Source organism: Corvus kubaryi, unplaced genomic scaffold (genome assembly GCF_017639235.1).
Source record: "Corvus kubaryi isolate FWS band 111438036 unplaced genomic scaffold, C.kubaryi_AGA036_p1.0 37398, whole genome shotgun sequence".
In the NCBI taxonomy this organism is placed as follows: domain Eukaryota; kingdom Metazoa; phylum Chordata; class Aves; order Passeriformes; family Corvidae; genus Corvus; species Corvus kubaryi.
The window spans coordinates 25,186,078-25,316,156 of record NW_024581137.1 but is presented as its reverse complement, the minus strand read 5'-3'; the positions used below and the strand labels follow the sequence as shown (position 1 = coordinate 25,316,156).

Below are 130,079 nucleotides of genomic sequence, written 5' to 3'. Positions count from 1 at the left end.
TTCTCTTTTCTTCTCTTTTCTTCTCTTTTCTTCTCTTTTCTTCTCTTCTCTTCTCTTCTCTTCTCTTCTCTTCTCTTCTCTTTTCTTCTCTTCTCTTCTCTTCTCTTCTCTTTTCTTCTCTTTTCTTCTCTTTTCTTCTCTTCTCTTTTCTTCTCTTTTCTTCTCTTTTCTTCTCTTTTTCTCTTTTCTTTTCTTTTCTCTTCTCTTCTCTTTTCTCTTCTCTTCTTTTCTTTTCTTTTCTTTTCTTTTTTCTTTTTGCTCTTTTCTTTTCTTTTCTTTTCTTTTTTTTTCTTTTCTTTTCTTTTCTTTTTTTCTTTTCTTTTCTTTTCTTTTTTCTTTTCCTCTCCTCTCCTCTCCTCTCCTCTCCTCTCCTCTCCTCTCCTCTCCTCTCCTCTCCTCTCCTCTCCTCTCCTCTCCTCTCCTCTCCTCTCTCCTTTCTCCTTTCCTTTTTTTTTTTTTTTTCACTTTTTCCTTTTTCTCGAGAAAAACACCGATTCCGTAGGATAGGTTGAGCTTTTGCTGAAGAACTGCAGTGCCTGAAATGTCACCGCCACCCCTGAGGGTGGGCGTTGGCGACGGCGGGTCCCATCGCCCTTCCTCCCTCGGATCGTCCCCAGCGCCCGGGGGAGCGTCCTGCTTCCTAAGGGCTCCGGGTTTGCCGTTCGCTCTCCCAAAACATGGATGCGGGCTGAATCCCGTGGTCCTCTTCTAGAGGGAAGAGGTATAGGGGGAGAATAACCGCCTTTATATTTGAGAATAACCCTCAAATATAAAGGTGTTTCAAATATAAAGGTGTTTGAAAGTTTTCCCTACGGAATCATCCCGTCACAGTGCTGTCCAGGGAAGGACGTTAATCCAGTAAAGTCATTCGTGTTTCCTACGGGGTTAGAAATATTGTAAGAAAGATGCTAAACAAGAAAGGAGCAGCTCGTGGGATTTCTTCCACATGCTTTGATTAGTAATTATACCTTAGTTTTTTTTTTTTTTTTTTTTTGGACTGCCGGTTGGCAGCAAGACCAAAAGCATTCAAAACGAGTTTTGTAGACTGGAAATGGTTACCGTGTATCCATAGTAAAAGGCATGTATGTACTGGCGCACAGATGTAGTCTTTCTGGATTTCAGCAGTTTTTTCGAAGCTGGGTTTTAATGGAAGAGCAAGAGTGGGAAGAACATAAGCAGATATGCCATAAATATGTGTTCGTGTATATATATGTATGTACATATGGGATAAGATGTACCTTATGGCATGCACCACGGATCTAAATGGGGGGAGTTTATCATGTCCTGCAAGAAGCCAACGAACGCGATTAAAGCAAAGAGGCATATTTATTTCGTTGTATTCCTCACACCTAAATCCTTGACTGCCTGTAAGAAACCTTGGTTTTCCAGAGACCATCCGAGAGCAGCAGAGAATACCAAGCTGCTCCGGCCAAGCTGCTCCCATGTGCCGCGACTTCCGCGGGTACCGCCCTAGAAGGAACTGTTTGAGTTTCTTTCTCGCCTGTTTTACCTGCCACGGTGGTTTCTCTCCCTGGGCGTGTTTTCCGAGAGTTTTAAGTTAGTCTGGGCAAAATGTTCTTGACCTCGAGGGAGGCTGATGGTAAGAATGACGTAATTTCTGAAAGCGAATTAGCCGCGGGCTGCGGAGCTGCGGAGCCGTGCCCCCGGCAGGGTAGGAGCGGGGCGGTGCTGATGCCACCCGGCCGCCTGGGAGGCCGCTGCTCCCGTGGGTTCCTCTCTGCCCGCGGGAGGCAGGCGGGGGTAATCTCCCGCAACTCGGCACCCCTGGCAGGACCCATCGGAAGAGCCGCCTGGTCTTCTTGCTCCTTCTCGTATACTCATTCCTGGCACAAAGGGAAAAAAAAAAAGAAAAAAAAACCACCGGAGACGAAAGGGCGAGCGGTCTGGCTTGTCTCCTTTCATCTCTGCGGCCCATCAGCAGTGGGGGGCGCAAGAAGACAGCAGTTAGTGTAGGGCCGCGGTGATCACAGCCAGGGACCGCCGTCTGGGAGGGTGGGAGGGAGGGGAGATGCCGCGACTGGCGTTGCGGGGAGGATGGATGCGGCCGGCGGCGCGGACGGGAACAGGAGGCCATGCGCAGGCCTGAGCTGGCTGGGGAAGGCAGGACGCTGTCCTGCCCCGAGCCCGCACTCTCCCAGTGCTGTGTCGTGTTCCCTTCTCGTCTTTGTTGACGAGACTTGTCTGGGACTTCGGGATCAGCTCCTGAAGGAGCGTGCAGCAAGCCGGCAGAGAAACAGAGCCATAGAGCGCGGGACAGGCAGCGCAGAAAAGCGCTGGATTGAGCAGCTGGTCCCGTCTGTGTGCCATGGCTACCTGCTGCAGCCTTCACGGTACTTAGGCCGTGCCCTGCGCGCTGCTGCCCTGCCCGAGAAACCAGCTCCTGCCTTTCTCTGCCGGGACTTCCCAGTACGCGCTCGTTTCCTCTTTTGGAAACAGCTAAGCCCGGACACTTGGGCTTCGCTTCTGACATTATCTTTTCTCACGCCAGTTCTCAGGCAACACTACAGGCAATCACACCAACATGTCCATATTTTCCTCTCCACGCAATATTGATGCACCCCCTATTCCCAGCAGAAACGTGATGATCTCTCAGCCTCCCTGCTGCTGCAGCGCCTTTTCCCGCTGACCAGCACACCCACCCTGCATGCCGGGCATCCCGTGCGACCAGCTGGGGAGAAATCCATCGCGCTGGGCACCCCTGCGGGCCGCGATTTTCTCTGCGATTCTGGGACCAACATGGTCAAGGTCGGGCCCACCTCGGGATCCGTGTGAAGGCACATTTTTCCTCCTTGAGCTCAGCCTTGCTAGCAGGAGGCCGGAAAGACCAGTCCTCCCAGGCAAAGAGTGTAAACAGCCCCCGTCACTGTGCCTCTGTGCCTGGGCATAGAGGGGACAGGTGAGGTGACATTGGGCATTGCTTGTATACATGTATCAAGGGGTTAATGCAGTTCTGTTACAGCGGTGGGTAACTCAGGTTGCCTCATTTCCCACTTAATCCTTTCACCATTTCTGGTCCTCAGTGACTGAAAAACTCAGCTGAAGTGTTTATCGGAAACTATTGATACTGATAGATAGGATCAGAAGTTGGTCAGCAGTTCCAGCAATATTTCTGTGTTCTTCTTAAATATGCCTCAGCTAGGAAGGGGAGGAAGAGGATAATAAAGTAATCTGCTTCCAAGGATTTTATTTGCTTTGGTATAAGTTTTTTAGACAAACTCAGAATTTTCTACATGTTCCTGGGCTGAATTCTCTGGCAGAAGCCTATGACTTGCTGTGAAAGTTTTCTACATCTGTGCTTTTGCCCTGATTGCTATCTCCCAGCCATCTGAGACATGGTACACATAGTGTGCCCAGAGCTGTGCTCTGAGAGCACGGAGGGGAACAAGGGGCCAAAGGAGAAGGATCCCCATCAGCGCAATTCATCGACTTCACTGGCTTTGCTCAGTGAGCATTGCCTGCTGCTCCATGCTCACCTTGTCTCTGTCCTTGTCCAGGGGATCACGGATTTCACAGATGGGGGATGGACAGACAGACAAACAGATGGTCAGGCACTGGGGATCCAGTACCCAGAGTGCATACCTGGGCATTTCTGTCAGGCAGTGGTGCTGAAGCACTTGGCTGCTGCTCAGGGAATCAGGGTAGAGATTTTGTTTTTGTGGGACAGATCCAGCCTGTGGATTAATGTCCTCATCCATGGGGGCCATGCACAGAGGTACAAGACAAAAATAAACTAGGCAGCCAAACCTGCTATTAGGATGCACTGTGAGAACAGATGATGCCATCTCATCTTGGCTAGCTGTAGATGAAGATTTTTGAAAGTAGGACTGGAAGTTAAGGGGTTAATATTCCACTCTTCATTCTTAAAACTACGTAAATTTTTCATTCAACCTGTCTTCCATGTCCCTATTTGAGGTTTTATATGTGTTTGTTTAGGGGAGAGTTTGAATGAGACAGTGATGTACAGGAATTGAACCAGCATTTTGCATCAGTGCAACTGCTATTTTTAAGGACACTCAGATTCAGTGAGGAGTGAGAGAATTACCATTGAGATGCCTGTTCTGGGTGGCTGGGGTTTCCTTTTTCTTCCCTTCCCCCTTCCCCCTTCCCCTTCCCCGACCTCTTCCCCCTTTACTTCCCTTTCCCCTTTCTCTTCCCCTTCTCTTTGTGTTCCCTTCCTATTCCTCCCCTTTATTTTTTGTTCTTCTTTTCCTCCTTTTCATTTGTCTCATATACAGCTTTCTGTTCCTTGTAATTCTAGACGGAGTCTCACGACGTGTGTAAAGAGAAAACAAGAGGCAACATGCCTGCTCCCATGGGGTCAAATCTGCTCCTTTTCAAATCGAAGAGAAAATCACCCTTTCATTACAAGAGACACACTGTTGGGTCTCTGGAGTAAGAGACCCACTTCTGGCATTTCCCTAATGGCGAGAGGTCCCAGAAGATCCTGTACCCCTTGGGCACCCTTATCTCCAAAGGAACTTTCCTTAGGGATTTCTCACACCCTCCCCAGGGATGAAAAGGGCTCCCAGGATCCAGTATACAAGCTAGGACTTTTTCAACCATTTTCTCTAGGCAGAATTTCCACCTCTTAGCATCAGTCTCCAACGCTCTGAAGCACTGCTCTGCTCCTCTCCGCACTTGTTCATGATGCTCCATGTAAAAATATCTTCATCCTCGTGAAAATACCAGGGTTTGGCCTATCTGGAGCAGAACCAGGCCTAACGCTGGAAAGCGACGAGGCTGCAAGAGGGCGCAGAGAGCCGCTGGTTCTGGCCGTGCGCCTCTTGCTTACGGCAGACACAGTGCACTGCAAACGCCCCTCGTTTCAACCATTTTCTTCAGGGAAGGGCCGGGAGACCTCTCTCTCCGGGATATTGGCGCCTCCCTGGGAGAGACAGTGGAGGAAATAGCTGGGTGTCCCGGCGTGCGGCCAGCCGTAGGGCCGGGGCGGGTACCGGCGCCCCGACGGGAGGGCGGGCAGCCTGCGGGGCGGCGTCCCGGCCAGCAGCACCGCTTCTCTCGGCCCCTTCTGGGCCTCCAGTTTGTTTTAATAAAGCAGGACACCAAAATACTAAATGCGGGGAAAGAATGTGTGTTCGCCTCTGGCATTCCTGCGATTTTCTCCTGGTAATGCCACATCCCCCCTTATGGCTCTTCTTTTGGGCACCCCCTGAAACTCCTCAGTGTTTCTGTAAGAGGTGCTTCGGCGCACCAGGTCTCAGAAGAAGCGGGGGGAAATAGCGAAAATGCACAGCACGAAGGGCTCCTAGTTCGGTTCTTGTTAAAAAGATCTTTAAGAAAAAAGTCTAGTCGTGGGGGCCACTGAAACACTGTCGATTTTCATTTACCTGAGCCTTCCTCCGAATTAAATTCACGCCATAAATACCTTTTTGTTTTCAAATCAGGGAGTTTGCTACGCAGATCGTGTTTCTACTGCTCATTTTAGCATTAAAAGATTGCCGCAGTTTTATGGCTCTCGACCAGTCTGGAAGAGATAGGAATTGAAATCGAAAGCCCGAATTCCTCACTATTTACTACTGACATAGTAAAGCAGCAGATTTAGTTTCTACGGACAAACTTGTCTTGAATGTCCTGGGAGAGGGAATCGTGCCCTTATCCGCACCTCCGCACCCCCCCACCCCTCCACCCCCCCGCCACCTCTTCCCCTACGTTTTGGTGTAACAAAGTAAAAATCTCCAGAACCTCATGCGGTGAAAATGAGGCTTTGCTTCAGAGAGCCAATAGGTGAAAAAAAACCCCAAACCAACAAACCCAACCCAAAAGATTCCGGAACAGACAGATGCCCTCTGCAGAGGTGCCGGGATCCGGAATTCAGAGGTACAGGGAGGCAGAAATGTGTCCTGGATCGGATCCTGTAAATACCATTACATGCCCTCCTAGGCACATCCCACTCACGGTTCTTGTCCTCTCTCTCCTCAACGCCACTTACGTGTTACGTGCTGTCATTGTACTAGCTTGTCTTCACGCACAAGAATAATGCGCCTATTATTCTCTTCTCTCCAAAGCTTCCACCTCTAATCATGTCGTAAAAAATAGCCTTAATAAAACAGTGATAATTACGCCATTATTGTTAACACTACTCATTAAAAATTTAAAAATAGATTTTCTGCTTTGGTCACCCATTTGAACCAGGTATCAGTTTTTGTGGCACTAAATCGTTCAACGGTATGTCAAAACCTCCTTCCTTTTTAAAAGACAACAAGGCTTCACGGTTTTTTAGAGAAACTGATCATGGGTTCCCAGTCTTAACTGGACAGTATCGGTCAAAAGTTACTGACACCCTGTTGACCGGCTAAGCAGAATAAATATCCCGCGGGGAAGGAGTGTGATGTGCCTTTCCTTCTGCAGGCTTAGCACTTTTAAGGAAAATGCCTGATTTATGAGCATATCACTCTAGCAATGTTTTAATGTCCTCCTATTACTTTCTTGTTTTGGGAAGGGTGTATATGTGCTTCGTTTGTTTTTCGTGTGCGGGGCTACCTTTCAGTCAGCGTTAAGGTGGGATTCAGTGTCCTGATCTCTCCTCGGCCATATATCAGCAAAGAAAGCTGCAAACTCGGAAAAATAAATAAGCTTGAAAAGTTTTGAGCGTATTTATGGCATGCTGGCTGTGACCTAGCGAGCGAGAGAGAATAGGTTTTAAATCTCGGTCTGGAACATGCAGCAAAAAACCCCTCCCACACCCATGGAGATATACTTTCCAATCTGCCTGGAAATTAATCCCAAATGAGGTAGTCTCCTTCCAAATAGGGCATGACAGATCTGAGAGAAACACTAGACAGAAGGCAGTGCGCCGGACCCCGCATTCCCGGCGAGGCAAAACTCCGCGGCGGCAGAGAGCGGGATGGGGCTCCTCGCTCCACCACACCGCGTCACCGGCTGGTTGACGTGCGAGGGACTCTTACGGCGGTACTCTTCCTGGGGAACGGAAGAAACAGACATTTGAAGAATCCTTTACTAATCGAATCTAAATCGACCCCAAAACTTCCAGTACTTTTTCTTTTCCAGTCTTGGATTCCACTCGGGCCTTTAACTCTCTGCGTTTACCCTTGGCAAATTAAAGCATGTGTATGTGTGGGGGGCGTGCGTCTGTCCATGCAGGGGTGTTCCGCAGCCAGTGCTGCTGCAGGCTGCATCAAGCCTTCCGTGGCAATGACCATCGTCTCGGGCTCAACAAAACCTCCGACCCGAGGTACAAGATGCGTGGCCTCTTGGTGGGAACGAATTAAGAATGGGGTGAGGAAGGAGGCAGCGGTGACTCGTAAACGAAGGTGATAAAACTGGGGATGGGCCAGCATAATCTACAGGAATCATCCCTAAGGCTTCAGTCTGCCAGGAAGAGGATCTCCCATTAACTTCCCCACAATCGTTTCCATCGCCCACTCTGGGACCATTCCCTTGCATTCAGAATTCAGGTCCCGATTACAGTCCTATTTAAAAACAGACATGAATATCCCTCTTCTTCCTACCACCAAACTCGTGATGCGGAAATCCTCCCTGTCCGCCACAGATACCGGCCAGCCTATTCCCACAGGGCTGCTTGGCCAAGCTAGGAAGGAGGCTGGAGGTGAACTTCCTCGGGAGGCTGGGGCTACCGTGGGCCCGGGGGGAGGCTGAACCTTCACACACACCCCCGGAGGTGCCAGGAACACTAACACAGCTCCCCTACTTACTCCAACAAAGCGCAAAAACGACGCCACCAGCCGTGGGAAGCGGCACCAGCGCGACGCGGTGACAGCGCTGCCCGAGCACCCCCGCCTCGCCCTGTCTGGCCCGGCCCCAGAGTTCCGGTCCTCACCGCTCCGCGCAGCGGGATCAGCGCTGCCCTTCTGCTCTGCTCAGCACTGAAGACGGACTGCCTTACCCATCCATCCATCCATCCATCCATCCATCCATCCATCCATCCATCCTGACGTGGTCCTGCTTCCCCGACTCCGAGCTCACACAGCCAGCAGAGCCGAGACCGGCTGCGACAGGGATGGGCGGCCGGTCCTCACAGGGCACACGCCGGTCTAGAAGCTGTCAAGGAAGAGAAGGGAAAAGGAATTTAACAGTGAGTTTTCAAGAATTTCGCAAGCTGACGGAAAGCAGCACAGTCCAGAGAGTGTTACGTGCATGATGTACGTTTTCATGGAAAAATACATGCGTGTATATACAGGCAGAAAGGGAGAATGGTGGCCAGAGCCCTGGAAAAATTCGTGGTTTTTCACCCTGAAAACAGTTTGCTTATTGCTAGGAGCACTCCTTAATCCATGCATCCAGCAGACCGGGAATCTTGTTTGCTTGTTTGTTTGTTTGTCTCTCTGCATCCTGCTCGCAGGGCTAGACGGAAAATCACAGCATGTTTCCTATTGCGCTGCCTGTTCCCCACCGAAGCAACGTCACCTCAGATATGCCAGTAAATTCCTTACCGGGTTGGGATTGTAATTGGTTGAATGTTTTCTGTATCCTGACCAGCCAATAACACTCTGAGAAAAAAATTTAGAACAACCTAGTTACGACAGATGGCGAAAAATGACTTGACACTACACATGTGAGGCAATATTAACTAAAGATGAGATCCTTACCGCATTCATTAGAAATATCATAATACGCCAAAAAGATTACATGTGCCGCTGTATTTATGGTACAAGGTCCCTTATTTTCAGGCAAGTGCCATCCAAATGGTTGCCCTTGTCATGTCTGTTTTAACAACATCTGCTAGCTAGCATAAGCTCTGGCCTTGATAACTTGCATTTTTCTGAGCCTGAATTATTCTTGGCAGACCTTCTTCTTGCAGTCGTTCCCCCCCCCCCCCCGCCACCCCAAAAGCAGATAATAATTTGTGCAAAACCATTAGTTAAAAAGAAGAAAGGAGAGGAGACAAAAAACCTTCATAAAAGAACAAGAATAGTGGAAAAACGGAAACAGCAAAGGAATAAATAAGAACAAACGATAAACGGCAGATAGCCAGAATAACTACAGTTACAAGTGAAGTAGTTGTACCTTTTCATATGTAAAAAGCAACAAATATATAACCGCATTTCCAAATTTTAGACTAACATTTTAATCTCAGTAAGCAGAAAACAATGACAGTTATACCGATAGGAACCGATAATTGACCCAGAGCAAGAAATCAAATCTATTTTCACATTCAAATGACAGCAGCGCATTTATCCTCAAGTTTGCAAAGGATTCTTAGAAGCCTTATATATGCAGTTAGGCGGAAGCTGATTGCCAGCAATAAATAATGCATCCAAGGAAGAGGCTTGAGTACGTATCTTCTCACTTCCAGGATGCAGCTAGGGATCTTCGCCTCAATTCTACATCAAGGTTGTGGCTTAAAGCAGTCAAAGGGCTATTTAATTGTCAGGCAAGGCTTCCCCCTGCGGAACTCTCTCCGCATGTTACAACCTCTTTGCAGTTCCATATGCATCTCTTTTTCACACTTCCCTCTCCATCTCAGGCTCCTACACCTGGTGCATCACGCATTTAGCCCATTCGCTCCGGCTCTTCCTTTCATCTTCCCAATGGCAGACGTTTCTATTTATCCACTGGCAATCAATGTGTGGCGTCACCGGTGGTACTGTAATGACGACTGCACCATTGAGGATGACAGCTTAGAAAGAAGAGGGCAATGGTGATCCCTCCCAGAGCAGCACAGCAGAGTGTAGCGCTCGCATCACAAGGTCACCCTATCTCACCGCTGGCTCCTCTGCATTGGCAGGAGAGGGTTGCTGGGTTTGTACAAGGCTGGGGCGGGAGCAGGAGGGAGGGGGGGAAGAGATCTGGATTTTTTTTCTCCCCTCCCTTAAGCAAAGCCACAATGGAAACCAGGAAGGAGATGGTGATGTTTCTGGAGGGGACTACTCTTGGCGCTCTAGTTGGCAAGAGGGTGCCTAATTTGTCCGAAGCAGTGGGGAGCCCCGCTGCGGAGCCGCAGGAGAAGATGATCCATCGGAACTGCATCAGCCCCAGACCTGGCCCCTTGTCGTCCCGGGAGAGAGGAGGAGGAGGAGGTGGCGGAGGAGAAGACGAAGAGGAGGTGGAGGTGCTGCCAGGGACAGGGACGGTGCCGGAGAGCCGCTCGGCGGCGGCAGCACTGCTTTCGGCCGGACAGCAGCCCCCCGCCCCGGAGCTCCCCTCCAGCAAAGGGCAGCAGAGCAGCTCGGACACCGAGTCGGATTTCTATGAGGAAATCGAGGTGAGCTGCACCCCGGACTGCGCCACGGGGAGCGCCGAGTACCAGCACAGCAAAGGTACCCAACTCCTTCCCATGCCTGCAGCCCCACGCCCGCTCCGGGGCTGGGTGGCAGCACTGGTGGGGCGGGGGGGCTGCCGGAGGGGGTTTTCCCCTCGCCAGCTGAGCGAGGGGCAACCAAATCGGGTATGTGTGTGTCTGCGTGTGTGTGATTTCTTTCCTGACTGATTCCTCACCTCCCTGCCACCGGGAGACTTGTTTGGGGAGTCAGGACACGACGCCGGGCGGCCCCCGCGTCCCTGGAGGGGAGCCAGGCTTCCCGTCGTGGATGCGTCAGGTCTGCAGCTTGTCCCGTAGGATCTTTTCGGCCAAGACAACCACGCACTCTCCTCTTCAATCTATTCTATTTTGGTTTTATTCTTCCCCGTCGCCTAGACAGTGCATGCTCCAGGAAATCCCATACGATCCTCCACAGCGGCGGGTTTTTTTGTATGTGTGTCTGGGGGGGTAAGATCAAACGGGTTTTCTGGCCAAGAGCTGTTTGTGGTTTTGCAGGGTGAAATGTGCCCGGGCGAGTGCGGAAGCGCCCATAAAGACCGTAAAATCGCTCGCCGACTCATGCCAGCCCCAAGTGCGGCAGCGAGGGCCTTGTTTGCACGTTGGCTTAAAAAAAAAAAAAAAAAAAAAAAAAAAGGTCCGAATTACCTTGTCACTTCTATGTCTCGGTGGCGCCAGCTCGGAAATGGTCCCAATGAATTAATTGCCTTTGGTCTCGGGGACAATGAGGGAGAGTTGCATTTGAAAGCAAATGCAGCGGACAGGCCCCTTTTCCCCCTGCCCCCACTCCCCACTCACTATTCTCACCTTCCCAGCTCGGCAAAGACGCCCCTACCCTGACAACAACCCACCTCTCCCTCCTCCCCGTCCCTCAGTCACTTCAAGAAGCCGGGAAGCGCAGAGAGCGCTGCCTGTCCTCTCTCGTCCCTTAGAGGCTCGTTGAAAATATCCCATCCTGGGCTTTGGAGGCTGAGTGGAGATCCCTAAGGCCTCGCCTTCCCCTCAGAGAGAACAGTCCCTGCCTGCTGGCTGCTCCACTCTTGGGTCCTTGCTGGCGTGGAGGAAGGGACAGAGGAGCCGTGCTACGTGGACGGCGGGCACACCTGCCTTTTCCAGGCGCTCAGGGTCGGGGGATGCTGCGGCCCTCCGGTTTCCCAGTGAAGGAAGCGAGTGGGGGGCTCAGCGAGCAGACACCGCCAGTGTGGGGGGGGGTGCGTCGGGAAGGGCGGGGGACAGGTGACCTCCCAGCCAGAGTGAATAAGTACCCCTCAAATCCCCTTCTCGCTGCCCTCCTCCCCGGTCCTTCTTGGATGTCAGTACCCCAGTACCCTCAATACACCGGGGCAGGCACGGAAACGCCGAATGAGGGTGGGACGGGGGGCAGAAAGGCGTTCGCTGGGGAGGAGGACGGCGAGCATCCCTCCATGCCCGTCCGCCTCCGAGCGTGTGTCGTTGCTCCGGACTCCCCACGCAGGGCCGTGCTCCGAGGCGTTGGCCGGCAGCCCCAGCGGCGGGGGGGATCACCCCAAGGGCAGCGGAGGCAGCGGCGGCTCCCAGGGCTCGCTGGCCTGCAGCGCCAGCGACCAGATGCGCCGCTACCGCACCGCCTTCACCCGCGAGCAGATCGCCCGGCTGGAGAAGGAGTTTTACCGGGAGAATTACGTGTCCAGGCCCCGGAGATGTGAGCTGGCGGCTGCTCTAAATCTGCCAGAAACCACCATCAAGGTACACGCAGCTCGGACATGTTTCCAATTAGCACGATATAAATCTATATGGCCAAACTTCCTTGCAAAACTCGGGAAAGCACTTCGCCAACATAACCCTCCCTCTCAGCTCCCCCCGCCTCCCGCCCCTTTCCTGGCCCTGCCCGCACCCTACAGCAATGCGGGAGACGGGACACGGCTCCCGGAGCCATCCCGGCCAGCGCCGCTAATCTGACCTCTCCCTAGCAGATTATTTTTAATCCTCCCTTCGGTTCAGTCCAAATCTCACTCAGCTCTTGGGGGAGGGAAGAGGAAGCCAGTAGCAGATCTTGTTTCCATCTCGCTTTGCTTTGCCTTCTCAAAAACATTTGCACATGAAAATAAACCCGATAGCAACAATCCCAGGTAGTTTTGGATGCGAAAGGGCAGCAATGAGGCAGATCCGCCTGCTTGGCCGGGACCCAGGGACGGGAGGTGGGGGGCAGCAGGACAAGCCCTAGCAAGCAGAAAGGAAAACAAGCACCCTAAAAGGGCTGCTCCTCTGGGTCTCCCTACAGATTTTTATAGGGGCTTAACTGATCCCTCCGTACGTGATGACAACTCCCTCTGGGAGGGAGAGCTGGCGCCGGTCTCCGCTCTCCGGCAGACAGATCCGCGCCCGCCGCACCGGCCTGGGACTGGGGCCGGCGGCCAGGCGGAGCGGGGCGGCGGCGGATGACGGCTCTCGCCTCTCCTCTACCCGCAGGTTTGGTTCCAGAACCGCAGGATGAAGGACAAGAGGCAGCGCCTGGCCATGACCTGGCCTCACCCGGCCGATCCGGCGTTTTATACGTACATGATGAGCCACGCGGCAGCCACCGGGAATCTGCCGTATCCATTCCCGTCCCACCTGCCCCTGCCCTACTACTCCCACATGGGCATCGGCGCCACGTCGGCCTCTGGCGCCACCCCCTTCAGTACCCCCCTGAGGCCTCTGGACACCTTCAGGGTTCTCTCCCACCCGTACCCGAGACCAGAACTGCTGTGCGCCTTCAGACATCCCTCTCTCTACCCTGCCCCAACTCATGGACTCAGCAGCGCCGGGGGCAACCCCTGCTCTTGCCTGGCTTGCCACAGCGGCCAGTCCAACGGGCTGGCGCAGAGACCCTCCGGATCAGACTTTACCTGTTCGGCCACAACCAGGACTGACTCCTTCCTCACTTTCACGCCCTCTGTGCTGAGCAAAGCCACCTCAGTTTCCATGGACCAGAGGGAAGAAGTACCTTTAACGAGATAAACCTTTGTCTCAGGGTTATTAAACACTCGTCCCTTTCCAGGACTTCTCTTCGAGTTAATGTACCTAAGAGCCCGTGTTTATTTAATCGTGTTCTCTCCTCAGCCGTGGATACCCACAGCAGAAAAAAAAAAAAAAAAAAAAAAAAAAGAAAAAGAAAAAAAAAAGAAAAAAGAAAAAAATTTAAAAAGACTAAAAATAGCTCAGTCTTAAAAGGATTTACATTCCAAGGGGGGAAAAATAAAAGAATGAAGAAGGAAAGAAATTACTAGTGATTTATCTCTGAGAAGGAATTCAGGCACGAAGGAGGAAGAAAATCAACTCGAATGAAATATGCTCCAGCCACCTATAGAAATGTGCTGGGACATTCTTTTCCGTGGATAGACTTCTTCCCAAGGGCTGGGGCTTCTGCAGATCACAACAAACCCTATGCACAAACCTACAAGATGGAGAGGGAATAACCGAAATACTTGAAAGAAACACTATCTTGATAACAAAATGGCTTGTGCACATGAAGAAAGCAAAGATGTAATCTCTCAGTGTTCAGAAAATAAAAACAACAGGCAAACAGCAAAAAAACCCAAACAAAAAAACCACCCCAAAATGTTTCCGGTTTGCACCTCGGCAGTATTATCCAGTTGTCTCTATAGAAAATAACAATGCTTTACCATAAAGAAAACCTGCCATTCTGTACATCACTTTCGTGGTTTAATTGCATTCTTTACCCTCCCTTGTCTCGTCCTTCGTTGTGAGCAGAAATCCGGCATTTCATTTCCTCTTTCATTCCAACTTTTATTTTTAAGAGGCATACTGGAACTGGCAGGGGAAAAATGCGAGCTCCTGCCTCTTTATGGGTCAGAGCTATTTGTCCTTTAAATAACAATGTCCTATTATCAGTCTCTGAAATGTGTACACACTGACGAAATTAGCAAGTGATGTATATGTAAAGAGGGTTTTTGAATATCGAATGTACAATGCTCTGTGAGCAAAGACCCCGTGCCAAACGCTAACAAGCCGCCAAGGGAAGAGATTAGGTGACAGGGAGCACAGCTCCTTCAGACAATCACCAGTCTGTAAATTAGAGCAAAGGCGATTTCCCTTCCTTTGTACCTCAGCCTTCAGTTCTCTCATTGCCTTTTCCTTGCTGAGTATTTTTTATGTTTTTATTTTATTTTTAATTAATTATTTCACGTGTTGGGTTTTGTGCTTCCTTCCCCATCCCTAATCTTTGCATTTGTGTGTGTCCTTCACACTGATTACTCTTCCTTCTTGAGGAGTATTTCTTTCACAAACTCACCCGCCGGTCTTCTATTCAAAAGGTATTTCGGAAGAAGGTAGCATCATTGCTTTTGCTTGGATTTCTGTAACTTAAAATTTAGAAAACGCGGGCACGGAGCTGGGTAGTGGTTTCTTCCAAACCCGAAATTATTTATCTCATTCTGTTTTAAAATAGCCCAAAGAATACACCGCCATAATTTGTTACCATGTCGGAATAAAACTTAGTAACAACAAAAATAACAACACTAAAACCGATAATAACGACGCGTTTTAACAACCTCTCACCCATATTTTTATCGTGCTTGTTAAAAGAAAAAAAAAAAAAAAGGTTAAAGTGTTGCTTAAGACGAATTTCACCGCGCAGTTTCTAATAGTTACAGTTCAACAAGCAGGAAAATAAATGCTGGACAGAACAAAGACGTGTTGACACCTCTGTATCTACTTTGTACTAAATTGCTGAGAAGCCTCTGGTTTATTGTCACACCGGAGACTTTTTGTCCTTAGGAGAGGGAGTGAATAGCAGCGTTTCCCTACAGCGGATGGAAAGCAGGGAAGAGACACGGGCGTGCCAGGATATATTTAAAAAAAAAAAAATTGTTTATTACAGCTTTTAAAAACCTGATCCAAAGCCACCGTCTTTAAATCATTAAGAGCAGGTTGTTCCACCCTTTATAAATGAGATCTCCTCATGGACATGGGAAGCGATGGCCCTTTTTGGACACTCACAAGTAGATTCTCCTTTCCCGTCCCCCCACCCCCCGGAAATAACAATTGTAAACAGCGTCCAAGGGCAGAGCCGAACAACATCCGAGCTTTGCAAGCCTTTCCCCCTCCTTTACTTTGCCTTTTATCAGACAGAGGAACCAGTCCTATAAAATAGGAGCTGCCGAGCCAGTGCTTGATACAATCCCCCCAGCGACTCCGGGAGAAGGGAGCGCTGAAGAGGTCGGGGAGGGGTGGCACAGCAGATGAGCGCTATCCGCCAAAAATGGGGTGTCCTAGATAGCTCACGACCCTTCGTTCCTCAGCCAGGCACAGTCACCTGCTGGGCCGAGAACACAGGCCAAGATCCGGCCGAGGCTGCTGCTGCGATCGCGGCACCAGTTTGCTCTTGCAAAATGACCAGTTCAGAAAATGCCATCGGCTGACGCGCAGGACAATAAATATATATATACATATATATTTTCAAATACATATATTTTATACACCTAGAAGTGTGAGAGGAAAAAAGAACATTTAAGCCTCTGATTACCACCCGTGACTGGGATATCCCCACTTAACGAACGGGGAGCGGGGAGGCAGGGACAGGGAGCGCCCGCAGCCGGCACGGTCCCCGCTCTCCCCGCGGCTCCAGTGCCGCCACCCCGATCGCCCACTCTTGAAGGATGGTGCGGCAAAGGGAGGCTGTGAATTTCTCTGCGGTTCGGTCACAGGGCAGAGATTGCCTGCGACAGGTAAATAGGCTGCGGGTCGCAGTAATGCCAAGAGTATTTTCAGTTAATAGGGGAGGGAAAATGAGGTGTCTGGAGCGATATTGGAAAGTACAAGATCGATGATCCGTCCTCGTGTCCAATCAGCAGCCTTTAATTGACTGTATTTTCTAGGTAATTGAGCCGCTGTGCTCCTAAATTGAAGTGGAAGATATAACAATACATCTCAGTGGGAGGAATTACTCATTACTTCATAATGAAATTTTCCATTTGCTCCATGGGGCCGATGCCCTTAACGCCTTCGCCGCCGGTGGTGGTGTCCGCGGCCCTGCGCGGGGTGTCGGCTCCGGGCACGCGTGGGGCATCGGCGGCGGCGAGGGCAGACACAGGGCACCCAGCCGGCAGCAGGTTCTGCTTTTAGCCCCGAGGCACTGCCACCAGGCAGGCAGGTTTCCACGGCGCCGCCCTGGTCGGGGATGAGACCCTTCAAGGAATTAGGGTGAGATCCCGGGGGAGCCGGCGGTGGGCACCTGGACCCTTGTCACCAGCGGGAGCGGAGTTGTCTTCGGGTACCCCATGTGCCACATCGGGTTCGCTCCCTAGCCAGCCAAATTCAGTTCCTAAAGGCCGTCCCTCCCACCCCCCCTTGTTAGCGTTTGATTGATTGCCTTATTAAAGCGTGTTCTTGTAAGTGTGACCGAGCTGATTGCACTGCATATGTTTGGGATAATGCTCATTTTAAACAACTGAATAATAATACTACTAATAAAAAAAGGACCAGAAGAGGAGGAAGATGAGCTCTAGAGAACGGGTTAAGCCTAAACGATCCCGGGGAGCAGCGCTGTAACTCGCGCATTAAATTGTTCCTTTACTATCAAATCACTCAGTCCATCTTTGTTGTGTTTTATCTGTCACCTCCTGTACCATTAAGTGAAATAGCAACGAGACTGATGCTTACTTTCCCGTCTCAGACTATATGTTTTTATTAAGGTTGTATGATTAAACTGGATCGGATCTGCTTTCCCAGCACTATGTTTTACTTCTGCACCTAAATCATTGACAAATCGTCTCTCCATATTTCACGTTTTCTGCTGGGTTGTTCGGTCATTTGCCGGCACCTGCAGAAAAGCATGCGGCTCCTTTAGCTTTTTGGCTTGTCTATCTGAAAGACCCTTTTGTTTTCTATTATTCTGCTGCTCGCCTGGCTACCTTATTTTACTACTGAGTTTAGCCTCTGAAAACACCCTCCACCATATGTCACCCCAAGGCCCGCTGTCCTGCCTCTTACAATAGTGTCACCCTGGGGTAAAGCCCACGTCAGGATGAGCTGAAGTCTCGTTAACACAAATGGCTTCATTTAGGCGCATCAGGTTCCTGGGTGGATGTAAAGGGGGAGAGGAAAGCAGTCCCACACGCTTTTTGCTTCATCCTTCTACCCGGAGCCCCTTACATGTTGCCTGTTCCATTCAGATCTTCTTGCTTTTCCTTTTGTAAGGCGGGAGGGTCCCGTCCTGACCCTGGAGAGCTGGTACTACGGAAGGGATGTGGTTACAGTAGATCAGGGTAGATCCTCGCTGGAACTGGTCCCTGTTTTAGAAAGTTTTTCTTCTCTCTCTCAAGTAGGAGGAAGAAGAGATAGCTAGTTCAGGATCTTCTAACAAGAAAACAAATAGATCACAACCTCTGGCCTCCAGTCCACCGTTTGCTTTCCTCCCCTTCCTTTTTTGAAAAAAAACCTGAGTGTATCTACGACCAAGAATGTAGTGCAGGTTTACACTAATATTTACAAACCTCATTTTAAAGAATCTCCGTCGGTGTATTGCATGCACATATACACGCAAAGCAAACACATAAAGTGATTTTCCCTGCTGCCCTCTCTGCAAAGAAGTGCCTGGGACTTCAGAGACAGAAATTGCCACTTAAGAACATCACATGAAAGTATTAAGTAATTATTTAAAACAAGGCTGTTTAGAAAAATATTTGTGTTTATTGCAGCTGCTCGATTGGCCTCGTTAAATCTGGGGAGCATTTAAATTGTGTTACAGTCTCATTTAAATCCAGTTTCGTTCCAGCAGGCTGCAAAGCCTGAATAGAACCAATCACTCCATAATGATGATGAATGAGAAATTAATTCAGATACAAGCAAGACAATTTAGGTCTTCATCTGTTTAAATAGCTTTCCAAGATTATTCGCAATTGCAGGTCACAGATTTAATCAATTGTCCAATCTTGTGAAAGTCATATCCTTGCATCTTCATCGAGATTATTTATAGCGTGGCAAAGCCCAGTGAAAGGTATACGCTCTTAACAGGAACAATTACTTAAAGAGAAGCGTTTGCAAAATGAAAAACAAATGCCTCCGTGGGCAGTAAATGATCAAACACTTCCTCGCTCTCCCGGCACATCCTCCCGGGCTGAGGAAGGGAACGGAGCTGCAGGTGGGGGGTAAAGAGGACCATCACCAAACTCCATCCCTGCCGTATCGGCTCTTATGCTCTTCAGAGCAACCACCCGCGCCCCTTCGTGGGCCACCCAGTCTAGTCTTCTGAGGGCGATGGCCGCAGAAAGGAGATGTTAAAAAGCAGTTTTTAATCACGCAAGAATAAGCAAACCGCGCCGCTGCTCAGCCCGGGGATGCCGAGGTCTCCTGCGGGGAGAACTGTCATTTTCTGCCTCTGACTTGCTCCTATTCGAGATATATAAATATATATGTACCAGCAGCCCTGTTTTAGGTCGAGCCCTGTGAATCCCCCAGCCCAGACTTACACACAACCGGCTTCCCCCTGGCGCGGTGCTCGCCTGGCTCGGGATGAAGCCGGCAGAGAATCACTGCACCTCTCCTGGAAACGCCGGCTCTTCTTTCGGGCTTGGACCAGCCCCACCGGGGAAAACCCGAGGTCCAGAATAACTCAGGGTTAATAAAGCCTCTACGAAAGTTGAAACAGACCATTTTGGTAAAGGGGAGAATTGTTTAATTTCTTGAAAAAGAGGTGTAAAGCAGGGAAGAGACCAGACTTGTTTGTCACGGTCCCGGTGTCTAATTGCCTCTTTCCGCTTCTCACCCTTTCTCCGAACACCTCCCATGTACCTGGAGCCCTCATCCCCCTGGCACTGAAGCTCTGTCTGGGACGGCCGCTGCAGGCTCCTGCCCAGACTCCAGGGGCGATCCCGGGCTCGGAAAAACACCTGCTGCCCCAAAGAGGCTTACCCCAATGCACAGGGAATGCAGTTTGAAGGGAAAACCTGGGGCATGTTAGGGGTGGAATTCAGCCCCACGTCCTCTGTTCAAGGGACCCTGAAGGTGGGAGCTCCGAGGACTCCTGGACAGCGCGGATCCGCCGGCCCCGTGTCACTCCCGGGGACGAAGGGCTCACCGAAGAGCCCCTGGGAGCCACCACAGTTTGATCGCAGAGACGGGTGGGTTTCATGGGTGGGAGTGTGCGAGGGTCAGCACGGGTGGGTCAACACGAGGTGAGACGTCCTCCCAGTGAAGCTGGAGCCCCGAACCAATGTAGTTTTTCCGCAGGCAAAGAGCAGCGTGGGGCGCACTCGCCCACGGGCACTGGAATGCGGAAACGCGAGGGTTTTGGGCAGCGGAGGGGGCCAGAGGAGTCGTGTGGGTGCGCAGCCCGGCACGGGAACCTGGAGCAACGCCGGTGCCTAAAACAAAAGCCTGCCTACAGGACCCCCAGAGCTCCAAGGAGCCGGTCTCAGCGACAGACTTTGATGTATCGCTGTCCAATTAGTGCCTTTAATTGGTGTCCTCTGGGACAGGCAACCCGGGAGCTGAGGCGGCGAGAGCTCTCTCGGCAAGCCCTGCCCCGCCCGCTCGCAAGGTAGCAGATAAATAATGCGGCCGGGCAGTAGGAATCCTGCAACCCTCTCCCTCCGAGGAGGAGCAGGGAAACGACCAAGCAAACCCGAGGCCAGCTGCTTGCAGACCGCCCCGCGGGGCTCCGTGCCCGAGGACCCCGGTGTGCCCAGACAGGGAGCGATGTGGGGTGTAGCTGCTCCCACATTTATCCCGGCCCCGGCGATCAACGCCCCCCTCCCCGCCCGCTGCGGAGGGGGGTCACCAGCGTGGAAACGACGCTGCTTAACACATACCGCACGTTCCTTCCAATTTGGCTAATGAAGGTCGCCTGTTAAGCGTAATTTTAGAGGTTAAATGAGGCTGACTGAAGTTTTAAAGACGCTTGATAAAACGTCTTATTTGAGTGACACCAATTGTATATAAAGATGCCATTACAGCGGTCTAGATTTACCTTGGGGGAGGAGGAGGAGGAAACAAAGCAAACACTAACAGGGAGGGAGGAAAACGCTCCGCCAATTTATTCTAAACCAAAAACGCTCGGTCGAAAAAGAAATTGATCACTTCATTCATCAAATGTATAAAATACATTTCTGAGATCAGAAGGTGCTCGAAGAGGGAGAGGGAGAAAGACAGGGGGGAAAGTTCGTAGTTGACAAGAACTGTCAAAAGGAGCAAGAAGTCATTGGAAGCTCACCTTGAAGTAAATCTGGTTTTCTTCTATTTTATTCTCCTTTTTCCTTGTTTTTCTCTTTTCATTTTTTCTTTTTCTTCGGGTAGTCATAAAATGTTTTAAGAAAAAAAAAAAATCACCTGAAGCCAGAGGAAGATGAGATTTTTTGATTAATAAGGAAATCAATTTGGCAGAACAGAAAGGATGCTGACTTCTCAAACTCGCTCTTAGCAGAGGCGTCTCCGGGGAAGGCAAGCAGTTCGAGGCTGTTTCGGGAGCCATCAATCCCTAATACCCGGGTACACTTCAAAACTAAGCCACCAGAATTTTTACAAGAAAGCATCTCTGATCGATATTTGTAAGCTGAACTATTTTATTTGCTCTTCTGCAGTTGTGTTTTCAGTGTTAAAATATTGTCATTTCACTACATTCTTCCCAAGCAGCAATACAGGGTTACATTAGAGGCATCTTTTATGTGCAGTCCCCAGAAGCTGTGTGTATGCGGGTCATGCACTGCCACCAAAAGTCACAGCCTGAAAATCCCACTTCCCCACTCCCTTTCGACTTTAGAGAGACCTTTATTTGCAACGGGATGGGTAGTCTCTATTTCTTATTTAAGGGAAAATACCCTAACAGTCTGGTCAGACAGTTTTCTCAATAGCTTGATTTCACCTTGCTAAATTTGTATTAAAGAAACATTTAGCTCTCTCTATCTTGCCTGCCTGGGACCAGATTCCAAAGGTCCTAACTTGTCTCAAAATGCATTTTTGCCTACTTAGGGGAAGTTTGCTTACTGCTGTTGCAGTGCAGGATGAAAGATGAGTTTCAAAACAAATAAAGCAACTACTGTTACTAAACCCACACAATTAATACAAATCACTCCTGGGAATTATCCTGCAATTATTCTAACGTTTACTTAAGCTTGTGTACTTCAGGGAGGGAAGTTTTCTCTAATGTGGAGAGACTGAGTCATAGGTTCCAAAATCACTTTCCATAAATGACCTGAAGTAAAATTTAATCCAAACTCAAAAGGTCTGATTTACCATATAGTAGCTATATAGTAGCACAGTCTTGCCTCCTCTTGAAACTACAAATGAAGCAGAAAATCATACAGGAAAGAGAAGAAAGGAAAAAAAAAGAGGGGGAAACCCCTAACTTTGCCAATGTTTATGCTCCCCTTTCAGCCAGGTGAAATGTGGAGTGGGATCTGTTCTGGAGGCAGCCTGTTGATCAGTGTTGGTTTGGCTCCAAAAGACGTTCTAAACTTGCTCCTGTTTCAGCGGAGATGTGGATTTGGGCAAGTGGACAAGCTTGAGTATCTGAGACATTTTCAGCCCCAAGCAGTGAATTTCAGCCCATTAACTCTGGCTCTCGAGGTACAACAAAATAGAGGCTGCACGACCCTATACCCCTCTCCCTCTTCTTCGGCAGCCACAGCTTCCCACCTGAAAGCCTGAGTGTCATTTGGGTCACGAAGGCAGGTTTTTACAGAAGAGCTGTACTGAAGCATTGAGCAAGTGAATTGTGTGTTGATGGTAAGGAGACAGCTATTCATGCATCTCTTTAGTCCCCATTTAATCTAATCTAACTTCAGATCATTACACCAGGTCCTCCTAGAAAAAAAAAAAAGCTGTAGCATCACTAATTACGATTCCTTTCTTTTGATGTCATTAGGTCAGTTGTAATCCATGTGTCTGATCCATCTACTGACTTTTTGTATTATATTCCAGCTGGCCAATTGTATCTCAAGGGCCGTGTGCGAGCATTTGTAAAATAATAGCACAAGACAGGATAAAGAACATCATGATCTCCATTTTCTGATGCTGCTCCACAGAAAGAAAGACAGCCATGTTCACTAGTGGGAGTTTGATGTGGGTTCTCCAGATCCAAATCCAGGAATCAGAGATGCTGGCACTCTCTTTGCTGGCTCCCAGTGCTGATTCCCCTGGCATGGTCCCAGAGGGTATTCCCCAAATCAACATTCCCCAGCCAAACCCAAATTGCACTTAACACCACAAAGGGGCAGTCACCAGAGGTTTGGAGGAAGTGATGATCAGCCGTATCACGAAGTTTTAGTGTGTTCAGAATCTTAAGCAATTCCTACAGCCGAGACCAATTTTTGTATTTACTCTGTCTTCAGTGACAGCCTCTTTAGCCAAAAGAAAGATATTCCAAGGTCTGACTTTAAACTTCTCAAAGCCCCGGTACGCAGTTAGAGTGACATTTCTACACTGGAATGCATGGCTTCGTGGTGCTATGGCAACAACGTATCACGGGTATATAACTCCACCAAGGGCAAAATCATCTACCCTGATAGCCCCCATCACTTTTTTATGCAGGAGCATAATTCTCACAACAGCCTTTCCTTGAAAAAGTGGTTGTAAATTTGAGCAGCTGTGTGCATGTTTTTTCAGTTTGTCATAACCACCCCTTCAGCAAGGGATGGTACTTGATGTCTCCTGTAACCTGGCACAACAGTAGATATTATTAGAGTGTTGCTCTTCCATCATCATATTGTAAGTGTACAAATAGTTATTCCCTAGACTTGTTAAACTTTTGCTTTATAAATTGAAAGGTTTTATCTAGAGGAACCTCAGGCTTGATCTGTACATCACAGACCATTAGATTTCTTCCAGTTAATTTTTACTGAGTGCAATATGATACATTTGACTTTCAAAGGAGGTGCTTAATGTGACCTGACTTACCAGCTTATGGAGAACCTTGGTAGTATATGCTAGCCGTGATTCATTGGTTAAAACAAACAGAATAGACCTGAAAAATAAAAAAGCCTCCGTGTTTCTTTATTTCTAAGAAAAATTGTTCAGTAATTTATCCTTCTGTTCTTCTCAGCTAAGTTGCTGAACTTTTATTATCCAGCATTTTCTATTCAAGAAGTTTACATATTGTAGTAAAGTACCTCTCTATCTTCACTCTGACAGCTTAAGCAAACGAAATTTGTGTGACCTGTCTGTGTGAGGCACTTTCTTCAGTTATTGAGCTCTGAGTGAGGCTTTCTCTTACACTGTCACCAATTTTACAGCCTCCTTTCTCAAAGCATGAAAGCCATAACTACCTACGCAGTATTGGGCTATTTTGCATTTGTTCCCTCAGCAGCCTGTCTTTTTATTTCTGTTTAATATTTCTTGTCCAGGCAACCAAGAACTGCAGTAGCCCAAATGCAGCTCTGCAGCACTGCCACAGGTCTGCATGTTCACACATTTCTTCACTATAACATTACTTTTTTCCACCTCTGTCTTCTAGCACATGTTCCTCGATATGTAAGGACTGGGTTCCTAAAAGTCTTATTTTGTACTTTGCAATATTTAGAATAGTTTTTTTTGTCAGCTCAAATTTCTCTGTGACATTCATGCACCTTAGCTGCAGGACTGACCTGATACCTAGAAAAAACAGATTTACTAGAGGAAAATAAAATAATAATAATTGAATAATAAAATAAAAGCCATCTGATAGTTCTGCTCTATGAACAGTCTTCCACAGACATGGTAGTAGCTATGCAGGTGCCACATACACAATATGGCAAGTGCATCTTTGACACAAATTTGATTAACATTAGGTATGTACATATTTCTGACCACCTGATTACAGCAGCCAGTAGTGCTGAACATCCCAGTCTGTGCAGAATCTTGTTAGCTACAATCCCATTTCATGGTGACGTCTATACTATTGACACTCTTTTGTGCTCTTCAAATTAGTCCATTTTTAACTTGCTTTAAATAGCTTCTGGCACCTACCTATTGAGAATACTGTAGGGATAACCTATAATACATTAAGATTAGAATGTCTAGGGGTAAATCCCTTACAAAAGCTTAGGTTGGGACATTTATAAAGTAACCCCATAATCGCATTAAAATAAATCAGATGTGCAATGCCAAGATCTATTTTTCATAAAAACTATGTTGATTGACATATTTGGGAGAGGAATGCAAGTTATTAAATTAATATTTTGTCAGTTTCACTGTTATTTTCTCTTATTTTTAAAAGAATTTGCAAATTCACTGATTATTTCTCTAACCCAGTAGATATTGCTTAATATCTTCTTTGGTTAATAATCTTCTAAAAAGTGCTTTATCTTCCTAATTTGTTATGATTACATCACCCTGATTTTCAAGTGAAGATTAAAACACTGATTTTGCACTTCCAGCTAATATTAGATTCACACTGTTGAGAGGATTTCTTTTGGTTTTGCTATACTTCAGAATTTTCACTGCTTTTTACCCCTTTTACTGCATATTACTCCTGTATTTTTCCTGTTGTCTGTAGATTCCCTTGTCACCTTCCTGTGTTTTATAACATGTAATGTAGGCTAACTGCTATGTAATACAGTTCCCTCTGCATGTTGTATGGCAATTTTTTACTTCAGATATTTGCCTTCATTTCACTCTCTCTGAGGACTGTTTGGAGTCAGAAACTTGCCCTCCATGTAGATATTTCTCATATGCAATGTATTTCCGGCCTCCAGCCGCCCACCAGTTTCCAGTCTAAAAATTGATACACCATAGCAAGATCCAAAAAATAATTTTTTTTCCATGCTGGACATCATGCCTTTCAAGATGTGGACTTACCCATGATTTTTAGAAATTATCAGCTGTGGTTTATTGCTAGCTGCAAGAGATAAAACAGCACACATGCTGAACTAAGTTTGTCCAGATGCTACTATTTTTATGCCTAGATATTGCAGACAAATGTTTAAGAGGTAATGCATCCCATTCTTGGGTTTGATTTGGCAGTTTTTGACACACACCTGTCAGCATCCCTGTCTTTGTTAGTTAGTACATCAATCCATATGCTTTTGAGACCAGTTGGTTGTGAGTTAGAATTACCAAGTTGGTATTCCCTCCTTCCTTTCACTGTTCACATGACTATTTCCATGTGCTGATGACTATCCTCTCACCAATAAGACTTTCCTGTTCCCTGACTGTGCTATCCACACACCTTGCCACTTTTGTAAAAGAATCCAATGAATTAATTTTCTTCATATTCTTTGTTACATTGATTTAAACTTTGTTGTTTTTTGTATCATATTTGCAACTGGAAACATGATTGTATCTTGCAGCTGTCTACCCTGGAGTCACTGTACTATAACCCCTTTGCTGTTCTAGCTAATTCCCAGACACTCCCTCACCCATGAACAAGACACACTATTCATGCAACTTCTCTCCTATTACTACATGTTCCATTCTTCCGCTGAAGCAAAAGTTCAGCTTCAGACCAGAAGGTAAGTCCTGAGAACAACCTTTGTAACTTTTAAGTGTGGAAGAGTCTCTAAAAGGTTGGTATGGATATTCACCTAGCCATGCCTCTTTCTTTCTTCTCAAATCCCCAGTGTCTTTCTTTAACCCTCTATCACCAGTTGCAGTGAGTAACAGAGGATGATACTCACAGGATGATTTCACAAAATTTCTGCTTATGTAGTGCATTGATTCTCATTTTTTAACATGATCATCTTGGTCACTTCAATGTCTTTTTGGTTGTTTGCAACTTGACAGATAACCAATTGTGGCATTTTTACCTCTACATCCAGTTTGATACCATGCTTTGGAAAGCCTATGACATTAAGCATTTGATTTAGCAAAGGATAGCTACATCTCATAGCCCTTAGTCAATAGCTTAGGGATTTGTTGATATCACGATATTTCATGTCAGTCCTTTTCTGGCAACTTTACGTTCCCTAAAGATTTCAGTAATCTCATGTGATTTTATGCCACCATGGAGATCTTCAATGTAACATTCAGTGGTGACAAATTAGAAGTGAAGGTACATGGATGTGCTAAAATAAATCTTAAGTTGTATCTTTGAATCTGGATAGTTATTCCAGCACTTTTCTGAATATTTTCCCAATAAGTCTGCAATGTTTTCAAAGTGAAGATTGAATTCTAATGATGGATTTATGCTACATATGGTTAAAAAACCTCACTGCTTGTTACCTTCATTTGAATTACCACTATGAGCTACCACATCTCCTTGGGAATTCATGTTCAGTTATTCTCAATCTTTCAGAGATTTCAGCTGTTTCAACCACATGCTACTCCAGATCCACATCCTGTGATAAAGTCACATGTGGAAGCAAACATGGGATCATTTACCATGTGATCTAGGTAATTTAGTTAAAGTGAAAAGTCCTTGAAATATATTTATGTCCAAAGAAACCCACATTCTTTTCCAGCAATTCCTCCCCTGAAAACATTGATAAAATTAATGAGCAGTGGTGACTCATAGGAGAACTGCTGGAGGATCTGTGATAGTTCTCCCTTAGGTGAGGACTATCTCTTCTGTTGATCTATTAGTTATCTGGCTTTCAACTTATTAAATGAGTGTTACACTCAAATAGTTTACTTTTTATATCAGAATCTGGATTAAATCAAAAGGCATTCAGAGTCTGCTAGAAAAACGCAGACATCTTTGCCAGCAAAATATATTATAAAAAGAAAAAAAAAGGCAAACCCTATTAAGAAGATTCCTCCTTAATAAAACAGACAAACATACTTTCTGTGACAATTAATTGTCTTGCTGTCTTGTCATTCTCTGTTGATTGCATCTTACATTACTTTTTCTATGGCTTTGCCTGGGAGCAACTATTAATTTTGACTTTGATATGCTGATTTTTTTTCCCCACCCTCTTTGAAATTGCCTCAGACTTACGAGATTTGCTACACGCTTTTATTGCACCCTGTATTCTTCCATGTCCCATGGCATTCTTTGAAAGGAAGTCTAGAATTCAATTCCATAGATAGGTTATCTACTCAATTTGATCATCTGTGTTTGCAGACTGCTCTTCAATCAAGCACACTTGGGACTTTCTATTCCACAATTTCAAACACTTCTATCTGTTAGCAGGCAGGCCAGAACAGCTTTGCCAAATGGACTAATTTTGATCTTGCTATTTGAAATGTGCAGAGCTTTGAATTTTAACTTTGGGCACAGCGTTTGCTGTGATAATGTTGCATTCAGTTCCACTGTCTATTTGGAATTCACTTTTTATCCATTTCTGTGCAGTGTTAGAAGCCAACCTGCTATAGAATATACCAGAGCAGATTCAATTAAGAGACTTAGTAAAACCTTTGTTTCATTAACAGAGCTTCATCCTCCAGCTGCATTTTCCTATCAGAGACTGGTGCCAACACCTTTGCATGGTGTCAATTCTCTCCAGGGGTATTGGAAACACAGCCGGTCTTTACACCATGCTTCCCCTTGCAGTCACACATCGTTTGGGCATGTGTTTCCAATTGTATGCTTCATTCTTTCAGTGCTTATTAGATACTTGGATTAAGAAAACATGCTTTCTGCTGTGTTTCAAATACCTTTGCAACTTTGAATTTGTCTCTTGCATTAAAGTTGTGGTGGCCTAGTTATCCTTTATTTTGTCACAGATAGTTTTGTTTAGTCTGTTAGTCTGTTAACATTCAAGTGTTTTGGCTTTACCACACAGACTGACGACTTAATGGGACAGACATTTCAACAAGGAGGTAGTTTCTGCTAAACATAATTTATTTCCTTGAAAGAGCTGTTTTGTTCATGGGTTTTATTTTTGATGCTTTGTATAACACATCTAATTCCTCTTGCATTTATCTGCTTCACTTAAAATACCTACATTAAACTTTTCTGTGCTCCTAATCATTCACTAGTTCTGCATCCTTCTTTCTTCTCTTTGCAGTAGCACTTTATAGGTAAGAGAACACTACTTCTTCTCTCTCCTGTTGTATTTCCAGTGGTGTAATTTTAAAATCCCTTCTGCCCCTCATGCTAGGCCTATCTACATATCAGTAAAGGTATCTCAGGCTTAACTCTAGCGGAGCCAGTGTATCTATCCCCCAAAGAAGCTCTGTCCAGCAATTGCCTAATCCCAGAAACATTTTATTCGGCTGCTGCCAGACCCCAAACATTAACACAAAGAGAATCAAGGCAACAAAGACAGGAATTAAGGATCCAAACAGTTTGAGAGACTAGGCTGTACAAAAATAACTATTTTTTTTCCTAAAGGAAACCCTCACACACAGGCAGAAAGAGTATATGGTGTAATCCAGTTGCTCCCCAATGGAAGACATGACTGCACAGCAGTCCGCTCCCAGGATGCAGGTTCCACTTCAGGAAGGGATGTCTCTCTGTGCTTGTGCCTTCTCCTCTGTGCCCTTGGAGAGGAAGTTGTGGTACCTAATGCCAGCTTCTGGATTCACTGCTGGGACCTGAGGTACTTCTAAATCTCCCGCTACCTTTTTTTACAGCAGCTTTGGTATGCCGTTAGTATTTGTAACAAAGCCTATGATACTAGATCTCCCTGTTCTGTCAGATGCTTGAGGTAGTTTTTTCAAAAGTGTAGTGAGGAGGTACACACCTTGAAATCACTCTTATGCCCTTCTCAGTAGATACATACTTTAGAATTTAGCAATGATTTTTTCATCCTAATCAGATTCAGTTCCCTGCAATACTCATTCATTTCCCTTAAGGAAGCCTTGAGTTTTTAGTTCAAACATTTGGGTCTAGTACAACTTTCTTCCTGTTTCTGACATTTTCATTTTAAATGGTTTGCTTTTATTCATCTATCTGTAAACCTCAACATTGCACAAAACAAGGTCTGAAGTATTATTAATAAGTGCACTACCTTTCAGATCATCCCTGGAGCTTGCAGAGAAATAGCAGCAACAAAGAATTTAAACCAGAGGTGGATAAAACAGAACTTGTAAGTGCACCATTTCCTGCTGCAGACACAGGTCTTCTATCATGGTAATTAGTAATAGTTGTTAATAGCAAGACCTAATTTTTAAAGAAGCAACTTCAGACAATCATGAGGAAATAAGATAAATAATCAGCTGAAACAATACAGATCAGTTGTAGCATAATTACAGAACAGCATTTAAGGACTCAGGAGATCTAATGCTTTTCTCTTCATTAATCAGAGTAAATGTAACACTACAGATTTTACTTATTCAAGGACTGTTGTGTGTGCATACACAGCACATCTCCAAGAGCAGAAGCCAAATTGTCTATGTGTAGAAGAGTCTTTTTTTTTTTTTTTTTTTTCAGAATTCACAAGGACTTAAAAGTTCAGACAAGCTGTTTTAAAGCTACTACATAGCTTTGGTGAAATAAATAAACCTCACCTTTCAAATGTTGAGGAAGAACACTTTCAGTTCTCAAAAATCTCACCCAAACCACAAATTACACCAGAAAGAATTTCTGTAACAACATTTGCTTGTGGTACTCCCATCTGGGGAAATTCTGTATGGAAATGATGCAGCCCAGCCTGGAGACACTTAAGCAATGTAACACTTACCTGCAGTTTTGGAGCAAGAGCTGTTCTGTTGCTCATAACTGAATCAGTTGCCATCTCTGTGTATGTCAATAAAACCCTAAATATGTTTTCCTCTAAACTGTGAGCAGTTAAGCGACTGCAGGATTTGCAAGCAGCCATTAGCTGTAACATGTCCCTGACAGACCAACCCTGCCTCCTTGAACTAGCATGGTGCAAACAGTGGTTTTCCTTGCAAGCAACTTTCACAACTGCCAGCATTTTACTTAATGGTGTCTCTGCATACCTTTTATATAGGATTTCAGCTTGATCTTATCATCTTGCAAGCACCAGAGTTTAAGCGTTTTCTGCCCCCCCTCCCACTTACTATAAGGGGTCTTTCACCTGTTGTGTCATAGCTGAGAAAGGCATAAGGGTCACCACAGGGGTAAACCTAACCATTCCACATTATTTGTTCCCACTTTTGACATCCTGTCCCAGCTCACAGCTTAAGCTCAGGAAAAAATGCTCCTCTCTTTTTTGGAAATCAAGTTGCTGGCCCACAGATCATATATTCTTGCAGGTAGCAGTACAATATATTTTCTAAGGAGCAGATATATGCTACATATTCCCCTTTCCCACACTTACTTTTTCTCACTAGCTCCTTACTGAAATATGTGGTCACTGATGTGAAACAGAAAATCTATGAGTGCATGATGCTCTCTAGCCATGTGTTTTATTGTAGGCTGGATGGGTCACCCTGCCTGTTACTGTGGTTGCCCAATATTTCCCATGATATGAACTTCCTTAGAGTAACTTTCAACTTTGCCAAACACCATAGAAATTTTCTATGTTGGGTGTACAGTGCATGGTGAATTTATATATACACACATATTTATGCAGAAAATAACTGCCACTTCTAAGAAGGAATATGGAGAAAAACATGGTGTTCTTCCCATGCTAAAAATTTCAGCTGACCTTTTATTTGGAAAAACATAGGTCATCTCTCCCCTATCTTGAAATCTGACAGCCTTTATTAATTTGTGGCCTTTATTCAAGGTTGCACCTTTTATCATCCCTTTGAGATGCTCCCCAAACTTGCCATCCTGCAAGTCATTGAAAAATTATGGCTCTCAAGAGGTCTGTAGGAGTATTTTAAGGCTGAGTGGGCTACAAAGCCATCATCTCTTGTTTTCTCAGTCTTTGACCCATTGAATCATGACTTCTTCCTTGGGCTGTGACACAAGAAAGTCCCTCTACCTCAGAACATTCCACAGCTTGGGAACAAAGGCACTAGCCTGAGAAGAATGAGATGGGGGGTGTAAATCTACTTAGGAGAGTAAAGCACAGGCACACACACACACACACACACACACATATATATGAAAACAGGCACTTATTTCTCAGATAAATTTTGAAATGAACTATGGCATTTTAGATTGAGACAGATCCTCTTGGTGATGGCAGAATACAACTACAACACTTTCCTGACTGAGCCTCTTAGAGGATGTGGGGACAGACAGCAGGTCCTGTTCTACTGTAGGAGTCACGTGTGATGAATTTTCAGAACTGCTGACTTGTGACAGTTCTGGGATGGAAGATGCAACTCTTGGCACTTGGGAAACTGTACAATAAAAAAAGGAAAGAACATACGGAGTTTAGAGGTTGTGCTTGGCTTCTGCCTAACTTTTACTTCAAGAAACAGTCTTTGGATGTGGCTGTAAATTTCCTGAAGATTGTTCTTGCATGGAGTTGATGCCAGACAGCTTTCCCATCTTGTAGGCCTTTCTACTGCTCAGTCTTCTGTGACACAAAACACCAACTCCACTCTTCCACCAAAGCCATCTTCAGAAGAAGACTGGCAGTCTTTCATATTGCAGGAATGTGTTCCCAGGGTCATGACCATTTCCCTGCCTCACCAGTAGGCTGAAGCAAGCTCTCACAGGGCATCTGCTTCATGACCAGGGATCTATCCCAGATGTTAGCAAGAACCATCCCGGGGTCTTCTTAATATCTATGATGGATTTCTACCATCAGATCAAAAAGTGACAGACTTTTTTGTAAGCTCTACAAGAAGGGCTACCAAGAACTTGGCTAGATGAGGTCATTGCTTGGTTATCATAATGGGCTGCTGCAGCTGTTGTGAAACTGTGGATCCTGAAGTGAGAAATATGACGGCAAAGTTCATGAATAATTCCTTCTTCATGGCAAATATTTGAATGACATGCAGTAAGTGCACTCTGAGAGCACACAGTGACCAGTGCAAAGAAACAAAATAGTAAGTACTTGCCTTAGGTCAACAACCTCTTACCTGAATGACAAAATATTTCTGCTGAGAAAACCAGCACACAGTCACATAAGAAAGGGTAGAGTGAAACAGTGTAATATTTTGTGTTTCCTGACTTTGGTTATTTAGCCTTGCAACTTCTAAGGTGTTTCTTTAATATTCTTTAGTTCTCTTAGTTTCCAAACACTGCTTTATGCTTCTTTTGTCTTCTGTTGTTCCCACTTCCTAGGTGCTGATTTCCTTCCTCAATTGCTGTACTGAAGCTTCTTGGAGTGTGTGCTGCCTTTTCAATTAGCGTCTGTGTGGCATTTAGCACAGTGGGCAACTGAATCTGATCCCAAACACATCATTTATGTACCTTGTTTGGGTCACCTCACATCTGCTCATGTGATTTGTCTGGCCAAATGTGTAGGTGGTTCCCGTGCAGTTACAGACTGATTTGAAAATCAGTCAAGGGGCTAGACAGCACATCAGATATAATGGATCAAGAGTTCAAAGAAGGCCATAACCCAGAATCACTGCTGCTGAACCACTTTTGGAAAGCTGATCCATTCATTGCTCCATGAAAGACTGTTCCTTGTCAGAGGTTAAAGAGATAGTAAGTTTGTTTACTGGGAGAGATCAGGGAAAAGAAAAAAAAAGAAAAAAAAGAGGAACCAGTATATTGTGTCTCATATTGACAGAAAGGTAGTGAAAATGAAGTGCAGTATAAGAAAACTACCAACATGCTTCACTGCTTGTCAGAGTGAATTAAGTATACCAATAGGCCTGTGGCTGAGAAAACGAACAAACAAAATTTCCTGGGAGAAACAACTGTGAAGGCTCTGGCCTGGGATGTGAGAATTTCTTACATGTTTGTTAGAAACTGCATCTTTAGCAATAGGCAAACTCAAAAATAATGCCGAAGAAGAGAAAAAACCAGAGCCACAATCAGCTACCGAAAGATTGAAATTTGAGACAAAGTAGCACTATTTTACAACATGTATTATTTTGAGAATGTGTTCTGAAATGCTTTTGGTCTCGGTTAGACAACATTGGAAAACATGTTGGTAATGAAAGGAAGAAGAAAAGGTGCAGTAAGGTTTACAGTGGTCTACCACTTCAAGATATGCTAATAAGATGCTGGTAAGCATTAGTATTTACATGTGGTGTCTGCTATGAAGGTCAAGACAAAGAACAACAACTGAGGAATGACTGAGTGAGCAGGATTTCAAGGAGAGAAGTGAGGATGTGGGACATGTAGGGTTTGGGACTACAGGGGAAGTAAGATCTATTTTTGAAAAGAAATGAAGTTTGACCTAGCACCCACTGAAGTCAGTGGTATAATAAGGGTGGTCAGCAGGAGTTGCAAGCCTAGTGCATAATCAAACCCAGAGAAGAGTGAACAAGAGTTGAGGAAATACTAGCAGCTCCATGGAAGGTTTCATTATTGGTATGTACTGCTGCTAAATAAGGCAAGGATTTTATCCCCGCACTTTCCATGCATGTAGAGATGAGTTTAGGTGTATAGCTCTTCTAGTTATTGCTGACACACACTATGAACCACACAGATGAGCTCTTGGAAGCTTTTTTGGCTTTCACATAGTGATGTGATCGTCATTTTTAACAGCAAGAGTAATGCACTTCAGCGTGAAAGGAGACTGACATCTGACTATGAAGTGATGATCTTTTATCTTACGATTATTTAATCAAACAAGAGAACTGAGAGTGTCAAACAAGTACCAGCAATTTATCAAGAGACAGTTGTAGAAGCAAGCATTCTCTGAATCATCAGTGTGATAATTACCACTGACATTTTCCCAAGGGGAACTGCATTTTTAATTGTTACAAATATAATCACACTTCTACAGAAAAGTGGGAACAGAATCCTTTTGAGGCCTTTTCTGGAAATAGAAATGTCTAAAGTTTCCATATGGAAAAAATTTGTGATAAGAAATTATTGTGTGCACCAGAATAAATATGTCATCACAAAGGTTAACTAAAATATCGGCTAGTGTACTCTAATTTCCAGAAGAAAATATATTTAATAAGATTCTCTGAGTTAAGTCCTGGCCCTGCTGCAGCTGCAGCTTTTTTAGCTGGGCTCCAGTTGGCTTGAGTTTTGATGATGAGGAAAACAAAATCTCTGATCCTGCTGGGTGAGCAGGAGCAGTCTCCATCCCGTGTGCACAGAGGACATAATCTTCATGGCAGCCTAGGGAAGGACTGCTTGAGTGAGAGTCCAAACACTTCTCAGGGCAAAACTCAACTCAGGCACTCACCGTGGCTGTGGGCAGCACCTCTCTGGCTGGCCCAGAACACATAACCAAAGGGACCTCCAAGGCTGGTCCTCTCCCTCAGCAACCATTACCATGACCATTCACAATGCAACCACTCTAAGCCGTTTTTTTTTTTCAAGGGGCAGATCAGAACGAATTCTTCTAGTTTTTGCTTCCCTCAGCATCTTGTTGCAGACAAAAGCCCTTAGTTACTCATGTTCCCCATTTCAATATGTCAGGTGTATAAACTGTGGGATTTTTCCTGCCAGGATGCTAGGAGAGTGAAGGTCTTCAGCATAGACATTACCTCTTCAGGTGATAAGGCTGGTCACTTTTAGCCTGCTGAAATGAACTGAGCTAATAAAGCATTTGGCCACTACTTGCCAACTACAGCATTGTCTTTATTAGTTTAGGTAGCAGTGCTGGCCTGAGGATAAGAGATAAGTTTTATAGGAATAGATTGTCTTTCAACTGTAACAGCTGATATGGATGGAAAAAACCTGAATTTTCATCAGAGCAGCAAAACCTTTGTTTGGTCAGCTGAAATAATTTGCAAAAATCTATTTACAAAAAATTAAATCAGGTGTTTTAGGTGTTTTTATGTTCTCTGACCATAAGGGACAGAACAGCAGGGTAGAGGAAGGCTATTTAGTCCCTCCCTAGTAGCAGGTACTCCATCATATGACACAATCACCATCTTGGGCTTCCCAGCCCTTCCACTTCCCGTTCCACTCACTCAGGAGCTGTGCCTCTCCCTGTATCATGCAGGTAACAGGCTATTTTAACTAAGCTGTGATTTATAGAAAGTTGCAGTCTTGCTGTTCAGAGTTGTTGATTTAGGTAACAGATGCTGAACATCAGCAGATAATACAATCTGATAAGTGATCTACACGATTTAGGATTTCAGCCTGCAAATTTATGAGGGAACAATACAAATCCAAAACTGTTCAGTTAAGAACTATTTGGTTCGACTCCTTTTTCATTAAGGACCTTAGCCCTTCTTCAATTGAAATCAATGGAAATTCAACTCTAGGTTAAGCAGACACCACTCAGTAACACTGACAGAGCAATGCCAATTTAGCTTGGGCTGCATTTATTCTCTTAGATTGCCCTTCATAGCCAAAACCAAAAGGGATGTTTATGTGCTGTGTTAAAAAAAAAAAAGGGATTACACAGAGAAGACAGCCAACAGTAAAAATACACTAGCTAATCACTTTCTTAGGTGGTTTAAAATGGAAGAAATGGTATAACCAGAGTTTTGAATAGTTTAAAAACCCAGTTAGCTGATGAAAGCAAGATTAAAAAAAAGTTTTATATTATTGAACATGATATAAAATTTAAAATAATGCTGAATTTGCATACATTTTTACTCTAATTTTACAATTAGAGAGGGCATGTGCAAATATTTGATTAGCTATGATTTTTGCATGTATACTTTTTGCACACAACCATCTTGGAAGCTGTAGGAAAGATTTAGGTACATGGGAAAAAACCCAGCAAAATAAACCGAACCAAAGCAAACTCTAAACCAACCCCCCCAAAAACCCCAAACCCAAACAAACAAACCACTAACCCCCTCTGCCCCAAACCAGCTATTTCTTTTTATGTGTGTGAATAGGACTTAACATTCTTGCAGGTCTGTTTTATGATGTTGATTATCACCAGGGTCACTTCAGTGTTGAACTATACCCGTACTGAAGGCTTCTTTTCCATCATCTCAGTCATTGCTGTGAAGCCATATGGATCTTTCCAAGTCCAACTTCAGCTTCTGTGACCTTGTGTTTGCTGTGGCTCTACAGCAGGCATTGGCTTGTGCTAGCAGTAACAGGGCTTTCCAGTCCAAGCAATTCACAGGTCCAAGTCTTCTGACCAGGTGAATTCATCCTGTTATCACCAAGTCCTCCTGCTAACGGAAAAGTTACAGCTTGCAAAATAGGTATTCAGAATGAGGTCAGTATTTCAAAGGGCTCACTCTATGCAAAGGTATACAGGTGGTGTTAACTCTCTGCAGTAATGCATGCTACTTACATTTCACAGACTACTAAAAGCACAAAGTACTTTTAATTATGAAAATACTCTTACAATGATAAAGCCTTAAAAAAAAAAATTTAAAAACCACGAGGCCCTGAAGAATTTATCAGGAATTTTCTCACTTCACATGAAAAGATATATTCCAACTTCATACAACCACTTCCCCTCCGTTTCTCAAGATCTTGCTTACAGTGTAAAGTTGGAGAGATATGAGATCATTTTCCTAAAGAAAAAGAAAAATTCACTAAGCACTTCATGATGTCAGTTAATTTGACTGATTGCTCTTGATGTGATTTGACATATCAGAGCAGTGTGATTCATGAGCTAAGAGGGAAAGACTTGTTAGCAATTTGTTCCCAACTTATAATGTGACATCAGCACTTCTTGAAAGCTAATCCCACATACAGTAGGCAACCCATTTTCTAAAGATCCATCTCCATTTATATTGTTCCAGCTAATACTCTTTAGTAAGCCTTTAGACTTTGCTCTGCTTAAAATTAAAACTTTCTTTTTTTTAAAATTATGAACATTTATCTCTCATCAGAGAAGATAAGTGCCCCTTAGGAAAGACATGAGAGAAAGATTTGTGAGACCTAACAGATTTGTACAAGAGAATCATGACAGGTATTTCATAATGGAAAGATCCTCAGAAAGATAATTCTTTTGCATACAGATGAGTTTGCTACCTTAGCAGATGTTCACCTTTTAAATAAAAATAAGCATTTAAGAGATCCTCTGAAATGTCACAGTTATCCCCACTACTAAAAGATATCTTGATTTACACTATTACAGTTGTCGAAACATTCCTAAGCAATAGGTTCTGGAAGCTATACCTTACCTGACCCGCAAGACATTTAATTATTTCCATATTTTCACTGTAGACACTGCAATTAAAATAATTCTTGACTACCTCATGGAATTTTAAGCATTTTCAAGAAATGAATTCAATACAAGATCGTGTGTGTGCAATTCTGCAACTTGGTCTCCCAGCTGTGCAATAAATTGCTGGGAGGAACAATTAGTGTAGAGTCATTTGTTAGAGAATGAACCAAAAATGTATCTAAAAATGCCAGTACTAAATGTGCTGACAATTAAGAGCAAATTACTTAGCAAAGATGCCATGTGTTCATATGTTGCTTCAGCTACATGCATTTGATGTCTAGCACCACACTTTTGTTTAAGACATAATTGCACATTTTGTTCAATTTTCTATCTGTACTGAAATAAGGTGATATGGTGCCAACGCTTTTTAGGCAGGACTCCCCAGTGACTCCAGTTATCACCATACCTTTTCATTCCAAGGGTGGAAATATTTTTAATTAAATGTGACGTGGGCCTTTTCCATTCATGTTGATTATTTTTCCCTTGCCCCACAGAAAGTTTTATAGGGCAACAGAATGAGAAACAGAAATGACTTAATGTGGAATTGATGTTACATGAAAAGATCTCTCAGGGGAAACTGTAAGGCTGTCATTGCCCAATCAACTAAAAACTAGATGAGACAAAGCGTTTAGTAACCCTTTGCAGAAGACATTCCTGCGTTGGTTAGGACTTTTAGGATGACCTACAGGCTCTCAAGCCCACACAATCTACTCAGGAGAATAATTTGTAGTGAGTCATTACACGTTTCAATAAAAGCACCTAGACAGACACAGAAAATTTGGCTTCACAGTACACAAAAATCACTTTCCCCCTCCCCCCCACCATAAAAAGATAATTTGATAGTATTTAAGTTTACATTTTTCAGATGTGTTTGAGTAATCAGGAACTGATTCCTTCCCCTTAAATAAGGACATAATGTATCTCTATAACTGAAATTGCTTCTTTCTTTGAATACTTGAGAACAGATAGCTCACTGAGAGAGGCCATCGACAATGTTTCACCATCAGCGTTTTACAAGATACAGCTTGATTCTTCCACAGGCTGCTAAGCGCAATGTGTTCCCATTTACCTGCACTATGGTATGAATTAACTGCATTTCAGAATGAAGCTGAAATCAAGATGGAATATGGAGATGCAAAGGAAGAACAAAAGTAAAACACACCATTCATACAAAGTCAATACAAATCCGAAACTGTGACCTAACTTTCCAAACAATACTACACTAGAAATATATCCTTCAAATCAAGAAAACTATTTGAAGAACAATACATCTGTTGCACTTTATTCACATTTCAGTCTTCTTTCAAGATAGCTTAATTCACTCCTTCCAAATCAGTTTTGGATTTGCTTGTTCTTGAGTCTGGTATTCTGCTTCCCTTGGCCAAGAAGGATTGGGTTAGAGAACACCCAGGTGAACCTGACATCCACAAGTCCATGGGCCCTGATGGGATGCATCCAAGAGTGCCAAGAGAGCTGACAGACACCACAGCTAGGCTGCTCACGGTCATCTTTGGAAGGTCATGATGATCTGGAGAGGTGCCTGAGGACTGGAAGAAAGCAAATGTTACCCCAGTCTTCCAAAAGGGCAAGAATGAGGACGCAGGAAACTACTGTCCAGTCAGCCTCACCTCAATCTCTGGAAAGGTGGTGGAGTGCCTCAGCCTGGAGTCCATCTCTATCCACATGAATGACAAGAGGATGATCAGGAGTAGTCAGCATGGATTCACTGAAGAAGGTAAATCATGCTTGATCAACCTGATTACCTTCTATGATGAAGCCAGTCCATGGATGGATGAAGGGAGAGCAGTGGATACTGTCTACCTTGACTTCAGCAAGGCTAGGATGACCCTGCTTAAGCAGGGTGCTTGGACCCGATGACCCACAGTGGTCCCTTCCAACCTTACCACTTCTGTGATTCTCTGTGATTCTGTTTTGGATAGCAATAAATGGAAACTACTGCATCATACACATAAGACTGTTGTGACTTAATCACACTTCACAGTTAAAAAAGCAGGGAAGAGATCTTTTTTAGCACTTATAGCAAAGAAGCAACTTCTCTTTGTCAATCATTTTATTGTACATTCTAAATGCTTGGGTTTTTTTAAGGTAAATTTGGACAATGGGCTGGGAATTCATTAAAAAGGATACAGAAGAACAGCCCTGGTGACAAATCTCTACAGCTTATTACTTCAAGTTATGTCCAAGTAAAAACATTTGTATTGTTCATATTGAGTAAGTATATTGCCTATAGATCTATCTAATAATTTGTAAATATCATGCATTTATAGAGAACATCAAGAATATTCTTACCTGCTGTTGTTAATTTAATCCATATTGGTAGGTCATACCATATCTTCAGATAAGATTGATTGGTAACATAATCCATAGGAGAGTTGAACCTGTTCATCACTAAATAGATTCATTTCTTCCCGCTTCCAGTTTTTTATTTCAGTTTTTAGAAGCTTCAAAGCTTTTTACCACCCTGAAAGAAATATAAGTGTCATTATCCTTATCTTCACAGGGTCTGAAATTTCCAGAAATCTTGGCAGAATAAGGAATATTGTCTTGTAGATACGTTAGTTCACACCAGTCCTCTTTCCTAATAGACTTGCATTTTGGACAGTGAAACAGAGGAATGTGGTGGGGAAATGGGATAACTAAACTTCCTTTATCTCTGAAAATTTTTTTCTGGCTAAGAAGTTGGCAATTTTAATGAATAGAGTTAGCCTTAGTCTGCCAATTGCATAAACTTCTTCTGTCCTGTTAATCCCCTCCAACCAACACTGTAATCTGCTTTTCTGCAAGGAAGTAATCTAATCCAAGTTTTTCTTTTCCCATGTAATGGGGACTTCTTTGACTTCTTGATTTTTTTCTTGCCACCCTTTCCCTTTCAACTTACTAACTTCAAGAGCACCCATCTTTCTTGGATTTTATCTTATTGTCCTTTTGTTATCTCCTTTGATCAGTTCTCATTTTCCCATTTCCCTTTCCCTGAGGACATAAGCATGCTCAGGGACAGTACTATTCCTGAAACTATAGCTGCAGCTGTCTGTGTGGATGATTTCTACTCCAGAAGTTCCCCTTCTTCTAAGCAGCCTTATGACCACTCCATGTCTTTAAACCCTTGCTTATTCTGAAGTCTTCCTTTCTTACTGTTTCCAAAGCTACCTGTTTTTCACCCTCTCCTGTCCTAGTTAATTTTGTATTCAGCCTTACTAGTCTTTTCGTTTTTCTTTTCTCCATTCTGTCTAAAATATTGCAATACAATGCAATAATCTTCTTCTGGTAATCTGCAGCAGGCAAGTAATTTCTTCTTTCTGTTGTCTATTGTCTTCCTTTCAAACCCCAAGTACACTTCAAACTCCTCATTCAAGTTTAGAGACCCTATCCCCATCTTCAGTCATGTTTCATTTCACACTCTTCTTTTCTCAACTTCTCCCATTGCAGTTCCTGTTAGCAGAGGAGGACTTGACAAAGACTTCTTTATTTTTCTTTCTTTGTGAATGCAAGTATTACGACACATTTTCTAATGCAAGGGAACACCTTCCTCTTGCCAGACTTCTCATTCTCTATTCTCCTTCAAGTTCTATTTTTTTTCTTTGAAGGATCATTTATTTCTTCTGGGCCAGCAGCCTATGGATTCTGTCTTCCCTGGGCAATTGTCTTAGATATTTTTTCTCCATTTTATTACATCTTGAAAATAGTGCTATAATTCTTTCAACAGTGCAAGACTCTGTGCCATCTTACTGTCAGGACAACACAGTGGTACCTGTTTAAATATATAATGCAATTATATTAACACACATGTTAAAATAAATTCATTTTGCCATGACTATATTCAAATTTGATCCAAATTTGCTACTTATTCCTTTTCCATTTAAAAATATTTTTCTGTGATAGCTGGCCAATAAACTTTTTCCCCTGTCAAAAATTGTGTAAATTTCAGTTTCCTCAGTTTATTGGAGAAAATATTAAGAGCTGTTTTGATTGTGATCTATAAATAGGTATGGGTATTTTAATAGAAGTGAGTTCTTTAGGCCATGGCGGTATCCAACATCTGGAAGCTGAATATATACAAATTAAGACAGGAAGTAAGATTCAGTCTTTAAAGAGTGAGAGTAATTAGCCTTTGGAATAACTTTAATAGGTATACAATGAATGCTTCTCTATTTAAAACCTCTAAACCAACATTGCATATGTTCCTAAAGTACCTAGTTCAGACACAAGTTCTGAGTTTAACACAGGGTTTCCTGGATGGGTCATAATAGACCAGTCAAGATGACTGTCATCCTTAAAGTCAATGGGGAAAGGACTGCTCCCATCCAAGTAATCAAAAACATCCTTTGTTTCAGTGGGGCCAAGAGTTTAACCTGGGCATGTATGAAAAACAGGACGAGTGGTGGGCAGACAACACCCAGACCTCCTGCTGCCCTTCAGTTCTCGTGGGCTTGTGGTGGAGGCCTCAATGCCATTAACAGTTTCACATGGTTCTCACTAGAACTGATTTATCAAGTGAAACGATGGCTGTAAATGTTTTAAGTTGCACACCCTATTTTCTTGCCTTGCAGAATAGGAATGGGGTTTGAAACATGTTTTAAGATAAGCAGGTACTTTGCAGAGCTGAGGTAAAACATATTACACTCTCAGTTGGTTAACAAGGTGGTTATTTTCTTGTTAATGAAGGAGAGGAGAGGGTATTTTTATTTTGTTTGTCAGGTTAGATTTCCTGAGAGGTTACATCATGTGAAAGAAACCTTTCAACTCTTTCATGCTGCAGCAGAATTTTATGTAGTGTGTTTCTTCCCACGAGGCCAGAAACATATTTGTGAGAGCAATAACCCTGCATTGAAAGGCTCCCACCTGCCAACTCTGAAAACTAAAATTCTCTACATAGCAGCCCAGACTTCTTGCCACAATCTCGCCTTGAAGTGTTCACTTCAAGAGGTGTTTGTTTTTCACCACATCATTGAGTAGAACACTGTTGAGCTTTTGGCCTCTTTGCTTGTACCTACCAAAGTCAAAACAGGTTGGATTTTGGGAGTGGACGCATGCAAGTCCTGATGAGTGCTGAGGAGGAGTTATTTTTATTTTAGAAACTAAAATACCTCTGAGGACCTGTGCCTTTGATTGTGGGAACTAAGCTGAAAACACTGGCCAACTAATTTAATGTACATCTCTTTGAACAGCCATCAGATGGTAGCATTATGGACGGTTATCATTAAAAAGAAAAGTAGACAATGAATGCTCTACTGAGAAATGTGTTTGAATTATTTTAATAAATTATGCAGGGTTTTTTAATGTAGGTGATCATCTGGCAAAGGTTAGGTTGAGCCCATCACTCATCTCACTTGTGACCTGTCAGGCACATTAAAATACAAACATCTACTAGTAAGAAGCTAATGCTTTAGACTAGAGCATCTCCTTACCTTCCTGCTACTCTAAGGTTCCCAAATGAAATACCAGGTCATTTTCAATAATGACCACACAATCAAATGATCAACTATAATTAAAACAAGAATTTAATAATTTTTGGCTGTGTCTGCACTCCTGCTTGCACGCTGTCCACATGCCACTATATAATTAAGCACCTAACTGCCAAACTCTCTTTCTGAGCCCAGTATTTCTCTCTTTATATTTCCCTCTCACCCATCCTGACTTGCATGTTAATATCAGATTGGAAAATGACAGAGAACCAGGGTCTGCTCCCACAGAAGCCAACAGCGAAACTCACACTGGCTCCAAAGCTTACTTCCCCCATGTGTGCATGTTTACCTGCTCATGGCTTCATAGTATAGATAAATATTTTCCCTAAAAACTTGATTATGTCTAATTTAAAGGATAAATCCCACAATCCACAAAATGGTCTTTGTTGCATATCAGCACATTCTCTTCTCTTTAATAAAAGATTAAGGACCCATTAACCCCCAAACTCTCAAATCGCATCCAGAATAACAGTGCCTAATGCTAAAGCTGGCTTATAAAATGTGGGAGGACAGATAAACTGTCTTTTCCCCTGGGTTGTCTCTTTTTCTTTCCCTTTCCTTTTCAAATGACCCTCCCCAAATAATAGAACAGTGGTTTATGTTTCAAATGTACCATATGGCATGACGTGAGTGCAGTTTAATTACACATTAGCATATTCTTACAACAAGGGTTGGCTGTTTAAAGCAGCTTGACAAAACAGGAATTAAAAAATTTGAATCAACACTTTTGGAGTAAATCTGTTTTCGTTATTATGACCATTTATTAAAACTGTAACTGTGTGATGATCTCACTAAACTTTGACAGTGTGAGATAGTGAAACAGCAAGAAAAACTAGATCATCCTTTTTCTGGTTGGGCTTTTAACTATTATATTAAGGATCACTGAAATATATGAATGACAGCAACTCACAGCTCCCTATGATTACCTGATTTTCACTCTTCCTTCAAATTTTGAGGTAAAAAATAAGTAAAACTAATGATAAGGTCAATATTCCTTTAAATTGGAAAGTGGTGAAATTTGCTGGTCAAGATTTACCCTGCTTTTTGTCTCATTAAGAATGTTTCTTTACTGATACATTTAACCATCCTTGTGCTGTCCTCAGCACTTGTGGATGATCAATGACATCATTTGGTGTCTTAAGAAGAAGGAAGCAATTAGCAGCAAATTTATATGAAAGATTTCTCTGAACATGAACCCTCTCATACACTCTGCCTTCTCTCCTATTATTTCCTCTACTGTTGCCAAAGCATCACATTTTAAAATACCTTTTAAGCAGAACAAACTAAAAAATACCTACGCAGACTGTGTATATCGCCTACTGCCCTCAGATGGTGCTGGGAACATGCTTGTATTTGCTGAGTAAAAAACCAGTTTTGGACATTTTTGCAAATGTTTAGACATGAATTTCATGGAATTACTTGTGCTGATAATCACTCACACAAGTAATTGTTTACAGGCTCAGACCCAACATTTGTTAAGTGGTTCAGGTCTTCCCTGTACTGACATTTCAACTCCCCAGTGTTCAACAAAGTAGGGGCATTCTTCAAACACGCTCTTGCAATACTTTATCAGTGATATTTTCCTCACAGTTTGTCTTGAATTGTTTTTATTTTACTTCCCATGGGTAAAATTCTTGGTTCTCTATGGTCTGGATAAAGCCTATGTACCCCTGAAGCCTATAGAAGATGTATTATGTGGAATTCATACCGTGCATTGGCCGGGTGCTGGCTCCATGCACATGGATGAATGGCATCCATGTCAAATTGTTAATCTCCCCACAATGCTCTCTATAGTGATAAAGACGACTCACGTTTCATGGAGATTGGTAGACCAGCAACATCTGATCAGACTTTTCCCATCATTTGTTTCAGCCACTGTAGGGCTGAATGTTATCTCTGGAGAATTTTTAAAAAATATAAAAGGAGCATTCAAGAGTTTGTCAGTTAAATGTATATCTAATCCAATTTGTGGGATAATTTCTATTTTAAGCTTGATTTTAGCCTTGGCTAATTTTCTGTAAGCAAAATAAAGGCTGCATTTTTGCATGAGATGTACAAAAATAATACACTTTCCACTGGTAAGCTGTGTGGGAAGAGGAGCACTTCTGCTGGAAGGAGTTGTGAGGTCAAGAACAGTCAGCCATTTTATCATGATCTCTTTGACAGACAATCTTGGCCCTAGTTACAGAACTTTACCATTCAAAAATTATTCTTCTCCCAATCCTGCACGTGAATGGAAATGCACAGTGCATAGTAAAGTGCATTTTTTTCCCCAAACCAAAGTGCAAATCATATGCAGAAGTCTCCTTGAGAGTGATCTTCTCTTCTTGCCGTATGTGCTTGGGGGTACCATCCTTTCACATGATCCATGCATGGCATAATGAGCAGGGCAGAGGCAGTTTGTTAGGCAGGGATGGAGCTGATCTGTAACCACAGGACCAAGGCTCAGCCTGTGCTAGTAGAGAAAACAGAGAAGGAGGAAGAGCCTGCCTGAGGGCTGAGAAGGCACGAGGACAAAGCTTGCAGCCCTCAAGGCAGAGGTGCTGTGTTTCTCAGTAGTCTCAGTCTCACTCCTGTCCCATGGGCAGCATTCAGCCTGGGCTCTGGCATTAATCACAGACAGTAGGGCTGTTGCATTGGTCTCTGCTATTTGCTGTCCGCCTTTCCTGGTGTCTGGAGACAAATCTAGTTAAGATGTTTATCTCCACTCAACCAAAAAGTTACCCATAAAAAGTGCAAGTAAAATCCTCCATTTACATGTTTCCCCTTCGGTAGCATGACTTTGTCTCTTGCACTCTCCCTCAGAGGACAATGGCAGGAAGCACAGGGAGGATGAGCGGGTGAGGGAAGGATGGTGTTTCCCCCACCCTCTGAGAGTGGGGCAGTGCATTGCCAGATGGGGCCATATGACAGTGTGGTAGAATGGGTAGGATTTTCTGGGAGACTTTGGGAAAGGACTGTATGCTTTGGGTTATATTAGGAACAGAGCTAGAAAGGTGGTGGCAGCAAATGGTGTAGGAAAAAAATGATGGAAAGAACTTCCTGAGAGGCAAAGAAACAAAGATGGGCAACAAGACAGAGGGAGTGTGACTGTAAGTAATGTAAGAAAAGGAAGAAAAAGTGCAGGGAGGTGAAAAAGGGAAAGCTATCTTTGGATTGGGAAGATCTGTTCTCATACGGGATTAAGAACAGCTGCACAAACAAGAAGTGATGCCAGCCTTCAGTCCCATCCTCTGGCCACGTCTGCATGGCATTGACAAACCTCCCTATTCTTTTAGGTGTTCATCACCAAAATTGCTAAGATTTATGAGAAAACAGGTGTATTTGCTCTCCTTCACACCAGAGAAGAGGAAACTATTTCATACACTTGATTTATTCAGGTAGGCCAAGGTGTTGAGATCAACCAGCTGCATTACTAGTAGTTCAACTAAATGAACTCTTCTATAGGACAACTTTGAAAACAGACTGTGCAGCTTGGCATATTCAAAGTTTAAAGTGGGATTTCAGTTTTGCACCATACTTGTGAGAGTTTTGCTTACAACAGCAGAAATGTCACAAGGTCTGTTTTTACTGAAGGACATTAGAGGAAGTTAAATCTGAACCAGAAAATAAAATTCAGAACTGTCCAGCACCAGTTGATGCATGTCTGAATATTTGCAGAAGAAATGTCTTTGCTCCCTAAAACACAGACAAATTAAGGGTTGAAGATTTGGCTTCATCCAGTTTCTTCTAAATGTCTCTTTTGGTGAGGTAAGTTATTTGGGGAGTACAGGGTTATGGACTGTATTTATAAATTCTGAGCTCTCAAACAAAGCCATAAATGTGCATTCCATAGTTCCCAGACAAAAATAAACAGAGCCTGCTATTTCTAATCCATTCCTCCTCTCCCTTGGTGCTGATTAGATTGCATATCCTGAAAGGGATGAATTCAGGCTTTTCCAAAGTTATTTCTTAGAGGTCCACTTGTGGTTTAACACAAATGTTTTGTAGATTTGAAAGATATACGGCACAGCTGCTACTTCTGTGTATGACAACGTTTTTCTGAGCTCTTCAGAAGGAAAAAAATCAATGCACAGCTATCTGTTTGCCATGGGGTTCTGTGGCCTTCTTAAAGCCTGAAGAACATCTCATTCCAGAGTCTCAGATAGGGGATGATTTTGACTACACTTATCTGACACTAATTCCATGTTTAGAATATTGAGGGTTGGTATGTTTTTATCTTCTCTTTTAAAAAAGAAAACACATTTCCTGGGTCAAAATGAAATATATTGTAATGAATTCTGATAAGCCTAGAGAAGTTAAATAAATTTCAAGACTTTACAAGTTATTCAAGTATCAGTGTTTCAAATAAAATAACGTGTAAGAATTTGTTTCCGCAAAAATAAATTCCTCGTGTGACTTAGCTGAACCCATTCTACTGGCAACTGTCCATGTTTTCCCCTTAGATGTTACATTTGTGCTTCAAAACCAAGTGGCTAACACCAAGCTCTCTGATTTCTCTTTGTATTGCTGTCAGCCTATTCACATGTAAAACAACACCCCACTGCTTAACCCCTAATCTGCACTGAAATCCAGAGTAGCCGTTTCGGGTTTGATGTTTATGGCTCATCTTCACCTTGGAAAGGCTGTGGGTGGTGCCTCCACAGCCCCCTTCCTCTCAGGAGACCACCCTAAAGGATTAGTACATTAATGGCCAGAGGTTTTATAAAGGCCAGTGTTTCCGGCAACCTGAAGATAAACCAGTGTTCCTGTGCCATCAGTTATCTGCCTGACTCAAAGAAAACGTGGGCATTTTGGTTTTTCCTGTTGAGCACCAGTATAGGCTAGGTTGAAGGACAAAAGCATGTCATAGTAGCAAATCCCATTAAATAATATATGGGTTCAGATAATTGAATATGCTATGGAAGTGACAAAAGCCTGAGGCTAATATGTTATGTATACAAAGGCCTCCATCTCTGTTTATTCCACACTTCCTATCTGTGATTAGACCTTCAGGGCCAAAATATGTCAGAATTCAGTGACATTTAAAAACATGCATTGATAATAGAAGAGCATCGCTGTTGTGCTGTAATCACACAACCCCCTGATCATTACAAGCACGGGAAATTCGTGGTTAAATTGTGCTTCAAAGCAATGCAAACACATAAAGGTGCGGAAATACAGGTCTAAGTAATAGCAGCTTTGCCCTTTCCTACCAGTAGCACGATGGAAAGAAGAGTTAGGAGGAAGACAGATTTGTGTTTTCAGCGTGAGATAGATTAAACTGATTTGCAATGACATTTTTTCAGACACCTCTCTTCTTGTTAAGAGACGAATGACAGGTTTTGGTATTTAACAGCCACATTCACAAGAATGACATGAAATATTAATCTGATGCTATTGTCCCTTCTGGATTTATAACAGTTAGGTGATGTAATCATTGGTAACAACAAGTTTCCTCCAAATGCAGCCTGTTCTGGTGATTTATATTAATTTGAATTGTATTAGAAGTTTAAGATTTAAGGTTTCTTCATTATTCTGTTATTATCACCTTTGAGTCTAGAAAAACCGTACAAGTGTTCCAGCATTTTCTGATCTATTTCACTAATTAGCAACTGATTAAAAGATCTGTAGAAAATGACAACAAAAACATCCCCTTGGTAGTCTGATGGTACTACAAATGGAGGGAGGTCAACATCTGAGCTTCACTGTGAACCTGAGTGAGTAGATTTTTTTGGATGATACAGCTGCATCCTGCCTTACTGAAGGCAGTAACTACTCCAGACTGTGGGGATATTTTTCCTCATTCTCTTAAGCCTTGTTGTATAGCAGGGAAATGTCACTTCTTCACAGAGTAAAGAGGTTTTTTTAATTCATTTTTTGTGTCAGGAAACTCAAAGCAGAGGGAGTATCATGTTGTATCAAGTATCATGTAAGTATCATGTTGATATTTTTGGTGAGGTCTCTACTGTGCCGACAGCCTGTAGCATTCTTTTTCTGATGTCTCCAGAAGTTTCTATTATTGAAATGCAAGTGTTAGAAAGAGAAGGATATCTGAGCTCACTTGCAAGGAAACAAAGTAGACCTGTCTTCATACTGTCTTCTTTCAGCAGCACAGAAGGGCACAGCTCTCGTGAACTTTACACTTCCTTGTGTCCAGTGGAAACAAAGAAAGGGAGGAAAGGTTCTGGCTAACATTAGGAAACACCTTTCCACTGTGAGGGTGATTGACCACTGGCACAGTTTGCCCAGGAAGGTTGTGGCATCCCCCCTCCTTGGAGATTTTAGAAAGCTGTCTGGACATGGATCTGGGCAAGTGGCTGTGCATGGCCCTGCTTGAGCAGGGGCTGGACCAGATGAACTCCTGAGGCGCCTTCGAACCAATTATCTGAGAAGATTTTGGCTCAGGTGTACTTATTTAGTGTTGGTCTAAGTCAAGATTTCAATCCTGTCTTATGAAATCACCTTAATTTTGAGGATAAACAAAAGTTTTCATCAGAAAGTTATGTTATTTTCTAAACTAGATGATAAGACTTTTTTCTTGTTTAAATGATCAATATCAAAATTAAAGAACGAATATGAAGTTACGGCAAATCTCTCCTACACAGAGAGAATGGATGCATGGGACCTTAAAAATTTTACACAAGCAATGACTTTGTCTTCCATCTTTGAGTGCTATTGGGTTAATGCTCATGAAATGCAATGGAATCATGCATATCATTCACACCAGGATAGATGTTGGCAGCAAGATCCACTCCAATAAATCATCTGAATGGTTTTATGTCTCTGACGGTTCAAAAAGAGTCACTGTAGTGTTGCAAACAGTGAACTCACAGAAAATCAGATTCTGGATCTTAGGTCAGTTTTCTGGGTAAATAAATTAAGAAAACTCAAAGAAAAAAATTTAATCATTTATGTGGGACTAGAACATGAAAAAGTCTGGACTACATGTACACCAAGGGACTTGATTTCAGCTGCTCTTAGCTTGTTCCATCATTTCTTTCAGGTGTTTTACTTACTGCACTCTAATTGACCTAGCCAAATGCTGAAAGAAAGTTCACACAGCTCAAAAATGGTCTTGTTCTTTCCTCTTCACAAGCCAGAGGACAAACTGAATAATTGTAGAGGCTTAATCCTGTGGAACTGTACTCCATTACATTTCAGCATTAGGAAATAGCTGAGAAAAATTTCCATACTGACATGTTAATAGTTCAAGACCATGAGTTTTATTAATTCAACCTAATTACATTATTCACCCTTTATCTATGCAGCAAGTCAAAATCACTGTTATGCTCCACAAAGACAAGGGTCATAATAAAACCCAAATATTAGAGGCGTTGTTTGACAAGATGCAGCTTATGACAGAAAGCGGTTTCCTTTCCTTGAAAAGAATGTCATTGTGACCATGTTCACTGATGATTAATTGTAACCACTGTGTTTTGTTTCACTTAATCCCCACTAGATAGGTTCATTGGATTTCTGCTCTCTGCATTTCTGTGTGAATGTATTTTTTACTGGACTTCTCACTCAAATATGAATGCTGAAAATCTTGCATGGATCTGTTTGGAAATGGTAGCTAGCTTTGTTGAAATGCAGAACATCACCCAGCTGGCATGGTGAAAGCAAATGACACTCAAGCTCCAGAGCCTTTGAGAGTATGCTTGAAAACCATTTCCTTTACATTTTTTAATGCTTCACAGCATTGCCTCTAATCATAACTAATGCTTACTTTGTGCCTAATGGTGCAAATACCATGTATGATGGCATTTTATCTGAGGTGGCATAAAAACAGTGCAAGAAATCATTAGAGAAAATGCTAAGCAAATGTGAAAAATCAGCAAAGTTTAAAATGAAATGTTCTCTCTTGATTTCATACATTCCTGGCATAATAATACTGTAACATATCATTATCATTAGTTGTGCTGCTTGAATTAAGGCTATATAAACCAGTTGGGTATACTCTTGTGTTGTAAGGAGTTCTTGGCAGCCTGATTCCACCACAGCTGTTTTAGCTGCACTTTTATAAGAAGCCCTGAAATGAAAGACAATATATGTAACCACCAGTTTGACCCTTTCTTCATGTTGGGTATGGGTTTACTACATAAAAACATGGAGAGAAAACTTGCATTTCCCCAGCTCTCCAAACAGAGGCCAGAAACAGTGAGAAATACACAAGTAGCAAGAGATGATCCAGAGGCTGCCTGTAAGGAGATGAAACCAAGTTTCAAACCCTGTCTACAGTAGCTATGTTAGTGTTGCAGTTGAATCAGCAGTTCTAGCTGGGAAAGGAAATATTTCATCATGATGATTTTAATTTTATTTTTCCTAATTCCAAATAGTGCTGAACTCTTACTTGAGATCAATGCAGTTGCAGGGAGCAACTGGCAGGATTGTGGCTCTGTGCATCTATTTCAGCCTTTGAAAACCATGACTGAAAGAAAAATGTACAGGCTAAATTGTATTTTCCCATCTTCTCTTTCCCCTTTTCTCCCATCAAAATAATTAAGAATATTTGCTTGTGTTCACAATGCTGTTTCGTTTCGTTCAGCCATTCCATAAAGCAGGCATAGATAGCTGAGCTACTTGGAGTTCAGAGCTAAAATTCGTATCTTCTGACTATAATGCATAGTCCATCCACATATAAGCATTACAAATTCAATCTCACTTGTTATATACAAATTTAATATAGTTATAAAGATAGAAAGGTGTATATTACCAGGAGCCCCTACACCCAACCAAATAATCCTAACACCCGAAGTGGTACCATGCTTTCAAAATTGCAGATGTTGCATCATAGGCATTGTCAACGTCACAAAGCCTCTCTTCTGTGGATTGCCACTGATTTGCATTCAGATAAAAATGGTTAGGACCCACTCAGGATACCAATATTTCCTATCACTCTCCCACACAGAGGGACTGGGCATGTGCATTAATGCTCACCATACATCGCATGTACTTTTACATCGCTCAAAATAACTCTAAGTTTGGTGCAGGATCTCTGAGAGAACACTGCATTATTATGTTTCAAAAGAGTTTGCTCCCTTTCAGTGCATCTGCTGCACTCACTGAACCTGCTGGCCTGAGCATGACGGGGCGGTGAGATGCTGATTGCGGCCTCTGCGAATCAGATTGACGAGACAGCCGTAATGATCAGCCTGCCAAGCCTCACAGCTACAGTGTCAACACAGGCACGGTGCAAGGAAGTGTTCGGGACACGAACTTCAAAGTCATTCATTCGATGTTTGTGTACACCGATACATTTCTGAGTTTTAATTTCTCTTTCACAGCGCAGGACTTCATGGAGGAGAGAGGATTAAGTAAACCCAATTGGAGGCATCCTTGAAAAGCAAGTTATGGTTTTAAATTGCAGCTGTAGTTTATGTGAGGCAAGAGGTTGTTCAGAAGAAGCAGGGCCCCATTAAAAACTTCTGTGTGTTTTGCAGGGGAATTTTATATTGAACAACAAAACCATTTTATTTTTGTGCTAACAATATCCATTGCAAAGTTTTCAGGGAGTGGTGAAGAACAAGAAGACAGAGAGGAAACAGAATCTTCAAATACATTTCCTTACTGCACACTTTCTGCTGAATTGAATTTTAATTTTATATAGAAAATGCTAGCGCCATATCTATATTCTGTTATATTCCCAGGCATTCTCTCAAAAGGAAAACCAACAGCACAATGCAAATTTTTATGCACCTAAGTGATATGTGCTCAGAATAGTGATTGGCCCCCTGTGGTATTGGGAAAAAAATGAAAATCTTTGCTAATTAGAAGCCTTCATAATAAGGAAATTTAATGGTTACTGTTATGCAATCAAGAATGAGAATTTCTTCCATTACAAAGAGCTATTCTTCACTACTATGCCAGAGAAACCACTAATTTTATTTTCAGATCAATAGTTTGTGTGTTGAGTTAATAAATGTGAAATGTTAATGCAGTATCAAGCAGCAATTTAGGCCTCTGGGTCCTAGTAACATCCCTTCTAATCAGCACACTCTGCAGTGATATATAGGGTTATCTATAGGGACAGATGAATCATACAATACAGAGAGCTACTGGTAGCTCTTGTAGTGATTCCAAGCTGGACAAGCCTCTCCAAAGAGGAACTGACCATACAAGCTTTCAAAAATCTTGTTTGTCTAATAAAATCCGTAAAATTGTGAAACTTGTTTTCTCAAGAGGTATAATGCATATTTATTCTCTGTCTCAGGCCAGTTGAGCTAATAATGATTGCAATCAATAAGAAAGTCTTTCATGAGTATAGTTTTCTAATAGACACTTTAAGGGTCTCCAGCTATCAGATGAACCTACTTATATCTTGTGGGTAATTTACCACAGACATCTTGCAAAAATTACTAAGGGGAGTTAACACTTATTTTCACTCAAAGCTTGTGAAAACCATGCAAGATCAAGGGAAAGAAAAATATTTTATCTCTGCATTAGAATTGTAACTAGCAGGTTCAACTTTCAAAGGCCCCTCTTCACAGACTCTGAAACTACACAAGGAATGGTTGAATGCCAGCTTTCACATGCAACTCAGTGTGAAAACATGAGTTTTCCTATGAAAAACAGGCAAGCAACACTGCATTGAAATTTCAGAGAACACACTTGAAAAATTGCCCTTAATTGTCCAGTGTGCTGTGCTTGCAGATGGATTCACTGCCAAGGTATATTTATGGGACATGTGAAAGTCATTGTTATTCTCTGTTTGTTCCTCTTGCCTGATTTAGTTGTTTGGGTTCTCTAACACTTTCCATATGCAAGGGATGGCAGGAGAAGGCTTTGGCATGAGGCTGTGTGAATGCCTGTAGCTCTTCTTGATAACCAGGCCCATTCTGGGGTAAAACTCTTTGGCCTCGTGAAGCCTGGGCTAGCAAGTTGTATTCTAAAATGTAACCGTGGTGTTGTGTCATAGGGCTGACAAATTTCCTGACTATTCCATGACTCTGTAATGTTTTGTTTTTTCTTTGAAGCTGTGAGTCCTAGCACCAACAGGACCTGGCTTTCCTTTAAAAAAAAACGTACTTTCCAAATGTCTTCTTTGTGAAGGAAAACTTGAAATTGTAACTGAAAGGCAAACATGAGGCATGGAGCTTAAGTCTTTAAGTTGTTTTTAAATACCCTGATTTCTAAACAAATGTCCTTATTTTTGGGATTATATACAATAATAGTGCCGCAAGTTCTAGCAAGCACACTTTTATTATTAACTTGCTGTTTTTATGAATAATGGTGTTTCTATCTCAATGGTTATTTTAAACTCATGCTTCAAAGCCAGCCAAGCTGGCTGAAGTATATTCACATTAGACTTTGTTTAAACAGTTGAAAACAGTGGTCTGTCTCAAATGTGCTACAAAGATATTATCTAGGATTTCTTGTGTAATACCTCTGTCATTTTTTTACTGAAAGATGAAATTAAAAATGTTGATAAACTGAAACAAAGGTGTAGACGTTAAACCTTCATGTGTTGCTGCTGAATGTTTTCCCCCTTACTATATGGAAAGAAAGGTAAAAAACATGTTACTTCCTTAACACAGAGAACCTGTCTTTGCAGACCTAGAGTAATGGTAAATTCATTTGGCCATTTCCATTCAAATGTGTTGAAGATTCAGTGGGATGATGCACACTTTACTCTGTAGAGAATAGTATGTGATAGCTGAATTAGCATGGAAAGAAGTTTTATTGATATGGGACTTTGAAGTTTAGATACAAATGGGAAAGTATTACATCATGATGTAGACAAAATCAGATGAAAACATCATGATATAGAACAAATCAGATGAAAACATAGCCCTTCTGAATATTTGGCATTCTTTTCCTAACCTGGGTAGCCGGTAAAACAGGTGCTAAAGAGAGAGAATCTTCTATATTAAACACAGTGAATATAAAGCATGTGTATGCTCACATCAGTAAAGTATGTGCAGAGAGACAGCATCAGATAAATTAAAACAAATTATCTTCTAAGTACAAGGCACTACTGCAAATTCAGTGACAGCTTTGTAAATGAGTACAATTCTAGCATTGCTACCAAAGCGGTATTTGATTTGCCTGTGGGTTATCTATTGCAGAGATTGTTGAGACCTTTCAATAGCTATAATGGAAGATTCAGTCAGTGGTGTAACTTTCCCATCTGATTGACTCTATGAGTAGTCATGCAGAGTTCAGAGGTCAAATTCAAGACTTTATGGAAAACCTGAGAAATATTACCTTTCAGTTTAAGAGTCCAGGAGGAATCCAGCCATTGCAATAGTAATTTAGCATGGCAACATAATATATGTGCCAGCAGATACATTGATGTTATGCTAAAATATAGACTAATGGCAAATATTAGAAGACAGCAAAGAAATCAGTAACAACTTCCGAACAGCAAAATGCTATTGCAAATTATCCGCGGAGATCTGAGGCAAATACTGCCTCTAAGCATGGCTGTCCATGCAAGAGAAGTCTTCACATTAAGAAATTATTTTTGGTTACTTACCCACTTAAAACTAATTAACACTGATCTCCAGAAGGGCTATACAGGAAACTATTCTATTATGTAGTGCCTTAGACTACACCAATAGTCACTCTCGAGGTACTCCTTCTCCTTACACCCCTTAGACTCATAATTTAAGGTCTTTCCATACCTAACAGCTATCTGAAATGGATGAAACCTTGTTTTCCCTCAAAACATATCTGCTTCTCACTGTTGACACAGTGATCTTGATCTAGACAATTTACACTCTCATTTTAGATTATCTGTATTTTTTTGTGTGTGAGAAAAATATTTGAATGCAAGTAAGATGCTAGTTAAGTGGACTCCAACCCAAAGTATTTTTCCTGCTTTTACATAAAGACCTAGGTACTCACAGAGCTAAATATCAATTAAGCACTGATGTATAATTACTTAGAAGAGTAATTGAAAAAAAGGGATTTATTATTTATGAATTATGTAATTTTAATTATACCTAGACAATTCCTAATAGTTCCTTTGAAAGCCCATGCACTTTACTCCTGAGGAAATGAGCCTTCAAAGATGACTTTCTATAGACCCGTATGTTTAATCATTTTAAATACTGGCAGAGTTTTTCATGTCAGTAATTTGCATTAAATTTTGCAATGTCTGGGTTCATTTGAGAACTCTTTGGACCTTGTTTGCATCCACTTTGAGAGCAAGACATTTGCAATTTGATTACTATAAGACTTAGTATTATAAGCTTGCTGCATGGTGAATATTCCTGAGTATCAGTTATAAGTCCTTTAGCAAAAAATATTCCAGAAAAAGAACATTTTATAAAAAAGAACATCAAGATGTCATTGGACTTGCAGAGCAAAGTTCACTTGCATGATGATTGATGAAAGCTGTGGATAACTTTTCAGACTATGAAATAATAGCAATCTTACAGGCCAATCCTCAGAATTAGCTGATTTTTAGATTGAAAGGGATGAAGTCTGGGGCCCGGCTGCTAAGGGATTATCACTTAAGGGGGTATCCAAAGATCTGCTTAATATTTTGCGAAGTAAGTAATTTTTTGACCACCTTGGGCAGGACTTCGGCATGCCAATTCTCCATACAGGGTTGCCAGTACTCTGAGTGGCTTCTCCAGCTTCACTGCGCTGTTTATGAAATTCCTCATCTGCCTCTGCCTATAAATATACAGTCAGAGAGCAGGGAGGAAAGAGCTTCCTGCCAGACTAGGGTCAGGAACAATTGCAAGACATAACTGGGGGCTAAAGCAGGACAAGCTAGCTCATATTCCTCATATATCGTGTTTTGCTGAGGGCAGACATTCCTTGTTTAGGAAACAAAAGGTGTCATTCAACACCCCACTCTCCTGATGCAGTCACATCTGGCAATCTGTAGCTGCATGCCCTTATCACCAACTTAAAGACAGTGCTGACGTTACAGTGCTAGACATAAAGTTTGAGCAAGAAAGGAAAAAGAAAATAGCTCTTTTTCTGCACCAGCTGGAAGGAAAAATAGACCAACCATTACAAGTTTTTTATGATAAAATGTAGTACTCCTTCTTGAGACACACACTAGCAAAAAATTTCTTCTGCCCTCTCTCCCTTGATATACTTGTAGGAAAATATTTACAATGAAAATATTGCCTACTCAGTAAACTGTAATTTCACAACAAGAGCAAAGCTTCAGCAATTACTTTCCTATCAAGTAATTCTGTGGATTTATATTAGCATTTAGCAGGTGGCCTGGTGACCTTCAGCCACCGGCTAGTTCTAGGTGTGCTAAAGTGGTCATCCTTAAAAATACACCTTTTACCTGCTGAGAACAATATTATACTATTTATGAAACCATATAATTTCAATAGCCAAACTCAGCAAGATTTTATTGCTCTCTCTACCTGTAATTGTGGAACAGCTGACTCGTCAGTCCGTAATCATCCCTTACCATTGAACAGATTTGCTAAAACTCTCAAAGTGACTTGTTTTCTCATCCTTCCTGTAAGCACCGCCACTCCCTCACAATTCCCTCACTTTTCTGATCAGTGTAAGAGTCGTCTCAAAAGATTATAATTAACCACAGTTCAGATTAATAACAGGGAAACATTCATGCAACAAACTCTTCACTGCCTTGCTGAAAGATGTGTGTTTTTAGTAATATAAAGAAAAAATGAAATTAATGAATATCCTAAAAATTATGCACATCTTAGCAATCGGTTTACCTTTTTTCTATGATGTATTAAAGTAAATATTCCTTCCAGGATGGAGACAGTTTCCTCTGTTTTACCTCATTCACTACCATAGAATACTCCTTAACAAGCTTTCATCTACCTAATAACGTTCACCTTTAAATCTTTTGATAACAAACACCATTCACTGTGGTTTGCAGTATTTATTAAAGAATCAAACGTCTGTTAAGCCACAATTTTTCCCATTTATTCCCTCTCTCTCATCTTTTAGTCCAGGAGTAGGGGAGAAAACTTTGCTTTCATAGTACCTGAAGCTCTGTATTAATACATGACTGTAGTCAAGTCATGCTTCAGGGTTTTAGTGAATTAGTTGCAAGGATCATGAAGAAATACCAGCACTTTGGTATGCAACTGGAATTTGAACTTGAATTTGGGTTTTTTCCTCCTGATTAGGCATGTGTTCTGGCAATGGCTGGGTTGGGGATAGTAGGCAGAAAGGCACAGCAGCCTGAGCCTCCTTTCTCAAGTGTTTCCCAATACGGGGTGTTATGACTTACACGGAATCAAACCACTCTCCAGAGTTGGAGTGAAGGAAGGTCGGGCAGGAACCCCATTTTTTGCAACATGGAATATGGGTCACCTATCAGAATAATCTGTTACTAACAAATTCCCTGCCCCCCAGCAAGATGAGCTGTTAAATTAAAGAGCGTGGTCACATGTGCAGAGCAGTAAATTAATGCTCTTCAAAGGATAGATGATTGCAGAGTTCACCATAAATATCTCAGACTACCCATTTTCTACTAATGGCTTTCAATCAACATATGGCCAAGGAACTGAAATGCTTCAGATTCACCTAAGTCATAGGTATCAATCTGTTGACAGCTGTACCGAGCTGCCTGGCTTGTGCTCTGCAAAGTGTCAGGCTGATCAATGTGAAGGATCCCCCATGGCAAGAGGCTCTGTGACTCTGGAGGATTTGCGCAATAGAATTTTAATCTCTGGCTTATACTCGCAAGGGAAGAAAAATAGCATCACAGGGACCCACAAATGCTGCAGTAGAACTCAGCACGGATCACTCAGTAAATCCAGGATCCAGACTACAGGAAGGACTCCCGAGTAGGTCAGAGTAGGTGGTCTCCTTCATGTTGTGTTTTTTTTTTTTTCAGTAGAGCATGTAGCTGTTGTATAAAAATAGATGATCATGACAGGTATTTGCCAGGATCTTCGAAGTAAGGCTCAGTTTTTACTCTGAAAGAAAGATGTAACTTTTAGAATTGTTTCCCAAGCTGCTCCTACAACAATTACTTCAAGCCTTTCTATTCCTTTTTCAAAAGCATTGCTGAGAAAATTATTTTTTCAGATAAGCAACATCCTGCATTAGCAGAGCATTTGAAAGGACAGGGCTGGCCAGAGCAAGCTCCTCTGTGAATTCCTTTGCCTCTGAATGGAGTGCTAAAATCACAGCATTTTCCCTATAGCTGTATTCTATGTCAAAGTAACATCCACAGTCATTATTGTATATTCCATGCTCCTGCATCCTCCATCCCCTACTTTCTTTTGCTAAGAGGAAGGTGACATTTGACTTTTATAATTGTCATGCCTATATTTGTTTGGAAAGCAAATATTTTTTGTTTTATTCCCTTTGCAAAGGGACTTACATTTCTGTGGTACTGGCTTGTGGGATGTGGTACAGATAAACCAAGAAGAATTTTATTTGATTCATAGCTATATCTGAAGTGCTAAGAGGTGCCTGAAGGGAAAAACAGGAAGATGGAAAATACAGAGAATGGGTCAGATTCTCAGCCATTAATAATGGTCATATCCTCACTGCTTTTGAGTGACTTTTCACCATCTGAAGATTAAAAATGTTGGGAAAGACAGTTTATTAGTTATCCAGGTAAATGGAAAGAATGTTCAGAAAAAAAGGAGGACACCGTTTATTTGACTTCTTCAAAACATTTTTAGGCTTTATTGTTAATAAGATTAAAAAGGAGATGAGCAATAAAGATATTGGAGCTGGGTTTATTATGAGAAAATGTACACTTCAGAAAGAGTGCTCTCCCACCACTTAGACAGAAAGTTTGTGTACACATCCTTCCATTCACATTTTTTTATTGCTGTTTGCCTAGGAGGAAAAGAAGTCCCTAGTAAAAGAATGTGAGCAGAAGTGCATTGCCTCCCCTCTCCAGGTTACTTTTGATGCACTGATTCATGTATTTCCCATAATTATGTAATTTTCTGCCAGTCATGATTGTAGACCCTTCAGTGGGTGAAACATAATACTTCCCTCAAAAATAAAGCAAGTCATCTGACAAACTGTGTTCCTCCTCTTTTGTGGGTCATTCAGTGACTTTGTTTTACTGAGGGAACAAGGGGAAGTTTATAATAGGATCAGTTTTGTTTGCAATTTGTTTCTAATAGATGCCAATAAGCCGGTTAACTAGGCTCTAGTTAATGGAAATTTTATTGTGTTTCCCCCTGCAGTGCACATGACCTTTTCTTACAAGAGTTTGTGATTTCTTGAAAACATGTATCTGCTGCCTTGCCTCGGGGTCTGCTTACAAGAGCAGGGATATGACCATAGGCTCTTCTGAACTTGTACACCAGCCCTCTGCTCTGACTAGACCAAAATACTTTGATCATCCTGTCAGTGGCAAATTTACAGCAACGTACTGGCTTTAGTTCCATGTGTATTTCTCCAAATATAATATCTCCCTCAAGAAATCAATGATAAGCTGTTAAACTAAAGAGCATGGTAACATCCACAGAGCAGTAAATTAATGGTCTTTTGTGGATAGATGGTTACAGATTTCATCATAAAAAATGGATAAAAGATTACATATCACACAGAGCGAAACTTTTAATAACTCAACATGACTTTTCTTAATGGGTTTTATTCATTTTAATCATTATAGTGTCAATGATGATTATAGTCTTATTAGATTCTGGTGATTGAGGAGCCTGTTTATGAGATATTGAAAATCTTAGTCTGTTCGGAAGTGTAGTTGCAGTCTGCGTAGGTTTGATGTGTAACTTCATCTGCAGAAGTAGGGCTTGCCAGAGAGTTTCAATTAATACTTTTACTAAATTGCTCCTGTCTGTAGTGACCTAGGTCACAGATGACTTAAAGATTCCACAACATCAGGTTCTCAAAACAGTGGACCAGCAAGAGCGTAAATCAAAAAGAGTCAAGGAACTAAAAAGGAAAGGAAAAAAGGAGGGGGAGCAGAATCATATGGCAAAAGAAACGAATCTGCTTTCCTCTCTAGTAGCCACATAAGTGTCTAGCCTTAAGTTATCACTCTAGGCTAGGTCTTCCTTCCTAGTGATGGAGCTTTTCACATAGACTTAAGCATGTATGAACACTCACAATCTCTTCATATCATCTAGAATATGAACAGCATAAACAAAGCTGGCGCAACAATACTGTGTAATTATCTTTGCTTTCTGAGGGAGAATTATTATAGCACTTTTTAAGAACTGTTTTTAAAAATGTAAGTCTATGGTAATTAATTTTAATGTTAACAAGAATGCACTAGACCACCTTTTTTTTTTTTTTTGGCTCCTGTTTAAAGCTTGTTAAAAGAATCTTTTTCCTTGTGAGGCCACAGATACAATCTAAACACCACGAAATAAAAATGATGCCATAAGTTTGTTTACATTTAAAATGGAATATTTTAGTAATCACATGTAGCTCTCTCTCAAGAGTGCCAACTTCCCCTTGCAAATCAAGAGCATTATGAACTATAAAAGGTTTAGATTAGAGCCACAGAGATTTATCTAAATCATACTGAATGAATGAATCCTTTGGGTTCTGAAAATCCGAGGAGCACTTCAGATGCATCCTACTTCTTAGCCTCATTCTGCCCTGTGGGCTATCCCTGACCAGCAGACCAACAGGGCTTAGGCTAGCCAGATCCCTGGAGGTGCTAGCAGGATGCTTATCCCAGTCACTGCTGCTTGTCCTCAAGTGTTACTAGAGATGGGAACTCCTATTCTAGGAGAATTGGCAGGGTATCTTCAGAGCTCACCATGTCCTTCCTCCTTCCATCCTGCTTTGCTAGGTGTGTTCCTGGTATGGCAGTAGCCAAGTCTACAGCACCTTCATCTCCTTGTCTGGCAACAGCTTCTTGGCCATGTCATGCCTCTTTCAGATCCTGAAAAAAGATGTCAGGATTTGTACTACTAAGGATTAAATTTGACCTTGCAGTGCCAACGGATGCATTATTTTTTGCTTTTTTTTTTTGCTCTAAAGCACAGTCAGCAGTTTTCAAAGATGTAAAAGGCACTTTAGACAGAAAGGAAATAAACTTTTCTGTGTCCACTGGTGACAAAACAGCGAGCGTTGGGTTTAAATTGCAGCAAAGGAGGTTTAGACTAGATATCAAGAAAAAAGCAATATAGATGGCTAACAACACAGGTAGCCGGGGATTAATGTTGGCCATGTAGGGAAGTTGTGGAACCATTGTGTCTGAAAGTTGTTTTAAACTGTCAGGAGAAGAGCTAGATAATTTTCAGTCTGGTTTAGCCCCCTTTTAAAAAATGATTTCTAAGATTCTCCTTCCGCTTCAGAAGTTTACACTAGTGTAAACTTGCTTGTTTGTTGTGGGGGTTTTATTGTTTGTTTTTGTTTTTGTTTTGTTTTGTTTTGCATGTGGGTGGTCAGACAGTTTCTAACTTACTTAAATTTCGATTAGGTTTGAATTTTTAAATGTGAGTATTTCAGGTACTGCATTTTCTTTTCTATCTCTCTAAATCGTATCAACCATCATGAACTAGCTATCAGTATTTACTTTCTTAAATCACTGTATGTGTTACTGAATCACCATATTTACGATAAAGGATTACAATAACAATCCGATCACTCTTACATAAATGGATGCCAGAGGAAACCAACATGAATAAAAAAGTCTGGCAAAAGTCCTTTGACTCAATCAATGTGAGTCACAGAGAATGACTGGAGCTGGAAGGAAGCTCTGGATATCATCTAGTCCAACCCCCTGGATAAAGCAGGTTCACCTAGAGCAGGTTGCACAGGATCATGTCCAGGTGGGTTTTTAATATCTCTGGGAAAGGAGATTCCACAACCTCTCTGGGTGTCATGAAGTCATAGTTCCATACAATGACCACATGGATCTATTTGCTATTCTTGATTCAATCTTCCATTATTCCATTTGCATTGCAGAGAAAATGCTCCATGTGCAGACCAAGATGATAAGTGAATGAGCGTTTGCCATGTTCTTATAGATATAGCTAGTAGATGATAAAATACTGATTAAACCCCTACAGACTCTCAAATTCCTTTTCAGCATGCCAGGTGTCATGTATTGCATCAGATGGTTTAGAAAATGTCATTCTTAAATTGCTGTATTAGGCAACATAACATGCACATAATTGAGGTAAGGAAACAGGCCTTCAGAATTAGCATTTCTACAGCTCATTCACTTTGTTACTCTTTCTGGCTAAGCCTATTGTAAATATCTCAAAGGAGGGGCAGAATGGACAAAACATGTTTGTTTTAAAAATGTCTGGGGATTTTTTAAAATTAATGTGCCAATCATTTAGTAAGCTGCAGGGCAGACTCAGTAGCTGGGACAATCCAAATAAACCCCACATGCTTCTGTTTCAGTCACCTCCCTTTCCTCGGGGCACATTATTAACTCAGAAATAGGAGACCACGGTTTAAAATAGTGCTACTTGCTTAGAGGCAGAAAACTTTCCAGCTCCATGCAGATGAAAATTTGAGAATCAGCCTCTCTCCCTCTTGATGTCTTTACCTGGACCATCTTGTATGTAGCTTCTTAGCTAACCTCACGTCTTCCTTCCTCTCTCTTCTTTGCTATTTTGCAGGAAAACTGTTACATGTTTTTAGAAAGGAGCAATAAATCTGGCCTACAGTTTTCCATCCCCTCTAAGCCCCCCACAAACGGGGCAAACAGATTTTGAGCCTTGGAAGTGCTGCACAGCTTCACCTGGGTGGGTTTGGGTCTACCCTGGGGCTTGCCAGACAGCAAGCTCCTCCTAAAACACAGATGAGAGCTGGTCTCCACTGCCTAGCTCTGGGAGTCAGGGAATGATGCTTTCGTCTGTGGTTCTCCCATTAATCAGCAAAGCAGACTGCTCCTGGCCCAGATCACCAGTAAATTACTTCCCACTGGGGTGCTGGGCTAGGCGAGAGGCGGGCTGGGGCTCCACAGGCTCCCTGGCAGCCTGCTCTGCCCGTCAGGCACAGACAGTCAATGTGCAGGGGCCACCCAGAGAGTCAATTCCTTATTCCCTGGCATGGGTGCGTGGGGCAACCTTGCCCTGTATTAGCAGGAAACACTCGGCAAATATATCAAAAGCACCAAGGCAGAAACTTGCAAACTGCAACTTCTTTATCCTTTTGGGAAAGGCTGATAGCATTTAATAGAAAACACATACCTTTCCAAACTCTCATATCAAGTTTCACAGGGATTCCTACAGACCAGGCTTCACAGGCAAGCATGGAGGTGAACATGGCTACAGGACTCTCCAGAGCAGCATGAAGGACAGCTAAGCTCCCGGCTGGCTTTAATCAACTAATGAGCTCTCAGGGTTTTGTCTCTATCAAACATTATGAGACACTACAAACTTGATGTTGTTCCTTCAGAAGATTGACTAAATTTCTCTAATGTGGACAAACATTAGATGAGAATGTGCAGGATTTGCAGGTATGCTCAAGTCTGCATATGTTACCACCTAGTGACTATTTGGGGTACATTGCAGCACTTTCTTCACAATGTGGAAATGTATTAGGAGACTTGTAATGCAAGCAAATATACGATGATTTATCAGAGTGACTGATCAATGCCGTTAAATTAATATAGTGAAGTATCAGTAGTAGGTTGGGCAATCAAAAAGAGAAAAAAGCCCTGGGTTCTTTAGAGAGATACCAAAATTACCATCTCCAAATATTTGGGCTTTTTGCGTTAAGGTCAAGAAGGCTATCCTGTTTCCTGGAACTGGGCTGATAAGTTCACAGTCCCATCTTTCCTTTTTTTATTGAGGCGATAACTAATTGTTTCTGCTACATAACTTTGTCATACCTAATTGCCATTTTATTGTTCCCTAAGGTAAATTTTACTAAGACTTTTAAGAAGCTGAATTTAAAATGACTATTGCTGATTAAAAGTAGGAATTCTAGGTTGCAAAGCCTATGACAGCCTTATGCTATTTCCTGTGGCTGTATTTTAAGATAATTAAGAGCAGATCTCCCTGTACTGCATCTTTGTAAAGTAACTGCAAGTGTATTAAGGAGCAGGCCTACCTGGTAAATATTCATACTTGTTTATGAGGTGGGAAAGCTTTTCCCAAATGTTTTGTAAATTCTTGTTCACTGTCAGGTGAAGGCCAGTGACAAGGGGGGTTCCTCAGGGGTTGGCATCGGGATTGGCACTGTTTAACACCTTTGTTGTTGACATGGACAGTGGGATTTCATGCACCCTCAGCAAGCTTGTCAACAATACCAAGTGGTGTGGTTGTGGCATTGGAGAGAAGGGATGGCATCCAGAGGGACCCTGACAGGCATGAGAGGTGGGCCTTTGTGAACCTCATGAAGTCCAACAAGGCCAAGTGCAAGGTCCTGCACCTGGGCTGGGGCAATCCCAAGCACAAATACAGGCTGGGCAGGGAATGGTTCAAGAGCAACCCTATGGAGAAGGACCTGGGGTTGTTGATTGACGAGAAGTGCAACATGACCCAGCATGCCAATTGTATCCTGGGCTGCATCAAGAGCAGCATGACCAACAGGTCAGGGGAGGTGATTCTCCCCCTCTGCTCTCATGAGACCCCACCTGGAGTGCTGTGTACAGCTCTGGGCTCCCCAGCATAAAAAAAATGTGGACCTGCTGGGGTGGGTCCAGAGGAGGGCCACAAAGATGATCAGAGGGCTGGGTCATCTCTCCTGTGAAGACAGACTGAAAGAGCTGGGGTTTTTCAGCCCGGAGAACTGTTCCAGGCCAGGTTGGATGAGGCTTTGAGCAACCTGGCCTAGTGGGAGGTGTCCCTGCCCATGCCAGGAGGGTTAGAACTAGATGATATGTAAGGTACCATTCAACCAAAACCATTCTATGGTTCTATGACTCTCTTATGTATACCAGTAAAAGTTCTTCCAGTTGGCTATCACCACAATTACTTTAAATTCCTTCCCACCAAAGTGTCAGATCTGGGGATGGTATCATATCATATAGCAGGCTTAATCCTACCATCTCTTCTCACTCACCTGAGCAAGGCTGATACAACTTCTAGTGGGGCTGAAAATGGCTCAGAGTGGGATCACCAATCCAGAACTTCCTATCCAGCTGGTGAGCGTTACCTTCAAACTAAAATCTCAGGGCCTGACGGTGTTGGCATCTTTCAAAATCAGGGCCATTAGCTTATAAATATAATGAGAGATTTTGCATGTTTGAAATTCTTAAACCATGAAAAAGCAGAACGTCAGTAAGTTGGATGAAGTTACTGAGCCTGGTCACTGGGCATGGAACTTTTAGCAAAGAGTCTTACCTTTCATCAGAGATTGCCATATTTAGTCTATTTCTGCTTTTAATACAAGTGGTTTGTTTTTCAACCTGGAATCCACAGCTGAGAAAAATAAAGGTACATGCTGAAAGTTTTTGGAAAGACACTACTCAGCCTGTGAAAGAAAGTTGGCTGAAGTATCATATAAAGGAAATATTTTTATCATAATTATTATGAATGTTTTTCATTTCTATGATGTCTCTTTTTAAAGGTACTACAGACATTATTCAAAACAGGTTCCCATTACTAGGAAAGGTCAAAAATTGCAGTAGACTCACAAAGTCAGGCTAGCCATTAGCAAATAAGGGTGCATGGAAAACCCATAAAGCACCTAAAGTGCCAGCTTATGTAATGTATCTAATATAATAAGCACTCTGATGGGAGTCTAGGAGTGGAAAAAAAGCATTTTCTTATTATAAAATATTTGAACATAGTCAGGACTAGAAATTGATCAAACTGTGTGAGCCAGAAGGCTTTGTCACGAAGCCTGAAAATCCAGGAGACCTTCAGCTTGCTGGGAGAAAGCAGTTTAGCAAACTCTGCAGGGTGAATTGTTAATGCAAACTTATATTTAGTTATCTCAGAAGTTGTGTGGGAGAGTTATTTGGCACAGCCATTGTTAGATTCTTACACTACTGTACAAACAACTGTCTGGTTTTAGATTACAACAACTATACTGTACTGGCAGTGAGACCAAGTAATGCAGGAGGAACAGAGTATATCACTCATTTCTGTTGCTCAGATGCCTTTTAAACAGGGTCCCTGAGAAAGCCAGTCATTGATGGCTAGTTGGCACTGAGTTAGACTGTTTTCCTGAGCAAGGATATTCCCACAACAGCTACAGTCACCTGGTATTGTACAAACTACCTGCTCAGAGGCGTTTGATTTGACACCCAATCGTCGTGCTATTTTTGGCACACTCCTTCCTAATTTGTGATTAACAAGGTTAGGTTGTTTTCACTTTGTAAGGACTATTTATAGCTCAAGAGGAGATTTCCTCCCATCCCTTCCCACTCCTACAGTTCATCAATAGCATGATTTTAGTCTTAGCATGTGACCACAGTTACACAGTCATGTTAAGTAATTAAAAAGAGGAGAGCTGATTATGAAATACAGAGGACTAACTAGAAATGTATGAACAATGTACTGCATTTATGCAACAGAGGAGAAGTAGATCCTGACAAAACTTTGTATGATGCTGTCACAACTAACATGCCTCCTTCAAGTGGACTATGCTGTTTAGCAGTTCCAAAACAGACTAAAGTTACATGGGATAGAAACTGTAGAATAAACCAGAACTTGAAATAATAGTAGGACTCAGTGACCCAATCATTTTGGCCCTGAATGCAATGGGAGTTTTACAGCTGAATTCAGTGGGAGCAGGAGCAAGTCTGGAAAATAGTAATCTATGATGAATTTGTAAATTCCTAGGAGAGATCAATGTGACATAACACAGCACCCATAACAAATTAGTTGGAAGGGTATTTTAAGTGGCTTGTATATAAGCTTGATTTAGGATGAAGTTATTAAAAGGACTGAATGCTGGAACAATTGTGTGCCCACTAAATTCAGAAGCAAAAAAAAAATTAAAAAAAATTAGATATTTTAGTATTTATCTTAAAAAGCTTAACATTTGTAAATCTTCAGATAGGGACAGAAAAAAATGGATTTAGCCTGTTTTCAGCTATGTTGTGGACCCCCTCAAAACAACACAGCAGAGGCAGAGAGGCAGCAAACAGCTCTAACGAGAAATTACTGCAATGTACAGGGGGTCATCTATGCTGATTAATGTTAGCTGTACCTTCCAACAATCAACAGTTGTATTGGGCTGAGATAGATAGCAAGTGCACATGCAAACAGCAAAAGGAACAGCTGTGATTTCAAGAAGAGGTATTGTACTTTATGGAGCTGTAGAAGCACTGTAGTTTTCCCAACTAGGGCTTTTGAAGTAAGTCATCTGGGTGAATGCAAGGTGAGAAATACATGACAGAGATATTAGCCACAGGTCCAGGAGAGCGGTTTGTATCAGGCTGCTGATATCAGTGATCCTGACCTCCTTGACAGGTCAGTTACACGTACTAAGGGTGGGATTCAAATTCTATATTGTTGCCCATCTAAAAAAGAAATGAGATTTCTAGTCTATGCCAGCAACTGAGAAAACGTCATCCCATTGTAAAACAAGTGTGAGAAGAGGGGTGATGAAATCTACTCTGGAGGAGCTTGTCGCCTTCCAGGGACAACTGTAGCAGTCTTGACAGCTGAAATGCCAAACTTTTGGACTGCTCCTGGTGCGTGAGGTGCATCTAATGACAATGGCTGCAAAATGCCTGCCTGGAAGCTCCCTTCTTCCCCTCTATGCATGCTTGTCAATTCTCATGCAGCCTTATATTGTTAGTGGGTAACTTGAGCCTGAATATCTAGAGAGCTGGATCTGTACTTGCATCCCCAGATCCCTGCTCTGCCTGCTTTGCCAGTTGTGCTGTCTTCATACCCTCTTAACAGGCTGCATCAACCCCTTATGCTCGTCCTACTGTGCCAAACCCGTGCTGTTCTGTTGCAATTCTCATTTCCTCTGATTGTCTATAGCAGACGGGTCCATCACCAAAGCTTTGTTCGTGCTGTAGTCGGATAGACTCTTTCCCCATCATTGCCCCATAGCAGGATGTAGCAAGCCTTGCTGCAGCTGTATGTCTTTGCTGAGCCCCGAGACTGCACTTAGAATAAGCACTGGGACATCAGAATGCAAAAACTTGGTGGACAGCCCTACATGCTATTGGTAGTTTCCAGGTCTCCATCTCCCCTGAGCATGCCTCTCAGATCAGAACTCCCTTTCTTCCTCTGGGCTTTCCTCCCACATTCCTCTGCCTTCCTGGCAGTCTTCAGTCCAGCCTTCTTTCTGCCGCAGGGTCTTCACTTTATGCTCTACAGAGTTGTGGCCCAGAAACATTGGTTGCAGACTGCAGCCAACAATAAGAAGGCCATCATTTTCAGCTCTTACAAACCTATCCAATACTTGCTCCCTCTCTGTTTTGTCCTCTTACTAGATACGCCCTTTGGTACAGAGATGCAAATCTCAGCTAGCTTTGATCTCATGAATACAAATGTTGTTTTTATTAACCTTCCAAATGACTCCTGTACTGGGCACATCCTGCTTTTAGTTAGTCAAATGAAAGTAATGTTTCTGCTTGATTTCTTTTCTGTTTTCCAGATACTTGTGTTGCTTTGATATAATTTTACACAACAATGTTCTTATTTTTACATTCCTTTTTGATTAGTAGGACTCTTACATATTATTCTCCTCCACTGATAATTCTTCACCTTTGCTCCTAGGTATAGCTGCCTACCTTTACTAAAAAGTGAAACATGGATAAGAGACACAAGCATGACCAAATGTAATGCAATGTACTTCAGGAAGTCATTACACTTGCTCATTTGAATTCTTTACTGCTTGCTTTTCTTATGAAGTATCAGGAAACATGCAGATTACCATTTGGTTTTATTACTTAAGAGTTCCAGCTACCCTTACTTTAGATTAAAGTCATTGTTGTCACAATAGCTCTTCCACTTCATCGCAAAGGATTGAGATTGCAGCCAAACGCAATCTCAATGGGTATAAATGAGTTCTGCTACATCTCCAAGACCTCCTGCCTGGATTAGGACGGGTTTTTAAGCTGGGAAATGACATATCTGAGCTGTGATCAGTTGTGCTGTCCAGGCAAGTCTATTTAAAAGCACTTTCCATTTTAAATATAGCAATAAAATACCACACTAGCAAAACTTCTTGATAAGGGTAAGAGCAATACATCCAAATCCAATCTAAATTTGACATTGCCTAGAACAAGAATTCACATTGATAAGTCAGGACTCATTTACAGGGCCATAAATGGGTGGGTAGCTATAATTTGGGTATTAAACTTGTAAAATATATTGATGGCATGCAAGGGCTAAATAAATAATTTACTACAAGAAAATTGGAAATCTTTACACAGTACTTAATTGACCAGCCACTCTCTCATGTTCTTGACAGTTTCCTATTTTGCATTTTTTAAAAAATTTTCACATACTGAAATGTTTCCCATGTGTATTTTTTTCGAACTTCAGTGGATGTTCACAAGTCACTATATTTCTGCGTGCATAGCCTGTTTCCATCTTCGTTTCATCAGTCAATTACATTCTTTTTGGCATTTTCATTTGTTTGTTTAAAAGTGACAATGAATCAAATGCCTTTTCTGGGCACAGCTCAGCTGGTGTTTTTCTTAAGATTAAAATAAAATCACCTCAATGATCAGGCTAACTTTGAATGTTAGTTAAATCCATTTCCACTGTAAAGCAGACAGAGTTAATGGGTATTCCAGTGATCATAGTAAGAGTGGGATTGGCAGCTTTATATAAGTTTATAAAAATTCTTGTGACCACCTCACTGGCCAGTGTAACTCGGGATAGCTGCAGTGAGGCCAATGAATTTTGGCCTTAAAGGGGTTTTTCCATCCACACATATTGAAAACCTGGTGTGAGATTACATATAAGGTCTTGATTGACCCTGCCCTTCAAAGCACCCCAATTAAACCTGCTAAAGGTGTAAGATTTTATTTTTAAAACATCACATTTGCTTTTTGTTAGATTTCTATTCTGAAACCAGACCTCCATGCTGCGCTCTCCCCACCTTTTCCTGTGACCCAACAAAGAGAAGTGGGGGCTTTCATCCATCTCCCCAGCTATTGCCATTTCCTTGGGTGGCTGTGGTGTTACTGTGCATGCTGATATCCCTTTGCTGCTCATGTGGACTCTCCATGTCTCTGCTGCAGCAGTGAGAGGAAAAAAACGTTCCTTTATTTACCCTGTTAGGGATACTGTGGGATCACTGTGCAGTGGCTTTTACTGGTTAAAAATTGCAACTTCTTTTTAGATGAATCATAGATTCATAGAATCTGGGCAACCTGATCTAGTGGCCCATGGTGGGATTCCATGATAGAACAGTTTGGGTTGTAAAGGACATTTAAACATCATGTAGTTCAATCCCTGAAATGAGCAGGGACATCTTCAACTAGATCAGGTTGCTCAGAGCCCTGTCCAACCTGACCTTGAATGTTTCCAGGGATGGGGCATCTACCACCTCTCTGAGCAATCTGTTCCAGTGCTTCACCACTCTCATTGCAAAAAAGTTTCTTCCTTATGTCTAGTCTGACTCTATACTTTTTTAGTTTCAAACCATTACCCCTGGTCCTGTTGCTATAAGGAACTAAAAAAGTTTGTCCCCATCTGTCCCATAAGTAGCCTTTAAGTACCAAAAGGTCATAATAAGGTGTTCCTGAAGCCTTCTCTTCTCTGGGCTGAACAACCCCAACTGTCTCAGCCTGTTTTCATAGAAAGGGGGAGTTCAAATTCCTCTTGCTCTTTTATGGTTCATTCTCATCTTTAGTCATCTACAGCAACCTACTGTGCAAAGAATTATGCTCTTAGACAGGCAGCAGTGGTGCTTCCTCACACAGACATCCTTGGAATTCCAATTCCAATGGAAGCGCATGCAGCAGAGGTATTTTGCTAGTATAGTCTGTACAAGTTTCCCAGGAGATACAAGGTAGAGTGCCAGAGTACTTGCAGGCATTACTGCTTCTCTGTGAGGGATTTTTTCCAAGATCAAATGGCATGATGAAACACATCCCTTACCACGCCAACTCATATACCAGACCCCAGGTGAGAAACACAGAAGTAAAGAAGTAAATCCAGAGGGAGTGCAGAAAATTTGGGGTAAGCAAAGGGACAGCTTTGCTCCAGCTGCTCTGGGTCATGGCCATCAGCTTTGCTATCGTTACAGGCACACAGAGATTCCCTTCTAATTCTGCTTTCCACCTGCCCTCTCCAATAACTTCCTTTCAAATGGGAGTTATTTTTTCTCAAAATATTTCCATTGTTTTCTGAGGAATGTCACCCCCTTCCAGCTGGGACCCTGTGCCATGGGTCAGATTGACACCACTTTGCTTAGCAGCCACATGACCATTTTGGAGCCCAGACCTAGGTTCAGAGTAAAATATTTTGGGATTGAGGGGAAAGTCCTGTATTCTTTGGATGGTGACAGGGTGGGATGGTTATGTTTTTTAAAAAGGGTACAATTCAGACATAAAAAAGCCTCTTGGCTGTAGGAGAAAGGGTACACAGTGGTTGAACTTGCATTCTAGGGAGCCAGAAGGAAGAACAGCTCAATGCTTTGCTTTACATGTGTGCAGGACGCTGCTGCCTGGGGGAGTAAGAGCCCACTTACAACCCCACATGGATTGCCCAGGCTTTGTCCAGGTGCATGAAACAAGCAGGGCCACACATCTGCTTACTTCCTCCCTGGGGATTAGAAGTTGGAGGGTGGGAAATGAATAGAGCCTGGGGTCCTTTCTCTCTGGCCAGCTCAGCTGAGATGGTGAGTGCCTGGGGGGGTTGAGGGAGGAAGGGTGCAAGGTTATTTTATTTCTGATTTAGGCCAGAGGTAAATGACTGCCTGAGGGAATAGTAGAGGAGAAGGTGTGTCGCTGAGTTACAGTGCCTCAGGGGGTTCCTGCTGCAATGGCACAACTATGTAATATGCCCCCTGGGGGATTGCATCTGAAATAAAAATGTAGCCTGTTACTTATTGGCATTAATGTTCACTTACTAATGTCTTTTATTGCTTAACTCTTCTATTTTGGCACCTGGGTAACTGCTTAGGTTCTTTTAAATTCACTGGACCAAATTCAGAGATCACATATCAAGAGATCTACATAGAGTTCACAACTGGCAGACTAGTGTGGATTGAAAGTAGTAAATTTAAGAAAGACTAGGGAGAGAGCTGTAATGAACGAAAGGATCATGGTAGATAAGATTCCTGTTCCCTGAAAATTATTTCTGAAACTGAGTAGTCTCTCAGTGAAAAAGGATTTTGACTCGGAGTCAAGAATTGCTTGTGGGCTCCTAGCACTCAAGAATCCTTTGTGCTATCTTTATAGAACTTGATAGTATAACAACTTAACTCTGCACTAATATAAAGTTCACAGACAAAACAACATGATGATAGCCTTAGATGAAGCTTTCCATGAATAATCCCAACAGTAAACCTGTCCTCAACATGAAAAGGACACCCGATATTCAGTATATTTCCGTGATCAAACCTCTACCCTCTATTTCCTTATTTAAGTACCCTGAAGCAAGTCACCACCCTGTCTGCACTCTATTCCATAATTCAGACACTAGTTTTTTTACTGGGTGTTTCTCTGGCTACATGTGGGAAAATAACTAAGAATCAGTCTTCCTCACTCAGCTCATCTTGGTGGCAATGAGCTCAATGATAGTGGCACTGGCTCAACCCCAAACACTGCCCATGCACAGCATGGGCATGGATGTTGGGGGAGTGTACTGTTTAGTTTTCTGGCCTTGGCTAGCAGACTTGTGGCTAGTTGTTTGCTACTGAGAATGCTCCTGTCAGACTTCTTTTCTCAGCCCATCACTTGGTGCCCATCATGCTTTTCCGTGTCACCTCCCACTTGTGGAATGTCTGCATTTGCTTGCTCTCTCTCACATCCCTTTCTAGTACCTCCATGTCCCCGCTTTTCATCAGAATACATCCTGAAAAAATATTTTGTGCTGTCTCATCTATTTTTCTTCAGCTATGGAAGGTACATCCCTAAATCCTTTCCAAACAACCTCATTATCTGCACTGAAATGCTGTCTTGACCTTCTGTGGCCCCAAAAAGGCCACTGGACCCAGTGCCTACAATGGGCACCCCTGCTCACTCATTAGCACCTACCCATCCGGTGTTTCCTGTCTTTTAAAAGAGAGGGAAAAACAGTGTTTTTACTGTTTGTACAGCTCCTTGCACGGTGGGACTGACGTCATTGCTCTAGCCATACAAATACATGTAACAGTATCTTCCCCAAAAGCCATGGCCATCTTCCATAAGATTCGAAATTACATGCTAGCCCAAGGGTCCTCCCATGCTACTGAGCCATCACACAGCAGCTGTGAAGGAGCGGGGGAAAAGGGTATATACAGGACTCCTCAGTACGGCAGCAGGAGGAGAAGAACTAGCTCTGTGTATTTAGTTACAGTTAATTATAAGTTTATGACCTTATGATGCAACTGTTGTAACCCTTGCTCAATATACTTTTGAGGCAGAGCATGCTGAACATACAGAGGGGGTGTATTTTATGGCTGTAGTGTTTGCTTGAGCTGTGCAGATAAGAGAGCTGTAGAGAGGTCTCTGTGCAGGACCAAGTGGAGCCATTTTGGCTGTTTGGTACTGGCAGGGGCTGAGTGTCTCTGCCAAAAGAGTTCGTGAATTGTAGGTGTAAGCCTCACTGACCTGCCACCCCCTGCTTTCTCTGGCAGCAGGGGTTGAAGTTGGTTCTTGCACTTTAAGAGGGGAGGAAAGCTAAGGGAAGGAGTAGGTGTCATTAACACACAAGGGAAACCAGAATAGGATTTTTTCCCCCTTAATCAAGGCAGCTTTGGAATTTGACATTTGTTTCACCCAAAGATTTCCAAATGCTGTACAGTTTTTTTCCACCCAGTTCATATATATTATGCCCATTTTATGGGTAAGCAAATTGATTCAGAAAGAGTAAATAGAGTGCCATTTGCAGGTCTATGAATAGATTCAAAGACCCTTGAAATCTTAATCCACTTGATCCCACTTAATGCCTTCAAGATGCATTAACAGGACAAAAAGAAGTTTAATTGAAGTGCATCAAACTCAGTTTAGGCACTGTAACTCTTCTACTTACAAGGGTAGCCACATAAGCAAAAATAAGGAAGCATTAGCTTCCATTTCCCTGGAAAATAAGTGAGCAGGAATGCATGCCACATCCTGGCTGGCATTTTAATCTCATCAAAGCAGAGCTCTTTCCCTACTGTGCTTTCCAAGATGCACAACGCAAATGTGGTCTGAACACAACAGAACTAATTGAACAATCACAGCAAAGGAGGTCAAAACCCAACAAACAGCGTAGCATCTAAAATGACTCTGGAGGATTTTAACAGATGGACACTTGTAAATCTAACAGGATTTCCTACTGGTGAGAATGCCTTAGGTAAAATTCAGAATGTCTCATTAAATTGTCAGCCAGCTATGAGGCATTGCTTATGTGAATATGAACAGCTCTGCAGCTTTACTGTAAATACACACAACCATGTATTAACATAGGCCTGAAAAGCAACATTTGGATGTGAGTTCAATTAGAAAGCCCGACCAAAACTGAAGAAGTATCAGATGTAATGCTTCTGGCTGGGATCCATTAGAGAGATACAGCGGGGAAGTTAAGCCAGGGGTCAGGGTTTTTCTCTCCCTGTTCTCCAAGTTGTATGGCTTTGCCTGTGTGCAGTTCCATGTAAATTTGCAAATCAGTTTGGTCTAGACTTCTCTAAGTCGTTTTGCTATTGCTTTCTTTTAACCTCCTGTGTTCTTAGGCTGTTGATGAAATGCATCAACAGACCCAGAACAGGTATAATAGCGCTCTCTGTCTCCCAAGTAGATGCTCCCATGCCAAGAATTCAAATGTAGACTAGCACAACAACACAACAGTTACACCCTTCCATTTTTACACATTTGTTTTACATAGTGCCAGTGATCTGGATAAGGGCAATTAGTCTGTTTCTCACCAGAGAAATTAGTCTGATTGCGCCCCTTTACCTCCTCCAGCAACCCTACTGCTTATGAGATCTGTGCGCCTGTTGCTCAAATCCACATTCCTGTAGAGTCCCACTTTCTCGGTAAGAAATAGTCTCTGCTGGGTTTATTGGCATTTCTCACAGTATCTGAGTTCAAAGAAAATGATTACAAGTTAAGACAGAGCTCTGTTCTTTAAAGCACCACAGCGTATAGATCTGTTGAGTGATATATAACATAGAACAACTTCCAACTGAGGAAAGCTTAACACAGCTCGGGCTAGCTTGCTGATAGCTGCTCAGCTCCTAGAATTACTGCTTACAAACCATAAAGACCCCAGCTTGAGTTTCATGGAGGGAGGGGGGAGATGTGTGTTGTGCACACCGCAAGTACAGCCACAGGGCGGGTAACCCGCCAACTTCCTAACCTCAGCCAAAAAATCTGGCCACTGCCTGACAGTCAGAGTATGTGTATTTGCTGTCTGTCAGTGGCAGCAAAACAGCCTAAAGTCAAAAAAGAATTGTGTGAAAACACTGAGTTCAGTCGTGGGACTATTAGCGTGCGAAATCAACGGGCTTGGTGTCTGTTAAAACTGCCCTTCACTTCTGTGATATTTTTGGCAAGGAAATGGGCTGTAAATATAAACAGATCACTTCTCTCCTTACTGAAAAGCAGGCACCTCAGAGGGAGGAAGCACACCGCATGTTTATGAGAGCCACAGATTCCACACAGGATCTTAGAACTGGCATGCAGGGGTAAATTCCTGGTCGAGCTAAGAGACTTAAGGAAGGACAAGCCAACCATGAGAGAAAAACATGTGCAGTGTATCCCCATAACCACAGAATACGTCTCTGTTGGGGACTGCTTGTACTACTGAGAGTGGGGTAATTGTGCCAGGACAGGACACATGGGTCTGTGATTATTGACCAAATCCTTCAGCGCAGAACACATGCAGCACTCCCGGGCTGGAATAATAACCATGGAGTTTTATTCCCATACAGCATCTGGCTAGCGAGCCCTCGTCTCCCAAACACCCTCCTTCCTCTCCAAAGTCTCTTGCATTCCAGACTGGCACTGGAGAAAGACCATCAAATGCGTAGGCATAAGAACGTGTTATGGTAAGATGCCCACACTGGTATAAAACTTGATCCTGGTGTCACTGTAATTCAAGAGTAAATAGTGCACACTGCATTGTTTCACTAAATGAAGCAAATGCAATCTTCAATACAGCTTTAACAAAAAAAAAAAGTCAGGTAAAATCCCTCAATTCTATGTTATATGAACACTTTCTTTACTGCAGATGATCAGAAGTGCAAATTACTTTTAATGGAAAATTGTTGTGGGGCATGAGGAACTTATTAAAAATCCATTGTTTAAAGACTATCTTCTGTAGAGATTACTAAATTTTCTTCTTTTTTTCCCATACATTTTTTTTCCCATACATTTTTACATATGGTCATCTTAACTGATCACTTTTGTCTGACTTCTTTGATCACCAAGCATACACCAGTACGTTATTACTTCATCAGAAACTTAAATGATCCACACCCCCCCCTTTTATCTTTCAATATCCATCTTATTTCTTCATACTTGTTTATAAATTGAGCCTTAAGGAAAGAAGAAGGAAAATTACTAGAATATTAAGATATCCTAAACCTTCAAAGCAAGGCGGCTATAAAAACGGACATGAAGTTGGAAATCCTATATTTATTTATCCACGCCCAGTGTATGTTAGAGTTCTTAAACAGAAAAAGTAACAAATGCCTGAGAGTGGTCCTGGTTGCTGTGGTTATGAAGTTGCACTGGTAAATCAGGGGAGAATCAGGTATCAAATCTGTGCAGTGGGAGAAACCCCACCAAGAGCCCTCAGAGCTGCGGTGGTATCCTGCCCTGACATGCTGCTTCCTGAGCCTCCTTGGCAAGTGACCACACAATGTGCCTTTCTTCTACACTTTGGCAAATCAAAGAACTCTAAAAGATTTGTGAGATGTGACTCGTTGGCAAAAACCTTGTTAAGTCTTCCCTCTTATAATACACATTTCTGTGAACAGCTACTAACATTCTTCTCTCCTATAACCTCTACCAGGGTGCATGGCAGACAAGTCAGATTTACTTCTATAATTCCCATACTCCTTCCAAGAGCCCTTTTTGATATCATCTTTGTTACTTTATATTCATCTGGTGTCAGAGTATATTTGATCAGTAATTTACCTGTACCACAATTAATAAAGCGCTTTTGTACTTCAGTTTGTTTAGATGTCATGTGTAAACATGATCTGATTTTGGAAATTTCTTATTGGTCCATTTACTGAGTTACCCTGCAGCCTGCATTATTACAAGTAAAATATGAAAATGATCCTTAGATTCCTAGAATCATAAAATCAGAGTCACAGAATGGTTTGGGTTGGAAGGGACTTTTAAAGGTCATCTTGTCCAACCCCGTGCAATGACCAGGGGCATCTTCAATTAGGTAAGGTTGCTCAGAATCCCATCCAACCTGGCCTTGAATGTTGCCAGGGAGGGGGCAACTGCAACGTCTCTGTAGATTCATTTCATTAAAGAACAGCTCTATGTAAGATGAAGTCTTCCTGGTGAGCATAAATGCAAAAGATTGATTTAGATTACCAGTAACAGTTTTATCTTTCCTAACAGTTCCTTTTAGATTTTGTTAATATTTCCACCATGCCTGGTCTTTGGAAGGCACTCTGTTTCTGATAAATTTGTTATTATTAATTTTATGGCTGTAGCATAAAATCTGAATCCAGATTTGACTTTCTGAGATTTTAAAGGTTCAGATTTGGACTATTATAAAAATAGGAACAATATGTGGAGCCTGGGGCAAGGCGCTGAGCCTAACATTCCTTGCAAACAAGGCAGAGGCCTTGCAAGGTGACTGGGTGAATTAGCATGGTTCCAGGTATTCATTTTCAGCTCATTTATTCAACATTTGACTACTCACAAGAAAAAATACATTGTTCATGCTCTGCAAATGAGCCACAGGAGCTTGGTTATTTTCTCTTCAGTTGTAAACATCACCAGGCCTGCAGAAAACTCCCCCCAGAGTACAAGATAGTCTGGAAGTTCTTCACTGAACTTCTGATGATCCTACTGATGATCATGTAGGAGAAGAAAGGGAGCCACCTGTGAGACAAAGCCTTTATGTTTATCTCTAACCGGTCTGTTGGCCAACAGTTGTTGGATCATCTACAGGGAGAACCTACACATTTGCTGTTTTGTTGTGAGCCACTGCCAGCTCGCTGCAACCAACTTCTGATCTGACTACCAGCCACACAGCCTTAGGGAGGGTAATGCCCCAGAAAATAAGACTCTTCTGAGAGACAGGTCTATTACCACAAGCTGGGAAGACCCAGCTTTTAGCTATTTTGTGGTGTAGGCTTACATCTGTTGGTATTGCACCATCTAGGATCTTCTGCCCAACAGACAGATTTATGGCCCTGCTGTGAGGAACGTGGGTGACTGGCTGATTTCTGATTCTCTTCTCCAAACCAGCAACCTCACTGCTAAGAGTAAAATATGACTCTTCTGACAAGTGTCCATCTATTTTCTTTGCCATCTTCTCCTTCCCTGGTATATCCCATGTGTTTGCAGTATGTCAGCCCTCATTGTAACTTCACATTCTGTCATTGAAACAAGACACACAGGTGAACAGATATATTAAAATGATGGTGGTGCATTTGGGATGTGCTGGGATGGTTTTCTGTCATGCCATTTCACATAAGGCAGGTGAGTAAGGAGAAATTAGGTTTACTTCAATCAACTTTATTTGATAAAAATAAACGCTGTGGGCAAGGTTAAATTTTGATGAGCTGTTTTTTGATTCCTAACTACATACATCAGCTCTCTAAATACTAAATAAACTCAATGACAAACTCTCATTGTGTGATTTTTTACCTTACTTGTACTAAACTAAATTATTAGTTGTCAGAAAGATAAGAGCAAAGTAAAGAGACGAAGAGAGAAACCAGCCCAAGTGGCTCATTTAAGAAAAAAAAATTAAAAAATTCTAATTTGCAATTTCTGTTCATGCATTACATTTTCCCTGAAAACTCATGGCCTAATATTAAGTACAGCAGCACCAAGGACCTGATTTACCTTGCACACCAAATATCTTTCCCACGTAAAGAAAAGAAAGCTTTTCTATAATTGAGCTCTCCACAAGAAGAAAATGGAGAAGGCAGGGGAAAATAACTCCTGATGTTATTCACTTCTTAGATGCAATTTTAAAAGATTATTCAGACAACTAAAAATGCTCTTTTTTTTTCATGTTTTTTTCTTTCCTTTTTGTAGTAAAATAAGCCATTCTTCTGGTGGTAAAATCCATACATAAGGAGGTAAACTCTGAAGCAACTGACTGCACTTTCAGTAAGCATATTTCTGACAATTCATTAAATACAGAAAGCTTTATCTGCCAGGAGAAATAGAATGTGGAAGCAATTTGAAGACAGTTTGAAGCAAAAAAATGCTTGTATTGGAGGAAAAGGAGAAGTGTATAAAGAACCTCACATACTTGAATAACAACTATTAAAAAGTCATAAGACCCTAATAGACTTTGTCTGTCCTTTTTTTTTTTAATCCAGTCAAGCAGCATGTCTCTGTTGTCATTACTCATCCACTGCTTTGTCAGCTCTGAAGAGAAGGAGGTATTTAGGTTGCATTTCCAACACGAATGCAGTTGCAAGGAATACATACTATGTTCACAAACCAAAACCATCTCACTTAGCTCTCCTGGACTAGGGAGCATTCTGCTGAGGGTGCTGATCCTTACAGAGCTAGAAAGCCAAGAGCCGTACCAGGCATCCTGAACCTCCACACTACCATCTTTCTTGAACATGCTGAGAAAATGTTGCTGCAGAGAGGAGTTTCAACTCCCTGCCACACTTTTCAGTGAGTAAAGGCTTCTATCTGCTCTCAAGCCACTGCTAGTGTGCATGTTAAGCAGGTCCTGCATGGTGACAGCAGACCTATTTGCTCTGAGTGTTCCAGGAATTATCAGATCTCATTGAACTGAACACGTGAGCAAAGTGTCTCTCTGTGGTAATCATAAGGTATGTGGTGGAAATTTGTAGCAAAAATATTTTGGCAATCCATTCATGCTCGTAATAATCCTTCCAAATGGCACTACTGGGAGAAGACCTGATCCTTTCTTGATATGTAGACCAACTTGGCTCTCTGATTGAATCCAGGACCAGCAGAAAACAAAATGCAGCGAGACCATGTTGGCTCCATCAGTTTTTGAACCTTGAATTAGGTGAGCTCAGCTGGGACCCAGCCCAAAATCCTTGAGGCTACTAAGTGTCCCAAAGTAATGATTACTTGAAAGTTCTTGGAAAACTTTTAATTTTCCATGTGAATCCAGTGCACTGTCTCCAAATAGGTGGGTATTATAATGCCTAATGTTTAGGCACATACCTGCAGCACCTGAGCACATCTTGTGTGGCTGGCAAAGGTTGCCAATGCTGTACTTCTGCTTGGGAATCCAGAGATTAGGGCTTTCCTCTGAGATATGAAAGACCTGAGACCAAACCATTCTTCTGCCTGCTGGGACATGAATTCACATCCTCTTTGAAAAGCCCCATTGCCCCAGGCAATGTGGGAAATTAGATTCAACCACTTCTGCTGAAGCTGCTCTGCTACATGTAGGGTAGTTAAATACTTATGCTGAGGAAGAAAGGAGAAAGAACAGCCTATGGGTGGTTGGGGCCAAGCAAAAGTACTGTTACCTGCTCCTCACAAGGTTACCATGTTCTCCTCTTCCTGGAGGTCCTTGTCTGTGCTCTGACACTGAGTGATAATTGATGCTGGGATCTCCAGGGAATCACTGGAGAGAGGTGCAGGATGTGCTGCAGACAGGTGGGTGGAGCTGGGAGGAAGAAGAGTCTCCAGCTGCTCCAAGCCCTTTATTTTTGCCTTGGGTGGCCTCTCCATTCCAAGATCTCTACGGGGAGTAACAACATTTAATCTAAAGAATATTTAATTCTAACATACAGTGATTAAGCTTCACAGAAGAAAGAAAGGCTTTCCCACCCCAGAGCTCTGTGAGAGCAGGCATGCCCTTGTGCAGTAACTGTTCAGGTCCCCTTGGGCTTAAGGCAGCAAAGGCACTAAATGTGACAGTGGCACCGAAGTCCTCTAGCAGAACCAGCTGTAATTGCCTGCTAGCTGAAAACCACACCCATGTACAGTATTTATACATATGTTTACAGCTTCCAAAGGGAAAACAAATAAAACAATTAATGTAACTTACAGAAAAAATGTGACAAAAAAAAGTCACATAAAATATTTTCTGAAGTGATTGATTTTTTAACAGTTCAAAAATCTTGGAGGTAAGGAAGTAATTAATGAATAATTTCTTTTAAAGAAATAATTGCTGAATTTTTATTTTAGAAAAAGATGTAAAATTACCCAATGACATTAGGATAACAAAAATTCGTCCAATAAAATGACATGGTTTCTACTGTAGGAAGATTTTGCCTGAAGTGATTTTGAAGACCCTGAAATGAATACACACCGTAGTATATCCTAGTTCTGTGGGCTGTGACACGTGCATCTACAATAGCTATTGCACACAATGCATGTTTAGAATCTTATGCAGCAATTTTGCATCAAAGGAAGCACTGTCTTTGACTTCAATGGGAATTGGAGAGGCCCTTAATGAGTAGAAGAGTATATCTATCTATATATATATAAAAGAAACAAAGCTTAGTTTAGATGTGAATCACAAGGCTGCCATTGAGTTTATGCTCAGTTTAACCTATTAAACAATGTGAGATGAGCAAAAATTACTCATTTCCATACTGCTGATTTTGCAGACTTCAGAAACCCTGAGCATGAAATAAATAACTTGCTCTTAACAACTTTCTGTGTGGATAATATATTTAAATGTAGGAAGATGTAAATGATGTATTCTTATTGCATTGCTGGTTACCTCTCTGTATCAATCCAACTAAATGCAGAAGTTTAAATTTACAAGGAACTGCCTAAAAAGATTTGTCTGTTCTTCACAAATAAAGCTGGTTGACCATGCTGTTATGGAAGGCTCCGAAGATTAAGTCAACTCTACAAATATAATCAGTACTGTATTTCCTGCATGCCTGGCCTGATTGTCTAGCTCTGTTTGTATTATAAAAATGCAGTGATAAAACTGCACAGAAGAAAAGACTGGATGTCAATGTACACAAGTCTGTGTAATATTCCTCTATGCCATTCTTTATTAGATGGGTTTCCTGTGTCAATATACTGTGGTTATTCCTAAAGTCAGGACTCTGAAAACACGAGATCACTCTAAAGGGCTTTTAGCACTTGAGAAAGGTGTAGCTGCTGGGTGGTTGTTTTTCTTTTTTGGTTTGTTTCATTTTGGTTTTGTTTGGGGTTTTTTGTTTGTTTATTGTTGGTTCTTTTTTAAATTTTTTAAATAAATAAAATGAACATTTCTTAGAAATAATGCTTTGGGAGTTTAAAAGAGAAATTATGCATATTGTGAGACATATTAGGCAATGGCAGGAAAATCGGTGATTATGAAATTTGTTTGCTTTTCTGATGGCTAATTTGCTGATAGGATAAATTTTTATGCAATTGTCCCCAGTCTTGATAGGTAAAGCTATGGTCACTTAATGCATAGCTGCTTACCTCTGTGAAGTCTTTCAACCTTCTTCTACTGCACTTGGTCTATGACCCTTTTGAACTTGAAATCTTAATACCACACATAAACCTAAACAAATAATAGAATATGCAAAAACCTCTTACCTTTTCAAATTCCTACCATGAGCCTTAGTTTGTCCATTTTCTCCCTTTTACTGCCTTTCCCTTCCAGGTTTCTTTTTTTGTATCTCTTTTTTCCTGCCATGCCCACAAAGAATTGAGAAACAAAGCTATGCTCACTTCCTGCAGACATATAATTTCTACGAAGAGCTGAGTCCCTTGTACACGTAACCATCTTGCTCTTTCCTTTGAAACATTCCCTGTAAATGTACCTTCCTTGAAGAGCAAAACTGGGTAATCAGATTCTAAGGAGGCACAAACTGTCCGGGGCATCAGGCGACTAAGAGTGCTATTGGGGAGCATTAAAATGCATGAGATTATAACTCCATGTTCTTGTAAAGATCTCTCATGCTTAGAAATGAAGCCACAAGATTTGCACAAGTTTCCATGTAATTCCTTCTGAACTTTCACTTTCTGCTGGTCATATATTCCTTTCTCCTGAGCTCCTGCACCATGAGACCTCTCTCTGTTTTGAGGCTGGTTTTCTTTGGCTTTGCCTTACTGGAAAAATGAGTCATGTCCAAGAACAGGAGCTGAGCAAAGGGGATACCTACAACAGTGCTGTTTGCTCTGTGAGTGAAGACAAATTCAAACTTGATGGGTGCACAGTATCCATCCATTCATTCATCCTTCCATCCATGAGACATTGGACACTAACCATTTCATGTGGGCCAAAAACCTTTTGAGTAAACTGTGACTTCCAGAACTTTGAAAGCATTTAACTTCTTCCTGAGGTTGGAGCATAGCAATCTCCTGAGCTGGACCTGTCCTTGGACACGACCTTCTGCAGTGCCCTGCAGTTGTGCAGCAGGTGAAAGCATACACAGCAACACATCCTGCATGACCTATTATTTCTGAAAAAGTCAATGTGCAGAGGGTTAAGCTAAAAATCACAATGGATAACCAGGAAAGGAAAAAAATACTTAACGAGTTTCTAGGAACTGGGATTCAAGTCTCACTGCAAATGAGGGAGGAAAAGGGAGAGAGGGAGGGAGGAGGCATTTGTCTAAGACTACAAGAATAAATGTCCTCCAGAGCTTTCAGAATCTCCTCTCTCAATATGAATTCATTACCTTACTTACAACAAAAATATTGTATTATGACATATACCAATCTATAAATGTAATATATCATACATGGGCCACTTTACAACCCAATCCAGTTATCTGGATCAGTGCTACAATTCATTTGGGTAAGGGCTAAATTACTTGGGAAACAGATGTCAGTTTCTTTTTAGATAGTTTTTGGGTTATTGTTCCCTGCCTGTTTAAAAATATTAAATTAGATTTTAAGATATAGCACGCTTCATTGTGATTTTAATTGTAAATCCTGTTGAATACATGTTAACTTCCTGCCTTCTTCATAAGAGAAAGAAGGAAAATAAAAATTTTCAATACAGAATTTTTTTTCCCGTGTGTGATTTTAAAGCAGTGTGTATGAACGAAACCACCTCTCAAAATAAGCTTGCAAACTTATAATTACAGATAACAACAAATTTGCAAGAGTCTCTCTGAAGACATGCGCAGTTAGACTGCAAACTTTGTACAGCTCTTTTTAGTAGTGACTTATTTTTTTGGAATGGATGAAGATCAGATTTGCAGCAATGGAACTCATAACAGGTATACCTCATTAAGCAAGTTTGTGCACAAAGAACACTGTGCTTTAGCTGTTGCTTTCTTAAAGTTAATTTTGTTTTCCATTTGCTTCTTATCTGATCAGCAAGAATATAATGAGACTGGCTGTATGAAAGCTTTCTGAAGGCAGGGTGCCAAGAGGAAGGAGTCAGGTTCATTTTGGTTGTGCTGAGCAATAGGACGAGAGGCAATGGGCAGAAACTGTAACACAGGAAGTTCCACCTGAACATATGTGAAAGCTTTACTGTGAGGGTTAACCTGCTCTGGAACAAGCTGCCCAGACATTGTGGAGTCTTCCTCACTGGAGATACTCAAAAGCCATCTGGACACACTCCAGAGTAGTGTGCTCTAGGGGGCCCTGCGGGAGTGAAAAGCTTGGACTACATGACCTCCAGAGGTTCCTTCCAACCTTACCCATTGTGTGAATCTGTGTGAAAGGCATGTAGCAAAAGTTCCTCTACCCCAGTGAAAAGACACAGTAAACTGGGCCAAGTGTTAAGGGCTTACTATACAAGTTTTTATCATTCTACATTGTTACTTTCAAAATCACCAGTTCTAAATTCTATCTTCTATTAACCATTCTTCTTTACTAAATTGGGTTTTTTTGAGTGTCACAGCTCTAAGTTTTTACATTCTGATCACACTATGAAATTGATTTTGTCTCTAAGTTATTGCAATCTTCAACAGATCCACCAAATAATTTTGATTCTTCTTTCTTAAAATCCCAACAAATGTTTCCATAGACTTTTATATGTTCCTTTTAAACAGAGGTGATTCTGTTTAGCAAGAACAAATGAAGTTTTGTTCACAATATGTGTCAAGACATTCAAAACATAGTCTCATGTATTTCCCACTGGAGTGACTCCATTAATATTCCACCTTAATGGTCATGTGCATATTGATGCTCCTCTGGCCAGGATTAACAAGCCTTTCTTTCCACATGCCATTTGAAGCATGTTCCTGCCATGACCTATTTGTTAATGGGATGGGAGGGCTAGCTGCAAACTGAAGCACAAGACCATTCACCAGAGCCACTGTGGTCGTGGAGTAAGCCTGTGGTCTGTCTGCCAGCCAATTTCAGTCCTTGCTGACATCAAAAAGAGGACTCCTGTGGCCTGTTGGGTGCCAGAGGCTTACTGGAGAAAATGTCTCACCTTGTCATGCCTGTCAGACAAAGAAGTTCTTGTTTTGCTTTCTTTTAGGCTAAGCCCCAATGCTACATAGTGATGCTATTCTCAAATATAAAAGCTTGAACACATATGCTGAGCCACAGGGAGGACTGTGGTTAAAAGCTCCCATACTGTCATTAGCACAGGTGCTGCTAACCCCATGTAAAGCTCACAACAGCTCATAGGTGCTGACTTTAGTCATCACTAAAACATTTGTCTTAAGCCACCTGAGGAATGAAATAAAAAGGGTGAAAAGACCTACCAGAACAAAGATAGCACTCAGAGACAAATCCAGCATGTTCTGTAGTCTGAAGTAATGGTACTTTCAACTGGTGTTGATCTCCTACATAGAAGGGCTACATCTGAGATGGGAGGGACTAGACATCAGAGGGTTACCAGGTATACTAGTTCTTTACATTATTTTAATGTAACCCAATATGTACATTTGCACATTATATAAAAATCTGCTTTATTTATTAGATGTTTGATAATCTCTCCATGCTAACCATCATTAATTTTTTTCCTCTAGGTGAAGTAGATGAGATTTTGAAGAGGAAAGTTCCAGCAGCAGAAGATAGAGTTCTCTGAAGTAACAAACCCCCATGGTTCCTGCTGCTGCCATAGAAACAGAAATGCCACTTATACTCCTCTCCCTGCTTTGTAATGAAATATTGCCACTTGAGGGGATTTAGAAGGTTGCATGCAAAGGCTTTGATCCTGCAGGGTGCTGAACATCCCTGGTGAGGTGCTGGAACCCTGGTTCCCAAGGTATTTACATATATCACATCTATTGATTTCAAGTCCAAAGAAAGCTTGAAGTAAAAAGTCTTCTGAGGATGTGAGCTTTTTAATTCTTGCTGAAAAGGCTGAGGGTTTAGGACTTAATTCATTTCCTCTTGCTACTGTCTGGGACTTCTGCTGTTTAAACAGTGATAGGTCTGGTCTCTTCATAAGTCTGCTTGGTGTTTATCTGAGGTTAGAACAGGTCACAGAAGGCAGCCACTAATGTGGCACAGACAGATGGCAATGCAGCCCTGGACACCTTGGTTTAACTTACTATTTTCATATGCTTATTTTAATGTTATCCAATCAGGTGGCTAAAGCATGATATGTTCCCTAATTACTGGTGAAGATACCAGAAACTATCCAGAGCAAGCGGCCAAATGACTGTCTACAACTTAAATAAAATTTGGGGATTTTTTAGATCCACAAAGGGATCTAATTTTTTACAGAGGAAGGAAACTAGGGTAATAATAATTAAAGTAACATTTACTCCTTAATAAATGCCTATTTTTATACTGGTGTTAGAGGTTAATAGCACTGTTATTTACTCCTCTGCCAGAAAGTACTGAGGGATATGAAATGTAGCAGCCAATAAAGCTGAGCCGTCAGATAAATAACATTCATATTACTCTCTGACAAATTCTTTTGCTACACGGGGATATAAATAACACTAAGAAAGCAGTTCCTACATTACAAGTTTACTGATGTGTAAAATGTAATTTTAAAAAGAGCCCAAAGCACCAGGAGTGTGACTTGCTGTAACATGATCTATAGGAAGAGATACGTGGCATATCTAACACCTGTAAGGAGATGAAGCTGGGGAAGTGAGACATCTTTGTGAAAGTGGGATGCAGCCCTGAAGTGGAAAAAATAGAAAGAGCAACTCTCATTCAGAGAAGCAATGATAGCTTTATGCTTTTTGAAGCCTTGAGCAAGGCTTCAAAACAATAATGGTTATGTTTCTGTTTCTGTGTCCACAGTTCTCAGAGGGATGGATTGGCCAGGAACTGCCTGGGTCTCATAGCAAAATTGCATTGCATTTATGTTCAGAAAACAGAGGGTGTGATGAGCTCCTGATGCAACACAGGAGATTTACCTCTGAGGGTTTTCCTTTCCATAAGCACCCAGGATGGACCAGGCTGCATCTTTTCAGCAGCAAACAGCCACAAAGAGGGACCCAAGAGCACCAAATTGCCTTACCTTAGGAAGATACTTTGTTGGTTTATGCCCTTGAAAGTGAAAACAAACACTTCTTTTTGTGTTGGATTTCGGAATGACTTAGTAAGAAGAGAGATACAGGCAGGTATGTAGGTAGCCAGATAGATAGATAGATAAATAGATAGATAGATAAATAGGTAGGTAGATAGATAGATAGATAGATAAACAGGCAAACAGGAATGTGTTTCCTAAACTAAACATACTGGCACTAGAATAAAATACTGGCATTAGAAAAAATGCATGAGGAAAACGGCAGCATGCATGAAATGAATGTTGGGGACAAGAAATAAATGGGGAAATGTTCGGTGTGGTCAATGCTCATGCAGACATGTTCCTTTGCACCATGTGGGATGGAAAAAGAAGGAATTGCTTCATCCAGGGGAACTGTACAATTTCTTTTAATTGCTCTGTCTCCAGTTTCTCTGCAGTCCACTTTGGAAGCCTTTCTTTGCGATGCTTTGGATATGAAACTCTGTTGCCTGAACTACTTAACATGCAGAACACTGAAATTCAGTGAAATCTTCATCTTCTTCTAATACAGACCATTAAAACTAAATTCATACCATTATGATGCAGAGGCCCTGAAGGCCATCCTGTGCGCTCCTTTGCCTTCAGTCCCTGTCTGGGGAGAGCCAGAACTGGGCAGGAGGCTGGAGACCCCCTCAGACCCACCTCTTCTCTGCTGCAGAGAGCTGAGCTGTTTGTCAGTCCTATAGCTCCAGAGGAGCTCTGGGGGGATGGCTGTGCACTCTGCTGGAAGGGCTATATAGGATGATCCTGTGGGTGACTGTTTCTGGCAGGTATTATTTTGGAGCTTACTGAGTAATTGCATACACACAGTCTGAGGTGGGTATTTACAGCAACTCTTGTCCTGCAATTTGCCATGTGCTGTATTTTTTGCTGTTTTGTGCCACCAGAGACAGTTTTTATATTGTGTTGCCTATCAATAAGTACAAAATATAAAATCTGCTGTTTCCTGAAAATCTGGTTTGGGAAATGTCAGTCTTGTCTAATGTTTGCTGCAACAAATGGTCCTCTCTGCTATCACCCACCAAAGACCCCAGCGACATCTGCTCAGTGCCTGCCTTTCGTAGGGAAGAGAGAGAGGTGAAAGAAGGACAGAGAGAAAAAAGAGGGGTGGACTGTCAGCTCAGCTATTATCTTACAGCTGAGCTTGGGTATTGCTGAGGTGGATGACTGTTTGTGAATAGTCCCGGATTTTTCTTTTTTTTATGAGAGATAATAAAATGTTAGTTTAGGATTACTGTCCATTATATTAATATTTCAAAACTTCTTCAAATGTTACGTTCGTATTTTAAGTTCTATGCGTCCGGAACAATTGTATATATATCCTTTTGCTGAACTCCAAATGAACATCCTCAGAGCATTAACAAGCACACAAAGAAATAAAAATAGGAAAGCCATTTCTAAACTGCCAGAAATGTTTTGGTCCAGCTAAGAAAAATTGCAGCACAAAACAAAACAGGCAGAGTGTTTAATCTGTAGCAGGATAATGACAGGAATATGCAAGTGCACTGATATTTTGGACTAAATGTGTAAGTAATACATTTCAATCAAATCTTGACACCATGGGGTCATTTAGATGTGAGTGCAAATATGTCCCTTTGGACTTTTCCTTACTAAAGGCAAAAGCATTTTTGTAATCCAAACAATGTTATATTGTCTTCTTCCAATAAAATAAAGAACTTACTCAAATTAATACTAATTAAAGATATATGGGAAAGTATGTCTGCAGCAGAGTATTGAGACCTTTCTAATTTCTTTCAAAATGTGTTTCAAACTTGGTATCTGCCATAATTGAAAGGATAAATTTTGCCAACAGTATGAACATATCCATTTGGAAAGTCAAAACAAGTATGATTTAGATCTGGTTTTTGTCATAGATAAATAGTTCTTTTTGTAGCGAGCCCTGGAGTACTTAGAGCAACCCAGCAAAGTCCAATGAAGTGTCAACTCAAGCCAGGAACATTATTATTTATTGTCAGTTAGGACCTTCATCGCTTACAGACATCACTGGAAATATTACTGGTGATTGATACTGATGGCAATGATGATTACTCTTGCAATAAGCTTAATTAAAATAATGAAGTACTGTTGCACAGAACTTGGTTGTTGCCCAGGCAGGATAATGTATAAGCAGCACAAGGAAGTCATCAGCTCAGAGTGCTTCATATTTCAAGTGTGACATTGCTAGGGAAGCAAAAAGGCATTGTGTGCCATTTCTCCACTATTTCTGCTCCATCTCCTATGTGTATGCATATACAAATAATTGCTGGAATAGACACGGCAGAGATTGCCTTTCAGATATTAATCTTGACTCTCTCCCTTAATGAAGCGTAGATTGGTCATAGTGGGGGTATTGCTGCTTTTATAAGATGCTGCAAGTCTTTGAGAAATTCTTTTTTCCATTATTCTTCACAGAGCTCTTCTCTGACCATTTGGTTGTGGCAGTTTAATTGATCTTCACCTGCCACAGTGAGTAGCCCATGCAATCAAAGGTTATAAGGGACCTGGAGGGAGGAGAGCAATATCTGGCCTCTCTTGTTCTAGGTAGTAAATGCCAAAAAAACCCCCAAGCACTAAGGTGTAACATCATCTCATTATTCTGTTCTATTCTATTAGCTGTGTATTTAAGAGCCCAGAATATAGATGTAAACTCTGAACCATCCAGGCTAGCTGAGCTGATCTCAGGCCCAAGTCTCCCACAGTACAGGAAACAGCTATAAAGATCACAGGCAGCTCCAATTTCAGAGCAGGAAGATCTGCATTTATAAAGGATTTGCATTTATACGTCCCCCCATATTAAAGGCTTTTGGAATAAGTTTAATTAAGCTGGTATACTGTATAAACATTTAGGGGCAAGTTGATTATAAGGGGTTTTATATATTATTTGTATTTCTCTTTGGTGTGGCCTAAAAATTCAAAATTAAGCAGTGATCATTTAAAAATCATTTAAAGAGTAGTACATCTGTAATATTAGGTAAGACATGGATGCTCGTTTAGGAGAATATTTCACAAGAGCTTAGGAAAAAGCCTTTTCCCAGCAGGTAAAATGCAACTGTGCAATCAAATTAGGAGCCAAGTGTAGAGTTACCACCACATTGTGCCATTGAGATGGTCTAATTTTGGATATTCTGTCTCTTGTCCTTCCCTATTTCTGGGTCAAAGATCGATGATGTTTAATGTTATTTTGCCTGGAAGCTTGTACCTTGTCCCTTTGCCTGTCCATAGCTTACAAAACATGCCAAGTATCTGTTTTTCTTCCCTGCCACTTTCCACTTACTTTAATTCACTGAGCACTTTGCTTCACACTCACACCAGTATTTTGAATATAACCTTTCTCTTGAATGAGAAAATACTGTAGAGCTAAGCAGTATCTTGTATAAATTACATACCCTGCAAGTGAAGAGACAGGTGATGTCCAGATGAAGCAGAAAGGGCACAGCTTAGGCACTTGCGTTACTCATACAGACCTGCAGACTCCTCCAGCACAGTTGAGGGTGCACCCTTACCATTCCAGTTGCTCCAGCCACCAGTACCGTTCCAGTACCACCAGTGTTCTCTTGATTTATGCCAATAAATTATTTTGCCTGAATCAATTATCTTTTCTCATTAGTTAAGCCTGTGTCCTGTCTCTGTTAAGAGGAAGGAAACCACTAAAGAGATATGCAATCAGCTCAACAGTGGTGGTTGTAAAACTAGTTTCACATAAGATGATATCAGGGTTTGAATTTTCTTGTGCATACCAAGAAGGTATATTTGCCTTTTCAATGAGATGTTTTGCCTGTTAAACATCCCATAAAATGCCAGTTGCAGAATGGGAAACCATCTGAATCCTCTCTTACAGTCGTTACAGGCAATCACAGAGACTGAGGTCTAATATTTCTTAAAGAAGGAAGAAATAGTTTGACTGACACAGATGTGTTTGCTAAGTATCCTATTTTTGATAGAGGCCAACATTTTCAGAAGGTGCATTTGATCCAATTTTGCAGCATAATAAAACACTTGTGGCTTTATGTTTTTGTATACCACCAAGAAACTGAGAAAAGGTTGCCCCATTTAGGCCATTTGACAAACTTACAGAAAATGCATTCAACGATAGTTTCTAAAGAATTATATAATGAGTGGAGCAGCAGAGAGAGACCAGAAGAGAAAGAGGATGGCGTGGGTGTGCTCTGAGAGAAGAAAATTACTCAGAGGACAGAGAGAGTTTGAGATAAGCACGAATAAGAAGTCTACTTGGTGACACTAAAGAAAATCAATTGAATCAACAAAAACTTGAAAGGTTTGAACTGATACGGGGAATAAGTGGAGAAAAAAAACCCAAATCAATATAAAGCAATGCAGTGCTCAAGACTAGAAATCTGTGGGACACACAAAGCAACACAGAAATGGGTGCTCAATTTTAAGTGAATGGGCTTAAGTGTTCTATTGAAAAAGAAGAAAATAGGCAACATTTAAATGTATTTCTACAAAGGAAAGTGGTGCATGTTACAAAAACTAAGACTTCAAAGAGTTTCCACAGAGAAAGTAGTCCTTCCTTCAAAAAATTCAAACACAGAAAAACTGTAAATTTTCCTTTCAGACCCCAAATGTGTGTATGCAGACATGATATTCATAACCTGAATTCCTTTCTTTCAATGTTGATTCACCAGTTTTGCTTGTAACATAGTAAAGCAAGGAGTCTCAAAACGTGCCATCATTCCTCAGAGCGAGATCCTGGTGTAAGGTCAAATATGTGTACCAGTTAGGGAGTTAAGAAGAAAAATGAAAGCATTTCAACCTAGAAGGCACCTTTGCAGTGTTCTTGTTTAATTGTTTCTTGAAGTGTAAATTTTCAGTTCTGCTGAAGGGTTTTTTTGTGTGAAAAAGAAGACTCTTTAGCAGAAAACTTTGAGGACAACAACCACTTTTTCCTAGGTTTGTCATATTTTTGAAAGGACTAATTAAAATACCAAATTTTCTGTCCTAAGGTATTTTTTAACACCCAGATGCAGACCACTGACATTTCATGCACACAGGTCAGTAAGAACAATATCTTACTGTTAAAAATGAACAATCTGCTATGTCTCAAAACATAATTATAAATGAAAGAATGCGTGAGAACTATCTAATCATACCTGGTTCTAATCTCACTATAGCTGTTCTGCAATCACCTGTTAGCACCATCTGAAATAGGAAAAAGGGAAAAAAAAAAGAAGAGAACAGGGACTAGTCCAGGGACTACTATAATGTCACAGTATAAATCTTGCCAGAATTCTTCTGTTTTTCTATCACAAAGATGACATAACAGATATTGGAGAGCTTGGAAATGGCTAGGAATGATAAGGAGTATGTAAATGCTTCTTATTTTGAGAGGATTTGCGTTAAGAAGACGAATTAAACAGCTTATAACAAGATACAGCATCATGTCTAGTGTAAAGATAGACCATGCACTTTTGGTTACCCTCTGTCCTAACTGAAAAATGAAAGGCAGTCAATATAATTAAAGGGCAACTTGACTTTTTAGTTCAATTTTTTTCAACGGTGCCTAGCCAGTGTGACACAGACCCTTCTTTTAACCAGGTACTTAATGTGACTGAAAAAGGACAGACCGTTTAGCTAGAAGGGCTGGCATCATCCTAAATTAAATTTTAAAAAGGTTTTTTTTCCTAGCATGCAAATAAACCCTCATGCCCCAGGACAAAAGCCAGCCACAAGACGACAGAGGGCTAACGAGCAGCTTCCCTAACAGAGCAGTTATTCCAGAAGGCCCCAGCTCAGCAGTTCTTCGCTGCCTAGGAAGGCATGTTGAGTGGAAATGTTCAAAGGGGTAGAAAACAATTAGGTGTGCAACTCCCATCCAAAGCTGGGGGAGGAGGAGAGGCGAATGCCAGACTTCCACCAGGCTGTTGAAAATTTTCCCATGCCTGAAGTTAAGCATGTGCTTAAATGCGTTGGACTTTCATGGCTGAGACAGGACCCTGGATTAGAGGACTCATGGAGTGGATCAAGCACGGGGAGCCCTATGCTGCTGTACAATAAAGCTGAAGTCTCCTTTCCTGTTGTTAATCTCTTTCCTGTCTGTTAGCCTCAAGGCACAGTGAAGAGTTAATTGATTTTCATCCAGGAAAAGAGGACTTCACTGAAAAGTGCAGTCATGGAATTTTTTTATTTTATTTTAAGCACCAGGCACACCTGCCAGGCCCCCAATTATTCCTCAGGAGGAGAAAGTCTACTGTTTTTCCTGTGAGGAAACCCTCTGATCCAAGCACTTGTTGGAGGTTTTTACCTCATCTATGCACTGCGTTAATCTGTATTTCCTTTTAAAACCTGGCTGCTGGTGGAGGTTTTGGGGTAGCCTGTCCTTTTGTATAGGTGTTTAGTGGTTAAGGTATTTAACCAGGGAAAGATAAAGCCAGGACTAGTTTCCTCCTCAGCTGGGGGTGCTAAAAGTCCAAGGAAATGTACCCTGAAGCTCTGCTGGCTGTCCATCAATGAGAGAAGCTGGGATTTTGGGCCCCTTGGGCTGGGCATCCTTCCTGGGGACTAGCCCAGAAAAGGGGAGATTCCTCCACACAGTTCCTTTTAAAAAAAAACATTTTGTGGGGGACCTGACCCTGCTGCTGAGTGCTGGGGCTCTGGAATTGCTCAGCTGCCTTAGGGAGTGGAGTTGGTGCAAACATCACACCGGGCCAGAGCTACCCTCAGAGCTGCACTGCATTTCTGAGGAGATTTGGAATTTGATGATTAGGAAGCACCATGAGGAACCAGGAGCTGAAAGGCTGTGTTCCCACCATTTTGTGCAGCAGCATTAGATGTAAGGTTGAGCTCCTGCACAGCCTGTTGGAGCTGCATTGGGATGTTGCCTCACAGCAAAAGCTGGACTGTTTTGGGTAAAACCGAACTGCAAGATCTTCTTTGGGAGAGCACAGAATGCTCCAGTAACTCACAGAAACCTACCTGTGCTGGTCTGAAAACTCTTCAAGTTGCCCCCCAGCCCTGACACAGACAATGTGGACATGGGTCTTCAGTAGCAAAAATTTTCCTCTACTGATCCTCTCCTTTTGTATCTCTTTACATGTAGATGAAGTCTTAAATGTTCCAAATCAGTATAATTCTTACTAAGGTAGCTTGGTCTTTTTTAATACTTTTTTTTAAGTCATGTTGAGCCACTACTGCAGTACTCTGACAGAATAGTTTTTATAGCATTACATGGGGAAATGACGCTTGTGTTGCTGAGGCTTGAAATTACAACAACAGCAAAAAAGCAAGACAGCAAAAAGTGAAAAATAATTGTGCCAAATTCAAAGTTGCATAGGAGGCTATAATGGCTTTACATTTTTTTAAATACCAGAACAGGTTCTGTTGTGTGTCTTGTACCCACTAATGGATTTTAACTTTATTACTATTCAGTTTTATTGGAACTAATCAGAAGACTGTAGGAATGAAAGGACTCCCACATTACTGAAACAGTTAATTTTTTTAAAGCCAGGCTACTGAAGAGCAAGTTAAAAGGGAGGAGCAGATCAAATCCATGTGTGGGTCATTTAAGAGCTCAGTCTCATTTTTGAAATATAGATTATCAAGGATAACATGAATTCAGCATTTCTATGCAATGTTTCATTCATTGATCTCTTAGGCCAGCAGCACTTGGCTGTAAAGAGATATGTAAAAATGAGTTTTAAAACTTTACCCTCTTATAATATTTTATAACCTGTCAAAAGAATCAGTTAGAGGCTTTGCCTTCTCTCAAGTTCTGATATCATGGCAGCAGATCTTCAGCAGAAATGTGTTTTTTCATACAACTAAATGGTAGTTGCCATGAAAGCACATGGCGAGTCATGACTCTGAAGAAATTCCTGGGTGAACAGTAGCAAAGGTGAAACGAATGGCTAACACCTGCCAAAACCTGCATGGAGAGTGCTGATGTCATCAGCAGTGCCATCACTTCACAGGCAAAGCCTCCGCTCAGGTCTTGACAGGTAAGGGCAGGAGGCTATGACCTTCAAATAGTCTATTTTAAGATGCATTTTCTGTGTGGCCTTTATAAGTCTCACTGAAGCCTGGGCAGGACCCAGCCTTTTACTCATCAGGTCCTTATTTATGTTTATTTATAAGCTTTTCTATGGACGTCATCTTGTTACTGTGTGAGTGCATTATGTATATTAATGGCCTTGTCCTCAAGCTTTGCTAGGAGTGATGAAAGAGCAATCCCTTGCTCTGACAACAGGGAACAGGGATGCAAGGAGGGGCGAGGTGACGGGCCAAGGTCACACACAGTGTCTCTTGTCCCCCAGCCTCAGCTTTAACTGCTGCTCTCATTTTTGGATAAGTTGTAGCTATTTACTTCGGTGGGACCTGAAGTTTTCACGACTCTCTCAGGGTTAAGTCTAAAATGTTACTGGCATATCAGTAATGGGATAGACAGACAGGTACACATGTCCACAAACTTCAGGACTGAAGCTTCACGAGCTGTTTCACAGATCTCCCCAGAGCACTGCTTGGAACTTTCTGTGAGCAATATTGAGAAAATGTCATCCAATAGACAAAAAGCCAGAGGATGAATTTCTGGCTTTGCACCATAGGCTGAGCACTGTAGGCTCAGCATGGGAGTATTGGCAATGTATTTAATTTTTTTGCAGGGTACTGTAAAACAGACATCCCGATGCTAGAGGCTTCCTCACTAAGTTTTGAACAAAACACTTAGATCAAAAGAGGTTGTTCAGATATTTGTATCCTCCATGAAAAAATTGACTTTTCAAGGTGTGGTTACCCTAGGAATTCAATGATGAAACCATCCTCTGAAGCACTGGGAATACCCAGTCAGCAACACGAAGATGCTTAATACAGTTAAGTGTAATATTTTCCTGTATGTCAAGGCCACTGTTTTGGACAAAACTGCACGTGGAAGTAGTTAACCCACATGACAGTAAAATACTAGCCATCTATATTATGTTGACATTTAATTATCAGTCAAGAAAGATCAGAAAACACAAAGCAAATCACTGGTAGGTTGAAAAGAAAAGCATATTGCTCTCATCTCTTACAAGACTACTATGCTGTAGAATCAGAACTGAGGGCCCATGCTGACTGGCAACTGATTCAAAGTTTCTGGACACACAGCAGCTGAAATTGAAAGTAAAGTGAATGAAGGTGATGTGTTTCGCCTCAGGAAGCATGGAATTAAACTGTCTGCTGGTAGGAGGTGAGAGGATAAAAAACTGGAAATGGAGCAGTCCCTTGTTTTGTAACAGCAACCCACAGGAAAGTGGTAGGGGGAAGGAAAGGGGGATGAAACCACAGCAAGATTTCCCTTCAGTGTACCTAGCAGGAGATTAACAGAGAATATGCTTAATTATTGCTTCCTGCCCACCTGCCTTGTTCTTTCAAGAACCAGAGCTCACTCAAACAACATTCACTCCCTTGGCAAATGCACTCCTAATGGACTTGGTTACAAATTAACCAAGTCAGTTGCTTCTTTTACCTAGAAGGATTTGCAGTTAATTCTGTCCACCTTTTTTTTCAGACCGGCTGGTGAACTTTCAGTTTCCAAGGATCAGAACCTGAATGTCATGCTGGGATAAATCAGCATAACTTCTGTTCAAGGCAGTGATATTGCTTGTATTTACACCAGTCAGTCATTCAGTCATCCATCAGTTCTGGATGATCAAATTCGCTGTCCTATTTGCTGCCTTCGGTAATTTTGTGTTATCCTAGTCAGTGCTAGATTTATTTTGTTAATAATTCATGGCTTGCCTTCAACTTATGACTCTCTGTGCTACACAAATGATATGGAGTAATTAAAATACCTTTAAAGCACCTTGAGTGCTGTTGGCAGGAACAACAGCAAGTATTTAAAAGAATATTTAATATCGTGCACTGCCGGCATGCATGCTGGGAAACAAGCTCACATCCCAGACCCTACCCTGGGCCAATCACAGGAGAATGGCTTAATTGGTTAATCATATAAATTACAGTCACTTAATCATTTTAATCACCATCAGCCAATTAGCTCGGAGTTATGGGCTCTGAGGTAACAGTTATGCAAATGTTTGCTCCACTGCAAGCTATTAACAGCCATATTTTCTATATCAAGCTGACAGTGACTGATGCGAAAAGGGAAGTGAAGAAAGTGAGCATTTGTTTAGTATAAACTTCTTCTGATTAGAATGAAGCACATTATTGGAATGGACTGAAAATGCAGCAGTTGTCTTTTTTCATCACAGAAAAACCCTTCCATTGGTTATGCTGGAGTGCGCATGCTGAGGTGCTCTCTGAGGTGTTTTTGCAGAACACTACCATGATTGCCCCCATGTTCCACCATCACTGTCACTTTTAATGAACCACTTCAATAGCAGGATCAGCAAAAATCTCACTGGAAGTCTGCAACAGTGAGTGAGGGCTAGTTGTTTCTTGCTTATCAATGGTGGATAATTTTCCAGAACAGAGGTGTTACTGCATAACATGGTCTCCCCTGCTCTGTCTCTGCCAAAATCATCCCAGTTTTACACCCATGAAAGTAGTGGCATCCTGCTGGCTTAAGTGGTAGGTAGTTGCTACTCACAGTGAGGATCAGAATTTATCCCAGCTCTTTCCTAAAGGTGAAAAAGTGCAGATAAGATTTTTCAGTATTTTATTGCTCATTTGCATTGTTTGGGTAAAATGGGGCAGCATGATAAAAACCCAGACACAGGAAATGCAGAGCAGCAGAAGTATCTCTGACAGTGCACTGGGGCTGGAATATACAAGACTTCTGTGTGATCAGATGTCTATTGGCATAGGTTCTGTTGAGGAAATATATTATTCTGACCCATTGCCAACTTGGTCTCCCTTGATAGTCATGCAGAAGATTCCTATAGTAAAACTGATATGGGGGGGGAAGTTGGAGAGGAGTGAGATATTTGTTAGCATTACTATTTTATTTTTTATATTTATCAGCCAAAAGTACACTTAGAAGTCTAGCAGATAAAGAGGGTGCAGCTGACATGATTCTCTGCAGCATTCAGAAGCTTGTCACTGAAAGAGTGGCATGTACCTCAGAGAAACACTTAGGAGTTGCAAAGACTCTAACACACATAGAAAATGCTCTTGTTGTATTTGGTGTGAGAAGCCACAAGTCGTCCATTTTCAAAATGTCTCACTACCATCAAGAAGCTGACCTACAAGATACGGAGGAAGGCTTCCATGAAACTCTACCATATTTTGATTTTTGTGTTTGATTTTTGTGTGTGTTGTTGTTTTAAGACATTTGGGGTTGCAAAGTTCCATATTTGAAGCACTTAGAGGTGTAGCTACACAGACACACATATCATTGCCACCAAGGTGATGTATTATGGCTTAAATTAAACGTGCCTGCTAAGGACACTAGTAGAAAGTATGCTATGGTTATTTGAAGCCAGTTAGCCTGTTGTACTCTAGAATATTCAATTAACAAATTATTACAACATCTATTAAAAATTTATTAGTCCTTTATCGGTTACTCACAGATAGGACCGTAATGTAAAGCATGATCATTTTGGCTATTTAGATTAACAGTCAGTTTGGGGAGATGGTGCATGAGTTATGAGTCCCGTATTTCAAGACAGAGGGGCTGATCTTGTCAACTAGAACAAAAAACCAAAACCCACACTATATTCAGAATCACAGAATATTCTGGGTTCGAAGGGACCCATACGAATCATCAAGTCCAGCCCTTAAGTGAATGGCCCATACAGGGATCAAACCTGCGTGAACCTGTGACCTAGGCATTATTAGCAACATGTTCTAATCAACTGAGCTAATTTCATGGTCAAATATTAATCAACAAAGAAACAGCTAGGAGCTGAAAAGACTGTTCTCCAAGTGTTTCCTCTTTGGTGCAGAGGAGGAGGAAATAGTGTTCCTGAGTTTCAGCTCAGGCTCAGTGACACTACGAGTAAATGAGCTATGTAGTTACTCTAAGAATCCAATGAACCAAGTGCTACAAATAGGTTGCTACTAATGAAATGCAAAAATACCTGGCAAAGTTGGGGGGAAAATTGCTGCTACAACTGCAGATGGGTGTGTACATGAAAAGTGACTCTTGATGTCAACCAGTAAAGTCTATAGTAAAGGCAGCCAAGCTGAATGGCAACCACCCAGAGGGCAATCCCTTTCATAATAGGTCTGTGAGCTAGGAAAATATTTGCATACAAATTTTATGAAGGAAATTGAAATTGAGATTAAAGCCTTAATCTTATAAAAAGACGAGACCAACCAGGGTACTACAGTACCTACAGAGACAGGATCTGTCTGTGGCACACCACGTAAGCACAGTGCTGCGCCGGCATGGACAGCATGGCCCCAAACAGCTCGGTGATAAACCCAGATCTAAGGATCAAACCTCAGGAAGAAGACCAGGCGAGGAATGACACATCCTCTCCCTGTAACGGAATGAAACGCCTCATTTCACAGTTCCAATGCCCCAGTACTATTTAATCTTTCAACGACCTTGTTTGAGAGAAATCCTGAAAAATACGGAAGTAATACTTTTAAATTTCTGCCTTTAAGCAATATCTTACCTTTCTGTAGCACCAAGGAAGCTCCTGTTGAGTAGCAGTATCTTTCAGCTGTGTTGACAGGATCCCCTGGCCTTTGCCATGCCCTCAGCAGAGATACTTATGCCTGGTAAGCACTGCTTGCTCTGTCAAGGTCGTTCCACAGCTTCAGAGACATGCTCTGCCTGAAATAAATTAATAACAAAGCACACCTATCAATATTTATTACAATTACTCAGGCAGAATGTAAAACATAGGCTTTATCCATCAGTAGAGTGCAGTCAGACCATTGCTGTGACCCCAAGACTAAGCCCCCAAAACCTTCAACCCTTGTAAATGGTGTCATGTCCCATCAGAAGCAAGTGTTGGAGCTGCTCATCTGGTTCTGCAAGGAAGACGGAGCCAGGTAAAGAGTTCAAACAGGAGGAGATCCTCCTGCAGAGAACAGAGTTGCTAGGGCTCTAATTAGCCTTCCATTAAAACATTTCCCAATACCAAAGAGGAAGTGTGTTTGTCTAGGATATTCATTTACCCTATCAGGCTGAAATCTTCTAAAATCTTTCTATGACCCACATGCCAGAAGATATCTTTATGATGGTGGTTGCACAAAACCATTGACTTCTCTAGCCTGATGCCATTCAGCTTTCAAAAATGAATACAGCTGTGATTTTGTATGTGTCCATGCACTTTTCAAAAGTCTGTAGGAGAAGAAAAACATTATTTCCTTGCTAGTTTGTTAAATGATCATCAATTGTCATATTTTGTATCTGCTACTGGAAAAAAAAAAGGTTTTATGGATGTGTAAAAATACTTTAATGACAGGTTTTCTTCATTCCTTTACTAGAGCTATGGTTCTCCTATTCCTACATTCACTTCAGCCAAGCAGTCACAAGGAATGCCAGATCAGGCTTCCTGAAAATTAGCCTCAATTAAGCCAGGTGGCCTTTGATTGTTAACAATTGATTAGAAAGCAAAAGACAGATTTACAGCAAATTAGTTGATACCTGAACTTTCTTCTTCTTTATTGGTAAAAGAGATCTCCTTTCTGCCTGTTGTTATTTTTGATATTCCATTAAGGTGTCTGCATTTATGTCACCATGTCTCAATAGAAAGGCTTTTTTATTCTATTGACAAATCTGTCACTTAAGGAAGAACGTAATACTGCTGCTGGTTTTACTGATTAATGATAAGTTTGACCATATTACATACGATAATGATCTTAATGTATTGTCATTTAGGTACACGATGGTGCTTGGTGTTTGCTTGCAGGGAGGTCACACTGTACCACACTGGTTTTTTTTGATTAGTGTGTTGAGGGTGAAGAGGTACATTGGTGCACAACCCCAGAGCAGGAACAATCTCCATTCAGGAGCAGTGCTGCGCAAATGCCTTTCTCTCGGAGGTTTCTAACTTTACAAAGAACACGATGAATCTTTGACTCACCTTAAGCAATAGTGTGCCTAAGGTGTGGCCTGCATCCCAAACTCGATCAATATTTGTTTCAGGCATTGTAGTCCAGACAGGCAAGTTATCTAAGGTTGTGAATATCAGCAAACACAGGTAGATGTCTAGAGTTAAATTCAAGAAAGAGTGGCAGCCCCAGTGAAAGTTTAGGCACCACAGGGAACAGCGTCTGAACAGGGGTTTTCTGGATATAGCTTTTGGCCTGAATTCCTGTTTGAGTTGAAGTTTGGGTGTTGGTACAACCACTAGCTGTACTACTGGTTACAGCTCAGCAGCAAGGTAGCTCTGGAAAATATCCCAACCACTTCTCATTTTAGAGGCCTTAAATATTTTTTGAAATCTGGCTCCATAATCAACCACATAAAGAAGGATCTTAGAGCCCATCACCAAAGCGCAGGCAGTCGACACGAACAAGATTTTCTGTTGTTCTTCCTCCCCATCTCCTTGTCTCTGACATCTTCACTAGGCTGCTGGATGTCATCCAAACCTGAGAGATGAGTGCATGAAAAAAGGCTGGTCCTTGCATGGCCTGCAGTTTGAAATCAGATACCAAAATCAGGAAGGAAAACAGTCAAACCCTGTTCTTTGGTGAGAGTCAAGTACAAAAAGCCATGACCCTCCTTCAAGCACTGGTATAACCGGATGAGCCTTGTCTTGGGCTTGTCAAAGCATCAAGTGCACCCATGAGCTATTCCCCTTTTCTACAGGACATGTTCTCCCAACTGACAATGCAAAGTCAATGTATGACTGCAGATTTCTCGAAGGCACAGGGAACTGCAAAGTCCGCTTTGACTGGCAGTGACTGCAGGTATGGATGTGAAAGATGTTTAAGGACCTTAGGGAAATTAAGACAAAATCACAGCTGTACTACTTAAGAAATGTAGCAATAGAAAGGACATGGTTAAATTAATAGGGGTGTTCTGTTGTTCAGATCTGGGAACATGGAATACAAGCCAGGTCTGGGCAGTGAATGTTAAAGCAGCAGTAAAATGGGCAACATTAAAAGTATAAAAGGACTATTATAAACTCCTGATTTAGCCTTCTTAATAAAAACTGAAAGCTTGCATTGCTTTCAGTAAGGGCTACTGAAAGTGTGACTGTGTTAGTACAGGTGGGGCCAGGGAGAGGGAAAGAAAGAGAAAACAGAGCATCAGGAGAAAGTGTGCTTTTATTGTCTGATTTTGGTTTTTATTAGCAAAGTTTGTAATGCAAAAAGGGTAGCTGGATTGCTCTACTTTACATAGTGAAGGAAAGCCTGAGGAGTCCGCAGAGAGAAAGAAGGAACTCACCTCTTTTAGCGTGCTCCATTTTTCATCTTTGAATTCAGAGATCTCAGGCCCCAGACAACATCTAAGGCAGAAGTTAAACTAGGGAGAGGACAGACTTTCTTCTTTTTGGTCTGGCCATAATGATGAGGTAATTTGATGTCTCTTAAAGCTTTTTGACTGTCCACTACTGTAAGCCAAATTACCTTGGACTGGTTATGGGCTAAAGAAAGCAAATTCTTAGTCCACAAGAAATATGTCTGATCCTCTGAAAGGTTCCCCATCTATGCCTCTGTTGATGGCACAAGAGCCTTCATCAGCTATTCTTCCTCATGGAAGTCCCTTAGCTATGTGCTGAACTAAGGTGCTGTGAACCTGGGGACACTGAGCGACCAAATGGGAACTTTTGGGATACTGTGAGTGGCTCTTGTCAGTGCCACTTTCACCAGAGACAGTAACCTGTTCCCCATGTGTGCTGGATTTCTAGCAGTGAGAAGCTCAAAGTGCTGAAGGCCTGACCCTACCCTGGACAGTGGCTAGAGACTTTATTATTAGCTTATAACTAAGAGAATTCTGTTCTATTTGCTTTTTTTCTCATACACCATATGTTGAATCCACTGATGAATTGTCCCCTGAAGAACTCTGCTTTTTTCCCATTGCTCTTTCTGCTTTGACTCTTTAGGATAGCTTCTAAAATAATCATGAACTAGAATTAAAATAGCTAAAAATTAAACAGATGTTGACCCTGATCTTTCAACTGTTCCTTTCAATTTTAGTTACTCTTGTTAAGACTTTTAATGAGGGACACAGACTATTTTTATTATCTTAACTAATTCCAGTAATTTTCTAATTTGTGTCATGCAACTGCTACTACTGATTAAAGCAGCTTTTTATTCTTAGAAAAAAGTAGGATAGATCTGTTTGTGACTGGCCAAGGCATTTGGTTTATTCTGGTGATCTCTGACAGAAACCAGAGTAAAATAGACCACTGAAAGACCATTTCCCACAGTTTTGAGTTAGCAATGGGTTTAGATTGACCCAAGTCTTCAATAATGCAGGTGTGAATGAGGATCATTAAGTATAATTAATTTTTCCTTCCTCAGTGAACGGTACAACATATTTGTCTGTATGAATGTCTGTATCTACAGGATAGGGCTTCATGAATAATTTGGCAGACCAGATTCAGAGAAATGGTGTGACTTGGTAAAGTGAAGAACAAGGTAGGAGGTATATTGAGCACCTGCCCTCCCTCACAGAGTGTTCAGCATCTTGCAGGATTAATCCCTTACTACGGGTTGTTATGATTCACATTTATAATGACCGGCTCACCCTAACAAGAAACAAGCTATGTTTCAAACTTTGATCCAAACGTAAATTGGCTGCTGGTCAATTGAACAGAAATTAGATCATCACTCACTAAGCCAAAGTCATCAACAATATGTTGATGTATTTCTCAATAGCAATTTCTCAAAATCATTCTGCAGCTGTAATCAGAGAAGGCAGCAGAGGTTTGTTTCTCTGCTGCCTTTTAGTTCTGTCCCTTTTGGGTCCAAGAGGAGACAGCTGTGGTCACGTTCTGGTGAACGATGAAAAGAATCAGGTGACAATTTGCAAAGTCTGGTTCCTGATGCTGCAATCCTTAACTTGAGCAGGGTGTCATGCCTCCTGTGCTCGGAGTAAAAGTCTGTTTTAGAGAACTAGACAAAAACACATTATCACCTGGAAGATAGACATGGACAAGGGCAGGAATTGCTGGAGAGTTAGACCCCCAGAGATTGTGAAAGCGTGGTAAGATGTTATAGGACAAAATGCCCTGATCAATCCTTGACTTTCAACAGAAGGAATTACAGACAGAAGGGGGGAATTGACATCAAGTGAGATACTAGTGCAGTAAATACAGTTAATTGTATGTCAGGAACACATTGTAAAAGGCAGGAAAGGCAGCTGTTTGATCCTGCATTCATGAGTAATACATGTCTTACAGGTCTGTGATTGTTTACTATGCATCATGTTCTCAGTATTTCCATTTTTATTTTATTCCAGATAGTTATAAATGGCTAATATTCCTACAAGTACAAAGATACAATGATGTACTTTCATCTCCTTCTGAGGAATTCATGTCATTTTAAGAATAAGAAAAATTCCTCTAACTAGATCATTTACTCCAAACCAAAAATATACCCACAACTGTAACAGACTACAAGAGTGTCAAGAGTGTCTCCCATTCCAAAGGGTGTCTGAAGATTCCTGTCAAAGATCAAAGCACTGTGCAAAGGGTTGTGTGCATGTGGGAATCTGTGTGCAGTTTATGCACTCTGCTGGATAAGAAATGCCGTGAGCGTGGCTGCAAAAAAAAAAAAAAAATAGAGTCCCTTTCGACTGATTTGTACCACCACTGTCATCATTTAACCTTTATTTTGAACTGAAATATCAAGGATTATAGAAAGAAAAATAAATGGACAATTTTCCATAAAAGGCATTCATTTCCTGTGGTCTAGCAAAGGCTTGCACTTGAGAATGGGAAGATACTTTCAGAGCCATAAATGGTAACTGAAAACCCCAACCTGAATTTCACTGTTCCTCTGTCAACAGATAACTATGAAAACTGGTAAATATTTCTAGTAATAATCTTCAAAATTGATGATGGCTTAGCATTACTATTGGTTAGTTGATTAACTCACCTACTAGAGGTCCAAAGGTCCAACTCTGCTGATGACTCACAGAAGTGTCAGTGTGATGCCGTGTGATGCAGTTTGTTTTTCCATATGCTTTCCTGAAATCCCTAGGAAATTACTCTCACAAAAGCATATTAAAAGGTCTTTATTAATATAGCAGAGTTAATCAGAGTATAATCTAGGAAATGCCAGAAGTGCCACAACCAGTCGACTGTTACTCCTCTGAGGTGTCGCAGCCTCCACTAATAAAATATCACAACCAAAATTATAATAAAAAAGCAAACAGATTTTTTTTGGGTCAGTCATGCTGTGCTCGCTTTGAAAATGACTGCATGGTAAGGTGAGATTTTAAAAGTTCCAAACAGAAGCAATTAAGTTGGTGAAAGAAAATATAGCTATTTGCAAATCTGCCTTCTCCTCCTTCACTCTCCAGCACAAGAGTACTCCTAAGGGACCAGTTAATTTCTGCATGAGTATGTACTGTTCTTTAGGTCACAGTACAGCAGACTGAGACACAGAAGTTCAAGCCAAAATTGTTTTGCAATTAAGAAAGTGTTGCAAGGTGAAGTTGTGAGGGGAAATAATAAAAAGGAGGTCTTTAGTATCATAATTTTTTTTTTTCAGTGGGTCTGAAACATACGTTTTAAGCTAAGAGACATACTTGAGATATATAGTTTTGAATTAGGTCAGACTTAGATGTTTAAGAGAATTCATGAAAGAGGGGGAAAGCTATATACATTGCACATTGTGTAATGTTTTGGTTTAAGGGTCTCTAGTTATCAGTGAATGTCTGATGTAAATTGTTATTAGTGACATACATTAATAATAAAACCTGAGAAAACACCAATGTTTTTTAAGTAGCTCAGATTTTGAGCACTTTACAGCTAATGGAATCCCTGCCTTACAGCAAGGAATTACTCTCCAGCAGGCCAGTGAGATTTCTACACAAATTAAGACTTTTCCACTGTCATAGGGAACACTTTGGATTGAACTAGGGTCTCCTGAGTCTTAGCCCAACCTTCACAGCCCTAAGCAATTGTAGGTAAACCCCTTCACGCTAACTAAAAATAGGCTAAATACATTTTAAATGGCAAGCTTTTGAGAATTGTATTTTCTCAACAACCAGCCATGGAATACAGAACAAAGCAGAGCCCAAGTGTTAATTGCTCCCACCCCATAATTAAATGCAGACATACTGTACTCTGTGATTCTTGAAAGCATGCCCACTTGGTTTTTTTCTGTGCAATAAAAAAGAACTCCATCAATATTTTGTTTGAGTAAATGCAGTTAGCAATAGCTGACGTGACAATAGGTTATTGGCATAGTTATGATCAGAAATGCCTTCATACATTAGCCACAAACTAAAAAAAAAAAGGCAGTAGTCAAGCCACTACAAATTATTCTGCTTATTAACATCCGGTATGCTCTAGAAAGCAGTGAATGCGCATGTGTTTATTTTGTTTTGGATCAGATTTAGTGCATGCCTGTCTGGATGAGCCCATGCACTTAGTTGGACAGATGCAAGCCTGTCTGGCCCAGAAGTTAAAACACGCACATCAGCACAGTACCAGGAGGAACCTCATGTGTGCTGCTTCTCTGCTGTTATGTCTTCATAGGTCTGGACCAAAGGCCAACCTCCGCATACCCGGACCAAAGTGTCTGCAGCTGAAGCCAGCGACACTCCTCCTCCACTCGTGTCCTGTGATCTGAGCTAGCACCAAAAGCTTCCTCAGTCAGGTGACTGAGCATGAGAGCCTTGTTATCCCTCTCCAAGTCTGACCTTCACTGTTGGCTTTATTTAGGAGCTAAATGAAAGTTGAATATTTATGATTTAGATGTGCCAAGATCGAGACTTTACTTTCCAATTAATTTCAAGTGGTTGGTTTAATAAACAAGAAATCCCTTCCAGAAATTGAATCAACGCGTTACATGCCTTCAGGGCTTGGACCCCCTAGGCTACCTTCTGCTTATGTTTTATTTGCATCCTGCACATTTGCTTTGTAGGTGAGTGTCTAGGTCTGCAAGGACAACCAAAGCTGAGATTTTGTATGATTACTTGTAGATGTTTAAGTCAAACATCAGATTTAATAGACTGCTGTTAAATATGGGCAATAATTTTCATTTCCTTTAGAGGGTGGGCAGCATTAGGGCATTGCCCTCGTCACCACCTGTATGTTGGTAAGGTCCCCGCCTGTGGGTAGGAAGGCAGGGGTGTTGTTGCTCTCACTGGGGGGGGGGCACTCTGAGGAAGCCCTGGTCACATTCTTGCACTTTGGAAGTGCACTGAACCAAAATACAGATTACCTGAACCAAAATGCTCACAGTCCACCTCCTTCCCTCCCCCTTAGCACCACCTATCCTTTGGGCATTTACCATCTGTTTCCAGATTCCCATGCAGAAAGGGGTTAAAAGCATTGCTACACTTACAGCCTATGCTCAGTGGACTTCGTACCACAATGGTTTCTTCTGTGCCCCAGCAGTACTGGCTGGTAATTTGAAAGTTGCTTTACGATCCCTGCAGAGTGAAATAAACTTGTAAGTGAGAGGTAAAGCCTTGTGCCTGAATAGTGCTATAAAGCTGTTTAACTCCAGCAAGTTATACAATCCCACATAACATCCCCTTGGGGGCTGAGTAAATTCTTGTGGGAGAGGAGGAGGAGGATCAAGATACTGTGAGGGAAACGCTTGGTAGATGCTCTTCTGCCTGTGGTGTCAGGGCTTGTCCCTGTGACGCAGACTGTGCATCCATTGTTCCTCCTTCTGCAGGCCTCTTGGTTACACACCCCACTGGCAAAGCTGTTCTCTGAGATTGCAAAGAGGTCTTCTGACTTTCATTTGAACCTTCAGTGTCCATCTAACTCTGATCTGATGACTTCCTGAGCAGGTATACCTGGGTTTTTTCCCGCCTTGGTACCCAAATATAATACAGCTAGTGAATTAATCAATGAACTTTTTCTTTCCATATCAGCACTGTACCCTACTGTCACATTTGCATTCTGTTTTACATATTTCCTTAGAAATAAGACACTAAGCCTGAGGAACCTGTGTGTGCTTTAGGGAGTCTCTGACACAATCCAAACATCTTCCTGGAAAAAAAAATAAATTGTTCCTTCCTAAATTTGTCCTGTGGTTTCAAACAAGAAATATAATTCTTTTGAAGATGTTAAATATGATGCCATTGTTAAAAGGCAGACGTGTGCTCAACCAAGAGGCAATAGCATCACTTTGAAGAGGTAAACCATCCCTGTAAACTACCTTAGAAATTTTTATTAATACCAGTAAATAATACTATTAGTTCTATATCCAAACTGTTTTAGGCCCATGGGAATACAGGGAGAGAGCTGACTTCACCAGTGAGAACTGCAGCCATTATTTTGGCAGCATTGAACCTAGATTTATGGTATTCCATTAAGAAGGAATGCATTAACTCTACAACTGTCACCACTGCATTGATGTCAAAGGAAGTGCTCTGCCTGGCTTTGCTGACTTGATTGATGGAAAATAGTGTATCAGTCTGGTTGCTCTCTCTCTGATGAGAAAGGCAAGTATCCTGGACCCCTGAAGCTATAGCAGAACTCAATTTTTTTTTTTTCACTCTTGGCGAATTTTCCTGCATTCTTTGGCCCTGGCCATGGAAAAGGAAAAATAATACAGTTGACTTTTTTACATTGCCCAGAGAGGAAGCAACCCAACAGGCAGAGCAATGCAGAAGAACCCGTCTTGCCTTCCAGTCTGGTTCAATTTCAAGCTTCAGCTTTGCACAAATGCAATCAAGAGTGGGCCAGACTTGAGCAGCAAACTCAAACAACTCAGCATACTTGGAGATCTCTGCAGACTGAAACTCAGACAGAATCTGGATTGCAGGACAAAGATTTCTTACCATGGATCCACTCTCCCAGCAGACTGAAAAAATATTGGCTTCATCTCTGGTGAATACTTAAAATAGCACCTATTCCTGTAGCACATTAGAAAGGCACTTATTTTTTGCAAAGCAGGGAAGTTCTTCTTTTGCTCTTGAAGAGACAGAGAATTGAGACACACAGGAAATGTCTAGTGAGTAAAATAACCAGGGACCATGCTCTGCCCCTGAGGCCAGGGAGCACAGCATGGCTCAGCTCTACATACCACACTCTCTTTTTTCCCTTCCCCACCCCCCAGACTTTGGGCGTTTGAGTTGAAATTGCCTGATGGGAATGGACCCTGGCACATGCTCTCCCCTGAAGCGTGTCTGTGTGTTGTTTGGAGGAAGGGCAATCAGCACAGCAATCCCTGTGCTTGGGAGCATGCGGGAATTACAGAGCATGGACAACTGCTGGCCTTCTGCTGCTGCCCTGCTCTGCCTGCCAGGGCAGGCACAGCAAAAGGAGCTGTGTGTCCTTTTATGGCCCCTTAAAGGATCTGGCAGAACCCCAGCATTCAAGTCCATGAATATGATCCTTGAAACTCTCATCTAAACCTATTGGCATTTCAACCTCTAGCAGCAAGCTGAACCTGGTGGGTAACATTCTGCATCTGTGAATGTATCCAGTCGCTTTGGTTGTGGAGACCCAAGATGTTCACCTTTCTGCTCTGAAAGTCTTCAACAAGATCATGGAGGGCACCACTGTCAGTCAAGTCAAAAAAGTAATGTAAGGAGAAGGTAGGATCCACGACCAGCTTGATTACATTTGCAAATAGGATCCCCAAGTGTATGCACATACATGTGCGCGCACACACACACACACACACAGACAGAGGGTGTGCACATGTGCATGCACACTCCAAGAGACAGTGCCTAGTAAAGTCTCTCAGTACCATCTGCAGCAAACAGGTTCTGCAAAAACCAATGCCAACTGGTGTTCCCACAGTGACACTGTGGGGGGAACTTCCCATGTCTGCCCACGTGCTCCCTTCTGTAGAAGGCTCAGTGGTTATGGTGCAGACCAAGGACTTGAAAAACCTGAATTCCTCAAACACCAAAAGGACAGGACCACAGCTAGATTATATTGCATACAGAAGAGAGAGAGGAAACAGTAAAACATATTTTTCAGAGTTTTGTTTTCACTTTGGATCAAGAAGTAAATTCATACTATGGAAGATAACATTTCATCAGCTTCTTGCCTATACACATTGATGGTTTTGATCCTATGGATGAAAAAAAATAATATAGGATGCTTTCTGTTAGATTTCTTTCTGTGTTATTATTAGAAATCCTCCCTGTAGACTTAGAACTGATGTTCTCTTTACAGAAATAATCTCTATTATTCATAATATTTTTGGCCTGAAATTAGTCCTTCCACAAAGCCTTCCCATCTCAGCTGGGAAAGATTAGTCTCTTTACTGTCTTCCCCCACTGCCCTCTTCTGTTACTCATCTGCTCGTACTTTATCTCATCCAAAAGCAAGAGGCTTACACTGAATTCATTAATCAGAGTTTCTGAAGTTAAGATGAGGGGAAATCTCACCCCTGCACATCCTCTCATCATTGCTGTGCTTATCATCCTCTTAAATTGGTTTGTCAGCCAGCCACTCACCTCAGCTGATGTTTCTTGCTATGCCAGCATTACAGTCACCAGAAGAAACAATAAATTATGGCATGTAGCGAGGTTCATATACTACTGAGCCAAAAAAATCACTCAGAATTTTGTTGCTGACATTTCCCTCACAGCATCTTGTAAAAATGGATGTTTCTAATTTAAGTTTTTACATTTTCCTTCCAATCGTTCTCATTCAAGTCTCATACTTTTATTAAACATGAGCTATGGAGCTAACTCAGTTCACTGAGTTATTTCAGAAATTATTAACACAGATTATCCCAGAAACCATAGTATCGTGATTCTTTATCTTCTAAAATGTATTTACAAATCAGGTTTCTCTAAATAGCTCCCATGTAAGAAGTGATACTGCAGCGATTTGGTGGTGTTGCTCGAGGGCTACTTACATTCACTGCATGGGAAGTTCAATGTGAGCCATACAGAAAGGGTTATAAACATAACTGTGTACAACAAACAACGGTTTGAAAACAGATATTTTCCACAACAGGGACCAAATTTTTCCTCTATATTTGCTTGATCATCACCTTGCCCTTTCTAATACACTTAGTCATCACTGTTTTAGAGTACCAGGCAATGTGATTCAGCAACCTTCAGGCAAAACATAGCACAGATGTGTTTGGCCAATCTGCAGGCTAGTTGATAATGTATCAGCTGACAGTCTGCAGGGGAACTGGCTGCAGATGTCTCTCCTTGAGGGTTGTGATGACCATTATGAGTGTATTAAGCTTTAAATTTTGTATGTTTATAAAGAACTCTGATAAGCTGATAGACATTTAAATATTCTGAAATAAATATGTTAAACACATTCCTGACTATCAGATTTTACTACCGAAATCTGCAGTTCCCAGGGCCTTCTTTTTTGCATATTCATAGTAGATATAGATGGAAAGAAGCAGCATAAGCTTTATTTGATAATGCATGTTTTTAATTGTTTGCATAAACCCTGGTACGAAACCAAAAAACCCTGTGCAGTGACCTAACGCAGACACACTCATTTCTCTGATTTCAGACTTTCAAATAACCATTGGCAGGACTAGCAGAACACAACAAGCATCTGTGTCTCTGCTTTGGTTTCTATTGCTATGACAATTATCTGTGTGAAACTGGTTCATTACAGTAATGTGTGCTCCACCATAACAGACCTAGTCAGTTTGGTACAATGACTCTTCAGAGGATTTAGCTTTTTATTACAGTGAATCAAAACAGAAGAAGCAATCTGACTGTATGGCTGACTCTTGAGCTGAAACATGTTTTATCCATTCATTTTTCAACAGGCTTTCAAAACTGTATTGCATAAAGTTTGTTTTAGCTATCAAAAAACTTATCGAGATGTGTTACTCATTTTAAACAAATGTTCCTATTGTAGTGTCAGATTTACATGTTTTTCTGGCTCTGACTCAGATGGATTCTTCATGGGGATCAAAGTGATAAAGTTCATTACACCAGAAAACGCACTTAGATCAACTTACAGTACTTCAATGAAAGTGAGTTTCCTTTGCTGGAACAACTTAGAGTGTATGCATATAGTCTGATGTTCCTGGTTGCAGTCTTCTGATTTTTCTCAGCCCAAATACTCTGCTTGTCTCCAGAGACACAGAAAAAGCCATGCAAATATTCCACATTTATGCCCATTATATATGGGAGGCAATGTTGAAAGTTGTAGCTTTAACAAAAATTGAAGTTATTTAGCACTCTATCAAGAGCTTGAATGCATCTTTGAGGAAGTTTTTGTTACTGTCTTCACTGGGTTCATGATTTTGGCAGCAGGCAGACACAGATTAGGTTGCATGTTTAATGAGCTATATAATTTTGGGTCTGACAGCTTTTCCTACAGAATATAGGCCTACTATTCAAACAGTACCATTCCTTTACATCTCCTCACCTACTCATAAGAATGAAAGTAAGATGGGGTAAAGAATGCTTTAAATCACTTTTAATGGAAAAATGCAGATCCATCCACTGGAACATTTTATGAGAAGATGTTATTTACGTAAATTTTACAAAGGTTTGAGGGATCTAGAATGGAGCGGTTGGTCAGAGGGAATAGGGTAAATTGCGAACACACAGGATGAAATTCCCAAACAACCACATTTCCTGGGTTTGCCTCAGCTGTTAAAATGCGGGACCTTCTGAGCTGGCTTGAGGCCTCATTGCATTGCAAGACAAAAGCAAATGACAAACACTGGAATTTTTTTCCAGAACAGAATTGTTCTTTCTCAGCCACCCAACCCTGTATGAGTAAAACTCATCATCTTTCATTTGCACGAACTTTCTGATGTTATGCACATAATTTTGATGGACAGCATTTCTTCCTGAGTTGATTCCCATTGGTCATGATTACTAGTCAACCGTGTTTTCAAAGAGTTAAATATTTCTGCCAGCAGTTGCTTATCACAAATCTATGTATCACAAACTGTGATACAGCCATCTGATTTATCCCCAAATTAGCTTTTTCCACCACGTTAATCTCTGGAGGGGAATTTCCTTTGACATGCCCACCTGGACAGAGCCCCTTTTACAATTGCCAGTTAGAAAGTACTTCCATTCTGTCCCCCGACAGATCCTACAGTAAATGGAAGAGATGAGGCAAAGACAAGACTTGAGGAATGCAGACTGGTCCATGCCATGATTACAGAGAGTATTGATCAACTACTATATTGCCCAGACAAGTGCCACCAGCCTGAAATGTGCTGACCTTTGCAAAGATAAGTAAAGTACTCAGCAAAATGGATTAACCCAGAGCTAGAAAGTGATGGGTTGAAGGCATGTGTTACCCTGCTAACTGTGAGTAACGGTAAATGATGTGTGGATAGTTTAGGTCTAGGCCTAAGTGCTGCCTAAGTACCTCCACAGTTTTGCTTACCAAGTGAGTCTTAAAAATCACCAGTGAGGACTTGCAGAGTTATGCTAAATATGGCTCAGTAAAGCTACAGGGTATATATCACTTTCCTCTCTCCTTCTCCTTCCAAACCTATTTCTATGTCTGGTATTAAAACAAAGCCCCAGAGAGACTACCAGGCATAAACCCCTGCTGTGCAGGGCTTACCATTAAGTCATTTTGGAAAACTTAAATCCAACCCCTCTGCTCCCTCGTCTTTCACAAGCTGGGGAGAAGAAATGTATTTCAAAATGAAGGAAAATATGAGAACCTCAGGAAAACAGGTGATTTTATGAAATTTTTTACAGTGTTGAGATGAAATCTCACTGGAAATCCTTATGGAATTTCATTGCCACTAAGCCAGAATCTGAATCTTAGACAAGGTTCAGCCCTTAACTTAAAGCCCAAACCTTGACTTAAAGGTGACCTTGACTCACATCTGGTCAACAACTTCCAAATTTATGTATTAAAGAAGCCTTGAGCTGTATTTTTTTCCTTTTATTGCTGATGTGCTCCTGATTCTAAAGTTAAGAAGAGAGTGTTTTCATTTTATTATTATTATAGTACCTTACATTTATATGGTATTTTTTATCACCCAATTTCTTAAGTGCTTAGGAAACCAGACAAAATGATCTCTTAATCCACTTCTGAAAAACTAATGCACTATGGTACAACAGCTTAGTAGAGGATGTTCACAGTCTTTAATGACAACAAACAAACAAACAAACAAGACCTGGGTTTTAAGTTTCACCCAAAACACAACAGCTCCACCAGTGTCCTAAACTCCAGATTGAGCTGGCAGTTCAGTTCTAACTCCAAAGAGAGACTGCCATCTACTAAATCACAGCTGCCACTCACAGCAGCACCAACACATTCCTCAGAGCCCTTCTCCTCAAGCCCTTGTCAGTCACAAATCCACTCCAACCCATGAGGTGCAATATGCCTGTGCTGGAAAGTGTACAAAAGGGTGGTAAAGGGGAGAAGCACATCAGAGAAAAGATACTTGCCACCAATCTACACTTTCTTCTTGCCAACATACAATCTACCTGTCATCTCTACTTTCAGTCATCATCCTGTTTATAAAACACACACAAAGGGACTTGCTTAAAACATAATACTACTGAGGCATAGAAGTCAAGCTATTAATACATAAAGCTCAATCAATAAATTACATTAATTCATGTATTGATCACATAATCTATTTTAAAAATAAGCGTAACAGCCCCTCTGGCAATATAAAACATGAACAAACATACATTTCAAATGATACCTGAGTTATCCCTTTCCCCAGAAATCCTAGGCTCATCCAGTAACATTGGCAATTCACAGAGGCTGTCTATTTTTTAATGGAGTGCATCAGCAAAAATAAATTCCTGAATCGACCAGAATATTTTCATAACAAATTATCTAAAAAATATCTTTGGACTGTGCTAAAACTCAGACTTAGAACCTTAACTTTTTCAGTTACCAACCTTTTAAAAATATGCAGAGATGAAAAGCATTCCTTCAAATATTTGTATGGTATATGTGTATGGAAGTCAAATAATGTAGGAGCAGAAAGTGAAAAAAAATTGTTATAAGGGCAGATGAAAAGACCAGCAAACAAAACCAGAACATGTTTTAAAGGACAAGTCTTGCAACTGCCAAAGCTGGAGGCTTTAACAAGGCTAACTATCAAGATGGGAAGCCTCACCTCTTATATGTCCAACTAGATGCACCTCTAGTTTTCACAAGAAGTCTTGAATTTGGCACTTCACATTGCATATGTTACTTGAATATTTTGTCTGAAAAGTGAAATCCAAGGAAAGACAGAATGAATTTTTTTTGTGCATTGTATCTGTGATGGAAAAGCAGCAGACAAAACGGAGTATTTGTTGCAAGTTTGAGACTCAGCCATTTTCCTTTTCCATGGAGAAGGCTGTAAGAACAATACAGGAATTGGGTCCACTTGCATGAACCTGGAAAGCCATGAACACTGTATCAGCCTAAGGCAGCTGCAGAGCAGGAATCCCAAGTGATAAGCAGCAGCAATGCTGGAATGCAAGAGCTAATGAATTGAGTCCATTGAGTCTCATTTAATTCCCTTCAACTTGTCATTCACTTCTCCTGTAAAGTAATTTCTTAAGAGCTTAGCTTGATCCAGAAAAATTAAAAATACAGCACTAAAATGGGAGAAAGAGTATCAAGTCAGCTTTTTCCTTAGTAAACTATGCAAAACCTTACTGTACCATTAAGGTACGCAGCCCAATTACTAAAATATGTAAAATTGAAATAATAAACATGTAGTTTGATTAGACAGGGATATAAAAGCTGTGGTAGTAAAATCAACATTTGAATCAATCAAGTTTATGAAAATTAAACTAGCAGAGCCTGCATATATTACTTAAGCATGCAAGCGTTACTAAAGCATTCAACATTTATTAGGGAAAATAGTGGAAGTTTTGTTTTCATCTAGAATGGTATCATACACAGGCATGACCCTTGTCACCTCTTCAGTGCTAAACAAGTGAGCTTATCATGCTGAGTAGTAAATGACCTTTCATTAATTTTCATTGTTGACTATTTCCCATTTAAGAGCCCCCAAACTTTCAGGACATTATTTCTGGTGCTGCATTGTATTAAAATAATCATAATTTTTACCCATGCGAACAATGACAAGCATTTTTTTCACTCACTTGGAAAGTGCAAAAGAAGGCCCACCCCGGCCAGACTGACTAATTTGGGCTGAACACAGAAATGTTGTTTCTGAGCTATGAATGCCTTTTTCTATGACAGAATGTTTCTGTAAGTGAAGTTATTCAGGTTGCTGCCCTGAAGCTTTCTCAGTTTTCAGACTTCAGCCTCTATAGGTTGCAATAGAAAAAGGAAATGCAAAATTAAAATTTCGGGTGAGTCTTTGTATTTAATTTGCAAAAATGCATTCAGAAAAATACTCATTTCGAATCTGAATGCACCAAAACAGATGGAATCTGGATAATTTCCCCCCATGTGCTCACATTTCTATCACAAGATTGTTTCATATACACAAAAGCGAAGGGTCATCTATTATGCAAATGGCAATAAGAAGAAATGCAGTATCAAGTCTGAGAACCCATCGTGTGTAACAACACCTTGAGGGCCACTGTCAATTGCTAAAAGAAAAAAAGGTGGATGCTGCCTAGGGATGCATATCTGCTCTGTTTATGGCCCTTCTGCTTCCTTTATTATCCCAAACTGACACATTTTCCTTGATCTCTTTCTGTTGCTCCAGAGATCCATTCAAAGGTTATTTTCCCAATGAGGAAGCAAAGCTTTAGGCTTTTTTTTAGGCTTTTAGACTTGTTATCCAGAGTTTAGCAACTGTAAGGCTAATTCATCCCTCTCCTTGGAGGGGAGATATCTGCTCATCTTCTGACCACTTTAGTCTTTTTTTCAACCCTTCCCTGTGGCCCTTGGCAACAGATTTGAGTCTCTTGTCTTCATATCAGACAAGGTAGGCTATCTCCTCTCAACCCTGACAAGTGAAGTCCAATTGCTTGAGGGTTTAAAACAGTTAAAAGGGACATGGGATTTTTATTCCTTTTTTTTTTTTTCCTTCTTAGTAGCTGCTATTAGCCTTACCCTCATGTTTCAGTGAGTTTTCTCCCAGCAGGGAAACTGCCTGCTGCAGGGTGCTTTGTTGCTTTCATAAATCTCTAATTAGGTCCCTATCTGATTTAACAAGAAGTCAATCCTGTCCCCAGTCATCTTGAAAGCTTTACAAATCTTTGCTTTTAGAAGATCCCAGTGAGGAAACAGCCTTCTACCTATCCCACAACTAATCTTTTTTACTTGCTTTGAAGGTGTTCCCTAATACCGCCTCTCTAAATAAAATTGGAGCAATTACAGAGGAAAACAATGTAACACACATTTGCTGCTCAAAGGACGCCTGTTGGGTTGTTAGGAATGGTTCCTGACTGAGGACAAGGCTTTTTAATGGCAACAACAGGGTTCATTACAATTCCACAATGCTTCAACAGTATCAGTATATTATTTGAATTTCAGAACCTTTGGGGATTTTCTTGGGATTTTTTGTTTGTCTTTAAAGGGTTAATTTACTTTAACGTTATCCAGCAACCACAATTCTAGAACTGATGAAAGAGGGACACCAGTGGAATTTGTTAACATTTTCTCCACTCAGGTGTTGGTTACTTCTTGCATAGCAGGTATAGGAGAAAAATAAATGAAGCAGCCTTTCAAATGTTGGAAACAGTCTGGAAATCGAGACCAGTAGAGTACAAGCATTGATTGTGCGCCTGAGTTACACCCCTGGGCTTTTAAAAGGAAATGTAACATTTCCAGAGTCTGAAGACATTATTGCTGTACATGGAACACAGGTGGGATTAAGAACAGTTTCCCTGATAGCAAACACTGAAATAGTCATACTCACGTTACACTCCTCCACAACTTACATAGCACTTCTTTTGTAGCTTTTGACCCCAAGAGAAGCCCATCTTAACCCAGTGTTGCCTGTGAGGCCCACCTTTCTCTGCAGCTTTCAGGTCAAATGCCAGGGACCTGACTAGATTCATGCATCTATCATGAAGCCAGTCAAAGCAGGTTGTGAGAGGTGCTGAGCACCCTCCACTCACTGGACCAGGCCAGCAGAGAATGGGAAAAATGTGTACAAAACAGTGAGAGAGTACGAGAGGAGACTGCAGTAATTTCTTGGCTTGCTTTTCTTGTCATACTCTTCTGTCCACATCCATCACTTATTCCTGTGTATGACAGGAAGCAGAGCTACCTGGTGCACCTGACCCGGTACTTTTCAATTCTTACACTCTTCAAAGAGAACAATTTCATAGGAATTGTTTCACTCTAATTATATGAGCAGACATTAACATAGGAAATAAATCACAGCATTTATTTCCACGAGGTGCAAGCTTCAAACTTTTACAGATTTCTTCTCCAAGCAATTCCATAAGCACTCTTGAGTCTGATCAGGGAGGAAGGAAGAACTGGAGACACAGCTGAGAACATAATTAATGTCACTAAGAACTTCAGTTCTTGATATCATTAAGAAGATAGACCCAGAAATAATTTCTATTGCTATGACACAGCAGTAAGTGCCAAAATTCACCAGAAATGCACTTGTATCCCACATTTAGCTATCACTGGGTGTTAGTACCACAAATCATTAGTACAAAAGCTGAAAAAGCCACCCCAAATCCTAAAGGACAAATGTATTGAACAGTAATTACTGCATCTTAACAAGGCCAGAGCCTCTGTTTAATATTGAATGCAAAGAAGAAGACAAAGATCCAAAGGTGCTGTCATGCAGCCTGCAGCAATCCTGACTGTGAAACGCAGTAGCTGGGTGACTGAGCTAGCATTCTCAAGGATGAATTTGTCACTTTTTCTTGTGAACTGTTTGATGATAAATTACTGTTGCTCTCAGCAAACAGCACTTTTATTTCCCTCACTTGAATTTTTCAGGCTTCAATGTTGAAAGCTGGAGGGGAACTGGAGGTTGCATCTCTGCGGCACTACAGGACTGCCAGTCTTAAACTTGTTATAACAGGTCAGTTCTTCACCTCATCTTTTGAAAGCCAGCAGACTCACACTCCTCAGCACTGCTCTTCAGGACCTTTTTCCACACACCAAGACCATGTTTGTGCAGCAGGATGCCACTGGCATGGTTTCTCTAGGCAGGGTCAGGGAAAGAGGTGTCCTTGGCCATTGTAGCAGCACTGGCAGAAGCTCCAGAATAGGTGATGCTCCAGCAGTAAAATTACACATCTGCTGGTGTAATCTGTCTGCAGCTGCTCAAAGCACATCTTTGCCTATCATAGTGCATGCATGTGATGAGTGTTTTCCAGGTTGTTGTTCTTACTGTATCACTAACATATGCCCTTGTGCATTTGGCCAAAACACTCCTGGAACTTTACCCAGGATCACATCCAGCTTTCTAATGTGCGCATATCTCTAAATATCAAAGCTAACCACCTTATCCTAAAAGTAACACTGGGACATCACCAGTGCTAAGGAGGAGCACTAAGATATTGATGTGTAAATGAGCAGACTCTCCGAAATCTCAGGTTAACTCTAATTTAAGAGCTACTTGGTAGAGAAATTATCAGACACAGCAGGTCACTTCTTTGGAGCTTGGTTTTGCATGTCAATACACAGCATGCTCCCTCCTTAAAGGTAGATGGTAACTGAAGGGGGAACATAAGGTAGCCAGGGGCTCTTTGAGGAGGGTCTTTATGAGAATAGAGACTTAATTTTTGGGGGGTATAGTGTCTGGAAAATGCCTACACATTGAACATGCAAACTAACTGTGGAATAAAAATGAGATTGTCACCTGGCACTGTTTTGGAAGTGGATCAAGTCTATTGCAAGGGGCTTTCCCGTAAGCAAGTTCTTTTGATCTAAATCAGAAGAAACAAAGTGAAAAAGCAGCTCATCAGCACACTAAAGGCTCTGGAATCCTGTGGAAAAAAACTACAGATACATTCACACGTTACAGCAATACTGATGTCATGTGTGACAGTGATGAGCTATAAAGCAGGGGGTGGAGGAATACACCCATTTGTGATCCCACATAAAACCCCCCTATGAGTGAAAGAAAACAAGCAATCTATTAAAGTATATTGGATCTATTAAAAAAATTGCATTCCACATTAAGAAAATAAAAGAAAACAGTAACATTTCTGCTGCCTGGCTCTTACCTCCTGTAGGTACACTGCATTGTTTCCAAGCAATGACAAACAAAATTGAACATTTCTCCAAAGGTCACATCTATCACAGTTTTTATTTTCTCATTTGATTCAGTGTATTAGGGTCTTGTTATTTTTTTCTATTTTACCTGTTTGGTGAAGTAAGTCATTCTTCCTCTGGAGAGAAACAAAACATTATTTATAGAGCTGAGTGAATATTTCACAGTAAATAGCTATCCAGTCAATTCAAATTTTCCCTCTGTTCGTTATTTGTTTATGATCAGTTTGCTATTTGTTATCTCAATTTAGGGATACTATTTCAGCCTACACTAATGGAAGATTTAGGCTGTCACACGCAAAATCATCGTACTTCATCAAATTACAGCAAATGAAATTATTGACAGTTAAGTTCTAAGTACATTCTTCTGCCATGAGCAGAAAAGTTTTCAGATAGGATATTACCACTACATTCAGTGTGGCCTGGCAAAGTTTGCCTTTCACCTTAATTAAGACTTTCACAAGTCATAGGGCCAACAAAAGGAAAAGATGAAATTACAGCACCCAGTAGAGGATCAGGCATAAAGTCTTTCCCTCAGTAATAAGCATTTACTTCACAGTTAAAGCTACTGCACATGAGGAAAAATTTCTGCCTTAGACCTCCATCTTCTTTTACACAGCTGGGTCGGGAACTAGCACAGTTCTTTCACCTAGAGCCTGTTTTTTGCTGGTTATTATAGCATGAATAGAACAAGTTAGTTTTATTTCAGAAGGGATAGTTTACTCTGTCATTGAGGCTTTGGAGATCTATAAAGTTGTGAAGTGGTCACTTTGTGGGCAGAATGCTACAGCGAAGCCACTACGAGGTTTCTAACCTACCGTGGCATAGAGGAGCACAAAGCCATCTCACTGCAGACCAATGTGCTTGGATGTCTGTGGGACACACCTTGGCAGAGCATGTGCAGAGCACCAGAGCTTGGTCCCTCTTCCTCCCCAGAGAAGCTCTGCCCTTGGAAATTATGCTAATGTGTACTTTTGTACACGACAAAAAACATACTGAAAATAATCCAACAAAGAGCCATGAAGATGATGAAGAGACCTCAGTGAGAAAGGCTGAGCAAGATGGTTCAGCCTGGAGTGGGGCTAAGTGAGGGTCTTATAATGTATACAGGTACCTGAAGAGAGGGTGCAAAGAGGATGGAGCTTCTTGGCTCTTTTCAGTGGTGCCCAGTGACAGCACCAGAGGCAAGGACACAAACTGAAATACAGGAGGCTGTTTGAAATCAGGAAACATGTTTTTACTGATAACTGGCACAGGAGGTGGAGTGTCTCTCCTTGCAGATAATCAAAAGCCACCTGACATGGTCCTGGGCAACTTGCTGTACATTGCTCTAACTGAGTAGGGGGGTAGGACAAGATGACCTGTAGAGGCTCCTTTCAACCTCAGCCATCCTGGAATTCTGTGATTCATCACAAGCCTGAAGCCACAGGGATGACAGACAGCTACTGAGCATAGCAGTGGCTGCAACTTTGAACAATGGGTAGTCCTTGTTTACCACTTGATCTATGAAAATGTTAAATAGCCCATGTTCCTAATTCTGACCCCCTGACTTCTAGATATTTAATATTTGGCTACCTTTCACCAACAAATTTGATGATATTAACTTTCAAGTCCAGATAATTTTCCCCATTTTTGAGAGAACCTGTCATACAGTAATATAAATCAGGAGTCAGATTCACTCTTCATATACATAATTTCTTGCAAAATTATTTGATTAAATTATACAATTTGATCTTTATAAAATACCTGACACTTTTTAAAACTTGAAGATCCACAATTATATTTTAATTGTGCCCCCCCAAATTAATATGGGAGAAAAAGTCCTGTCCTACTGAAATATGTGGTAAAATTTCCATTGACTTCAGAAACACTCAGAGTTTTGTACTTGCTTAAGGCAGAATCACATCCACGTGGCACAACAGAAGAAGGAAATAAAAATGTGTGCATGCATCAAAAGTATCTGTTACATTTTTTTCAGAAGAGCACAACAGTTCTCAGGTTTGCCATACAATGCAGCTGATGAACATGCCTAATACTATCATAATTTTTCCCAGAGAGGTAAGGAAGTCCACAGGAAGCAGAATTACTTTCAATATCATATGCTTTTTAGGAAATAGTTCTGTAATATTCTTTTAGTACAGTACAGTTTGTTAGGTCTTATGATATGCAGTAAATTAATAAGGCCTACACACTGATTTTTATTACTTTATGTAGAAATACCCCAGCCATCGCAATGTAATTGAGCAACTGTAAATTACTGTTAACAACTACACGAGAGAGAAGGAAGTGGAAAAGTCACCTCCACGTTGATGACTATTTCCTATTCTTCCTTTGTGATTTCTGGAAAGAAAAGGTTTCATATAAAATAAATAAAGGTGGAGAATAATGTGTTGGAAACCCTGTATTACTATCAGGGCTACCAAAGACTTTGTAGCTCACCATCAAAGGAATTCCTTACAACTAGCAGGATTGTCAGCCTTTATGTTGTTAAAATACATTTTTCACGAATGCAAATGTATTTTGAAATCTTTTAAAATCCAGGGTCATAAAAACAATCCCCCACAGAGAACAGTTATAAAATGAAGTTAATATATCGTTTCCACAATAATAACCTGGCTAGCTCCATAAGAATACACAGCTGAGTGTTGCCACTCTTGTATTAGAAAAACAATTGTTGAGGCCAGAGTGCTTCCCAGACTGAGTATTTATTTAAAAAAATGCAGAATATGGTCACAGACATGACATTTCACCAAGCAGAAGATACATTTCCATGTGGATCTCACTTTGGATGACATAAAGGGAATCCCTGCAGAAGCCCATAAATGTGCTTGGGTATAAAATCAATGTCAGTAAAATAGGATCAGCTCCATACTGCTGGAAGACTAAGGCTTGCAAACGTACATTGATCTGGTGAGGCACATATACTTCTCAAATGTTAAAATAATAAACTGAGGTTTACAGCTTCAGTGAAAAATCACATCTGCTGAAAGGATGCACAGGATCTGCCTACCCCAGCAGCACAGTAGGAGAAAATCTGGAAAACTACAGTTGTTTTTGAGGAGCCAGTGCTCACACTGTATGTGTTCTACATCTGGAGCTTTCCCCCAGCTGCAGTCCAGTCTGGTACTCAGAAGGCCCATGAGCAAGTCAAAGTGCCTCAGACCTGGAGCACCGTCCTGCTCTTTTGCCTCATTCGAAAGGAAACCCACTCATGTACTCTGGGATCTCTCTGCAATGTGCATATAAGGATGGGAAATGGGTATGGGCAGAAAATATGCTGTAAAGCAAGTTCCTGCTCTGGACTACATCACTGCTTTAGGCACAGCCTTAGAGACTGCTATTGATGCAGCTGCTCTTGAAGGAGAGTTGAGAGGACACTTGATGCTAATTTAGTCGAAAAGCCAATTGAGGGAGCAGGAGTAAGATACCAGATGTGAAAACAAGAGTGAACGTGGTGACATAAAATCCAACCTCCTTAATGACTTGAAGAGCGATTCGGGAATCACTCTTCAGATGGACTGTACAGTCTGCATAACACCTCTGTGAGCATTAAGGTTGCAAAGCTACAAGAGAAATAATGTGCTGTTCAAATGGAGCATGAGAGCCATGGTACACAAGCCACACTACTTAAAAAAGAAAAAAAAAGAAAGAAAAACTGGCTAGGGTGGATTCATACGCTGTCTTTAGGGATGAGAATGGCGATCTTCGTGGATGTTGTCTTGGGACAAAGACATGCACATTCAGATGTGACGGAATAAGTGAGGACAAGACCACATGACAGAGGGGCTGTGGGAGGAGGCAGGTGACAGACATGTTTTACAGACTGTCATCTGGAGGCAACAGTAAAAGAGAACTGTCAGAGAGGGAGAACTGAGAACCAGCAGCAAGAGCATCAACAGAAAGGTCGGGTTTATAGAGACTAAAACTGCAGGCATTCCTTTGTCCACCTTGGAGGTGACATGAAGCAGTATGAGCAGATGCAGGCATCTAAGAAGTGGCTGAAGGCAGGAGACAGTTCCAGAAAGTTCAGAAAAATGCAGGTACTGTTGGATTTGTGGGACACCTGAGGTATGAAGCCATGTGGGTCCCTGAGCCCATTGCTGCCCCTGGTTGGACACAGGTGGCTGACAGGAGTTGAAGGGAAGGCAGCAGTAGCTGTAGATCTCCAGGGTGAGGATGTCTCACCTTGGATCACAACTTTGTCCCTTCAGGTTCCACTCTTTGCCCACAGCCATACTCAGCACTCAGGACATCAGAAAAGCAAGACCTACAGGGATTTGCAATGAATGTTGAATAGACATGGTCTAAAGTGGCTAGAGACAAAATAATTTTCTGCCAGCTATTTATATCCTTAAGCATAATGTTTTATTATGCCTTTTGGATAGCTAACTATTTTACCAAGACCTTTAAAATAATTCCAAGAATTTGACACACTGGTTTCCAAGAAGAGAGCAAAGAATTCCAAAAGGTGTTTTACATGCTGTGAAATTGCAGGTTCCTTCCTTTGTTCTAAATTTACTAGTAATTAATTTCCTCTAGCAATCCCATATTTGAATCTTGGCACTATAAACTGAGGGGCTGAACACAAGCCTTCAAAGGCAGACGGTTGATGGGCTAATGCAGAGTGCCCTGTAATAATTCAGATTTTATTTTTCTGAGGAAGTCTTTGGGTAATGTTCCTATCATAGCCTACATGAAATCTATCATCTGGCTGGTGAAATAAATGATGAAAACCAAACTACAGGGAAGAATTTATAACTATATTTAGCTTGCCTGTGAAAATGATAAGTAGTTTCCTCAGTCCAGCCCTTCACCCTGTGTTGTCAGGCACAAAGGCACTGACCTATGTTTACTTTCCAATCCAAAGGGGAAACAAAACGGAAATAATGTAATCAGTGAAAAAACAGATCTGTAACATTTTTCACTGTTATTAGGGCAAGGTAGAACTACACAACTTACTTTTCTCTGTCTAATGCCAGTATTCTGTTTTAAAACACACACACCCCTACATTATGTCCTTATTTGTAGACCTGTCACCCCAAAGTTTGTGAGATCATTAATACAGAAAGAATCTAGTCTATAATTTTTAAGACCTTTACAGCTGCAGCAGGTTTGCACTGAAACTGCTTACAGTTGGTTTCAGGAATACTTTGTGTTTTCCTTCCCGTTCTTCATAGATTTGTCTCCCCATGAGAAAAAATAGCAGTTTCACAACTTTCTTGATTCAAAGAAAAGCAAACTGCTAGCCAGGCTGCAATCAATTGAGAAGTAACGCACTTTAAAATGCAAAAGACACTGAAGGTAGTTGTAGCTTTGCTATACTCTAGGGTGAATCTCACCATCTGCTGCATTTGTGGCTGAGACTGACCTCCCTTTGTATCAGACAAAAGTAATTGTGGGGATCAAATGAAGTTTAAACAGGGAAAAATGTGAGTGACAAATCTGCAGGCTGCACACAGTCTCTGCACACAAACCAACAAGCATCCACAAGGCATTTATTTTTATTCAAAGGTGATGAGAATTTTACAGCCTAGCGAAATCCTCTTGAGTGAACACTTCAGCTCTGGGATCCTTCTCCCGCAGAGACAAATGTCTGCTTCCCAATCCTCTCCCATGTACGCTCTTTATCCAGCCACGGCTGAAAGCCACCAATGAGCGGAGAGAAGTAACCGTTCTCCAAATTTCCAACTATGAGCTATTTTACTAATTCCCACAGCTGTTCACTAACGGGGCTCAGCAAGCACACCAAACTGCCAGTCACCATGTGCCTATTAACATCCATGCAGAGGAACAGTGCTATTCCCAAATCGGGATCCTGCCCCTTCTCAGAAAGCAATTTTCTACTGAGATTTCTAACTAAAAGGAAACCAGTAGCCTTCCTGCAAGTAAATAGCTCGTTAAGGCTGGAAGTAGGGTTTGTGTGCAAAGACTGTCCTATGCAAATCAGAGTTGATGAGCACTTAACTAATCTGTTTACAGACCAGAGCTGCTGGGCAGGCCTCAGCGATTTTCTATCAAAGCAAAGAACCATTCTTTATGGGCATCTGGTTGTCCCTGAATTGGTAGTTTAAGCATATACCCTTGCTTCAAAGAAAGATCAAAGGATTTATTACTTCTAAATGAGTGCATTATTTCCACTTACTACTTTCTTGTTTGCAATGTGTTATTAACAGCACCATGGCAGGGTTACCTTAAGACTTGAGTTTCTCACAGATCCCTGAATGTGATTTTAGATGTTATATGTAGCCTATAATACCCAGGCTGTTACACAGATGGAGAAGGAAGTAAAATACTAGCAAACAGATTAGAGCATCCATTTGTAGAAAAGTGATTAAAAAAAATCCAACAAAGCAAACCAGCCGTATTTTAATACAAAAAAAAAGAGGCTATTTTTCGTTTTTACTGTACATTTAAACAATGAGTCTGTTTCAAAGTGACAGCCACAGGTCAGTGGACAGAGCCAGTTTTTGGCTCCTCTTCACATGAAAAGAAACCCACATTGCTCCTGCTCTCAGAAAAAAAGCAGAGATACCACAGACACGAAGTAGAACAATGATCAGTTCAATGAACAAATTCCTACTACCCCATAAATGCCTGCCATCCCCATCCTTTTGGCTTACTGTTTATGGCTTCGTTTACTTATTAAGTCTGGAAGAAACAAGGGAGACACATTCATTATGTGCTTTCTGGCACTATTGGGAGCACATGGAGAGCAAGTTAAGACCTAGCATCTTATTTGTAGGCACACTGAAGGCCTACAGTCAGCTCGGGCACAGAACTGGAAAAGGAATTTTTGGGAGGAAGTGCAGAAGTAGATTCCAGGCAGCCAGGGCCAAGGCAGACAAAGCTGCCAAAACTAGAGCCACAAGTGGCCCAGGGAGAGTTTGGAGAGGCTGGTGTGATGTTTATTGCTCAGAGAGCAGAGCTGGGTGGTGCGATGCGGGACAGGAACTGCATTCTGCAGGCCGTGACTGCAGTGGTAGTATCTACAGATGTCTGCAGACTCACTGTCTCCATCTTTATCATGGTGCCGGAGGGAGCAGATTGCAGTCCCCTTATCTGTTTTACAAGGAACCACCTTCCCCTGACAGACCCAGTAGGTCACACAGCACAGGATTCTGCTTACTTCTCTTCTTTTATAAAACACAGACTCTGCTTGCATCCACATAAACTAACACAGTTATCTACCCAGGGACAAGCAGAGGAAAAAAGTCATAGCAACAGGAGGTGGGGACAGGATCCAGTGGCTTTCCAGTGAGAGTAACGTGTTGGCATCAGGTCCTGTGACCTACCAATCTCCATTTGCTTAGTGGTGTTTTTTTCCCCATCTCTTGACAAGGACCAGAAATCAGTTTTTCTTGAGCATGAATAGCAAATGTAGATTTAACGCAGTCAAACACAGGAAAAATATCCAACCAACTGACATACTGCAGGCTCTTGATGCCTTGCAATCACACAAGCTCTTGCTTGTATTTGAACTTTGCAAAGGTTCAAATAAAGTAGAGCTTGTATGAAAACCTTGTAAGTAGAAATGGAGAGGAATCCAAGCACATCTTAAAACCCAGTGCTGAAGCTTCAGCTTCAATCACCAGTGAGTGACTAACGTCAGTCTTTTTTGTGGACTGCAGCCCGGCTGCTGCCTGACACAATTACACAACACCAAGGGGACCTCTAGGCATTGTACAAGCAGAGGAATGAGCAACAGGGCACAGACTGCCAGAAGGATGCTGTAAAACAGGTAACAGCTACCACACCCAATGCATTAACCTACTAAATACTGGTCAGTGAAAGCTTCCAGGTTCTACAGCCATGGAATAACATGACTAAAAAGCAAAAAGGGCCCACTATTGCTAGACACAAACTAGACAGTTTGGGTACTGGAAACAGCACTGCTGGCCCAGTACTTACCCAGGAAAGCCTCTGGGATTAGGGAGCTGCAGATACCCAAACCAGCTAGCTTACAGCTGGCTCAGGTATGTCTGTAACCAGGGGTTACAGAGGTGATGCAGTTAAATCAGTTGGAAGGAGACTCAGAGCAAAGCAAGCAGCTCAGAGAATCTAAGAACTATTCTTTAAGTTACTTCCCTACTGCTGTTGGTGCCCTAAGTTGCCTGCATAAATTTTTGTCATGCTCTCAAATTGGAGACAGACAGCAGCAACACTTGATTCTGGCCACATAAAGCTTACAGCTGGCCACATTTGAAGGCTACAACTTTTGTTTTACGTGTCTGGTTTCTCCTTTGAATTTCAACAAGACAAAAATACAACCAATTTATTTTCTAGAAATGCTGTAAGGACTGAAATGTATTGTAACAATATTTGCATTTCTTTCCAGAGTAGCTGCATTTCAGGTACAGGCAAAAATCTTTTTATCAGTTGGATTTCAGTCAGTTTTGGCCAGTGTTCCAAGTCTTTTTGAAATCAATGAACTTCATAAAACATATGTCAGCACATTTATTATCTCCATATACAGCATTTACTCTAACAAACCAAACTCTGTGATCACTAATGGAGGCTCAGTAAAACTAGATGAAGAAACAGACTGAGTTATTTCTTACTTCAAATGAAAATCCCTCATCTTAGGGTCAAGGTCAAAAGGAAGAGCTAGGTATAAATGCAGACAGAGCCAGACGGCTTTTAATTAAACAATAGTTGTTACGAGACATTTAGTACTTCAGAAAGGTTTATCCACCTGTTCCAATTTACCCAAGTGCTCACAATCCATGATGAATGCCAAAGCCAAAAAAAATCACTGCCATATGGATGCCTAGTTCCATGTCATACAACTATTGAACATACCAGCCATAAAAATATTAATTTTCTGTCTACCCAAGAAAACTTTGTAACCATTGCTATTATTCTTATTGGAAAAAATTTAATGTGTAACTGTGCCAGCAGGCTGGACAGGTTGTGACAAAGCATATATAGAAAGCAACAAATCTTAAAAATACCAGCAGCCTTTAAAGACCGCACATCCATTATGGTGTTGCACAGAATGACAAAGACTTTCTTGCTACTGAGAG

The 130,079-nt window shown here is 41.6% G+C and overlaps 1 protein-coding gene and 1 long non-coding RNA gene across 4 annotated transcripts; one reads left to right on the top strand and one right to left on the bottom strand.

Moving 5' to 3' along the window:
• The first annotated feature begins 9,581 nt into the window (after nt 1–9,581).
• EVX1 (even-skipped homeobox 1) lies at nt 9,582–13,373 on the top strand. The gene is made up of 3 exons (XM_042044175.1): nt 9,582–10,280; nt 11,754–12,004; nt 12,728–13,373. Exons 1-3 carry the CDS (start codon nt 9,659–9,661, stop codon nt 13,256–13,258), a joined length of 1,404 nt encoding a protein of 467 aa, XP_041900109.1. The 5' UTR covers nt 9,582–9,658; the 3' UTR covers nt 13,259–13,373.
• A 22,445-nt stretch (nt 13,374–35,818) lies between these two features.
• On the bottom strand, nt 35,819–108,904 carry LOC121671912. Of its 3 annotated transcripts, XR_006018666.1 has the most exons (6): nt 108,338–108,904; nt 105,917–107,621; nt 100,531–100,691; nt 39,460–39,631; nt 38,778–39,076; nt 35,819–38,696 (listed from the first exon to the last, which is right to left on the bottom strand). It is a non-coding gene; the product is annotated as an uncharacterized LOC121671912 (long non-coding RNA). The 3 variants fall into 3 exon arrangements; XR_006018664.1 differs by having other exon boundaries at nt 105,917–108,904; XR_006018665.1 differs by lacking the exons at nt 105,917–107,621; nt 108,338–108,904 and adding an exon at nt 101,950–105,073.
• Between the last annotated feature and the right edge of the window lie 21,175 nt (nt 108,905–130,079).

Coding starts and splice junctions, on each gene's coding strand:
- EVX1 (XM_042044175.1), top strand. CDS start 9,659: ATGGTGATCCCTCCCAGAGCAGCACAGCAGAGTGTAGCGCTCGCATCA. Junction 10,281..11,753: donor CGAGTACCAGCACAGCAAAG/GTACCCAACTCC, acceptor CTCCCCACGCAG/GGCCGTGCTCCGAGGCGTTG. Junction 12,005..12,727: donor TGCCAGAAACCACCATCAAG/GTACACGCAGCT, acceptor CTCTACCCGCAG/GTTTGGTTCCAGAACCGCAG.